This window comes from Coregonus lavaretus (assembly GCF_964263955.1).
Source record: "Coregonus lavaretus genome assembly, chromosome: 9".
NCBI lineage: Eukaryota > Metazoa > Chordata > Actinopteri > Salmoniformes > Salmonidae > Coregonus > Coregonus lavaretus.
Window position 1 is genome coordinate 55,066,025 of NC_139996.1, and position 108,624 is coordinate 55,174,648.

Sequence of the window (108,624 nt, forward strand, 5' to 3'; positions counted from 1 at the left end):
TGCCATCTTGAGGGTCGACAAAAACAAACAAAGAACAGTTGAGGGAGGGGTTGGAGTGACCCCAGGTCCCCTGACCACTGAGACATCCATTATGTATAGTTCATTTTATGTCAAGAGCAGAGTTCTATAATCCCACGGCAAACACAACCACAGAGGCAGGCCAAAGTACAATCGAAGGATCTTTTACACGTTCAGCTTTTACATCAATGGCTTAAAATCATTGGTTGTTTCCTATGTTACCATACTGAATCTAAAAAACACACTACCAGTCAAAAGTTTTAGAACATCTACTCATTCAAGGGTTTTTCTTTATTTTTACTATTTTCTACATTGTAGAATAATAGTGAAGACATCAGAACTATGAAATAACACATATGGAATCATATAGTAAAAGTGTTAAATATATTTTATATTTGAGATTCTTCAAATAGCCACCCTTTGCCTTGATGACAGCTTTGCACACTCTTGGCATTCTCTCAACCAGCTTCACCTGGAATGCTTTTCCAACAGTCTTGAAGGAGTTCCCACATTTGCTGAGCACTTGTTGGCTGCTTTTCCTTCACTCTGCGGTCTGACTCATCCCAAACCATCTCAATTTGGTTGAGGTCGGGTGATTGTGGAGGCCAGGTCATCTGATGCAGCACTCCATCACTCTCCTTCTTGGTCAAATAGCCCTTACACAGCCTGGAGGTGTGTTGGGTCATTGTCCTGTTGAAAAACAAATGATAGTCCCCCTAAGCCCAAACCAGATGGGATGACGTATTGCTGCAGAATGCTGTGGTAGCCATGCTGGTTAAGTGTGCCTTGAATTCTAATTCAATCACAGACATTGTCACCAGCAAAGTACCCCTACACCATAACACCTCCTCCTCCATGCTTTACGGTGGGAAATACACATGCAGAGATCATATGTTCACCCACACTGCGTCTCACAAAGACATGGCGGTTGGAACCAAAAATCTCAAATTTGGATGTCCATTGCTTGTGTTTCTTGGCCCAAGCAAGTCTCTTATTCTTATTGGTCTCCTTTTAGTAGTGGTTTCTTTGCAGCAATTTGACCATGAAAGCCTGATTCACACAGTCTCCTCTGAACAGTTAATGATGATGTGTCTCTTACTTGAACTGTGAAGCATTTATTTGGGCTGCAATTTCTCAGGCTGGTAACTCTAGGTCTTCCATTCCTGTGGCGGTCCTCATGAGAGCCAGTTTCATCATAGCGCATGGTGGTTTTTGCGACTGCACTTGAAAAAACTTTCAAAGTTCTTAATTGTCCGTATTGACTAACTTTCATGTCTTAAAGTAATGATGGACTGTCGTTTCTCTTTGCTTATTTGAGCTGTTCTTGCCATAATATGGACTGGTCTATTACCAAATAGGGCTATCTTCTATATACCCCACTACCTTGTCACAACACAACTGATTGGCTCAAACACATTAAGAAGGAAATAATTCGTGTAATTTCACTTTTAAGAAGGCACACCTGTTAATTGAAATGCATTCCAGGTGACTACCTCATGAAGGTGGTTGAGAGAATGCCAAGAGTGCGCATAGCTGTCATCAAGGCGAACGGTGGCTATTTGAAGAATCTAAAATATAAAATATATTTTGATTTGTTTAACACTTTTGTTGGTTACTACATGATTCCATATGTGTTATTTCATAGTTTTGATGTCTTCACTATTATTATACAATGTAGAAAATAGAAAAAATAAAGAAAAACCCTTGAATGAGTAGGTGTTCTAAAACATTTGGCCGGTAGTGTACATTGAGGCGAGCTGACGATAATTTATTCACACAAGGCTGACTTTACAATAGGCAGTAAACTAGGGCAATATTGCACAAACTTGAGGGGAAGTAATTTTAACTTCAAATCAAATTTTATTGGCCAAATGTGCCGAATACAACAGGTGCAGACATTAGTGAAATGCTTACTTACAGCCCTTAACCAACAGTGCATTTATTTTAAATAAAAAAGTAAAGTAAAACAACAAAAAAGTGTTGTGAAAAAAAGAGCAGAAGTAAAATAAAATAACAGGAAGGCTATATATACAGGGGGGGGTACCGGTGCAGAGTCAATGTGCGGGGGCACCGGCTAGTTGAGGTAGTTGAAGTAATATGTACATGTGGGTAGAGTTAAAGTGACTATGCATAAATAATAATTAAATGCCATTTAGCAGACACTTTTATCCAAAGCGACTTACAGTCATGTGTGCATCAATTTTTACGTATGGGTGGTCCCAGGGATCGAACCCACTACCCTGGCGTTACAAGCGCCATGCTCTACCAATTGAGCTACAGAGGACCACCCATATTGAGCTACAGAGAGTAGCAGCAGCGTAAAAAGATGGGGTGGGGTGGCAGTGCAAATAGTCTGGGTAGCCATGATTAGCTGTTCAGGAGTCTTATGTCTTGGGGGTAGAAGCTGTTGAGAAGTCTTTTGGACCTAGACTTGGCACTCCGGTACCGCTTGCCGTGCGGTAGCAGAGAGAACAGTTTATGACTAGGGTGGCTGGAGTCTTTCACAATTTTGAGGGCCTTCCTCTGACACCGCCTGGTATAGAGGTCCTGGATGGCAGGAAGCTTGGCCCCAGTGATATACTGGGCCATACGCACTACCCTCTGTAGTGCCTTGCAGTCGGAGGCCAAGCAGTTGCCATACCAGGCGGTGATGCAACCAGTCAGGATGCTCTCGATGGTGCAGCTGTAGAATTTGAGGATCTGAGGACCCATGCCAAATCTTTTCAGTCTCCTGAGGGGGAATAGGCTTTGTCGTGCCTTCTTCACGACTGTCTTGGTGTGTTTGGACCATGATAGTTCATTGGTGATGTGGACACCAAGGAACTTGAAGCTCTCAACCTGTTCCACTACAGCCCCGTCGATGAGAATGGGGAGGTGCTCAGTCCTCTTTTTTTTCCTGTAGTCCACGGGCCCCCGTGTTGAGGATCAGTGTGGCAGATGTGTTGTTACCTACCCTTACCACCTGGGGGCAGCCCGTCAGGAAGTCCAGGATCCAGTTGCAGAGGGAGGTGTTTAGTCCCAGGATCCTTAGCTTAGTGATGAGCTTTGAGGGCACAATGGTGTTGAATGCTGAGCTGTAGTCAATGAATAGCATTCTCATGTAGGTGTTCCTCTTGTCCAGGTGGGAAAGGGCAGTGTGGAGTGCAATAAACATTGCATCATCTTTGGATCTGTTGGGGCGGTATGCAAATTGGAGTGGGTCTAGGGTTTCTGGGATAATGGTGTTGATGTGAGCCATGACCAAAGCACTTCATGGCTATAGACGTCAGTGCTACGGGTCGGTAGTCATTTAGGCAGGTTATCTTAGTGTCCTTGGGCACGGGGACTATGGTGGTCTGCTTGAAACATGTTGGAATTACAGACTCAGTCAGGAACATGTTGAAAATGTCAGTGAAGACACTTGCCAGTTGGTCAGCACATGCTCGGAGTACACGTCCTGGTAATCCGTCTGGCCCTGCGGCCTTGTGAATGTTGACCTGCTTAAACGTCTTACTCACATCGGCTACAGAGAGCGTGATCACATAGTCATCCGGAACAGCTGGTGCTCTCATGCATGCTTCAGTGTTGCTTGCCTCGAAGCGAGCATAGAAGTGGTTTAGCTTGTCTGGAAGTCTTGTGTCACTGGGCAGCTCGCGGCTGTGCTTCCCTTTGTAGTCTATAATAGTTTTCAAGCCCTGCCACATCCGACGAGCGTCAGAGCCGGTGTAGTACGATTCAATCTTAGTCCAGTATTGACTCTTTGCCTGTTTGATTGTTCGTCAGAGGGCATAGCGGGATTTCTTATAAGCGTCCGGGTTAGCGTCCCGCTCCTTGAAAGCGGCAGCTGTACCCTTTAGTTCAGTGCAGATGTTTCCTGTAATCTATGGCTTCTGGTTGGGGCATGTACGTACAGTCACTGTGGGGACGACGTCATCGATGCAATTATTGATGAACCCAGTGACTGATGTGGTGTACTCCTCAATGCTATCTGAAGAATCCCGGAACATGTTCCAGTCTGTGCTAGCAAAACAGTCCTGTAGCTTAGCATCTGCTTCATCTGACCACTTTTTTTATTAACCGAGTCACTGGTGCTTCCTGCTTTAGTTTTTGCTTATAAGCAGGAATCAGGAGGATACAGTTATGGTCAGATTTTCCAAATGGAGGGCGAGGGAGAGCTTTGTATGCGTCTCTGTGTGTGGAGTAAAGGTGGTCTAGAGTTTTTACCGGAGTCAGCCGTTGTAGCATATAGCCCGCTAGCTGTATGTTGTCCATGTCGTCGTTCAGCCATGACTCGGTGAAACATAAGATATTACAGTTTTTAATGTCCCGTTGGTAGGATAACCGTAATCTTAGGTCATCCAATTTATTCTCCAATGATTGAAGATTGGCTAATAGGATTGATGGGAGCGGCAGTTTACTCGCTCGCCGTCGGATCCTTACAAGGCACCCGACCTACGTCCACGATATCTCTGTCTCTTCCTCATGCGAATGACAGGGATTTTGGCCTTGTCGGGTGTCTGTAGGATATCCTTCGCAGCTGCCTCGTTGAAGAAAAAATATTCGTCCAATACGAGGTAAGTAATCGCTGTCCTGATATCCAGAAGCTCTTTTTGGTTATAAGAGACGATGGCAGAAACATTATGTTCAAAATAAATTACAAATAACGCGGAAAAACACACATAATAGTACAATTGGTTAGAGGGCTGTAAAACGGCAGCCATCTTCTCCGGCGCCATTATCTGAAGACAACTTATTTAAAATATGAGGGAAAAACAATGACTAAACAATTAATTACAACAACAGCAACAAAGGATTTGCCATCTTGATAGAGTAGATATATAAATATATTTTCATCTTACTAATACTCACAGGCTGTTAAGGATGACTATCTAGGTGCCTCGCAGGCTAATGTATAATAAAAGGTTTCTCACAGGTTGGTGTATAATTAAAGGCTCCTGTGGTGGATATTTTAATCAATAATGAGGAGAGACAAGGTCAACCACCAATCAAGATATTCACTTTATTAAAATAACTTATCAATAAGGGTGCTGGTCACAATACCCACACCAAAGTGAATACAGTGAGAGCCAGACGAACAGGAAATGCTGACGTCTTATATAGTGGATCATGGCTGGTTCCACCCCTCCCCGGCAGATCAGGAGCTACCTTGTTTTCTTCTTGTGGCTATGTGTATCGGGTCATAGTGCACAAACAAGTGATAACGTTAGTTCCGTTACTGCTCATATCTCCACACAGCTGTGCCCTTGGAAGATAGTAAAAGACAGGATGAACTGAAAAACTGTGGTCGGTTGCAACGCCAGGGTTGACAAAGAGGCTCTTTGTCTTATGCCGTGTGACCAGGTTACTCAGAAGCAAAGAGAAATTGAAACAATACAGGTCTATCTGTTCCTCAAGTTTCTCTATCCCATGTCCTTGACTACACGACCAGACCAGCTGCGGGGAGTGAACGTGGAAGAGATTAACCATCTTTTCTCAGAAGCACAGCATTTACATTATTTTTAAAATGTTTAGTCATTTAGCAGACGCTCATATCCAGAGCGACTTACAGTAGTGAGTGCATACATTGTCATACTAGTCCCCCGTGGGAATCGAACCCACAACCCTGGCGTTGCAACCGCCATGCTCTACCAACTAAAGAAATGTCTCTACTATTGCTAAGCATGTTAATATTAAACAAATCAGGTAAATACGTGATTTGTCTCCCACACTCCGTGCATGCTGGTTTATAAATAAATGCTCATCACAGACTGGTAAGGATAACTAAGTGCCTCGTCATCAGCCAGAAGTGGGTGGCTACAGATCAGTCCAAGACCTAAGTGGTGAAGGAGTGGCCAGTTCCCCAGACTGTGAAGCAAGTACGGTCCTTTCCTGGCTTTGCCGGTTATTACCAGCGCTTCATTCAAGCTTTCTCCAAAGTTGCTGCACCACTCAACGCTTTGTTAAAAGGCACGGCAGCTGCCGCAGCTTGAATCCAACAGAGAGGAACGACCAGAACTATAGCTCCTTCAAACTGGAGCTTTTAGCCTTCAAATGGGCCATGTCAGAAAAGTTCAAGGACTACCTTTGGGGAGCAGAAGTCACGGTCTTCAGAGACACAACACCTTGGTCCACCTGGACATCGCCAACTTGGGTGCCATGGAGTAACGATGGGTGGCCCAACTCACTAACTTCAGGCCAGGGGTTAAAAAACGCAATGCGGATGCTCTGTCTAGGTTGCCTGGGGAGTGGCATAGAGTGACGAAGGCCCAAGCCAGTGTCTGCGACGTGCCGGCCAAAGTAAGCAGCACATCCTGGAAAGAGCGCCAAAAAATGGCCCCTGACCTACTGACCCTATGCAAATGAAAGGAACAAGAGACCTCGCCTTCAACCCAGGTATGCCTCTCCCTGTCTCCACAGTTATGGCAACTGCTACAGGATTGGGACCAGATCAAGAGACAGGATGGGGTGCTGGGGATGGTCAGGGATGCCACTGGCACCGAGCTTCAGGCTTTCCAACGCATCGTCCCACGAGCTGAGACACGAGAGGTCTGGAAGGAATACCACAAAGCCATGGGGCACCCGAGCATTGAACGGACGCTGTTGACCTTACATAGACTGCTCTACTGGACTGGAATGAGCCGTGACTTCAAGGAGTGGACATCCAGTTACCCCCAATGCATGTGTAGTAAACCGGGAACTGAAGTGAGAGCCCCCCTCATGCCCATTACATTGAATGCTCTTGAATTCGTAGGAATAGACTCACTCTCGCTTGGCAGACCAGACGATCAGTGCCTCAACATATTAGTCATAACCTACCTGTTCTCCAAGTATGCCTTAGCCGTTCCCACTAAAGACCAGTCAGCAGCCACGATGGCCAGAGCTCTGTATAATGCCCTGAAACAGACCATTGGTTGCCCGGAACAAATGTTGTCAGACCGTGGCGCTTCTTTTGAATCATCCCTTCTAGGACAGTTGTCTATGCTCTACAGGTGCCAGAAGGGCCGCACGACCCCGTACCACCCAAAGGGGAACGGTGCGTGCGAACGCTTTAACCAGATGTTACTAGCACTGCTAGCTTTGCCACCAGCATGCTTCACTGTAGGGATGGTGCCAGGTTTCCTCCAGACGTGACGCTTGGCATTCAGACCAAATAGTTCAATCTTGGTTTCATCAGACCAGAGAATCTTGTTTCTCATGGTCTGAGAGTCCTTTAGATGCCTTTTGGCAAACTCCAAGCACGCTGTCGTGTGCCTTTTACTGAGGAGTGGCTTCCGTCTGGCCACTCTACCATAAAGGCCTGATTGGTGGAGTGCTGCAGAGATGGTTGTCCTTCTGGAAGGTTCTCCCATCTCCACAGAGAAATTCTGGAGCTCTGTCAGAGTGACCATTGGGTTCTTGGTCACCTCCCTGACAAAGGCCCTTGTCCCCCGATTGCTCAGTTTGGCTGGGCGGCCAGCTCTAGGAAGAGTCTTGGTGGTTCCAAACTTTTTCCATTTAAGAATGTTGGAGAAATGTTTTGGTACCCTTCCCCAGATCTCGGAGCTCTAAGGACAATTCCTTCGACCTCATGGCTTGGTTTTTGCTCTGACATGCACTGTCAAGTGTGGGACCTAATATAGACAGGTGTGCCCAATCAATTGAATTGACCACAGGTGGACTGCAATCAAGTTGTAGAAACATCTCAAGGATGATCAATGGAAACAGGATATAACTGAGCTCAATTTCGAGTCTCATAGCAAAGGGTCTGAATACTTATGTAAATAAGGTATTTCAGTTTTTTATAAATTTGCAAACATTTCTAAAAACCTGATTTCGCTTTGTCATTATGGGGTATTGTGAGTAGATTGAAGAGGGAAAAAATTAATTTGATCCATTTTAGAACAAGGCTGTAACGTAACAAAATGTGGAGTCTGAATACTTTCCGAATGCACTATATTCTTTTATATTTTATTTATTTGTTAGACCCCTTTATATGCCCCACAAGCATAGATTTAATTTGCTTAAAACATTATAGAGCCTACCTTTTTTTGGGGGGGGTAAATCAGCTTTAATATTGCAGATAGATTGTGACTTCATCGATGTAATTGTCTGCATCACTTCCAATCCCCCATACATTTTTTTGCATATATATATATATATATATATATATATATATATATATATATATATATATATATATATATATATATATATACACACACACACACATACAAATACATATACAATTTTAGTTTACATACACCTTAGCCAAATACATTTAAACTCTTTTTTTTTCCACAATTCCTGACAATTAATCCTAGTAAAAATTCCCTGTTTTAGGTCAGTTAGGATCACCACTTTATTTTAAGAAAGTGAAATGTCAGAATAATAGTAGAGAGAATTATTTATTTCAGCTTTTATTTCTTTCATCACATTCCCAGTGGGTCAGAAGTTTACATGCTACCAAATACTAAATTGAGTGTATTGCCTTTAAATAGTTTAACTTGGGTCAAACGTTTTGGGTAGCCTTCCACAAGCTTCCCACAATAAGTTGGGTGAATTTTGGCCCATTCCTCCTGACAGAGCTGGTGTAACTGAGTCGGGTTTGTAGGCCTCCTTGCTCACACACGCTTTTTCAGTTCTGCCCAAAAAATTTCTATAGGATTGAGGTCAGGGCTTTGTTATGGCCACTCCAATACCTTGACTTTGTTGTCCTTAAGCAATTTTGCCACAACTTTGGAAGTATGCTTGGGGTCATTGTCCATTTGGAAGACCCATTTGCGACCAAGCTTTAAATTCCTGACTGATGTCTTGAGATGTTGCTTCAATATATCCACATAATTTTCCTTCCTCATGATGCCATCTATTTTGTGAAGTGCACCAGTCCCTCCTGCAGCAAAGCACCCCCACAGCATGATGCTGCCACCCCCGTGCTTCACAGTTGGGATGGTGTTCTTCGGCTTGCAAGCATTCCCCTTTTTCCTCCAAACATAAAGATGGTAATTATGGCCAAAACGTTTTATTTTAGTTTCATCAGACCAGAGGACATTTCTCCAAAAAGTATGATCTTCGTCCCCATGTGCAGTTGCAAACCGTAGTCTGGCTTTTTTATGGCAGTTTTGGAGCAGTGGCTTCTTCCTTGCTGAGCGGCCTTTCAGGTTGTGTCGATATAGGACTTGTTTTACTGTGGATATAGATACTTTTGTACCTGTTTCCTCCAGCATCTTCTCAAGGTCCTTTGCTGTTGTTCTGGGATTTATTTGCACTTTTCGCACCAAAGTACGTTCATCTCTAGGAGACAGAACGCGTCTCCTTCCTGAGCGTTATGACGGCTGCGTGGTTCCATGGTGTTTATACTTGTTTACTATTGTTTGTACAGATGAACGTGGTGCATGTGTATGTAAACTTCCGACTTCAACTGTATATATACACACATCCCTTTTAAAAATATATTTTCCTTTATTACGTTCTAACCCTACCACCCCTCCCCTAATTGGAGTAAACTTGTGAACAACAACGCTTATCCTCTACTTCCAGCTTATACGTACTACAGTGGGGAAAATAAGTATTTAGTCAGCCACCAATTGTGCAAGTTCTCCCACTTAAAAAGATGAGAGGCCTGTAATTTTCATCATAGGTACACGTCAACTATGACAGACAAATCATTTGTTGTCTCATCATTTGTTTTACAGATTAATCTTATGTTTTGAGAAAGTAGATAAGTTGAATACTAAAATATGAGTTAATAATTTACATCAAATAAAACTTTAATTTCAGTAATGTGCGTTGACATAAACAATGAAAACACTGGAGTTTGTGTTGCAGAGGTGCACTTGGAAAGTAAAGGAAGAAATACACAAGATGGGTTCAATAAATATATATATTATATTTTAGACTTATTTTTTTGTAGAAATAAATAATTTCATATGAACACAAGCAAAACAAACAATTAAATCTTGACCTCCATCCCTACAGTGGGGGAAAAAGTATTTAGTCAGCCACCAATTGTGCAAGTTCTCCCACTTAAAAAGATGAGAGGCCTGTAATTTTCATAATAGGTACACGTCAACTATGACAGACAAATTGAGAGAAAATAAATCCAGAAAATCACATTGTAGGATTTTTTATGAATTTATTTGCAAATTATGGTGGAAAATAAGTATTTGGTCACCTACAAACAAGCAAGATTTCTGGCTCTCACAGACCTGTAACTTCTTCTTTAAGAGGCTCCTCTGTCCTCCACTCGTTACCTGTATTAATGGCACCTGTTTGAACTTGTTATCAGTATAAAAGACACCTGTCCAGAACCTCAAACAGTCACACTCCAAACTCCACTATGGCCAAGACCAAAGAGCTGTCAAAGGACACCAGAAACAAAATTGTAGACCTGCACCAGGCTGGGAAGACTGAATCTGCAATAGGTAAGCAGCTTGGTTTGAAGAAATCAACTGTGGGAGCAATTATTAGGAAATGGAAGACATACAAGACCACTGATAATCTCTTTCGATCTGGGGCTCCACGCAAGATCTCACCCCGTGGGGTCAAAATGATCACAAAAATTGTGAGCAAGAATCCCAGAACCACACGGGGGGACCTAGTGAATGACCTGCAGAGAGCTGGGACCAAAGTAACAAAGCCTACCATCAGTAACGCACTACGCCGCCAGGGACTCAAATCCTGCAGTGCCAGACGTGTCCCCCTGCTTAAGCCAGTACATGTCCAGGCCCGTCTGAAGATTGCTAGAGTGCATTTGGATGATCCAGAAGAGGATTGGGAGAATGTCATATGGTCAGATGAAACCAAAATAGAACTTTTTGGTAAAAACTCAACTCGTCGTGTTTGGAGGACAAAGAATGCTGAGTTGCATCCAAAGAACACCATACCTACTGTGAAGCATGGGGGTGGAAACATCATGCTTTGGGGCTGTTTTTCTGCAAAGGGACCAGGACGACTGATCCGTGTAAAGGAAAGAATAAATGGGGCCATGTATCGTGAGATTTTGAGTGAAAACCTCCTTCCATCAGCAAGGGCATTGAAGATGAAACGTGGCTGGGTCTTTCAGCATGACAATGATCCCAAACACACCGCCCGGGCAACGAAGGAGTGGCTTCGTAAGAAGCATTTCAAGGTCCTGGAGTGGCCTAGCCACTCTCCAGATCTCAACCCCATAGAAAATCTTTGGAGGGAGTTGAAAGTCTGTGTTGCCCAGCGACAGCCCCAAAACATCACTGCTCTAGAGGAGATCTGCATGGAGGAATGGGCCAAAATACCAGCAACAGTGTGTGAAAACCTTGTGAAGACTTACAGAAAACGTTTGACCTGTGTCATTGCCAACAAAGGGTATATAACAAAGTATTGAGAAACTTTTGTTATTGACCAAATACTTATTTTCCACCATAATTTGCAAATAAATTCATAAAAAATCCTACAATGTGATTTTCTGGATTTTTTTTCCTCATTTTGTCTGTCATAGTTGACGTGTACCTATGATGAAAATTACAGGCCTCTCTCATATTTTTAAGTGGGAGAACTTGCACAATTGGTGGCTGACTAAATACTTTTTTCCCCCCACTGTATATTGTCACAAAAATCACAAGCTTCACCGCTACCTCTTGATCCCACTGCTTACACCTGCAGTGGAACCAGTGGCACCTCGGATCTACACTCCTGAGGGGAGCTTGCAGGCAGATCATGTTCCCCGCAGCGAGCACAGCAGGTGGTGTCTTCTTTTATACAAAATAATAATAAAAATGTTTAGTGGCCACCGGGGAAAACCTTGGGGTAGATGATAAATGGGGGGACATCCTCCCCAGCTGCGTTGAAGCAGGCCAGCACTGTGATGCGCTCCTTGGTCCCCCTCGCAGTTATAGATTTGTCTGGGTTTCTCCCTCAACCCACTCTCCTCCAAGTGCTTCTCATAAGAAGTGAAGAAGGTGTCCATCATCGGACGTGTGGCACACTCAGCTCTCCCCCCGTCCAGGGTGTCCGGCCTCCTCATGCTCAGGTTCTTGTGCCTCCTCCTGAACATTTCCCACCACCTCTTCCCCAGTGGTGGGATTGTTTCCCCTGGGTGCCAAAACCTACAATAGAAGAGAATATGTAATTGTCCATCCGGGATGAAAATGTTTGTTTTGGCATCACCTTACACATCCACATTTACATCACACACATTGAGAACAGTCAGTCCAGCATTCTATGTACATAAACACATAGAACACCAAATACCTTCGTATTTTGTTGGCGTATTTCAGCCTCTGTCTGGTAAAGGGGAACCCATGGCCACTTTCTTTGTTTGATGTTATGTGTAATGAAAATTAGTGTCCCAATTAGTTTAATATTGATGCATACATTGTAACATTAGACTAAATACTGCCTATATGTAGCCGTTGTAAGATTAAACATAGCCAACAGTGATTGGTGTCAAAGTTAATGGTTCAAAGTTCTAAATTAATTTTTGCAGATTGTGTAAAACGCCCCCGTCAAAGGACTCCAATTCTGAAAAGGTCAAGCTTGACAACATTCAGCTGTTTTCGTGATATGTATTATCTAATGCTTACAATTTCTTTCCTTTTTGCTTACTTAGCAGTTCTATCAACATTTAGCAACTAAGCTAGCAACATTAGAAAGTCCGTTAGCTATATTTCAGAGGTTAAAAGTTGGATATTAAATGAGGTGTGGTCTGTCGCGCAGTTGAATTTTACAATATACAGCGTGTCCCACAAAATGTGTATGTATATAACTTTTTTGAAAACTCTCAAAACCTAACTTAACTTACAAAAATTGCTATGAAAATCGGTGGTCAGCTAGCTAGAAGTGTGTCTTTAGTCGCAAAACTTTATTTTCCAGTCCATTTAAATGTTGAACTCGAGGTGATTTAGTCCTCCAACCGTTAGAGAATGTCTGAAGTTAGGGGGTGTCCGATGTTGGAGGAAAATTAGCTAGCATGCCAATAGAACAAACTCAACAACAACTGAACAAAGTTGGCTTGCACTACCTGGCTAGCTAGCATTAGCTGGCTAACTTTACTGCTGGCTAGCTAGCAAGCTGGCTAACTGGCTAGCTAGCCCTACATGACTACTGGCTATAGTCATGCTAGCTAGTAGTAGCTAGTGGAAGTAAGTTAGTCCCACAATACTAGCTAGTGGAAGTAAGTTAGTCCTTCAACCTGCTACAAGATTAAGCTGCCTGGCCAGAGGTACCTGTTGCAGAAAGGTGAGATTTCGCCATTACTTTCTGTAGCTTACTTAGCTAGATCTTCTGCCTGGCTGATGCTGGTGCTTATTGACTGAGTAATAATGAACTGCAGTTACTGTAAATGGTCACCTATCTGTCCCTTTGCATAGCCATTTCTTACACATTCAATACAACAATATCCAGTTAAGCTACAGTCAACATAGATATTGTGTGTGTATGTGTTCGGAATGTGCCCGCAGGAGAAGGGCACAGTATGGCATCTGAGCAGATCCTCATGCACTTTATCCAGTTACATCAGCGAATACAGTAAGTTAAAATCAGCCTTTTTATTGGTGTGGGTATACTTCACCAACCTCCTTTCCTTCTTACTGAAAGGCAGATGCTTAGAAAAGGCATATGTGTGATGATACTACATGAATTGTTATGACAATTGGCCTACTTTTCTGAATGTATACCTTCCACCTTCCAGGGGGGCTGATGATCAATGATACGGAGCCAGTCTGATATTGCTTGATTACTGATTCCCCCCACACTCCCGCTCTCTCATTCACAGGACCATTCACACAAGTTCTCAAGGTCCTACACTACAACACCCTGATGAGAAGCAAAACGCCTGTACACATGACTAAGTTTTCATATTTCTCTAACCCTGCTGTACCCTACCGTGCTGAGACAATCTGACTCTAGAACAGTTTTACACTATTTTTAAATGGAATGCTCAACATTATCGTTCTCTCTCTCCCGGCCATCCTCACAGTTCACTCCCTCAGATGGTATGTAGGCTGGTTGAAGGCACCTGCAGGCCTGTTTGAGGGACAACTGGACGGAACATATCAGAATGCTTGGACCGCAGCTTAGACCCTCCTCTCCTCCCCGTCTTTCAAGGAAAGCACCTTCTTTACACTTCCTGTTGGGCATGGTGCTCTCAAGGTGTCTCTTTCTCATGTTGTGTGGTATTACCTATAGATGACTCCTAGACACGTTAACATATTTAGCTTCTGAATTGGTGTCCACATCAGGCATTTTACTTGTTACTTGTGTTAGAATACTGCATTCCTTTCGCATAATTTGAATTATCCCTCCACTGCCACATGCTCTCTCTCTTTCTCTCCAAGATACATTAGGGGAAGTTGCTTTGCTGTTGGCACCAATCCCACGCACACTGCCAGACAATCTCAACGACTTTATCCCCCTCATCCTAAACTTTGCTAACGCTTGTTCAACTGCTATTTTGGTTAAATCCGTTTTTTCTACTGAAGGTTGACAGATTACACTTGTATGGAGTTAGAAATTTCAAAGGGTAACTTGAAGCATAAAGGCCATTTTCCAGTAAATTTTGGCTCAGAGTAAAACAAAGTAAAAAACACCAATCCCTGTTCTAATTTCAACAATGTGTCCCAATGTGGTATATCTGGTATTTTTAGTAGTAACTGTAGCTCATTTGTGCCCCTACTCCGGAATCTCAGTCAAATGTTTGACCTAATTTCAACTTCAGTAAAATGTTCTGGCTGTTTTAATAGGAGATAGTAATTACAAAGGGGTACAACGCTGAAAGTAGGGCTTTGGTTTAAAATCTCTCGTATGGTGTTTTTCATTACAATTTGTGGGCACTATGCTGGCCCAAAGGTTCAATGGACAAAATAAAGCTAGATTATGAATCAGAATTTCATGGCATTTTTCGACCACAATTTATTTTATCAGGATAGCACAGAGGACCTACTGCCTGATGCCTCTGGATCTGCAGATCGACACAGTAGATATTGGCTCAACACTCACCAGCCAATCGGTGTTGGCAACTCGGTAGCATTGGAAATTACACCCTTCAAGTACTGAGCAAATGTCCAAAGTAATGAAATGCCCTTAATATGCATTGTGAATGTTGCTTTGATGTATACTAAATATGACTGGTTGTGATCAACAGTACAAATGTAAGAGTGGTAATGTAATGAATTACAGCAGTAGTATTTTTATGATCCTGCAGATGGCAGTAATACACCTTCAATAACTGAGTAGCCCAAATGAGTGAGGGCAGAGAGCGCAGTTCAGGAGGTTTATGCTTGAGATCCAAAGGCCTTGAATTCACACAAAATGTGCCTATAATCCAAATCAAGCAGCTTGACTGCCATTACTCAGTGTTGAAGTCATTAAACCCACACTTCTGAAACTGCTTTTTACCTGCTGTGCTCTGCTCACTATACTCCAGGGGTAGGCAACCCTGGTCCTGGAGTGCCGCAAGCACTTCATGTTTTTGATTTAACCGACCTGGAAGACCAGGTGTGTTGAATTTAGGCAATCACTGAACTGCTCAATTACCTCAGTTGGTCAGGTGTGGTGCCAAGTTGGAACAAAATCCTGAGGTACCTTCAGCACTCCAGGAACAGGTTTGCCTACCCCTGCTATACTCAACCTAAAGTGCAACACATCCTCCTGTTTCATCCCCCAAAAAATATGAACACAGAGCAGTTTACAAGCCACATGTAAAATATAACACCAGAATTGGATGACCTTCCCTTAGATATAAATCAACACCAAAAAACAATATAGATCTGGAGAAAAAGTGACTTTGCCAAATGTGAGAGAAGTATATTTCTAAACCTTTTTTGGAAACACTTATGACATATGTATGTCATAACAGATAAAGGCAATGCACCATTCTACTCACATCTACGAGTGATATCAATGATGTGACAATGCATCTTGATATGGCATATAATGGTGACAGGCTGTACTGTCTAACAAAGCTGAGAAAGAGAGTGAGAGTACTGGAGATCTAGCCTCATCCAACTCACTGTAGTTAGCCAGTAAATGAGTCTAGGGTTACATTTTGCTGCCATTGTTTGAAAGCTTTTATGCTCAGTATTAGCCTGATTTGAAATTTAACTGTGGTACAATCATACACTGAGTCATCCGTGAAATAATGGTTTAGTAGTCCCGTGTAGCTCAGTTGGTAGAGCATGGCGCTTGCAATGCCAGGGTTGTAGGTTCGATTCCCACGGGGGCCAGTATGAAAATGTATGCACTCACTAACTGTAAGTCGCTCTGGATAAGAGCGTCTGCTAAATGACTAAAATGTAAATGTTAGACACATACAGTGCCTTCGGAAAGTATTCAGACCCCTTGACTTTGTTACAGCCTTATTCTAAAATGGATTCAATAAAACGATTTCCTCAGCAATCTCCACACAATACCCCATAATGACAAAGCAAATACAGGTTTTTCAAAATGTTTGCAAATGTATTAAAAATAAAAACCAGAAATACCTTATTTACATAAGTATTCAGACCCTTTGCTATGAGACTCGAAATTGAGCTCCGGTGCATCCTGTTTCCATGGATGTTTCTACAACTGGATTGGAGTCCACCTGTGGTAAATTCAATTGATTGGACATGATTTGGAAAGGCACACACCGGTCTATATAAAGGTCCCACAGTTGACAGTGCATGTCAGACCAAAAACCCAGCCATGAGGTCGAAGGAATTGTTCGTAGTGCTCCGAGACAGGATTGTGTTGAGGCACAGATCTGGGTAAGGGTACCAAAACATTTCTGCAGCATTGAAGGACCCCAAGAACACAGTGGCCGCCTTCATTCTTAAATGGAAGAAGTTTGGAACCACCAAGACTCTTCCTAGAGCTGGTCGCCCGGCCAAACTGAGCAATCAGGGGAGAAGGGCCTTGGTCTGGGAGGTGACCAAGAACCCGATGGTCACTCTGACAGAACTCTAGACTTCCTCTGTGGAGATGGGAGAACCTTCCAGAAGGACAACCTCTATAAGCATGGCACATCTAGCCACTGGCATTTTTTCAAGGCAAAACAGCTCCAGCTCCTTCAAGTTGGATGGGTTCCGCTTGTGTACAGCGATCTTTAAGTCATACCACAGATTCTCAATTGGATTGAGGTCTGGGCTTTTACTAGGCCATGCCAAGACATTTAAATGTGTCCCCTTAAACCACTTGAGTGTTGCTTTAGCAGTATGTTTAGGGTCATTGTCCTGCTGGAAGGTGAACCTCCGTCCCAGTCTCAAATCTCTGGAAGACTGAAACAGGTTTCCCTCAAGAAATTCCCTGTTTTTAGCGCCATACATCATTCCTTCAATTCTGACCAGTTTCCCCAGTCCCTGCTGATTAAAAACATCACCACAGCATAATGCTGCCACCACCATGCTTCACTGTGGGGAGGGTGTTCTCGGGGTGATGAGAGGTGTTGGGTTTGCGCCAGACATAGCATTTTCCTTGATGGCCAAAAACCTCAATTTTACACATACACACACATACATACACAGATACATACAGTTGAAGTCAGAAGTTTACATACACCTTAGCCAAATATATTTAAACTCAGTTTTTCACAGTTCCTGACATTTAATCCTAGTAAAAATTAGGATCACCACTTTATTTTAAGAATGTGAAATGTCAGAATAATAGTAGAGTGATTTATTTCAGCTTTTATTTATATCATCACATTCCCAGTGGGTCAGAAGTTTACTTACACTCAATTAGTATTTGGTAGCATTGCCTTTAAATTGTTTAACTTGGGTCAAATGTTTCGGGTAGCCTTCCACAAGCTTCCCACAATAAGTTGGGTGGATTTTGGCCCATTCCTCCTGACATAGCTGGTGTTACTGAGTCAGGTTTGTAGGCCTCCTTGCTTGCACATGCTTTTTCAGTTCTGCCCACAAATGTTCTATAGGATTGAGGTCAGGGCTTTGTGATGGCAACTCCAATACCTTGACTTTGTGGTCCTTAAGCCATTATGCCACAACTTTGGAAGTATGCCTGGGGTCATTATCCATTTGGAAGACCCATTTCCGACCTAGCTTTAACTTCCTGACTGATGTCTTGATATGTTGCTTCAATATATCCACATAATTTTCCTTCCTCATGATGCCATCTATTTTGTGAAGCACCCCCACAGCATGATGCTGCCACCCCCGTGCTTCACGGTTGGGATGGTGTTCTTCGGCTTGCAAGCAACCCCCTTTTTCCTCCAAACATAACAATGGTCATTATGGCCAAACAGTTCTATTTTGGTTTCATCAGACCAAAGGACATTTCTCCAAAAAGTACGATCTTTGTCCCCATGTGCAGTTGCAAACCGTAGTCTGGCTTTTTTATGGCGGTTTTGGAGCAGTGGCTTCTTCCTTGCTGAGCGGCCTTTCGGGTTATGTCGATATAGGACTTGTTTTACTGTGGATATAGATGCTTTTGTACCTGTTTCCTCCAGCATCTACACAAGGTCCTTTGCTGTTGTTCTGGGATTGATTTGCACTTTTCGCACCAAAGTACATTAATCTCTAGGAGACAGAACGCGACTCCATCCTGAGTGGTATGACGGCTGTGTGGTCCCATTGAGTTTATACTAGCATACTATTGTTTGTACAGATGAACGTGGTACATTCAGGCATTTGGAAATTGCTCCCAATGATGAACCAGACTTGTGGAGGTCTACATTTTCTTTCTGAGGTCTTGGCTGATTTCTTTTGATTTTCCCAGAAGAAAAGAGGAACTGAGTTTGAAGGTAGGCTTTGAAATACATCCACAGGTGCACCTCCAATTGACTCAAATGATGTCAATTAGCCTATCAGAAGCTTCTAAAGCCATGACATCATTTTCTGGAATTTTCCAAGCGGTTTAACTATGTAAACTTCTGACCCACTGGAATTGTGATACAGTGAATTATAAGTAAAATAATATGTCTGTAAACAATATGGAAAAATTACTTGTGTCAGGCACAAAGTAGATGTCCTAACCGACTTGCCAAAACTATAGTTCGTTAAGAAGACATTTGTGGAGTCATTGAAAAACGAGTTTTAAAGACTCCAACCTAATTGTATGTAAACTTCCGACTTCAACTGTTATAACACAACTCAACTGTGGTTTATCACACCTGAGTTCAATTCCTCTAGCCACACCCAGGCCTGATTACTGCCAGACCTGTTCTCAATCAAGGAATCACTTAAATAGGACCTGCCTGACAAAGTGAAGTAGACCAAAAGATCCTCAAAAGCTAGACATCATGCCGAGATCCAAAGAAATTCAGGAACAAATGAGAAAGAAAGTAATTGAGATCCATCAGTCTGGAAAAGGTTATAAAGCCATTTGTAAAGCTTTGGGACGCCAGCGAACCACAGTGAGAGCCATTATCCGCAAATGGCGAAAACATGGAACAGTGGTGAACCTTCCCAGGAATGGCCGGCCGACCAAAATGTTCCCAAGAGCACAGCGACGACTCATCCAAGAGGTCACAAAAGACCCCACAACAACATCCAAAGAGCTGCAGGCCTCATTTGCCTCAGTTAAGGTCAGTGTTCATGACTCCACCATAAGAAAGAGACTGGGCAAAAATGGCCTGCATGGCAGAGTTCCAAGACGAAAACCACTGCTGAGCAAAAAGAACATTAAGGCTCGTCTCATTTTTGCCAGAAAACATCTTGATGATCCCCAAGACCTTTGGGAAAATACTGTGTGGACTGACGAGACAAAAGTTGAACTTTTTGGAAGGTGTGTGTCCCCATTACATCTGGCGTAAAAGTAACACCGCATATCAGAAAAAGAACATCATACCAACAGTAAAATATGGTGGTGGTAGTGTGATGGTCTGGGCCTGTTTTGCTGCTTCAGGACCTGGAAGACTTGCTGTGATAAATGGAACCATGAATTCTGCTGTCTACCAAAAAATCCTGAAGGAGAATGTCCGGCCATCTGTTCGTGACCTCAAGCTGAAGTGAACTTGGGTTCTGCAGCAGGACAATGATCCAAAACACACCAGCAAGTCCACCTCTGAATGGCTGAAGAAAAACAAAATGAAGACTTTGGAGTGGCCTAGTTAAAGTCCTGACCTGAATCCTATTGAGATGCTGTGGCATGACCGTAAAAAGGCAGTTCATGCTCAAACCCTCCAGTGTGGCTGAATTACAACAATTCTGCAAAGATGAGTGGGTCAAAAGTGTTGCTGGTAAGGGTGGCCCAACCAGTTATTAGGTTGTAGGGGGCAATCACTTTTTCACACAGGGCCATGTGGGTTTGGATTTTGTTTTCCCTTAATAATAACAACCTTCATTTCAAAACTGCATTTTGTGTTATCTTTTACTAATATTTAAATGTGTTTGATCTGAAACATTTAAGTGACAAACATGCAAACAAAAAAATCAGGAAGGGGGAAAATACTTTCACACCACTGTATACATATATTTTTAAAAAAAATTACAAAGTGTAAAAAGTCCATTCGGTGGGTGTAATTCACCTTGTGATTGCCAACCGCCATTTAAAAACCAAATAACAAAAATAACCTTTCGCACCCAGTCTTTGATCACATGACACACTGCATGTTTTCAAACAAAGATTTCCACAAAGATTTGTATAACTAACCCAAGATAGACCAGAGCCTGTCGTTTCCAATGGTAGCAAATTAATCAGTGGGCGGAGCCAAGGACGAGCTAGTGAGATCCTATTGATGCGTTCTAGCATTTTTTCTAATATTTCCGTTAGGGAATGCCTACTCAGTGAAGTGCACAATAACTAAAACAACGCAATTTAAGCTTTGGCAAAGTCAACAAAACAAAGTCCACTCTGTTTGCTACAGATTCTAGTTTTGGAAACATAAAACTATATGGAGATCAAATGTTTCATCGATGAGAACATTTGCAGAATATCAGCCAAAATCCATCTCCTCCCACTGATGGCCACTGGGCTTCCTCATCACCATATTTGGTAGTGAGTGGAATCACCAACTGGGTGGTTGACGTTTATACATCCGGTGAAATATCTGGCTCATTGTTCTAGCAGCGATTTCTATCTGTTTTTTCATTGCATCACGTGCCAAGATGGCTGCCATTTCAGAGGAACATTTTTCTTCCTTGCAAATTCTTTTAAAGGTAAGCTATCTACGGTTTGTCGCCTTTGGTGGATTTATTAGTGTGATACCACATAAAACGAAGGGTTGGCTTCATTTGCTTAGACTTCTGTTTGTTTTATCAGTCGATGTTGATGCGTTGGCCGGTCGCTTTTGTTCATTTCGTAACGTTAACTAGTTTGATTATTATGGCTGGCTTGCAGTATGAAATAGGCTCTGATAAGTCTACAGTAGCGGTGCGTGAGTAAAATCACCCGGGAACAGTATCGTGTATTCATGGATGCCAAGGGAAGGCAGGATTCCCCACAACATTGACCAAGAAGAAAACAAAATAATTGATTTCGTCTCTCACCAGAGAAAGCATCTGACCGAGCGAAACAGCGTCTCTGTAGCCCATCTAGTTCTATATGATGCTGTCTGGTCAAAAATAGTTGTTGCTGCCCATAGACCCCTTGTTGTGTTTGCAAACATTGCAGCACGAGGGTGAAGCGCGCAAGTTGGTTGCAGAACATGGGATTTCTTTTAGAACACAATCAAAAAAGAGCCTCTTACATGTTGCTTATGAGTGCATTTCACACTACTTTTGGATTATAATTGGATTTTAAGGCTAGTATGTATGTCCTGCTTATTATAATGTTTGTGTCATTATCGTAAATCAACTGCATTATTTTTTTTTACTAAAACTTCAACCAGTAAAATGTCTCTTTGGCTAGCTTTTGCTAAAGCCTATGTCAACGAGCATTAGCATTCTAGCTAACAACTGCTGCATCCAAAATAGTTATTTTGCAAAGATCACAACCATATAATCTTAACGACTGTTCAAGCAAGACTCAAAACATAATTGTAAGCGTATTAGAACCCCAAAAAGTTATTTTGTTTAGAAGTAATAACTTAAATCTAGGCTATGTTGAATGGGCGCAGATGGTGATGGCTTTCTTACTGCAGCCAAGAGTTGCGTGACGTCAGTGGTCGTGTACTGGAAAAGGGTCTATAGCGTTGAATGCAAGGGAAGCAAGTGTGCATTGGCCTCCCTTGATAAAAATAAAAGTATAAAATATTAGCCAATCAGCATTGAGCTAAACTTAGCGATGAATGAATGGTCTTGGCACACCAAAAAAGTATAAAGGGAAGCCAGTTTGGGATTTGGCTTCACACCAATCACATGAGAGCAAAATGTCAAATGACTGAATTGAATTGTTGCATCTCATTGTGTTGATGTCCTCCAGATGGAGATAGGGATTTGGACTTGTGGGTTTTACTTAATTCTCCGTACTGAGAGGATGCAAGTTCAATATGTAACTAGATGTAGTAGCTAGGCTAATGTTAACTAGCTGGCCTGGCACATTGTTGCCCATGAAAGGAAGTCAGGCTAGCGAGCAAGCATTTTAGCCAGGTAGCCTATTACAAAAAATAAATAAAAGCGTACTGTATGACAGAGTCATAGACCATTTCGTCAACATGAAAGAGAGGATGGCATTGGCGTTTCTCTTCAAGTAGGGTGAGTCAACATGTTTTTTCTACTTGCACGAACACTCATATTTAGCTTACGTTGATTGGACTAAATTGTTTTTGGTATCTTTTAGTTGTCACTGTATTAGACTAAGCGTAGGTGATTTGATCATGTTGAAATGGTGCTGGAATAGTGGAGGCAGCTCCTTGCATGTAACAAACAGTTACATGAGCTACAGCAAGGTCAAGCAAGTTAATGTTTGACAATTTCACACTACTAAACTACAATTGATTTAGAACCACGGAGAGTTACCATAAGTCGCAAAGAAAATAGGAGCTGCCTCCACTATTCCAGCACCATCAAATCACCTATGCTTAGTCTAATACAGTAACAATTAAAAGACACCAAAAACGATTCTCCAATCAACGTAAGCTAAATACAGTGCATTCGGAAAGTAGTCAGACACCTTCCTCCACATTTTGTTACCTTAGCCTCATTCCAAAATTGATCAAATAAATTGTTCCTCAATCTACACACAATACCCCATAATGACAAAGCGAAAACAGGTTTTTAGAGATGTTTGCACATTAAAAAAACAAATACCTTATTTACATAAGTATTCAGACCCTTTGCTATGAGACTCGAAATTGAGCTCAGGTGCATCCTGTTTCCATGGATGTTTCTACAACTGGATTGGAGTCCACCTGTGGTAAATTCAATTGATTGGACATGATTTGGAAAGGCACACACCTTTCTATATAAGGACCCACAGTTGACAGTGCATGTCAGAGCAAAAACCAAGTAATGAGGTCGAAGGAATTGTCTGTAGAGCTCCGAGAGAGGATTGTGTCGAGAAACAGATCTGGGGAAGGGTACCAAAACATTTCTGCAGCATTGACTTTCCCTAAGAACACAGTGGCCTCCATCATTCTTAAATGGAAAAAGTTTGGAACCACCAAGACTCTTCCTAGAGCTGGCCGCCCGGCCAACTGAGCAATCGGGGGAGAAGGGCCTTGGTCAGGGAGGTGACCAAGAACCCGATGGGAGAACCTTCCAGAAGGACAACCATCTCTGCAGCACTCCACCAAATCAGGCCTTTATGGTAGATTGGCCAGATGGAATCCACTCCTCAGTAAGAGGCACATGACAGCACGTTTGGAGTTTGCCAAAAGACACCTAAAGACTCTCCGAGGATGAGAAACAAGATTCTCTGGTCTGATGAAACCAAGATTGAACTCTTTGGCCTGAATGCCAAGCGTCACGTCTGGAGGAAACCTGTCACCATCCCTACGGTGAAGCGTGGTGGCAGCATCATGCTGTGGGGATGTTTTTCAGCGGCAGAGACTAGGAGACTAGTCAGGATCGAGGGAAAGATGAACGAAGCAAAATACAGAGAGATGAAAACCTGCTCCAGAGCGCTCAGGTCCTCTGACTGGGCCAAAGGGTCACCTTCCAACAGGAAACTGAATACTTTCCGAATGCACTGTAGCTAGCCACCGGAGAACAATACAACAATTCAATGACGTCTGGATTTTGTTGTGATGATTGGTGTGAAGCCAAATCCAAGCTGGCTTACCTTGACACTTTTTTTTTTTTTTGGTAGGCCAGTACCATTCACAGTTGAGCTCATTCAGTTTAGCGCAACGCTGATTGGCTTATTTGATTTAAAAAATATATAAAAGGGAGGCCAAATGCTTGCTGGCTTCGGTCGGCAACAACATCACTCTTTTTGACCAGACAGGATCAGATAAATGGGCTAAAGAGACAGAGGGGCACTTATTCGCTCGCTCGGATGCTTTCTCAGGTGAAATACATTGAGCCTCTTGCGAATTGAAGGAAAATTATGAAACACAGAGACAAAATAAATTGTTTTTCCTTGGTCAATTTTTTGGGAAAGCCTGACTTCCCTTGGCACCCATGAATACGCGCCACTGTAAGTGTAGTCTGACCTATCCCATAATGTGCCTCTGTAGCCTATAGGCGTTCACTGTGAGATCATTCGGTGCTCGTCTGACTGTCTCTCATCCCTTTCATGTCGACTCACTACCATGAATGTGAGAAGGCTCCATCAAAGGATGCGGTGCGGCAGCTGTGTGCTGACAGTTTCCCTTCTGGAGCCCCCGAGTCACGGCGGCTCGCGGAAAGCACAGCAGGGACCCTGTCTGTATCTGCCATCGAGGCAAAGGAGGTGAGTGTGAGAAAGTAAAGTAATTGCAAGATCAGTCGTCAACCAAGGAGAAAAACAGGGTGCACTGCACACAGACTGCAGCTTTAGAATTCTAACACTGATGCCATTCACTCATTCTCATCAGCGACAAAGAAGCGTGTACATAGTAAAGCGACCCGGGTTCAAGATGTGCAAAGGGTGTTGTACTGTCACCGTTTGCTACAATATTACTACAGAATGCTGATATGAATGTAGGCCTAATGTATAGAACAACCAACACGACTCACCTGCTCTACACCAGTGTCTCTAAAACCACCAGTGTTTGTCAAACCGGTCCTCTGGGAGAGGACACCAATTGATCCTGTTCTCTTCTCTTCCAGCTTGTCGCAGCCCTGCACACCCTTTCTCACCACATCCTATTCCATAACCTGACAGCGCCCGAGCAGATCCTTGTACTATTCCCCAAGTCATTCCACCCCAGCCTCAAGAACCTCATTACCAAGATTCTGCTTGAGCACAGGTCTGTAGCCATCCCTCCCATGCTTACCAATGACCACTTTCTCATAGTTCTACAATGTGCATGTCCAATTTTGTGAACTGAAATGGTGTCAAATATTTGAAAGTATGGTTACTGATATGTTTTTATTTTTTTTAGTCCCACATGGAGAAATGAGGCTCTGTGTAATCAAAGTAAGCATATCCAGGCTCTATTCTTTGAAATATCAGTTACTGAATGACAGAATATTTATTTATGCATTGACCTGTATGCCAATGTGGGTAAATTGAGTGTGTGTGTGTGTGAGAGAGAGGTACCAACCCTGACACTGCTTAACTTTTGGTTGACTGTTCTCCAGTTTCGCTGCCCCATCTAGTGGAGATGGACTGGAGAGTGGACATGAAGACAGCATCTGACTCGGTCAGTCGCATGGCTGTGCCCACCTGCCTGGTGCACATGAAGGTATGCCAATGTGCACCATGCACTGGTCTCAACAAACGTGTCCTCCTCAACATAATATTACCATTGACACCATTTTCTGCACTTTGTCACTTACATCCAGTGCTTGACTTGGGCAGGAGCAGAGTACCGGCACCTCAAATGTTCTACTGCTTGAGCTCCTGCACCTCATAGAATATTAGCACAGAAGTATTATTGGATATCCTGCACCCAAAATGAGTACTGGCACCCATTTCAGGGCTTGTTGAATTTGGTCTGGGTATAAGTGACTGTGTTGCTATTGCAGGTGGAGGACTCCAGCTGTCTAGGGGGCAGTGGCGCTCTCTCATCTGTCACAGTGGAGTTGAGCAAGGAGACTCTGGACACCATGCTGGACGGCCTGGGCCGGATCCGTGACCAATTGTCAGTGGTGGCCGGAAAATGAGACCTTCACCAGAATGGCCACACCTGAGGCCTTGGGTGCATAATTCTCGATACTCTAAAGTGACTTCCACTCCTCTCATTTATCTGCACAAATATGAAGACATAGAAATCAATGATGGGTGCCCATTTTCTACTAATCAACATAAGTCTCTGAAATGTAAACACTTGATAAAGTGGCTCACGCGACTTCAGTGATACACTGCCAGGGTATCAGCCACAAAAGTCTCACGTCAGTGCCATTTTAAGGAAAGGGGGAAAGAAGAGGAAGCAATTTTAGACATTGGCTAAAAGATGGAAGAGAAAAGACTCACTCCTCCAGTCCCGAGGGTGAACATCAAGTGCACACACACATCATTAGCACTGATCTGGAGTGCCACTACATTACTCATTGGCCTGTAATGTTCTGTCAGTAGAGTCAAAAGGGTATTTTGTATTCAATGTTTGTCAAGAAATTAAGAGATTCATGCTGAAGTTTGCCCAAGGTATTGCACAGAGCAGGATTCCATGTATCAAATGTATTTTAGTCTGACCGCAAACAAACAAACAGATGGTTTATCTTCACTCAAATACAAAATTGCTTCCAAGTGGTATGTTCATGCCTCATTTCCCTTACAATTTTGTTATACACTGCAAATACATCAAGGCAGACTACAAGCTCTTATTACAGATTTTCTTGTTTCCAGGAGGCCCCTATATTCAACATGCAACTCGGGATAATCTTTCACTAAGACTTCTATAAATTAATATTCCATATCTCATACAATTACAATAAAACCTCACAAAAATCAATATACCATATTAAACATTTTGATCAAGTGTGTTGGTGATCTTGTTGCATGGAAAAGTAGCAGTAAGTAGTGTGACGAAACCCATAACTAGCCTACAGATATTGTGGCACTCTTTGTCTAGGGGTCCTGTAACATGAATGAATGTGTGCATTTGTGAGAAATCAACGCATGTGCCTAGGTGTTGCGCAGGGAGACAGCAAACTTATCTTGGTCCAGTGCCAGCTCTGTCTCTTGACCTCTTGGTTGGCCATCCAAGCAGATTATTATTTGTTCAGATGGTGACGAAACACATATGTACAAAGTGGAAACCGCCAACAGGCATGTCCAAACTAATGATTCAAAAGCAAACGAAAGGCCTCATGGCCACCAAACGAACCAGCAGCCTCACGGCTTGCATGCTGGGACACTGACTGACGATCACCCTAATTGGCAGCACCAATGTGTGCTTATCAACCAGGCTTAGCACCTGGACCCAGTTGCTGCCATCTAGGGGGATGGAGTGCGAAAGGGTATCCTGGACAGTGTCCATTACTGCGTTCACATAGGATTTAAGGTATTTTGCCTGCTAATTTTTTTCTCCCAATGTTTATATGACCCCCTTATAAACAGGCCCATTTTTACCACATTATTGCCTGCGGATGCCTTTTATGACTCCCATGCGCATGGCGGGGACAAGTGGTAGTAGTGGTGTGCAGATGTGGGTGGGCGTCCTTTTTAAATAAATCCATTGAGAATATACACCATAAAAAATAAATCCATTATTCATTTGTTTAGGCAGATCCTAAGAAACACAAGACTAATAAAATGTATGTTCAAAAGGATAGAATTACATATTGACTTTAATTGTGTTACTGGTCTGTGCAGCCTATATGGCTGCAGCATGCACATGAAATCAATAGTTATTTTGTTTATTAAACAGAAAAAGACAGCCTACTATACATTGTGTTGACTAAGAATACAACATGTGGAGCTGTTGTCATATCAAAAGTGATATATTTAAACAGCCCAAAGCAACCCCATGCTTTTTAAAATCTACGTTTCATCTCTTTCCTACCCTAACTCTGCTTTGTTAGGGAGCAGGCATAGGATCTTACATTGAGAGTATCTTCATCATGATACCGATAGAAAATAATAGCAATCTATATTTTCAAAAGCATTGGAGTCTCGTGTTCCTATTTCACAACCTCTGCGGGCTTTTGGAGTTGCCTATATGCTCGAGTGAAGAGCAAAATCATCCACATGTTAAGCTACATAACATACTGGTAAAAATGTTATGATCAGTGCTAATAAATGAGCCAACTAGACAAGATGATCATGAGCAGCACTCACCTCAAATAAAATGTAGGCCTATTATAAACAATTGGATGACTTTGGGAGTTTCAGTAAGCCACAATTTGTTGCTTTCAATATTTCCATCATTCAGTGATATTTATTCCCACAATAATTATTTATGATTCATCCAGTTGTGGTTAAGAACATAGTGCATGTGGTGGGCTATGCAAAGAGATGGGTGAAGTGACATGCCTCGCGAAGTTTAGAACTGGCAGGAGGATAGTAATAATAATAATAATAATAATAATATGCCATTTAGCAGACGCTTTTATCCAAAGCGACTTACAGTCATGCGTGCATACATTTTTGTGTATGGGTGGTCCCGGGGATCGAACCCACTACCTTGGCGTTACAAGCGCCGTGCTCTACCAGCTGAGCTACAGAGGACCACGTAGCTGTCTAGCAACCATTAAGAGCGCAGTAGGGCCAATGGTGCCACAGCATTAAGGCTACATTTCATTCTAAGCCGTAGGCAGAACTTTACCGTAATCATGACTAGGTCGGTTGGCGGAAATAAAAGTATTGGCTTTGTCGCCGGCAATACCTTTCATATATAGAGAAAAGTAGGCAAAAAGTTGGCGGGATGCTGAAGTTGGTGGAAAAACGTTTCGGTTTAAAAGGTGTATATGTCCCAGTGGAGGCTGCTGAGGGGAGAACGGCTCATAATAAATCGCCGGAAGGGAGCGAATGGAATTGCATCAAACACCTGGAAATCACGTGTTTGATGTATTTAATACCATTCCATTCATTCTGCTCCAGCCATTACCATGAGCCCGTCCTCCCCAATTATGGTGCCACCAACCTCCTGTGATATGTCCTAACACTAACCTTCCCCCAATATATCATAACAGTAGTTACAGTGGGGGAAAAAAGTATTTAGTCAGCCACCAATTGTGCAAGTTCTCCCACTTAAAAAGATGAGAGAGGCCTGTAATTTTCATCATAGGTACACGGCAACTATGACAGACAAAATGAGGAAAAGAAATCCAGAAAATCACATTGTAGGATTTTTTATGAATTTATTTGCAAATTATGGTGGAAAATAAGTATTTGGTCAATAACAAAAGTTTCTCAATACTTTGTTATATACCCTTTGTTGGCAATGACACAGGTCAAACGTTTTCTGTAAGTCTTCACAAGGTTTTCACACACTGTTGCTGTTATTTTGGCCCATTCCTCCATGCAGATCTCCTCTAGAGCAGTGATGTTTTGGGGCTGTCGCTGGGCAACACGGACTTTCAACTCCCTCCAAAGATTTTCTATGGGGTTGAGATCTGGAGACTGGCTAGGCCACTCCAGGACCTTGAAATGCTTCTTACGAAGCCACTACTTCGTTGCCCGGGCGGTGTGTTTGGGATCATTGTCATGCTGAAAGACCCAGCATCTTCAATGCCCTTGCTGATGGAAGGAGGTTTTCACTCAAAATATCACGATACATGGCCCCATTCATTCTTTCCTTTACACGGGTCAGTCGTCCTGGTCCCTTTGCAGAAAAACAGCCCCAAAGCATGATGTTTCCACCCCCATGCTTCACAGTAGGTATGGTGTTCTTTGGATGCAACTCAGCATTCTTTGTCCTCCAAACACGACGAGTTGAGTTTTTACCAAAAAGTTCTATTTTGGTTTCATCTGACCATATGACATTCTCCCAATCCTCTTCTGGATCATCCAAATGCACTCTAGCAAACTTCAGACGGGCCTGGACATGTACTGGCTTAAGCAGGGGGACACGTCTGGCACTGCAGGATTTGAGTCCCTGGCGGCGTAGTGTGTTACTGATGGTAGGCTTTGTTACTTTGGTCCCAGCTCTCTGCAGGTCATTCACTAGGCCCCCCCGTGTGGTTCTGGGATTTTTGCTCACCGTTCTTGTGATCATTTTGACCCCACGGGGTGAGATCTTGCGTGGAGCACCAGATCGAGGGAGATTATCAGTGGTCTTGTATGTCTTCCATTTCCTAATAATTGCGCCCACAGTTGATTTCTTCAAACCAAGCTGCTTACCTATTGCAGATTCAGTCTTCCCAGCCTGGTGCAGGTCTACACTTTTGTTTCTGGTGTCCTTTGACAGCTCTTTGGTCTTGGCCATAGTGGAGTTTGGAGTGTGACTGTTTGAGGTTGTGGACAGGTGTCTTTTATACTGATAACAAGTTCAAACAGGTGCCATTAATACAGGTAACGAGTGGAGGACAGAGGAGCCTCTTAAAGAAGAAGTTACAGGTCTGTGAGAGCCAGAAATCTTGCTTGTTTGTAGGTGACCAAATACTTATTTTCCACCATAATTTGCAAATAAATTCAATAAAAATCCTACAATGTGATTTTCTGGAGAAAAAAATTCTCAATTTGTCTGTCATAGTTGACGTGTACCTATGATGAAAATTACAGGCCTCTCTCATCTTTGTAAGTGGGAGAAGTTGCACAATTGGTGGCTGACTAAATACTTTTTTTCCCCACTGTATACATTTGTATAAAAATGGCTTAGGGTCCAGAAGTCTGTCTGTGTCAGGAAGACTTCAGCAGTGAGATGCCGTCCATGTCCAGCTCAACTAGATGGACACTGAAGTCTCGGAGGCCCTGTGACACAAAAACAGTCAATGTCAGCTGAAACGCTGAGCATAGCTGAACTCTGTTTTTAAATGGGTTCTTTTGGTTTCATTTTCAATTCAAGTTTTAAACACATAGGACTGATATAACTTTGCCCTGTTCATTCCCTCCCATCTTCATTTGAACTATTCCTGACCCTTTCAGTACATCTCCACCCGTCTATATACTTACTTGTATGTTGTTGAGGACCTGACGCACCACCTCCCCCTGCTGTGGCTGGCGGGTCAGCAGGTAGAGGAAGCCCCCTCCCCCCGCCCCCGCCAGCGTCTGTCCCAGGGCCAGCGGGCGCAGGGCATCCATCATGATCCGCACCGCTGCCGGCTCACACCCCGGAGCCATCACCTTCTTCTGGCCCCAGTAACGCTCCAGACAAGCCCCCAGCCTAGGGAGAGAGCCTAGGGGGAGATGGAGGGCAGGAGGGAAGGAGTTAGAAAGAGAGATCGGAAGATGAGAGGGGATTGTTAATACATTCTAAGGCTGCATGAGCGACTCAATGATTATTTGAAAAGAGTCGCATGAAAGGAAAACTCTGCTTTGTTTTTTTGCGCAGGCTGTACACACTTCATCAGTCTCTCATTCACAATTTGACAAGCACTTGATAATGCCTCGAATTTCCCGGCTGCATCCCCTTTTTGTGGCTATAAATCAATCAAATGTTATTTATAAAGCCCTTTTTACATCAGCAGATGTCACAAAGTGCTATACAGAAACCCAGCCTAAAACCCCAAACAGCAAGCAATGCCGATGTAGAAGCACGGTGGCTAGGACAAACTCCCTAGAAAGGCAGAAACCTAGGAAGAAACCTAGAGAGGAACCAGGCTCTGAGGGGTGGCCAGCCCCCTAAAAAAATCAATTCCTTTTGCGGCCAGTGACCAGCGTGCCGAAGCACCTCTCACTCACATGGCTCTCCGTCACGTGATCGGGTCTTTCTCACAGGCTACAAGTGAAGACAGACACATCAGGGACGCAACTCCAATTCCGAGGCGCATATTGAAGATATTGGAAGGACTGTCCACATTTACTTTTCGTCAGCCAACAAGATGAGTAGGCCTAACGAACAGCGAAAGCACTAGCCTATGTCAATCTACTATCCCCCATAGTACAAAAGTTGAGCTACTCTATTCTGTGCGATAAATAAATATTCCAAACAAGTCTGGGACAGTTGTGGGATGCGATAGATCCCAAATTAATACAACCTCTAGCATCAAAAAACCTGTTTTAAGCAATGAGCCTGACGCAACAGATGAGAACATGTAGCTTAAAATTTTGATAAACTATTAGGCTATTTCTTCACATTATCAGCTCAGCAATGCGCACACGGCCGTAGGCTAAGCGTGAATGTTCCATTAGCAGGAAAACGCCATTCTCAAAAGTAACCACAAATGCGATTATGCATGTATTGCTTTTATTATAAAGGTGCATTTTTAGGGTGAGAATTATCTTCCCCAAACTTGAAACTCACGCACTGCATATGTATGCCATTTAGGCTCTACACCCGTTGTAAAGTGGATTAATGGGCTTCATTTTAAGAGGTTATTTGGCCACTTGTAGTGGAAACCTTATCAAAACATATAGGCCTGTGAGCTAGACTACATGAGGTGTGCGACTATGATTTGAAAAAGTCGCAAAAAAAATATGCGCTGTTTGCCTTAAGCAGGGCATCATTCACAAGTGATAATATCATTCACAAGTGATATGCTAATATTGACACACATCACACTATTCTTGATTTAATCTTGTCTTACATATACAGTGCTATGAAAAAGTATTTGCCCCCTTTCTAATTTTCTCTACTTTTGCATATTTGTGATACTGAATGTTATCAGATCTTCAACCAAAACCTAATATTTGATAAAGGGAACATAAGTGAACAAATAACACAACAATTACATATTTATTTAATTTATTTCATAAACAAAGTTATGCAACACCCAATTCCCCTGTGTGAAAAAGTAATTGCCCCCTTACACTCAATAACTGGTTGTGCCACCTTTAGCTGCAATGACTCCAACCAAATGCTTCCTGTAGTTGTTGATCAGTCTCTCACGTCGCTGTGGAGGAATTTTGGCCCACTCTTCCATGCAGAACTGCTTTAACTCAGTGACGTGTAGGTTTTCAAGCATGAACTGCTCGTTTCATGCAAGTCCTGCCACAACATCTCAATTGGGATTAGGTCTGGACTTTGACTAGGCCATTCCAAAACGTCCAATTTGTTGCTTTTTAGCAATTTTCATGTAGACTTGATTGTGTGTTTTGGATCGTTGTCTTGCTGCATGACCCAGCTGCGCTTCAGCTTCAGCTGACAGACGGATGGTCTGACATTCTCCTGTAGAATTTTCTGATACAGAGCAGAATTCATGGTTCCTTCTATTAAGGCAAGTCATCCAGGTCCTGAGGCAGCAAAGCATCCCCAAACCATCACACCACCACCACCATGCTTGACCTTTGGTATGATGTTCTTACTGTGGAATGCAGTGTTTGGTTTTCGCAAGGCATAATGGGACCCATCTCGTCCAAAAAGTTGACTCAAGTTTGCCAAAAAGCACCTGGATGATCATCAAGACTCTTGGAAGAACATTCTATGGACAGATGATTCAAAAGTATAACTTTTGGACGACATGGTTCCAGTAATGCCTGGCCTTAAAAGAAGGAACCATGAATTCTGCTCTGTATCAGAGAATTCTACAGGAGAATGTCAGACCATCCGTCTGTGAGCTGAAGCTGAAGCGCAGCTGGGTCATGCAGCAAGACAATGATCCAAAACACACAATCAAGTCTACATGAAAATTGCTAAAAAGCAACACATTTGAAGTTTTGGAATGGCCTAGTCAAAGTCCAGACCTAATCCCAATTGAGATGTTGTGGCAGGACTTGAAACGAGCAGTTCATGCTTGAAAACCCACACGTCACTGAGTTAAAGCAGTTCTGCATGGAAGAGTGGGCCAAAATTCCTCCACAGCGACGTGAGAGACTGATCAACAACTACAGGAAGCATTTGGTTGGAGTCATTGCAGCTAAAGGTGGCACAATCAGTTATTGAGTGTAAGGGGGCAATTACTTTTTCACACAGGGGAATTGGGTGTTGCATAACTTTGTTTATGAAATAAATATGTAATTGTTGTGTTATTTGTTCACTTATGTTCCCTTTATCTGATATTAGGTTTTGGTTGAAGATCTGATAACATTCAGTATCACAAATATGCAAAAGTAGAGAAAATTAGAAAGGGGGCAAATACTTTTTCATAGCACTGTATACACACACACACTGTAGCTCAGTTGGTAGAGCATGGCGCTTGTAACGCCAGGGTTGTGGGTTCATTTCCCACGGGGGGCCAGTATGAAAATGTATGCACTCACTAACTGTAAGTTGCTCTGGATAAGAGCGTCTGCTAAATGACTAAAATGTAAATGTAAATATACTAAATAATATACAGCTGCGGAAAAAATTAAGAGCCACTGCAAAATTATCAGTTTCTCTGGTTTTACTATTTATAGGTATGTGTTTGGGTAAAAATAACATTTTTGTTTTATTCTATAAACTACTGACAACATTTCTCCCAAATTCCAAATAATAATATTGTAATTTAGAGCATTTATTTGCAGAAAATGTCAACTGGTCAAAATAACAAAAAAGATGCAAAGAAAATAAGTTCATGTTCATTTTTAAACAACACAATAGTAATGTTTTAACTTAGGAAGAGTTCAGAAATCAATATTTGGTGGAATAACCCTGATTTTCAATCACAGCTTTCATGCGTCTTGGCATGCTCTCCACCAGTCTTTCACATTGATGTTGGGTGACTTTATGCCACTCCTGGCGCAAAAATGTAAGCAGCTCGGCTTTGTTTGATGGCTTGTGACCATCCATCTTCCTCTTGATCACATTCCAGAAGTTTTCAATGGGGTTCAGGTCTGGAGATTGGGCTGGCCATGACAGGGTCTTGATCTGGTGGTCCTCCATCCACGCTTTGATTGACATGGCTGTGTGGCATGGCGCATTGTCCTGCTGGAAAAACCAATCCTCAGAGTTGGGGAACAATGTCAGCGCAAAAGGAAGCAGGTTTTCTTCCAGGACAACCTTGTACGTGGCTTCATTCATGCGTCCTTCACAAAGACAAATCTGCCCGATTCCAGCCTTGCTGAAGCACCCCCAGATCATCACCGATCCTCCACCAAATTTCACACTGGGTGTGAGACACTGTGGCTTGTAGGCCTCTCCAGGTCTCCGTCTAACCATTAGACGACCAGGTGTTGGGCAAAGCTGAAAATTGGACTCATCAGAGAAGATGACCTTACTCCAGTCCTCTAAGGTCCAATCCTTATGGTCTTTTGCAAACCTCAGCCTGTCTCTTCTTTGCTTCTCATTGATGAAGGGCTTTTTTCTAGCTTTGCATGACTTCAGCCCTGCCCCTAGGAGCCTGTTTCGAACCGTCCTCGCCGTGCACTTCACCCCAGCTGCCGTTTGCCATTATTTTTGTAGGTGACTTGATGTCATCTTACGGTTGTTGAGTGACATTCGAATGAGTTGGTGGTCATCCCGGTCAGTAGAGAGTCGTTTTCGCCCTCTGATGGTCTGTAGCTTTGTTGTCCCCAATGTCTGCTGCTTGACCTTGTTCTTATGAACCGCCGTCTTTGAAATTTTAAGGATGGAAGCAACTTGACACTCACTGTATCCCTCTGCCAGTAAAGCCAGAATTGAACCCTTCTTTTCCTCACTCAAAACATTCATTTTCAACTCTTTTGGCATGGTCAATAGTTATTTTTTTATTAATATTACTTTTGAGGTACTATTAGCACTGTTTTTGCCATCCAGCTGGTCCTATTGCAGGAGGATAGTGATGACCACAGCAGTGGTTTTAATACTTTTCCTCGTTAAATAAGATTTGGTTCATGTGATCACCTAATCAGTACCTAATTCAGTAGAATGAGGTGTGCCTGTGTTGGAATTCAACAAACACTGGAATGGAATGGCTGTCATACATGTAGAGATGCTGATTTAAGAAAAATTTGCATTGGTCTCTTAATTTTTTCCACATCTGTATATGTGTGAAATTAGTTTGGATTTAGAATGGACCATTATCATGCACCTGTCTCGAAACAGGGGCAGCAGAAAAAAATACATGTCATCTATGCACTTAAATAGCGAATGGAGGACGTTTTCCACTTGGTTCAATTTCATGCCAGTCAGGTAGGCTATACTCCTGTTGTAAAGATAAGCAAGGTGCTTAATATTAGGAAAGTTGAGAAATAAATATAGTAGGCCTAGCCTATAGAAAGCTGATGGGATCCTCCTCTTTTTAGTAGAGGCCATCACTCTGTTCTCACGCAATTGCATAGCATTTAGAAATGTTGCGCAACATGAGGTCATGGGCTCACATGAAGTGTTTGATTCGATTTTCGATTACATTTGCATTGATGTCAGAGTGATTAGAGGGACAATAGAGTGTGGAGTACCAGGCAGTTAGCAAGTTTGGTAGGCTACTAATGACCATCAGCAGCATCAGAGCTTGGAGAAGCCTAATTAGCGTGACTAAACGGTCACTTTGAATTTGACTGTCGTCATGACTCGTGACAGCCGGTGTGGCAGTAATACGGTCACTGTAACAGCCCTAGAAGAGACAAAATATAACAAAGTGTTTATTAAGGTGTGGGGTGGGCATGGGCGTCATTTAGGAGTGGCAAGCAATGGCAGTTGCCATAACCTACCAAGCTCAAGATCAGCCAATTAAAATAAGCAGTTTGAAGGACCAGGGAGTCACTTTTAGAGCTGCATCAACACCATTCCTCTCTCTCTCTCACCTTCTGTACATGCAAGGGCACACTCTTCTGCGTTGTCCACTAGCTGCCCGGCGTTCTCCACGATGGAGGGCACACGGCTGTACCAGCGCCGCACAGTGTCCTGCACAACAACATGGCAGCCATTTTAGAGATGACACCCAACATCCTTCAAACAAATCTCAATAGTCTAAAGTTGCTTCCTCTCCTTCCTCTAAGTAGCTGTAGCATTTGACGTACTGTTTTGATCATGTCATTTTGAAAGGTTTGTGCTAGTAAATGGTAAATGTAAATACATGGTACATGTGAAATGACAAAATGCCTGCAGCACTGAGAGGAAGTGTTCTACCACAACTGTACACTGTAAACAGGAAGTGGTCAGAAATATTATTGTAGAAACAGGAAGTAAGTGTGGATGCTTGGTGTAAATATATTAAAGGAACTTTACAGAACCTCATTAAATCCTAAAACTATCTTTTGAACCCTAAACTTGACTAATGCACTAACAAAGTTTTCTAGTACACAGAGTCAGAAAGCATAGTGTTGGATTTATTACAGTGGAAATTCAAACTCATTACAGAGTAAAGGCCTGATTTATAAGTTACAATATAAGTCAGACTTTTCAATGAATGGTATAGTTAACCCCTTTCTTAACATTTTGGCTTTGAATAAGTGCTGTAAGGCTGGATGGCTAACCTGCAGCAAGTTTCGTGCAAGCCGTGTCTTGCCGGTGTAGACCAGCAGGAGGTGCTGTTGAAGTGAGAGCAGAAAGTCCTCTGAGAGAGTGAGACGTTCCACTTCCACCCGGAGGGGAAGACAGGCTTTGGAGCGCGCCACCTTTACTCCCCCCACCAAGCCTCCGACCTGGTCCTGCCAACCACCACCTAAGGAGGGAGACAGGGAGAGAGAGGGAGACAGAATGAGCGCATCATAACAAATAACATATAATATGCCATTTATCAGATGCTTTTACCCAAAGCGATTTAAAACCCTTTGACACGGGTGGTCCCTGCTGCGTACGCTCAAACCGGTGTGATTAGAACACTTAATTAGAGCGTCTAGTTACGATTGACGCAACAGTCCGTGTTTGAGCTGGCCACACACACTCTGTGAACAAAACAAACATTTTGCATAAACACAGTCTTTACAATGTTATGTCCTCAATGTAAGCAGTTCATTTTTGGATGCAATGTTCAGACAGAAGTAGCAACAGCATAACACAATTCTCATTGTGTTATATAGGCTACATTGGTCCTAGCGCTAACTGAGTAAAGAGTGAGCCAACACAAGTGGTCATATTTATCCAACTCTCAGCTCATAGAAATCATAATATGAATGAGCGAATAACAATTAATATTTACACTTCATCACATCAAGGGTGAGCTTACCAGTGATCAAAATAATTGAGTGAAACACTTTCTAAAAGTCGAAAGATGGTGGGTAGTTTGTGCGCGCCGCCATGGTTGTTTTTCTCCATCAACCAAAGAGCTGACAAGATGAGTTGGGTCTGTTTGCAGTATGCATGTTAAAGACGAAGGGGGTGTGTTGTCTACCATCATTCACTTCCGGAAGTTCGAGTGAACCATCCCTTCACCTCGTTTTGCTATAACATCTTTGGTCTGACAGATGTTTACGTGACTCAGAATGCATTGAATGATGTCAACATGGCTCCACACATAGCCAGCAAACAGCTTAGCCAAAGATATTTATAACTAACCCAAGACAGTTCATCTGTGTCGTTTACAGTAGGAGCAAATGAAGCATAGTGGGCAGAACAAGGAAGGAGGTGAGCAAAGCCAAGCACGAGCTAGTGAGATCCTATTGGCGCATTGTAGCGTATATTTGCATATTTTCCGGTAGGGAACGCCACCTCTGTGAAGTGCACGTGTGCTCAAACTCAATTCAAACTTGCATTCCTAAACAACACAATTTTTTTTACAACTTTGGCAAAGCGTCAAATCTATAAAACGTATTGCACTGTGTTTTTTAACAGATTTTAGTTTTGGGAACAGAAAAATGTATTGAGATCAGATGTTTCATAGATGAGAAAATTACCAGAATGTCGGCCCAGTTTCACCTAGTTCCCACTACCCATGACTGGACTTCCTCTCACTACTATATTTGGTGGTGAGAAAACGTTCTAAAACAGATGCTTCAGCTTTATAGCCCCTTCTGCCACACAGGTGCAAATGGTATTCTGTGTATGTGTTGTTGTGAGTGAGATCTCACCAGTGGTCAGCATCTGCTCCAGGTGGAGAACAGCGTGAATGAGGGAGTCTGTGTCGTAGGTTCGCCCCGTGCATCTGTAGACGGCTGCCAGCACCGCTCCCGCCAAGATACTACTGGTACCTGCAGGTGCAACAATACGCAGTGAGAGAGATAGCGGGGAGAAAGACAAAGAAAGAGTGGGAGAGGGGAGGTGAAGTGAGGGGAACGAAGGAGTGAGTGGTGAATGTGTGCAGGGACTAGCCCAATTCTTGGCGTTGATGACCAAGTAGTGTTTTTTGCTTTTTCTGTAGCACCACAACAAGAGACAATGTGGTGGTTTATGTGTTATGACACACTGACACTGCCAAGCCCCATGGTCATGTGCATTAGGCAACAAATGGAGGAAAATGGACTGAAACAGGGAGGGACTACCTGGACTCTCCCATAAAAAAAAACACATTTTCATATTCCGTTACAAAACATTCTCCGGTTTATAAAACCCACGTCTTGCTAAATGTTTTCCGTTACATGCCCTAATGAGCACAACCCATTGCTCTTCTTACCCAGTCCTGAACCGTGGGGCAGGAGGGACCAGGTGTGGATCTCCACCCCTCCGCCCCAGCGCTGCAAGAGCTGCTCCTCCAGGGACTGCCGAGAGGGATAGGTGACCAGGCCGCTGCACACACACACCGCCTTCAACAGGGCACCTGGGGGACACACACACACAGAGGGGAGCAGATGACCAGATATGACCAACAGGGATGTAGTGTAGCGTAAAGACACATCAATTCTCCTTTTTAAATTGGTGAGCATTTAGTGTTTAAATTGACAGCTGCAAGTTTTACCACTACATTCTTGATCAAGAAGCATGACCTGGACTACGATCAAAGGCAACTGGAAGTGACCAAACATGACAAGTTCTACTAGAAATGTGCCTTTATGAATGGAAAGAAAAACTGGATCACGCAACAGCAGTGAACAAACAGCACAAGGATATAGAATCAATACATGGAAATGCCACACAAGACTCCACACACACACTTACTGATCAGCACGGCCCACATACGGTGGTTTGCGAAAGTATTCATCCCCCTTGGCATTTTTCCTATTTTGTTGCCTTACAACCTGGAATTAAAATTGATTTTTTGGGAGTTTGTATCATTTGATTTACACAACATGCCTACCACTTTGAAGATGCAATATATTTTTTATTGTGAAACAAACAAGAAATAAGACAAAAAAACAGAACACTTCAAGTGTGCATAACTATTCACCCCTACTTTGTAGAGCCACCCTTTGCAGCAATTGCAGCTGCAAGTCTCTTGGGGTATGTCTCTATAAGCTTGGCACATCTAGCCACTGGGATTATTGCCCATTCTTCAAGGCAAAACTGCTCCAGCTCCTTGAAGAATGGATGGGTTCCGCTGGTGTACAGCAATTTTTAAGTCATACCACAGATTCTCAATTGGATTGAGGTCTGGGCTTTGACTAGGCCATTCCAAGACATTTAAATGTTTCCCCTTAAACCACTCGAGTGTTGCTTTAGCAGTATGCTTAGGGTCATTATCCTGCTGGAAGGTGAACCTCCGTCCCAGTCTCAAATCTCTGGAAGACTAAAACAGGTTTCCCTCAAGAATTTCCCTGTGTTTAGCGCCATCCATCATTCCTTCAATTCTGACTAGTTTCCCAGTCCCTGCCGATGAAAAACATCCCCACAGCATGATGCTGCCACCACCATGCTTCACTGTGGGGATGGTGTTCTCGGGGTGATGAGAGGTGTTGGGTTTGCGCCAGACATAGCGTTTTCCTTGATGGCCAAAAAGCTCAATTTTAGTCTCATCTGACCAGAGTACCTTCTTCCATATGTTTGGGGAGTCTCCCACATGCCTTTTGGCGAACACCAAACGTGTTTGCTTATTTTTTTCTTTAAGCAATGGCTTTTTTCTGGCCACTCTTCCGTAAAGCCCAGCTCTGTGGAGTGTACGGCTCAAAGTGGTCCTATGGACAGATACTCCAATCTCCGCTGTGGAGCTTTGCAGCTCCTTCAGGGTTATCTTTGGTCTCTTTGTTGCCTCTCTGATTAATGCCCTCCTTTCCTGGTCCGTGGGTTTTAGTGGGCGGCCCTCTCTTGGCAGGTTTGTTGTGGTGCCATATTCTTTCAATTTTTTAATAATGGATTTAAATGGTGGTCCGTGGGATGTTCTAAGTTTCAGATATTTTTTTATAAACCAACCCTGATCTGTACTTCTTCACAACTTTGTCCCTGACCTGTTTGGAGAGCTCCTTGGTCTTCATGGTGCCGCTTGCTTGGTGGTGCCCCTTGCTTAGTGGTGTTGCAGACTCTGGGGCTTTTCAGAACAGGTGTATATATACTGAGATCATGTGACACTTAGATTGCACACAGGTGGACTTTATTTAACTAATTATGTGACTTCTGAAGGTAATTGGTTGCACCAGATCTTATTTAGGGGCTTCATAGCAAAGGGGGTTGAATACATATGCACGCACCACTTTTGCGATATTTATTTTTTAGAATTTTTTTCATTACACTTCACCAATTTGGACTATTTTGTATATGTCCATTAAATTAAATCCAAATAAAATCCATTTAAATTACAGGTTGTAATGCAACAAAATAGGAAAAACGCAAAGGGGGGATGAATACTTTTGCAAGGCACTGCACATAAAAACCCATTTAATTCTTACCAGGTGCATGTGGCACACAGTGGTCTTTCAGATCCTCCAGCCTCTCGCAAACTATCTCCATGGCGACAGCATCGTCCTGCACTCCATTGGAACTAACCAATAGCAGACGGGGCTCTTTGATGCGACGAGCTCGGGCACCAATGGGCCGTCTCCCGTCGACCTTCACCGCCACGTTGACCACTGCGCCACCATGTTCAAAGGCAATGGGCGGAGTATCACTCCAGCCACCTGTGGGATAGAGCCTATTTTGAGAAGTACTCCTACGGGATTTGTGGCAAGAGAACACAAACTGATATAGGACCAGGCCCATTAAATTAGATGTTAAACTAAGGGGCCCCATGATCCCATAGCATGTAGTTAGGGGGTATGTTTTTAGGGGTATTGTCTGGGTTTAAAAGAGTACGGATAACTCATCCAAAGAGCTTTGCCATTAGAGTTTGGCTAGGGGAAAGGGCAGGGTTTCCCAAACTCAGTCCTCAGGACCCCAAGGGCTGCACGTTTTGGTTTTTGCCCTAGCACTGCACAGCTAATTCAAATAATTTTTTTAAGTGCACCCCTTGGGGTCCCGAGGACAAAGTTTTGGAAACACTGGTCTAAGGGGTGAAATTGAACAGGGCCGTTGACTCACCTGAAAGGTCCAATCTGGCAGGACACTCCACATCTTGCCATTCCCCAAGGGGTGGAACCTCGCCTTGACCAATGGAGATAAATCTCTGTGATGACATCACAGCCTGTCGTAGCAGCACTTGCCCGGCCCCCTCATAGTGCCGTGCAGCACGCACCAGCAAGTGTGGCCTGCAGGGGGCAGTCATATACTGTCACTCCTGACATGTTTCATAATAATTCCTGGTTTCCTTTACTTCTTGACCGCAGACTTTTTAAGGAATTGATATTGCAGGGAGAAAGCATTATGGTGCAAACATGCATATGTTAGCAGCCCCTACTAATGGAGGGTTAGTAGTTAATAGTATCAGTATGGGTCTGACCTGCTGAGCCATTTGGCTCTCTCGGTGGCCAGGGCCTGGACGCCACCCAGCAGGTCTCCCTGCTCCAGGACGGAGAAGGCATGGCTCCAGGCGGGGTTAGCAGCCGGCCCGCTCCTCAGCCCCCCTCGGCCCTCCCCGGCCATGCAGGCCAGCACGTCAGCTATACAGGCCAGGCAGCGGGCCGCCACTCCCAGGTTCTCTCTGCTGCCCGCTGCAACTGGAGCACAAGGGATGACTATAGTCATTGAGAGAGAGTCACCTTTTTTTCCATTCTTATGGCCAATTGACAGGAAGAGTGCAAAATGAGCCTGTGAAATGCATTCAGGCACCTGCACCCCCAGGAATTCACACATAAACGCACATTTAGAGAGCATACACTTCAAGTGTTGAAAAGGTGAAAAAGTAAGACGGGGCCTCCGCACTGCAACTCCTTGTGTAAATGTCAATGTGTTCTCACTCCGCTTCCCATGGTCAAATAAAGGGACATCAAGTACTCACTGGAGTCTAGTGTGCAGAGGAGCTCCTCATGCTGGCCTCCAAGCACGGCAGCCCTGAAGCTGGGCAACAGCCCACGATCGCTCTGGCCCTTCAAGTTGTCCATCACTCTCCTCCTCCCCACCTGGAAGAACAGCGCCTCCCTCCAGCGCAGCTCCCCCTCCTGGTCAGTAAGGGAAAGGACCTCTCGGAGAGAGAGCCTCCAGGCGGCCCTCCACTGCTCCAGTGCCCCTGGCCCACCCAGCAGCCAGCACACCCCCACATCCAGCCCCACAGCGCCCCCCCGCGGCTGGAAGACTGGGAACAGGCGTGCCTCCATGAGGGACTGGGACCTCCCGGACACCCACAGATCCTCAGGCCTGGGGAGAGAGAGCAGAGGGACTCAGTAAATATAACAATTATCATTCCAAGGGTCCAAATCATGATCAGAGTAGGTTAGCAGTCAAGCTAACACGCTTACTGTATTCCAGTGCGGCTGTAGAAGTCACTCCATCTGTGGTTCAGGAAGGTGGCACCATCGTCATCACAGGAAACCTATGGGAAGGCAAAGTCTGTAAGAGACCAACAGACATTCTAAACAGTCTCTGTCCACAGTCCTATCATTCCGATGGTGAAATCTCTAAAGAAGGTGGAAGGGAGAAGGAGAGAAGACAGCGCCTTGCTACCTTGAGATCATCGTTAGCCCCCAGCACTGTATAAACAGTGACCTTCATCTCTCCCAGTTGTATGTGGTGCCCTTGGATGATGTGGTCATTGGTTAAGGCCAGCTGCTGGATGTGCGATGATGAGGTCACTTCCAGGCCTGATAGTAAACAACCTGAATGCACCTCCACTGGACCCTAGGAGAAGAGGTCAAAGGTTATACAACATCACAGCATAATGTTTTAAGTACACATTTTGTTCTACATTTTCTGAGTTCCTCCAGACCTGAAGGTGGCAGTGCTGGATTACTGCTCCTGATGCAACAATGACGTCCCCCTCCAGAACACTGTTGATCACCCTGCCTCCATCACTCACACACTGGGCATTCTGAGGACAACACAGACAGAAAGACATGGACAGATATTAAAAACACACATTGCATGGCTAGGGTTGTGACCATGGTTGGGATCAATTCAATTTCCTTTTCCTGCAACGTTAATGGCAGCTTTATGTAGACCGTATGAGTGAACGGTTACCCAGTACACAGTGGAGGCTCCTCAGAGGAAGAAGGGGAGGACCATCCTCCTCAGTGAATTTCATAAAAATAGTGAAACAAAAAAGTGATCCTTTTTAGTTAAAACTATACTAAATATATTCACAAGTCACCAAATAATTGATTAAACTCTTAAGGATCGGACTCTTTTTTTTTTCTACAATTTTCGCTTAACTGCCTGTAGCTCAGGACCTGAAGCAAGGATATGCATATTCTTGATATCGTTTTAAAGGACACACTTTGAATTGGTGGAAATGTGAAATTGATGTATGAGAATATAACACATTAGATCTAATAAAAGATAATACAAACAAAAAAAACATGCGTGTTCTATAATTTTTTTGGTTCCATCATCTTTGAAATGCAAGAGAAAGGCCACAATATAATTTGCAGTTTAGGCACAATTTAGATATTGGCCACTAGATGGCAGCAGTGTGTGTGCAAAATCTCAGATTGATCCAGTGAAGCATTGTAATACTGGACTAATTTGTATCAAGTCTGCCCAAAGGTGCCGAATTGGTCAATTGATACAGTTTCAAGTACATAACTATAGAGAACATACAAAAATTATATGGTAATACAAAATGTAAGTTTACATACTCCCAGGAATGTCATACATGATGGATCATTAGTTTATACACTAACTTTCACACATCTAGATGGCCGGGCGGGGTGGGTGTGGAGCCAGAGACAGCAGGGTTTCAAACTGTAGAACCCAGTTCCTACATTTGAATATAAAAATTGATTTTATCAAACAATACTATGCTACATTTTATCTCTGGGACCCTTAGGATGACAAATCAGAGCAAGATTACTGAATGTAAGTACATTATTTACCTTCAGAGGTGAATGTATCAAACCAGTTGCCGTGATAAGTTTTTTGTTGTTGTGCACTCTCCTCAAACAATAGCATGGTATTTTTTCACTGTAATAGCTACTGTAAATTTGACAGTGCAGTTAGATTAACAAGAATTTAAGCTTTCTGCCCATATAAGACATGTCTATGTCCTGGAAAGTTTGCTTTTACTTACAATAGTCATGCTAATCACATTAGCGCACGTTAGCTCAACCGTCCCGTATACGGTACACCGATCACGTAGAGGTTAAAACACACTGTTTTGGAATGAAGGTCTACAGTAGCCTCAGCAGCAGTCTGTAGGGTAGCACCATGGTGTAGCCGGAGGACAGCTAGCTTCTGTCCTCCTCTGGGTACATTGACTTCGATACAAAACCAAGGAGGCTCAAGGAGGCTCTCTTCCATAGACTTACAAAGTAATTATGACAACATCTGGAGGACGACCTCCAACCTATCAGAGCTCTTGCAGCATGAACTGACATGTTGTCCACCCAATCAAAGGATCAGAGAATGACTCTAGTACTGAAAGCATAAGCTACAGCTAGCGAGCACTGCAGTGAATAAAATGTGGTGAGTAGTTGACTCAAAGAGAGAGAAAGACTAGTTAAACAGTTGAACAAATTAATTTCTTCCAAAATTAAGAAGAAGCAAGAGAGAGTAGGAAAGAGAAAGAGCTAGCTGAATGCAGCTAGCTAGTTTAGCCTACTCAAAACACCCGGCACAAACAGAAAGGGATGCTACAGTATGTTAGCTAGCTGGCTATGGCTATCCAACAGTGGAACTCTTCCAAGTCAAGGTAAGCTTTCGGTTTTATTAATTTATTGCCACCGGGGCCTGCAGGTGTAGCTGCTAAACTGCTTTTTGACTGTACACTGTACTGCATGATTGTAGAGGGTTTACCAACGCATTACTATAGTAGCTACACTATATGACCAAAAGTATGTGGACACCTGCTCCTTTAACATCTCATTCTAAAATCAAGGACATTAATATGGAGTTGGTCCCCCCTTTGCTGCTATAACAGCCTCCACTCTTCTGGGAAGGCTTTCCACTAGATGTTGGAACATTGTTGCGGGGACTTGCTTCCATTCAGCCACAAGCGCATTCGTGAGGTCGGGCACTAATGTCTGGTGATTAGGCATGGCTCGCAGTCGCATTCCAATTAATCCCCAAGGTGTTCGATGGGGTTGAGGTCAGGGCTTTGTGCAAGCCAGTCAAGTTCATCCACACCGATCTCAACAAACCATTTCTGTATGGACCTCGCTTTGTGCACGGGGGCATTGTCATGCTGAAACAGGAAAGGGCCTTCCCCAAACTGTTGCCACAAAGTTGGAAGCACAGAATCGTCTAGAATGTCATTGTATGCTGTAGCGTTAAGATTTCCCTTCACTGGAACTGACGGGCCTAGCCCGAACCATGAAAAACAGCCCCAGACTATTTTTCCTCCTCCACCAAACTTTACAGTTAGCACTACGCATTGGGGTAGGTAGCGTTCTCCTGGCATCCGCCAAACCCAGATTTGTCCGTCAGACTGCCAGATGGTGAAGCGTGATTCATCACTGCAGAGAACGCATTTCCACTGCTCCAGAGTCCAATGGCGGCGAGCTTTACACCACTCCAGCCGACGCTTGGCATTGCGCATGGTGATCTTAGGCTTGTGTGCGGCTGCTCGGCCATGGAAACCCATTTCATGATGCTCCCGACAAACAGTTATTGTGCTGACATTGCATTTTTCCTACTTTGTTGCCTTACAACCTGGAATTAAAAAGGATTTTGGGGGGGTTTGTATCATTTTGATTTAAACAACATGCCTACCACTTTGAAGATGCAAAATATTCTTTATTGTGAAAAACAAGAAATAAGACCAAAAAAAAAACATGCATAACTATTCAAAGTCAATACTTTGTAGAGCCACCTTTTGCAGCAATTACAGCTGCAAGTCTCTTGGGGTATGTCTCTATAAGCTTGGCACATCTAACCACTGGGATTTTTTCCCATTCTTCAAGGCAAAACTGCTCCAGCTCCTTCAAGTTGGGTGGGTTCCGCTGGTGTACAGCAATCTTTAAGTAACACTACAGATTCTCAATTGGATTGAGGTCTGGGCTTTGACTAGGCCATTCCAAGACATTGAAATGTTTCCCCTTAAACCACTCGAGTGTTGCTTTAGCAGTATGCTTAGGGTCATTATCCTGCTGGAAGGTGAACCTCCATCCCAGTCTCAAATCTCTGGAAGACTGAAACAGGTTTCTCGCAAGAATTTCCCTGTATTTAGCGCCATCCATCTTTCCTTCAATTCTGACCAGTTTCCCAGTCCCTGCCGATTAAAAACATATTCTTCTATATGTTTGGGGAGTCTCCCACATGCCTTTTGGCGAATACCAAACGTGTTTGCAAATTTATTTATTTAAGCAATGGCTTTTTTCTGGCCACTCTTCCGTAAAGCCCAGCTCTATGGAGTGTACGGCTTAACGTGGTCCTATGGAAAGATACTCCAATCTCCACTGTGGAGCTTTGCAGCTCCTTCAGGGTTATCTTTGGTCTCTTTGTTGCCTCTCTGATTAATGCCCTCCTTGCCTGGTCTGCGAGTTTTGGTGGGCGGCCCTCTCTTGGCAGGTTTGTTGTGGTGCCATATTCTTTCCTTTTTTAAATAATGGATTTAATGGTGGTCCGTGGGATGTTCAAAGTTTCGGATATTTTTTTATAACCCAACCCTGATCTGTTAAGTGTGTTAAAAGGTGGATACTTTGAAGAATCTCAAACATGAAATATATTTGCCAGTACGGTACCTGTATGTGTGACAGAGTGTCTCTCTCTGTCCCCATCTTTGTCAGGCGGCCAATGTGCTCTCTACCGGACAGAGTCAGGTAGTCGTAGCAACCGCCAGGAACGTAAACTGCAAGGAGAAAACCAAACACATGTATGAACCACTTGTAATAGGATGGCACATTTGGCATGTACAGAGAGTGATGTACCACATAGAAAGTGACATACCCATATGGAGAGTAGTGCCTCTCAGTATCCTCCATAGCAAGGCCCGTGCGCTCCTCACTACTGCTCCCTGTTGACTGATGGGGGAACTGCAGCCCGACCTCTCCCCATTCACAAACTCGGACTCACTCAGGTCTGTGCAAAGACACATCAACAAATCCAGAAAGAGGGAGATCTGCAGAGAATAAATAACCATGGAAAGAAAGACAATGAAGGGATGAGACGGAGGATAAGGTTGTATCAGAATAAAACCAGAGGGGAAAAGAGCTTTGTGTAAACCTAGAAATAACAGAACTGTGTTTGAGGGGAGGGTGCAAAGATGTGGAAGAGTGAAATTGATACAGAAGATGAAATGTCACCCACAGATACAAGAAGAAAGGGAGGGTGACAGGCACAAAGACAGAGGTAAAGAAACTGAGAATTAGAAATGAGAATTAAAGATGAAGACTGAATACCTGAAGGGGTGGTGCCCCTGAGTCCATGCCCATGTACGTGCAACCATCAAGGGGAGAGGTAACATGGGCCTTCAGCAATCGCTCTAGTACCCTCCTGCAGAAGAACACAGGCCCTGACACCTGAATGGAGTTACATCATTACATGTGCTGCATGCTCATAAACTAAAATGTTGTATTATCACATACAGTACAACAGATAGGTGCAGTGAAATCAGTTGTTTCACAGGGTCAGCCATAGTAGGACGGCACCCCTGGAGTAAATTAAGGTTAATTGCCTTGCTCAAGGGCAGATAATGTTTCACCTTGTCGGCTCGGGTATTCGAACCAGCAACCTTTCAGTTCCTGGCCCAACGCTGCAACCGCTTGGCTACCGGCCGTCTAGGTATTCCCATGACTCTTTTTATTGAAGAAAAAATATGTTTCTGGATATTTTCCTATATTCACTATCTTTGACTTACCAGTGGCACCATCCCATCAGGCTGTGCGGCTTGGCGAATCCTCTCCTCTGTCCCCTTGTAGATGATGTCACGTACTCTACCCTATGAGCAGAGAGAAACAACCATTTGGCACTATTTATGAACAACCATCTTCATGCAGCAATTGTTCATAAACATGCTGTCAAAAGAATGCGTACAGTGCCTTCAGAAAGTATTCATACCCCTTGACTTATTCCACATTTTGTTGTGTTACAGACTGAATTCAAAATTGATTAAATATATTTACATCTACACACAATACTCAATAATTACAAAGTAAAAACATGTTTTTAGAAATGTTTCCAAATTGATTGAAAATGAAATACAGAAATATCTCATTCACATAAGTAGTCACACCCGAGTCAATAATTTGTAGAAGCACCTTTGGCGGCGATTACAGCTGTGAGTCTCTCTGGGTAAGTCTCTAAGAGCTTACACACCTGGACTGTGCAACATTTGCCCATTATTATTTTCAAAATTCTTCAAGCTCCTTGAAATTGGTTGTTGATCATTGTTAGACAACCATTTTAAGTATTGCCGTAGATTTTCAAGTAGATTAATTAAAAACTGTAACTCGGCCACTCAATAACATTCACTGTCTTGATAAGGAACTCCAGTGTAGATTTGGCCTTGTGTTTTAGGATTTTCCCGGTGCTTAGCTCCATTACGTTTCCATTTTATCCTGAAAACCTCCCCAGTCCTTAATGATTACAAGCATACCCATAACATGATGCAGCCAACACTATGCTTGAAAATATGGAGAGTGGTACTCTGTAATGTGTGTATTGGATTTGCCCCAAACATAATAATAATAATAATAATATGCCATTTAGCAGACGCTTTTATCCAAACACTTCGTATTCAGTACAAAAAGTGAATTCTCTTTGCCACATTTTTTGCAGGATTACTGTAGTGCCTTGTTGAAAACAGGATGTGTGATTCTGAATATTTTGTTCTGTACAGGGTTCCTTCTTTTCACTCTGTCAGTTAGGTTAGTATTGTGGCGTAACTACAATGTTGTTGATCCATCCTCAGTTTTCTCCTATCACAGCCATGAAACTCTAACGTTTTTAAAGTCACTATTGGCCTCATATCAATCTACCAATAGGTGCCCTTCTTTGCGCGGCACTGGAAATCCTCCCTGGTCTTTGTGGTTGAATGTGTGTTTGAAATTCACTGCTCAACAAATCACACTGATAGTCAATCAATGTGATTTTGTTTCACTGAATATCTGTCTGTACAGTTGAGGTCAAAAGTTTTGAGAATGACAAGTATTGGTCTTCACAAAGTTTGCTGCTTCAGTGTTTTTAGATATTTTTGTCAGATGTTACTATGGTATACTGAAGAATAATTACAAGCATTCCATAAGTGTCAAAGACTTTTATTTACAATTACATTAAGTTTATGCAAAGAGTCAATATTTGCAGTGTTGACCCTTCTTTTTCAAGACCTCTGCAATCCGCCCTGGCAAGCTGTCAATTAACTTCTGGGCCACATCCTGACTGATGGCAGCCCATTCTTGCATAATCAATGCTTGGAGTTTGTCCGAATTTGTGGGTTTTTGTTTGTCCACCCGCCTCTTGAGGATTGACCACAAGTTCTCAATGGGATTAAGGTCTGGGGAGTTTCCTGGCCATGGACCCAAAATGTCGATGTTTTGTTTCCCGAGCCACTTCGTTATCACTTTTGCCTTATGGCAAGGTGCTCCATCATGCTGGAAAAGGCATTGTTCATCACCAAACTGTTCTTGGATGGTTGGGAGAAGTTGCTCTCGGAGGATGTGTTGGTACCATTCTTTATTCTTGGCTGTGTTCTTAGGCAAAATTGTGAGTGAGCCCACTCCCTTGGCTGAGAAGCAACCCCACACATGAATGGTCTCAGGATGCTTTACTGTTGACATGACACAGGACTGATGGTAGCACTCACCTTGTCTTCTCCGAACAAGCTTTTTTCCGGATGCCCCAAACAATCGGAAAGGGGATTCATCAGAGAAAATGACTTCACCCCAGTCCTCAGCAGTCCAATCCCTGTACCTTTTGCAGAATATCAGTCTGTCCCTGATGTTTTTCCTGGAGAGAAGTGGCTTCTTTGCTGACCTTCTTGACACCAGGCCATCCTCCAAAAGTCTTCGCCTCACTGTGCGTGCAGATGCACTCACACCTGCCTGCTGCCATTCCTGAGCAAGCTCTGCACTGGTGGTGCCCCAATCCCGCAGCTGAATCAACTTTAGGAAACGGTCCTGGCGCTTGCTGGACTTTCTTGGGCACCCTGAAGCCTTCTTCACAACAATTGAACCTCTCTCATTGAAGTTCTTGATGACCCGATAAATTGTTGATTTCGGTGCAATCTTACTAGCAGCAATATCCTTGCCTGTGAAGCCCTTTTTGTGCAAAGCAATGATGATGGCACGTGTTTCCTTGCAGGTAACCATGGTTAACAGAGGAAGAACAATGATTTCAAGCACCACCCTCCTTTTAAAGCTTCCAGTCTGTTATTCTAACTCAATCAGCATGACAGAGTGATCTCCAGCCTTGTCCTCGTCAACACTCTCACCTGTGTTAACGAGAGAATCACTGACATGATGTCAGCTGGTCCTTTTGTGGCAGGGCTGAAATGCAGTGGAAATGTTTTTTGGGGATTAAGTTCATTTTCATGGCAAAGAGGGACTTTGCAATTAATTGCAATTCATCTGATCACTCTTCATAACATTCTGGAGTATATGCAAATTGGCATCATAAAAACTGAGGCAGCAGACTTTGTGAAAATTAATATTTGTGTCTTTCTCAAACCTTTTGACCACGACTGTATATTTGGTTAATTGATCTCTGGCTGAACAAGTGGAAGTGGTAGATCATTTATTTGTTTGCTCATCTATCACTGATCAGAAATGCTTAGCGTGCAATAATGTAGCCTAAATCAAGTGTATTATTTATCTATTGACTCACGCAGTAGCCTTATATAGCCTTAGCTAGAGGCTATTTTCCTATCATTCCAATCCCACTGAAAGCCACAATTCGGACTCCTGTCTCGCATGAAAATTCCTAACATTATTCTGTAATCCATAGGCTGCATTATGAAAGCACATCTCGCCTATGCATGTCAAAATACCACCATAACATTTCCCCCGCTTCTCTGTGTTGTTTCATATTGCAGAGTTGGTCCCCGTTAAGATACCTTGATGTGTAAACAATTTCCTCTCTTCATCTCCCCGTTACTCATGAGCTGATTTGCTATCTGTATTATCATCAACTCGATTTGAACAAATAGGAGATATTCTGTCATTCATGGGAGGTTATCTAGCAAGCTTAGCAACTTTTGTCATTTTACTTTTGTTTGACTGCTGTTGCAAAGTTTGTATGATTCCACAACGCTATGGCGCTCTGTGTCGAGATAGCCTAGGACTACTGCTGAAATGCGCTGAATTAATTGAGGAACATGATAACGCTCTGAATTTATGAACAGCCTGTTTCGCAATTCATAACAATGTCAGTGGCGATCAAAGCTACTATCATTACTAAATATCAGTTTCATTTGCTGTCAAATCTTTACATAGTGGTGCAGCCAAAACAGCAATGTGGCGCAGCGACAATCTTATTTTGGGAGAAACCTGACCATATCTTGGTTTTAAACCCTTTAAATTGGCACTTTTTTGCAGTATTTACCGGTACTCTCGGGATAAATATGAATTATTCCCAGTTTTGAAACTTGGTAGGTTTTCGGGAAAATATTAATCCCTAGACCTTACAGATAATTGTATGTGTGGAGTACAGAGATGAGGTAGTCATTCAAAAATCATGTATATTATTGCACACAGAGTGAGTCCATGGAACTTATTATGTGACTTGTTAAGCAAATGTTTACTCCTGAAGTTATTTAGGCTTGCCATAACAAAGGGGTTGAATACTTATTGACTCAAGACATTTGTACCAAAAAACATATATAATCCACTTTGACATTATGGGATATTGTGTGTAGGCCAGTGACACAAAATCTTAATTTAATCCATTTTAAATTCAGGCTGTAACAAAAGCAAACGGGTGTGAATACTTTCTGAAGGCACTGTATCTAGAGTTTGTAATTCCATTCAGTAAGAGATCTATCCTTAAGGTTATGTACCTGCTCATCAGCGAAGTAGACTCCATGATTGGCGGCGTAAGAGACATCACTAGGTAGTGCCAACACACGGACCCCAGAAAAACCCTCCCATGACATTTCTGAAAGACAGAAGAGAAAGAATATTAAGAGACAGTGGGGGAGACAGGTTTTTCAAAAAATATGTTTAAAAAATAAATCTGAATGGAATTTTTGAAAAGATTTAACTGAAGGTAGTTGGCATGGTCAGGATCATGTCAGTGCTGCACACCCAAACACCCGGGGGAGAACCAGGGCACACCTACAGATGGACAAAACAGGGCAGAGACAAACTTTATGTGAGGCAGACACAACACAACTTCACAAGTGAGTTCAGCCATTGACCAAAAAATAGAGGTAGGAAAGATGTTGTTCTTGACCTGGTGTCATGAATTTTATTCAAAAAGCACTGACCCCAACATAGAGCCTTGTGGCACACCATATTCAAAGCAATTGATTAAATCGGTTTATTGTGTATATAATTTTAAAATCAGAAGTACTAACCAAATTGGGGCTAATAGAGAATGGTATAGTCAATGTTGTAACCGATTTATCATACCCATATCGCAGTTAATACAAACAAAAGTCAATGGACATGACACACAAAACATCAACAAATGAAATATTTATCAATAAAAGACTATAGCCCTACTAAAAACACAAACAATTCACTGTGGGCTAATGAATTGTTCTAAGAAAACAGAACAACCTGCTATCTACTGTAATTACATTGGCAGCAGATATTTATTTCATGGATGCACCGCATTATATTTCGCAGCGAAGGCTGCAGCAGAAGTTAACTCCTTTGTTGGCGACTCTTTCGTCCGCACCCGCGTGTGCATGATTGGCTGGGGAACAAAGTGTGTGCGCGATTGGCTGGGGAACAATGGGGGAAACTTGTTTAAACCTGTCTGAAGGCTCTCATATTGGTTCCCTAATGCCCTAAAACAAATTTGTTCATATGGGCAGAAGATTTACATTTACATTTTAGTCATTTAGCAGACGCTCTTATCCAGAGCGACTTACAGTTAGTGAGGGCATACATTATTATTATTTTTAATATATTTATTTTTTTCATACCCCCCGTGGGAATCGAACCCACAACCCTGGCGTTGCAAACGCCATGCTCTACCAACTGAGCTACATCCCTGCCGGCCATTCCCTCCCCCACCCTAGACGACACTGGGCCAATTGTGTGCCGCCCCATGGGTCTCCCGGTCGCGGCCGGCTACGACAGAGCCTGGATTCGAACCAGGATCTCTAGTGGCACAGCTAGCACTGCGATGCAGTGCCTTAGACCACTGCGCCACAATATTGTATATTGTATATAAATTCATTCATATGGGCAGAATATTGTATAAATACATGAATAAAATGTGCTGCATTCGTTGTCTTCCTTTTCAGACAGAATAAATAAAACAGGGTTGGGCAAATAACTTGAAAAATGTAATCCATAAACCTACTAATTAATTAAAAACATGCACATAAAGAAAAGTGATTTCAACCTTATAATAATTCATTTTCTTGAAATTTGCTCTATAGAACCTAATTATCAATATAATAAAACTAGGCCTATGATATTTTCTTCTGACCCCGTATGGGCCATCAGCCGGACAAAAGTCTTGCTGAGTTTATGAGATAGTGTGCTATTAATGGCAGCACCGCTTTATCAAATGTTCATATTGATATTTTAGGCTATGCCGTGAAACCAGTTTTCATGGGCACACAAATCCAAAATGACGCATGCAATTGCTAAATCAAATGCTCCTAGACCAAAAGTCAACTAACTTGCGTGGTTCTTCTATAGGCTATGCGTAGGCTAATCGACCTACTTGTTGAATGCACATTTGGTATCCAGCTGTTGTTAGGCCTAGGGATATTGTCGACCATCAGCTGATCCAGGAAATATTTTTCTGAATGACAGTTAAGTGACAATCAGCTGTTGTGATATAGCGTGCAATGCAAAAACAGCCAGTGCGGAAAACGGTGATCGGAAGAAAGTCCAGAATCACAACTTCACTTGCGCAACGAACGAGACATCAACATATTGGATCCAATGTTGGATCCAATCCAATACCCCTACATTTATGTTGATTATATATGTTGATTATCTGCTATTGGCTACTTGATTTACAGCATGGTCTAGAAGATTTAACAGAGAATGCATGAAGGTAATGAGTTAATGTGGATGCTACCATGATTACGGATAGTTCTGAATTAATCGTGAATAATGATGAGTGAGAAAGTTAGACGCACAAATATCATACCCCAAAACAGTGTAACGGTGAGAGGTTAGCATGTCTTGGGGGTATGACATTTGTGCGTCTGTAACTTTCTCAATCACGATTCATTCCAGACTATCCATAATCATTGTAGCATCCACATTAATTTAGAAGTGTTTAGAAACATTCTATTCTTATTTACAATAAAAGTGACTCCAAAATAACACAATACATTATTTACCATTCATTTCTATTGGGCATAAAACAATCTGCAACACAAAACAAAACAAACAGCAAATGCATCCAACAAGTTGGTAGAGTCACAAGCTTGATGTAATATTTGCGTGCTAGGAATATAAGACGAAATATGAAACTTTTGACTACTTTAATACATAAGTGAATTTGTCCCAATACTTTTGGTACCCTAAAATGGGGGGACTATGTACAAAAAGTGCTGTCATTTCTAAACGGTGTTCTAGGCTTGAATTTAAGTGTATTGCTGTATAATTATCATCACATTCAATGATGGAAAGAAGGTGGCTTGAAAACCTGAGAAAATGATACAGAGCAGCTTTTATTAATGGATGATACCAAGCCACTTGTACCAACCGCCCCATTAATGGAGAAGTAATCCCACTCCAGGACCAGAGTAGGTGACCCTTAGTCTAGTGGGTGTCTCCAACAAACAGGATTATGGCTAACCTGATTGGAAAGGCAGTCTAGCAGAATATCCAGGCAGCAGACAGGTCCCTGCACAGTCTGAGCTGGCTTTTCCACAGGCAGCCAGCAGAAGGCCCTGCCACAGCTATCCCAGGGAAAGTCACGTCCCTACAGAAAGACAGGAGAGGTGGGGAGGACAGAGAGAAAAACACAGAAAGAGAGAGATTACTCCAATGTCCATGTGAATAATAATAGTAAATTAAATCTCACATTTGAAACCTCATTCCCGATCCAGTCGACCTCGCCGCCCCACTCTCTCCTTCTACCTGTCCTCTGCTACCCTTCCAGTCTTACCGTGTGCAAGATCAGGATATGGGCATCATCAAGGACATCCGCGGTAACAACCTGAAAACAACATTGGATAAGTGCATAGTTCTGCAGTATGAAAAAAAAAAAAGTATGCACTCTAACTGTAAGTCGCTCTGGATAAGAGCGTCTGCTAAATGACTAAAATGTAAAACGTAAAAATGCTCCACAATTAATATACCCCAACAAGAGGGTATCACCACAATACAGTAACAGTCAAGACAATAACATTTGTATATTTCAGTTACAGGAATCTATTCAGTCGGTAAACTAGACAAAAATGTCATCAATATACAAAGACTTTATGGTCTAATAAACTAAAATGCACAAACGGACTCACAATACTTGCAGTGGAATTTTTCCTTTGTCTCTACACCTCTAAGTTATATTTTTATGATATTCTATGGACATATTGTGAGTGTGGAACCACTTACAGTGTATCCAGCTCTGGCACTCAGGTGTTCGGCTGCCACCAGCAGTGCATTGAGAGTGGCTCCCCCACTGCCCAGTCCAGGCTCCTGGGGGTCTGACACAGTGAGCAGTAACGTCCCCTGTAAGAGACCTCCACGCTGCTGCCGGACCTCCAGCTCTGAGACGCACACACACACACACACACACACCTTTCTTTGGTCAGTGAAGCTAAAACTTTTAACTTGGCTCTATAGTCCAGCATTTTGGATTTGAGATAAAATGTTTCATGAGGCGACAGTACAGAATGTCACCTTTTATTTGAGGATATTTTCATACATACGGCGCCTTCGGAAAGTATTCATAACCCTTGACTTTTTCCACATTTTGTTATGTTACAGCCTTCTTTTTCTAGCAATCTACACACAACACCCCATAATGACAAAGGGAAAACTGGTTTTTTAGATTTTTTTGCAAATGTATTCAAAATTTTACAGAAATACCTTATTTACATAAGTATTCAGACCCTTTCCTATGAGACTCAAAATTAAGCTCATGGCATCCTGTTTCCATTGATAATCCTTGAGATGTTTTTACAACTTGATTGGAGTCCACCTGTGGTAAATTCAATTGATTGGACATGATTTGGAAAGGCACACACCTGTCTATATGAGGTCCCACAGCTGACAGTGCATGTCAGAGCAAAAACCAAGCCATGAGGTCGAAGGAATTGTCCGTAGAGCTCAGAGACAGGATTGTGTCGGGAATTGTCCATAGAGATTAGAGACAGGATTGTGTCGAGGCACAGATCTGGGGTAGGGTACCAAAACATTTCTGCAGCGTTGAAGGTCCACCAGGAACACAGTGGCCTACCTCATTCTTAAATGGAAGAAGTTTGGAACCACCAAGACTCTTCCTAGAGCTGGCCGCCCGGCCAAACTGAGCAATCGAGGGAGAAGGGCCTTGGTCAGGGAGGTGACCAAGAGTTCTAGAGTTCCTCTGTGGAGATGGCAGAACCTTCCAGAAGGATAACCATCTCTGCAGCACTCCACCAATCAGGCCTTTATGGTAGAGAGGCCAGACGGAAGCCACTCCTCAGTAAAAGGCACATGACAGCCCGCTTGGAGTGACTCTCAGACCATGAGAAACAATATTTTCTGGTCTGATGAAACCAAGATGAAACTCTTTGGCCTGAATGCCAAACGTCACGTCTGGAGGAAACCTGGCACCATCCCTACGGTGAAGCATGGTGGTGGCAGCATCAGGCTGTAGGGATGTTTTTCAGCTGTAGGGACTGGGAGACTAGTCAGGATCGAGGCAAAGATGAACGGAGCAAAGTACAGAGAAATCTTGATGAAAACCAGCTCAGGACCTCAGATTGGGGCGAAGGTTCACCTTCCAACAGGACAACGACCCTACGACAACTCAGGAGTGGCTACGGGACAAGTCTCTGAATGTCCTTGAGTGGCCCAGCCAGAGCCCGGACTTGAAACTGATCGAACATCTCTGGAAATAGCTGTGCAGCGACACTCCCCATCCAACTGGACAGCACTTGAGAGGATCTACAGAGAAAAATGGGAGAAACTCCCCAAATACAGGTGTGCCAAGCTTGTAGCTTCATACCCAAGAAGACTCGATGCTGTAATCGCTGCCAAAGGTGCGTCAACAAAGTACTGAGTAAAGGGTCTGAATACTAATGTAAATGTGATAGTTTTTTCTATTTTTAATAAAATGTACATTATGGGGCATTGTGTGTAGATTGATGAGGGGAAAAAACAACTCAATCAATTTTAGAATAAGGCTGTAACGTAACAAAATGTGGAAAAAGTCAAGGGGTCTGAATACTTTCCGTAGGCACTACATGAACAAAAGTATGTGGAAAACATCTCATTCCAAAATCATGGGCATTAATATGGAGTTGGTCCCCCCTTTGCTGCTATAATAGCCTCCACTCTTCTGGGAAGGCTTTCCACTAGATGTTGGAACATTGCTGCAGGGACTTGCTTCCATTCAGCCACAAGAGCATTAGTCAGGTCAGGCACTGATGTTGGCCGATTAGGCCTGGGTCGCAGTCGGCGTTCCAATTCATCCCAATGGTGTTCGATAGGGTTGAGGTTAGGGCTCTGTGCAGTCAAGTTCTTCGACACCGATCTCGACAAACCATTTCTGTATGGACCTCGCTTTGTGCACGGGGGCATTGTCATGCTGAAACAGGAAAGGGCCTTCCCCACACTGTTGCTACAAAGTTGGAACCACAGAATCGTCTAGAATGTCATTGTATGGTGTAGCGTTAAGATTTCCCTTCACTGAAACTAAGGGGCCCGAACCATGAAAAACAGCCCCATACCATTATTCCTCCTCCACCAAACTGTACAGTTGGCACTGGGGCAGGTAGTGTTCTAATGGCATCCGCCAAACCCAGATTCATCCGTCGGGACTGCCAGATGGTGAACCGTGATTCAAGGCTCTGTGCAGGATTTCGCCACACTCCTTCCCCATGAAAAAAGAGCCTGTAGAAACAGAGAGGATGCACGCTTTGGCAGGTTCATGTTCATACTACACAAAACCAGGGAAGTCAACAGGGTCCTCTAAGAAGAATTCCTGCAGGTGTTGCTTTTGCCTGCGATCCAGCTCTTCTGCCGTAGGGTAGCAGGGCTCTAGGTCAACAACAGGCACCGTCCTGACATCTTCCCCCGTGTTCTCCAAAGAGACCAAGTAGTTTACCGGGCCCTGCTGCACCACATAGAAAGGACCTTTCCATCTCGAAGCTAGCTTTGCAGTGAACTGCTTGGACGCATTTGACAGATTATGAGAACGGACCCAGACACGAGACTAGGGTGAGAAACACATGTCTCTTCTATGTTTGTCATAGTTTCTGAGCTGTCGTTGTTTGGCTTTGATTCTGCTAGCCTCCACTCTGGCTAGCAAGGTATGGTGGTGGTGGACTGCATCAAATGCTGGGCAGTCAAGTGAAACGAGGGGAATTTGGAAGGTTCTCTCCATCTGACCTTTTAGTGTCTCCCCAGGTGGAGTTTGGTGGGAGTGACCCCAGAAGTCTCCTGGACCGCAGAGTTCAGTACAAAGCGATACTCAGGAAGATGCTGATCCCCCACAAAGTAATCATCCCCTTCAGGGTGCGATTTACCCTCTCGCCAGGTTGGTCTGAGGATGGTAGGCAGTGGTCAGCTTGGCAACTACACCCCAGTAGGTACAGAGCTCTTTGTAGATTCCAGACATGAACTGTGGTCCTCGGTCAGAGAGAATCTGGTCTGGAATCACGAATCTGGTAAAGACCTCCATTCGCAAAATTAGATCAATGGCGGATGCAGTGGCTTTGCGGAGTGGAAACAACTCCACCCAGTGTGTGTAGTAGTCCACTACCACCAATAAGAATTAATTCCAGGTCCCCCGACTGGGAGGAAAATTCCCAGCATTTCATTGGGATGGTTCACAACGGTCTGCTGCAGTTTCCCGGCAGGTCTGCCAATGTCTGGTTTGTATTTCTGGCAGACTTCACACTGCTGTACAAACATCTTGGTATCAACCCATATGCCTGGCCAGTACACCACCTCCTGTAATCTTCGGTAGGTTAGAGGGGATGAAGACACGGTAATGGGTGCAGTGTGTTCCATCTCCTCTTGGAGTTTTTCGATACACTTTATCCTGAATTATGCAGAACTTCTCACTGAAGCGGCCCTTCGAGTCTTCCTCAGACAGACTCGTGGATCTCCATGATGGCGGCATCATTTCTCTGTGCTCTCCACACACACTCATCATCCAGAGGGAAAGAATCATCCAGACACTTAGCAGTAGTGTAAGTGCTGCACAATGGAGGACAGACGTTGGCGGTCTCTGTAATCCGAGAGAGGGCATCTGGTACAACATTCAGTTTTCCTTTGCGATACTCAATGATGAAGTCAAACCTCTGGAGTCTGATAGACCAGCGAATGAGACAGCTGTTGGTCTTGCCTGATGCCAGAACCCACTGCAGAGCAGCGTGTTCTGTGACAACGTTGAAGACCTTGGCCTCCAAATAGTAGCTCCATTTCTCCAGAGCCCAGACCACAGCGAGGCACACCAGTTCAGTCGTTGACTAATTCCTCTAGGCGGAATTAAGGGTGAGATTTGCATAGGTAAGAATTTATTCTGTTCCAGGTCCTGTTGGTTGAGCAAAGACTGCTCCGAGTCATGTTTGACTTGCATCTATGTACATTATGAAATTATCATTCAGCTTAGGATGTCCAAGCACTGGAGGAGTGATGAGACTGTTTTTGAGTGCTTCAAATGCGCTCTGGCATGCAGGAGTCCATTGGAACTTCACCCCCTTCTTCTTAAGGTGGTTGAGTGGTTCGGCGACCTTTGAAAAGTCAGGCACAAACCTGTGGTACCATCCAGCCATACCCAGGAAGCGCTGAACAACCTTCAGAGATGTGGAAATTGGGAACTCCAGCATATGTGGCTGGATCTGCATGGATACCTTCTGCATTAAACACATGACCAAGGAACTTGAGTTCAGGCAAGCAGAAATGACACTTCTTCAAGATCAGGCTCAAAGCTGCAGCCTTTAGTCTGTCGAAGACGGACTGTATGTCTTGCAGATGATCAGCAACAGAGGAATAGATTATGATGTCATCCAGATTCACAAGACAATTGCAGTGCCTTCAGAAAGTATTCACACCCCTTCACTTTTTCCCACATTTTCTTGTGTTACAGCCTGAATGGATTTTTTTTTACTGGCCTATATACACAATACCCCATAATATCAAATTGGAATTATGTTTTTCGAAATTTTTACAAATTAATTAAAAATGAAAAGCTGAAATGTCTTGAGTCAATACGTTTTTTATTTTAGTTTTTTTTATTTCACCTTTATTTAACCAGGTAAGCCAGTTGAGAACAAGTTCTCATTTACAACTGTGACCTGGCCAAGATAAAGCAAAGCAGTCCGATAAAAACAACAACACAGAGTTGCATATGGGGTAAAACAAAACATAAGGTAAAAAATATAACAGAAAATATATATACAGTGTGTGCAAATGTAGCAAGTTATGGAGGTAAGGCAATAAATAGGCCATAGTGCAAAATAATTACAATTAGTATTAACACTGGAATGATAGATGTGCAAGAGATGATGTGCAAATAGAGATACTGGGGTGCAAATGAGCAAAATAAATAACAATATGGGGATGAGGTAGTTGAGTGGGCTAATTTCAGAAGGGCTGTGTACAGGTGCAGTGATCGGTAAGGTGCTCTGACAACTGACGCTTAAAGTTAGTGAGGGAGATAAGAGCCTCCAGCTTCAGAGATTTTTGCAGTTCGTTCCAGTCATTGGCAGCAGAGAACTGGAAGGAATGGCGGCCAAAGGAGGTGTTGGCTTTGGGGATGACCAGTGAGATATACCTGCTGGAGCGCATACTACGGGTGGGTGTTGCTATGGTGACCAATGAGCAAAGATAAGGCGGAGATTTGCCTAGCAGTGATTTATAGATGGCCTGGAGCCAGTGGGTTTGGCGACGAATATGTAGTGAGGACCAGCCAACAAGAGCGTACAGGTCACAGTGGTGGGTAGTATATGGGGCTTTGGTGACAAAACGGATGGCACTGTGATAGACTACATTCAATTTGCTGAGTAGAGTGTTGGAGGCTATTTTGTAAATGACATCGCCGAAGTCAAGGATCGGTAGGATAGTCAGTTTTACGAGGGCATGTTTGGCAGCATGAGTGAAGGAGGCTTTGTTGCGAAATAGGAAGCCGATTCTAGATTTAACTTTGGATTGGAGATGCTTAATGTGAGTCTGGAAGGAGAGTTTACAGTCTAACCAGACACCTAGGTATTTGTAGTTGTCCACATACTCTAGGTCAGACCCGTCGAGAGTAGTGATTGTAGTTGGGTGGGCGGGTGCCAGCAGCGTTTGATTGAAGAGCATGCATTTAGTTTTACTAGTGTTTAAGAGCAGTTGGAGGCTACTGAAGGAGTGTTGTATGGCATTGAAGCTCATTTGGAGGTTTGTTAACACAGTGTCCAATGAAGGGCCAGATGTATACAAAATGGTGTTGTCTGCGTAGAGCTGGATCTGAGAGTCACCAGCAGCAAGAGCGACATCATTGATATACACAGAGAAAAGAGTCGGCCCAATAATTGAACCCTGTGGCACCCCCATAGAGACTGCCATAGGTCCAGACAACAGGCCCTCCGATTTGACACATTGAACTCTATCTGAGAAGTAGTTGGTGAACCAGGCGAGGCAGTCATTTGAGAAACCAAGGCTATTTAGTCTGCCAATAAGAATGCAGTGGTTGACAGAGTCGAAAGCCTTGGCCAGGTCGATGAAGACGGCTGCACAGTACTGTCTATTATCGATTGCGGTTATAATATTGTTTAGGACCTTGAGCGTGGCTGCGGTGCACCCATGACCAGCTCGGAAACCGGATTGCATAGCGGAGAAGGTATGGTGGGATTCCAAATGGTCGGTGATCTGTTTGTTAACTTGGCTTTCAAAAACTTTCGAAAGGCAGGGCAGGATGGATATAGGTCTGTAACAGTTTGGATCTTGAGTGTCACCCCCTTTGAAGAGGGGGATGACCGCGGCAGCTTTCCAATCTTTGGGGATCTCAGACGTTACGAAAGAGAGGTTGAACAGGCTAGTAATAGGGGTTGCGACAATTTCGGCGGCTATTTTTAGAAAGAAAGTGTCCAGATTGTCTAGCTCTTTCAGAACATCAGCTGTCTGAATTTGTGTGAAGGAGAAGTGGGGAGGGCATGGGCAAGTTGCAGCGGAGGGTGCAGTGCTGGTGGCCGGGGTAGTGGTAGCCAGGTGGAAAGCATGGCCAGCCGTAGCAAAATGCTTGTTGAAATTCTCGATTATTATAGATTTATCGGTGGTGATAGTGTTTCCTAGCCTCAGTGCAGTGGGCAGCTGGGAGGAGGTGCTCTTATTCTCCATGGACTTTACAGTGTCCCAAAACTTTTTGGAGTTAGTGCTACAGGATGCAAATTTCTGTTTGAAAAAGCTAGCCTTTGCTTTCCTAACTTCTTGTGTATATTGGTTCCTAACTTCTCTGAAAAGTTGCATATCGCGGGGGCTATTCGATGCTAATGCAGTACGCCACAGGATGTTTTTGTGCTGGTCAAGGGCAGTCAAGTCTGAGGAGAACCAGGGGCTATATCTGTTCTTAGTTCTGAATTTTTTGAATGGGGCATGCTTATTTAAGATTGAGAGGAAAGCACTTTTAAAGAACAACCAGGCATCCTCTACTGACGGAATGAGATCAATATCCATCCAGGATACCTGGGCCAGGTCAATTAGGAAGGCCTGCTAGCTAAAGTGTTTTAGGGAGCGTTTGACAGTGATGAGGGGTGGTCGTTTGACCGCGGACCCGTTACGGACGCAGGCAATAAGGCAGTGATCGCTGAGATCCTGGTTGAAGACAGCGGAGGTGTATTTAGAGGGTAAGTTAGTCAGGATGATATCTATGAGGGTGCCCATGTTTACGGATTTAGGGTTGTACCTGGTAGGTTCCTTGATAATTTGTGTGAGATTGAGGGCATCTAGTTTGGATTGTAGGATGGCCGGGGTGTTAAGCATATCCCAGTTTAGGTCACCAAGCAGTACGAACTCTGAGGATAGATGGGGGCAATCAATTCACATATGGTGTCCAGTGCACAGCTGGGGGCTGAGGGGGGTCTGTAGCAAGCGGCAGTGAGAGACTTATTTCTGGAAAGGTGGATTTTTAGAAGTAGGAGCTCAAACTGTTTGGGCACAGACCTGGATAGTATGATATAGCTCTGCAGGCTCTCTCTACAGTAGATTGCAACTCCACCCCCTTTGGCAGTTCTATCTAGACGAAAAATGTTGTAGTTGGGGATGGACATTTCTGAATTTTTGGTGGCCTTCCTAAGCCAGGATTCAGACACTGCTAGAACATCAGGGTTGGTGGAGTGTGCTAACGCAGTGAATAACTCAAACTTAGGAAGGAGGCTTCTGTTGTTAACGTGCAGAAAACCAAGGCTTTTACGGTTACAGAAGTCAACAAATGATAACTCCTGGGGAGTAGGAGTGATACTGGGGGCTGCAGGGCCTGGGTTAGCCTCTACATCACCAGAGGAACAGAGGGGGACTAGAATAAGGATATGGCTAAAGGCTTTAAGAACTGGTCTTCTAGAATGTTGGGTACAGAGAATAAAGGGGGCAGATTTCTGGGCATTGTAGAATAGATTCAGGGCATTATGTACAGACAAGGATATGGAAGGATATGAGTACAGTGGAGGTAAACCTAAGCGTTGGGTAACAATGAAAGAGATAGCATCACTGGAGGCACCGATTGAGCCGGTCTCTGCGTGTATGGGGGGGGTGGAACAAAGGAGCTATTTGAGGCAGTTTGAGAATGACTTGGGGTTCTATATTGAAATTGTATAATAAGAACTAACTGGAACAGCAATAGGCAAGGCATATTGACATGGGAGAGAGGAATAAAGCAATCACAGGTGTTATTAGAGAGAGCTAAGACAACAACTGGTAATGGCGCTGAAAGTTTGGGCTGAGGCTAAACAGATAAACAGGACAGGGTACCGTGTAAAGGAACAGTCCAGCAGGCATCAGCTGTGCAGCTGAGTGGTCATAAGGTCCAGTGAACAGCAATATGTGAGTCCGAGAGCAGTTTGAATTGGTGCTAAAGCACAGCGAGCAGGAAGCACGGCTGTTGTTTGCGTGTGCTAGCGGGCTGGGGCTAGCAGATGGATCTTCGTGGTCGTTGCAACGGGAAGCCTGTTGAAACCACAGACGATTACGTCGGCAGACCAGTCGTGATGGATCGGCTGGGCTCTGTGTCGACTCTAGGAGGTCCCGTCCGGTTGACAGAGAGGTAGATAGCCGGAAGATGTGCCTGACTCGAGGCTAGCTCCAGGCTGATTAGCCAACAACAACATTCATTTGGTTGCAGCTAACTAGTTGCGATGATCAGGTGTTAAAGGTCCAGTGATTTAGTGATTCCGGCAGAAAATCGAATATGTTCTGGGTCGATAATGCGCTGTGCAGACAGTGCAGACTGGCCGATAATAGTCCAGGCTAGAGCTGGCTGGTAGGTAGTGCAGGCCACGGACAATGGTGAAAAACCGCTAACGGTGGCTAATAGCAAGTAGGTAGTTAGCTGGCTACTCCCGTCCAGTAGACAAAGAGGTAGATAGCCGGGATATGGGCCTGGCTCAAGGCTAACTGGTGCTTGCTTCGGGGGCAGTGGTGATTAGCCTACAGCAACATCCATTCAGTTGCGGCTAGCTAGTTGCGATCCGGTGTTAGGGTCCAGTGATTCCAGCAGAAAATCCTATGTTCTGGGTGAAAACCGCTAACGGTGGCTAATAGCAAGTAGCTAGTTTCAACTGGAGATTCTAGATAAAGGTGATTAAATAATAGAATCCATTCCACATTGAGTGAGGCGGGTTGCAGGAAAGTATATTTAGTAGAAGGATGAAAAGTGTGATAGGGAAATATGTACGAAAAATACAAAAAAATACAAACAGGCTTTTACACGGACACACAACAAAGAACACGACCGCACTGCTACGCCATCTTGGATCTATGTGTATTCAATCCTTTTGTTATGGCAAGGCTAAATAAGTTCAGAAGTAAACATTTGCATAACAAGTCACATAATAAGTTTCATGGATTCACTCTGTTTGCAATAATAGTGTTAAACATGATTTTTGAATTACCTTATCGCTGTACCCCACAAATACAATTATCAGTAGGGTCCCTCAGTAGAGCAGTGAATTTCAAATACAGATTCAACCACAAAGACCAGTGAGATTTTCCAATGTGTCGCAAAGACTGGCACCTATTGGTAGATAAAATAAAATAAAAAAGACACTGAATATCCCTTTGAGCATGGTGAAGTTATCAATTATACTTTGGATGGTGTATCAATACACCCAGTCACTACAAAGATACAGGCGTCCTTCCTAACTCAGTTGCTGGAGAGGAAGGAAACCTCTCATGGATTTCACCATGAAGCCAATGGTGACTTCAAAAACAGTTAGAGTTTAATGGCTGTGATAGGAGAAAACTGAGGACGGATCAACAACATTGTAGTTACTCCACAATACTAACCTAATTGACAGAGTGAAAAGAAGGAAGCCTGTACAGAATAAAAATATTCCAAAACATGCATCCTGTTTACAACAAGCCACTAAAGTAACACTGCAAAATATGTGTCAAAACAATTAACTTTTTGTCCTGAATACAAAGTGTTATGTTTGGGGCAAATCCAATTCAACACATTACTGAGTACCATTCTCCATATTTTCAAGCATAGTGGTGGCTGCATCATGTATGCTTTTATTCATTAAGTACTTGGGAGTTTTTCAAGATAAAAAAGAAACAGAATGGAGCTAAGCACAGGCAAAATCCAGTCTGCTTTCCACCAAACAATGGGAGATTCATTCACCTTTCAGCAGGACAATAACCTAAAATACAAGGCCAAATCTGCACCGGAGTTGCTTACCAAGAATGTGAAGGTTCCTGAGTGGCAGAGTTACTCTTTTGACTTCAATCTACTTGGAAAATATATGGCAAGACCTGAAAATGGTTGTCTAGCAATGATCAACAAACAGTTTGACAGAGTTTGACAATTTTAGAAAAGAGTAATGGGCAAATGTTGCACAGTCCAAGTGTGGAAAGCTCTTAGAGTCTTACCCAGAAAGACTCACAGCTGTAATCAATGGCAAAGTTGCTTTTACATTTACATTTTAGTCATTTAGCAGACGCTCTTATCCAGAGCGACTTACAGTTAGTGAATACATATTTTTTATTTTATACTGGCCCCCCGTGGTATTGGCTCAGGGGTGTGAATACTTACTTAAATGAGGTAGCACATTTACTGAAAATGAAATACTTTGTCATTTTGTGGTATTGTGTATAGATGGATGAACAATTTTTATTTAATCCATTTTGAATTCAGGCTGTAACACAACAAGATTTGGAATATGTCAAGGGGTATGAATACTTTCTGAAGTCACTGTATGGCTCTGTAACTTTCTCAGTCATCATTATGCACGATTCATTCGGGATTATCCGTAATCATCGTAGCATCCACATTAATGTGGAAGTGTTCAGAAGAAACATTCTATTCTTATTTCCAATAAAAGTGACTCCAAAATTACACAACACATTATTTACCATTCATTTCTATTGGGAACAACAATCTGAAACATAACCAAAACAAACTGGAAATGCATCCAACAAGTTTGTAGAGTCACAAGCTTGCGTTCTAAGAATATATACAATTGGTAAGCAACTCCGGTGCAGATTTGGCCTTGTATTTTAGGTTATTACAGTCTTGTCCCATCGCTGCAACTCCCGAACAGACTCGGGATAGGCGAAGGTCGAGAGCCATGCGTCCTCCGAAACACGACCCTGCCAAGCCGCACTGCTTCTTCACACACTGCTCGCTTAACCCGGAAGCCAGCTGCACCAGTGTCGGAGGAAACACTGTACAACTGGCAACCGTGTCAGCATGCATGCGCCTGGCCCGCCACAGGAGTCGCTAGAGCGCGATGGGACAAGGACATCCCGGCCGGCCAAACCCTCCCCTAACCCGGACAACGCTGTGCCAATTGTGCGCCGCCTCATGGGTCTCCCGGTCGCGGCCGGCTGCAGTGCCTTAGACTGCTGCGCCACTCGGGAGGCACTCAAAAACTAAACTTTTGAATACACAAGTGAATTGGTCCAAATACTTATGACACCTTCAAATGGGGGGACCATACACATAAAGTGCTTTCATTTCTAAACAGTGAAACAGATGAAAATACCCTCAAATAAAAGGTGACATTATGTACTGTATTTTTGTATCTGACAGCTCATTCAATGAGTACATAGTAGACTGTGTAAACCTGTGTGAAGATAGCCACAATAAGGATTAGCAACAATATTGGAATTTGCAGTTAAAAAATAAATTCAAAATGTATTGGTCGCGTACACATATTTTGCATTTGCTACTGCGGGTGTAGCGAAATTCTATGTTCCTAGCTCCAACAGTGCAGTAATTCTGAACAACAAAAAATATTACACACAAAAAATATAGAAATATTAGGACGAGCAATGTCAAAGTCTGGAATATAAATATATGATGGTTTGTATAGACATTATGGACAGTATATGAATAGAAAAGGTGTGTACAGCAGTAGTTATATAGGATGAGCCTTGACTAGAATACAGTATATATACAGTGCATTCGGAAAGTATTCAGACCCCTTGACTTTTTCCACATTTTGTTAGGTTACAGGCTAATTCTATAAATAGTTTTTTTCCCTCATCAAATCGACACACAATACCCCATAATGACAAAGCAAAACTGGTTTTTAGACATTTTTGCTAATTAAAAAAAGTAATAAAAATAGAAATATCACATTTACATAAGTATTCAGACCCTTTATTCTGTACTTTTTTGAAGCACCTTTGGCAGCAATTACAGCCTTGAGTTTTCTTGGGTATGACGCTACAAGCTTGACACACCTGTATTTGGGGAGTTTCTCCAATTCATCTCTGCAGATCCTCTCAAGCTCTGTCAGCTTGGATGGGGAGCGTTGCTGCATAGCTATTTTCAGGTCTCTTCAGAGATCTTCGATCGGGTTCAAGTCTGGGCTCTGGCTGGGCCACTCAAGGATATTCAGAGACTTGTCCCGAAGCCACGCCTGCGTTGTATTGAATGTGTGCTTAGGGTCGTTGTCCTGTTGGAAGGTGAACCTTCGCCCCAGTCTGAGGTCCTGAGCACTCTGGAGCAGGTTTTCACCAAGGATCTCCCTGTACTTTGCTCCGTTCATTTTTGCCTTGATCCTGACTTGTCTCCCAGTCCCTGCCGCTGAAAAACATCCCCACAGCATGATGCTGCCACCACCATCCTTCGCCATACGAATGGTGCCAGGTTTCCTCCAGAAGTTACGCTTGGCATTCAGGCCAAAGAGTTCAATCTTGGTTTTATCAGACCAAATCATCTTGTTTCTCATGGTCTGAGAGTCTTTAGGTGCCTTTTGGCAAACTCCAAGCAGGCTGTCATGTGCCTTTTACTGAGGAGTGGCTTCCGTCTGGCCACTCTACCATAAAGGCCTGATTGGTGGAGTGCTGCAGAGATGGTTGTGTTTCTGGAAGGTTCTCCCATCTCCACAGAGGAATTCTAGAGCTCTGTCAGAGTGACCATCGGGTTCTTGGTCCCCTCCCTGACCAAGGCCATTCTCCCCCGACTGCTCAGTTTGGCCGGGCAGCCAGTTCTAGGTAGTCTTGGTGGTTCCAAACTTCTTCCATTTAAGAATGAGGGAGGCCACTGTGTTTTTGGGGACCTTCAATGCTGCAGAAATTATTTGGTACCCTTCCCCAGATCTGTTCCTCGATACAATCCTGTCTTGGAGCTCTACGGACAATTCCTTCGACCTCATGGCTTGGTTTTTGCTCTGACATGCACTGTCAACTGTGGGACCTTATATAGACAGGTGGGTGCCTTTTCAAATCATGTCCAATCAATTGAATTTACCACAGGTGGACTCCAATCAAGTTGTAGAAACATCTCAAGGATGGTCAATGGAAACAGAATGAACCTGAGTTCAATTTCGAGCCTAATAGCAAAGGGTCTGAATACTTATGTAAATAAGGTATCTGTTTTTTATTTTTAAAACATTTGCAAAACTTTCTAAAAACATGTTTTTGCTTCATCATTATGGGGTATTGTGTGTAGATTGCTGAGGATTTTTATTTATTTAATCCATTTTAGAATGGATTACGCTTGAGAGTACCTGTAATTACACCAGCTAGCTGCCTACAATAATTACATACAATAATGCCTACCATTCAGCTGTTTTTCTAACCGCATTGTCTGAAGCATTAACGTTAGGTAGTAAGTAGCTACTGTGCTTGAAATGTAGCTAACTTGTTGCTACATGGATAGCTACTAAACAATAGCTGGAACGACCTAGCGAACAGACGCGAACTGGCTGAATCGATTCAGTGGCTAGCTTTGCACTTGGCTAGCTAACAGTAGCTGCTAGGGGTAAGTTATAACCTACCTTTGTGTTTTGTTTTTACATACTGGTAGCCAGAGTCGTTCAAGGGAATTCGGGACATGGGTGACGAGTTAACGTTAGCTTGGCTCTCGCTATGTGTTCGTGCCGTGGGAGGACGGGTTTCTTCGTTGGCAGAAAGCAATGGCTAGCTAGTATGCTAACTATTCTAGCTAACTAACTGGCTGAATAAGTTGACGACGGACTCGCTCAAGCTGTCGGGACTAACCCACAACGTTAGACACGGACACGAATGATCTGCTTGGCGTGTTGACACACTGGTGGTTTGTTGTGGCCGAGTATTGGTGCTAAACCGTGTTGTTGGAGCCCGGCATGCTAGTTGGCTGTGGCGTCATATGACTAGGTGCCCTGGACGGTTTTCACGGAAGAATACTGTACCAAGTTAGCTAGCTGAATAAACTAAGTTAGTCTATTCCTAGAAAACATTGAACCGCTGTAGTTTACAAAAATTATAGTTTCTGAGGTGGAAGTTGGGAGAGTTATATTTGGGTGTTTCAGTGAAACGTAAGTGAGGGAGGCCCCGCTCTCTCGCTTTCCTAGATGTTTAGTTCATTTCATTCCGATCTCCTATGCATTATTGTAGCCATTTTCTGTAGCCTGTCAACTATGCCTCTGTCTATCCCTGTTCTCTCCTCTCCGCACAGGTTATACAAACGCCTCACACCACGTGGCTGCTGCCTCTCTAACCTGGTGGTCCCTGCACGCACGACCAACGTGGAGTTCCAGGTCTCCGGCAGCCTCTGGAACTGCCGTTCTGCGGCCAACAAGGCAGAGTTCATCTCAGCCTATGCTACCCTCCAGTCCCTCGACTTCTTGGCACTGACGGAAACATGGATTACCACTGAAAACACTGCTACTCCTACTGCTCTCTCCTCGTCTGACCATGTGTTCTCACATACCCGAGAGCATCTGGTCAGCGGGGTGGTGGCACAGGAATCCTCATCTCTCCCAAGTGGACATTCTCTCTTTTTCCCCTGACCCATCTGTCTATCTCCTCATTTGAATTCCATGCTGTCACAGTCACTAGCCCATTCAAGCTTAACATCCTTGTCATTTATCGCCCTCCAGGTTCCCTTGGAGAGTTCATCAATGAGCTTGACGCCTTGATAAGTTCCTTTCCTGAGGATGGCTCACCCCTCACAGTTCTGGGTGACTTCAACCTCCCTACGTCTACCTTTGACTCTCTGCCTCCTTCTTTCCACACCTCTCCTCTTTTGACCTCACCCTCTCACCGTCCCCCCCTACTCACAAGGCAGGCAATACGCTTGACCTCATCTTTACTAGATGCTGTTCTTCTACTAATCTCACTGCAACTCCCCTCCATGTCTCCGACCACTACTTTGTATCCTTTTCTCTCTCGCTCTCCTCCAACACTACTCACTCTGCCCCTACTCAGATGGTAATGCGCCGTCGCAACCTTCGCTCTCTCTCTCCCGCTACTCTCTCCTCTTCCATCCTATCATCTCTTCCCTCTGCTCAATCCTTCTCCCTCCAATCTCCTGATTCTGCCTCCTCAACCCTCCTCTCCTCCCTTTCTGCATCCTTTGACTCTCTATGTCCCCTATCCTCCCAGCCGGCTCGGTCCTCCCCTCCTGCTCCGTGGCTTGACGACTCATTGCGAGCTCACAGAACAGGGTTCCGGGCAGCCGAGCGGAAATGGAGGAAAACTAGACTCCCTGCGGACCTGGCATCTTTTCACTCCCTCCTCTCTACATTTTCTTCATCTGTTTCTGCTGCTAAAGCCACTTTCTACCACTCTAAATTCCAAGCATCTGCCTCTAACCCTAGGAAGCTCTTTGCCACCTTCTCCTCCCTGCTGAATCCTACTCCCCCTCCCCCCTCCTCCCTCTCTGTGGATGACTTTGTCAACCATTTTGAAAAGAAGGTTGACGACATCCGATCCTCGTTTGTTAAGTCAAATGACACTGCTGGTCCTGCTCACACTGCCCTACCCTATGCTTTGACTTCTTTCTCCCCTCTCTCTCCAGATGAAATCTTGCGACTTGTGACGGCCGGCCGCCCAACAACCTGCCCGCTTGACCCTATCCCCTCCTCTCTTCTCCAGACCATCTCCGGTGACCTTCTCCCTTACCTCACCTCGCTCATCAACTCATCCTTGACCGCTGGCTATGTCACTTCCGTCTTCAAGAGAGCGAGAGTTGCTCCCCTTCTCAAAAAACCAACACTCGATCCCTCCGATGTCAACAACTACAGACCAGTATCCCTTCTTTATTTTCTCTCCAAAACTCTTGAGTGTGCCGTCTTTAGCCAACTCTTTTGCTATCTCTCTCAGAATGACCTTCTTGATCCAAACCAGTCAGGTTTCAAGACTGGTCATTCAACTGAGACTGCTCTTCTCTGTGTCACGGAGGCACTGCTAAAGATAACTCTCTCTCTCCTCTGCTCTTGTCCTTCTAGACCTGTCTGCTGCCTTTGATACTGTGAACCATCAGATCCTCCTCTCCACCCTCTCCGAGTTGGGCATCTCCGGCGCGGCTCACTCTTGGATTGCGTCCTACCTGACCGGTCGCTCCTACCAAGTGGCGTGGTGAGAATCTGTCTCCGCACCACGTGCTCTCACCACTGGTGTCACCCAGGGCTCAGTTCTAGGCCCTCTCCTATTCTCGCTATACACCGAGTCACTTGGCTCTGTCATATCCTCACATGGCCTCTCCTATCATTGCTACGCAGACGACACACAACTAATCTTCTCCTTTCCCCCTTCTGATAACCAGGTGGCAAATCGCATCTCTGCATGTCTGGCAGACATATCAGTATGGATGACGGATCACCACCTCAAGCTGAACCTTGGCAAGACGGAGCTGCTCTTCCTACCGGGGAAGGACTGCCTGTTCCATGATCTCGCCATCACGGTTGACAACTCCGTTGTGTCCTCCTCCCAGAGTGCGAAGAGCCTTGGCGTGACCCTGGACAACACCCTGTTGTTCTCCGCTAACATCAAGGCGGTGACCCGATCCTGTAGGTTCATGCTCTACAACATTCGGAGAGTACAACCCTGCCTTACACAGGAAGCGGCACAGGTCCTAATCCAGGCACTTGTCATCTCCCGTCTGGATTACTGCAACTCGCTGTTGGCTGGGCTCCCTGCCTGTGCCATTAAACCCCTACAACTCATCCAGAATGCTGCAGCCCGTCTGGTGTTCAACCTTCCCAAGTTCTCTCATGTCACCCCGCTCCTCCGCACACTCCACTGGCTTCCAGTTGAAGCTTGCATCTGCTACAAGACCATGGTGCTTGCCTACGGAGCTGTGAGGGGAACGCACCTCCATACCTTAAGGCTCTGATCAGTCCCTACACCCAAACGAGGGCATTGCGTTCATCCACCTCTGGCCTGCTGGCCCCCCTACCTCTTGGGAAGCACAGTTCCCGCTCAGCCCAGTCAAAACTGTTCACTGCTCTGGCACCCCAATGGTGGAACAAGCTCCCTCACGACGCCAGGACAGCGGAGTCACTCACCACCTTCCGAAGACACTTGAAACCCCACCTCTTTAAGGAATACCTGGGATAGGATAAAGTAATCCTTCTACCCCCCCCTTACCCCACCCCAAAGAAAGAAAAAAAAACATATTGTAAAGTGGTTATCCCACTGGCTATAAGGTGAATGCACCAATTTGTAAGTCGCTCTGGATAAGAGCGTCTGCTAAATGACGTAAATGTAAATGTGAATAAGGCTGTAACGTAACAAAATGTGGAAAAGGTCAAGGGGTCTAAATACTTTCCGAAGGCACTGTATATGAAGTGGGTAAAACAGTATGTAAACATTATTAAAGTGACCAGTGTTCAATTAATATGTACATAGGGTAGCAATCTCTAAGGTGCAGGGTTAAGTACTGGGTGGTAGCCGGCTAGTGACAGTGACTAAAGTTCAATGCAGGGTGCTGGAAGGAGGCTGGCTAGTGGTGACTATTTAACAGTCTGATGGCCTTGATAGAAGCTGTTTTTCAGTCTCTCGTGTCAGCTTAATGCACCTGTACTGTCTCTGCCTTCTAGATGGTAGCGGAGTGAATGGGCCGTGAACCAAGTGGCTGAGGTCCTTGATGATCTTCTTGGCCTTCCTGTGACACCGGGTTCTGTAGATGTCCTGGAGGGCAGGCGGTGTACCCCCAGTGGTGCGTTGGGCTGATCGCACCACCCTCTGGAGAGCCCTGTGGTTGCGTACGGTGCAGTTGCCATACCAGGTGGTGATACAGCCTGACAGGATGCTCTCAATGGTGCATCTGTAGAAGTTTGTGAGAGTCTTTACGGGCCAAGCCTCCTGAGGTTGAAGAGGCGCTGTTGCACCTTCTTCACCACACGGTCTGTGCGGATGGACCATTTCAGGTTGTCAGTGATGTGCACCCCGAGGAACTCGAAGCTTTTCAACCTCTCTACTGCAGCCCTGTCAATGTGGATGGGGGCGTGCTCCCTCTGCTGTCTCCTGACGTCCACGATCAGCTTCTTCATTTTGTTGACGCTGAGGGAGTAGGCTGTCTCGTCATTGTTGGTAATCAGGCCTACCACTGTTGTGTCGTCTGCAAAATTGATGATTGAGTTGGAGACGTGCGTGGCCACGTAGTCATGGGTGAACAGGGAGTACAGGAGGGGGCTGATCACATACCCTTGTGGGGACCCCGTGTTGAGGATTAGCATAGCGGAGGTGTTGAGTTACACAATCAATTGTTAAATACTTCAGGATGATTTGGACATGAAGCATGAAAATGCTAATATACTGTAGGTACCATTGATTTGAGCCACAAATGCTAAATAGTTAGCATTTGAAACAGTGGACAACAAAATCAACTGTCATACCTTGTCCATAGACAGTTTACAGGGTAAGGAAACAAATGTAATTTTGTAATTTGGGAGTTAAATAATAAGGTATAACTAATCTGAAACAGTAGTGGTCATATAATTTGCGCACAGAAGCAAGCACCAACAAGCTTCGCATGTGCATTGAACGTGGGAAATGCACTTTACAAATTAATTATTATACCAATGCAATTATGCAGTCTAATACATCCACAGTGGGATTTGAATTGTTTTTGAACTGTTCTGTTTTTGTCAAATGTATTTATTATTATTATTCTGTATTTTATTAATAAGTTTAGTAACTTATTCATTAGTAAGCTTAGTAGACTTAGGCCTACAGAAAGTTATGCATGCATCTGGTCTAGTCCTCATCTTTTGCATTATTAACCTACAGTGGGCGACTGTACATTACTGTAAACAAGGACAATAACAAGAGACTCACCTCGTTGAAAGGCATAAACGCTATCTTTATGTTGACAGGTCAGGACTACTACTGTCCAGCTGAACACCTGCTCGCTTGACATGTTGACGTATTTATGACCACACTATTTCTTCCAATTCCGCCACGAAAGTAGGCTACTCTCTTCATACACGGAACATTTAGCCTAATTTTACCAATATAACTAAAAAGCCATTGGCGGAAAGTAACAAGAAGCAAACATTGCCTCTATGCAAACAAGGCTAAAATCCTTCAACAAAGGCAATAGCCAAAGCGACTATGCTGTGCTGCGCTATTCTTGCAACATTGTAGCTCGCGAATCAGTGGAGACGGCTAGATCAACCCTTTGCTCGCCCAGTTCCTTGTGTACAGAGTTTGATACGCTTCATTGTACCACCGTTACTAAACCCAGATGCGCAACGCGAAACTTCCGGGAACGCATGGAAACTGTCAAGGTAGCGTCAGTAGTCTTCTTCTTCGATGGGATTTAACGGCGGTTGGCATCCAATGTTAAAGGTACACTACCGCCACCAGCTAGACGGGGTATTTTGGTATTTTGTATTTTTTTAGGATCCCCATTAGCTGTTGCAAAAGCAGCAGCTACTCCTCCTGGGGTCCACACAAAACATAAAACATGATATAATACAGAACATTAATAGACAAGACAGCTCAAGGACAGAACTACATCAATTTTTAAAATCAATATTACATTTACATAAGTATTCAGACCCTTTACTCAGTACTTTAGGGCGGCAGGTAGCTTAGTGGTTAAGAGCATTGTGCCAGTAACCGAAAGGTCGCTGGTTCTAATCCCCGAGCCGACTAGGTGAAAAATCTGTCGATGTGCCCTTGAGCAAGGCACTTAACCCTATTTGCTCCTGTAAGTCGCTCTGGATAAGAGCGTCTGCTAAATGACCAATTATTATTATTTTATTATTACTTTGTTGAAGCACCTTTGGCAGCGATTACAGCCTCAAGTCTTCTTTGGTATGATGCTATAGGCTTGACACACCTGTATTTGGGGAGTTTCTCCCATTCTTCTTTGTAAATCCTCTCAAGCTCTGTCAGGTTGGATAAGGAGCGTCGATGCACACAGTTATTTTCAGGTCTCTCCAGAGATGTTCGATCGGGTTCAAATCCGGGCTCTGGCTGGGCTACTCAAGGACATTCAGAGACTTGTCCCGAAGCCAATCCTGCGTTGTCTTGGCTGTGTGCTTAGGGTCATTGTCCTGTTGGAAGGTGAACCTTCGCCCCAGTCTGAGGTCCTGAGCACTCTGGAGCAGGTTTTCATCAAGGATCTCTCTGACACAGAAAAACATCCCCACAGCATGCTGCCACCACCATGCTTCACCGTAGGGATGGTGTCAGGTTTCCTCAAGACGTGACGCTTGGCAGTTCAATCTTGGCTTTATCAGACCAGATAATCTTGTTTTATGGTCTGAGGGTCCTTTAGGTGCCTTTTGGCAAACTCCAAGCAGGCTGTCATGTGCCTTTTACTGAGGAGTGGCTTCCGTCTGGCCACTCTACCATAAAGGCCTGATTGGTGGAGTGCTGCAGAGATGGTTGTGTTTCTGGAAGGTTCTCCCATCTCCACAGAGGAACTCTGGAGCTCTGTCAGAGTGACCATCGGGTTCTTGGTCACCTCTCTGACCAAGGCCCTTCTCCCCCGATTGCTCAGTTTGGCTGGGCGGCCAGCTCTAGGAAGAGTCTTGGTGGTTCCAAACTTCTTCCATTTAAGAATGAGGGAGGCCACTGTGTTCTTAGGGACCTTCAATGCTGCAGAAATGTTTTGGTACCCTTCCCCAGATCTGTGCCTTGACACAATCCTGTCTCGGAGCTCTACGGACAATTCCTTCGACCTCATGGCTTGGTTTTTGCTCTGACATGCACTGTCAACTGTGGAACCTTATATAGACAGGTGGGTGCCTTTTCAAATCATGTCCAATCAATTGAATTTACCCCAGGTGGACTCCAATCCAATTGCAGAAACATCTCAAGGATGATTAATGGAAACGGGATGTACCTGAGCTAAATTTCGAGTCTCATAGCAAAGGGTCTGAATACTTAGGTAAATACGTTTTTGTTTTGTTTTTCATTTTACATAAATTTGCCAAGATTTCTAAAAACCTGTTTTTGCTTTTTCATTATTTTTCAGGCCACTTTACGGAAAGTGGCCAGAAAAAAGACATTGCTTAAAAAATGAAATAAGCAAACACGTTTGGTGTTCGCCAAAAGCCATGTGGGAGACTCCCCAAAGGATGGAAGAAGGTACTCTGGTCAGATTATACTAAAATTGAGCTTTTTGGCCATCAAGGAAAACGCTATGTCTGGCACAAACCCAACACCTCTCATCACTCCAAGAACACCATCGCCACAGTGAAGCATGGTGGTGGCAGCATCATGCTGTGGGGATGTTTTTCGTTGGCAGGGACTGGGAAACTGGTCAGAATTGAAGGAATGATGGATGGCGCTAAATACAGGGAAATTCTTGAGGGAAACCTGTTTCAGTCTTCCAGAGATTTGAGACTGGGACGGAGGTTAACCTTCCAGCAGGATAATGACCCTAAGCATACTGCTAAAGCAACACTTGAGTGGTTTAAGAGGAAACATTTAAATGTCTTGGAATGGCCTAGTGAATGCCCAGACCTCAATCCAATTGAGAATCTGTGGTATGACTTAAAGATTGTTGTACACCAGCGGAACCCATCCAACTTGAAGGAGCTGGAGCAGTTTTGCCTTGAAGAATGGGCAAACTCCCAGTGGCTAGATGTGCCAAGCTTATAGAGACATACCCCAAGAGACTTGCAGCTGTAATTGATGCAAAAGGTGGCTCTACAAAGTATTGACATTTGGGGGGGGGGAGTAGTTATGCATGCTGATTATAAATACATTTCTTGTTTGTTTCACCCAAAAAATTATTTTGCATCTTCAAAGTGGTAGGCATGTTTTGTAAATCAAATGATACAACCCCCCCCCAAAATTCATTTTACTTCCAGGTTGTAAGGCAACAAAATAGGAAAAATGCCAAGGGGGTGAATACTTTCGCAAGCCGCTGTATATATATTTTAAACTGTTACACAAGACATTGTCTTTTTATGTGACATCAGCTCCAGTCTGCACACACTCATTCCGGGTTGCCTCTGAGAATAACATTGACGTATTCACGTTATTTATGAAGCCGGAAACAAAACAATGTACGAATGTTCTGTTTTGTGGAGGACTTTCTTTGTGGCTTTCTTGCCATTTTGCAAACGTTAGCTAGCTAGCTCAAAATGTTGTGGGATAATACCCAGAAAAACCTTTCAAAGTCGAATGGCAAGTCTGTGCCACATCCTCTGATTATTCAAGAGTGGGAGGACGATATGAAAAAATTGTCACATATCACCTACGAAGACATCTTCAATTATTTTGTCTTGTCTCTCGGTGTGGATGGGTCAGAGATGAGGAGCTACAAAAGCACAGAGGCGTATCAATACCTCCACAACGACAAAGTTGGGCGGGTGCTTATTCACTGTCTTGAGGATGACAACATGGTGTTCCTCAAAACCTACTAGTTAAAATGGAACTGTGTTAACTAGTCACCTGTGAACACCATGTAAACTGGTGTTCTGTACTGTAATTTACTATTCTAACAGTAGTTTTTTGTTGAAGGTGCAGAATGCTGTGCATGGAGGATTGACAGGGGTGTCCTGTACAGATGAGGAACGCCAGTGGAACTCGGGGACGCAGCGGAATTTAGCTCCAAAAAGGTTGAGCGAGATCTGTTTAAAACGACACAAACCAAGTGACGAGTTCTCTGACAGCACCCCGGCCACTTCTCCATCTCTACCTCCAACTCTTGCATACCACTCCCACAACGCACTTAAGAAGTGTTTGGAAGTGGTCAATGTTCCAGTGGAGAGCCTTCTGCACAAGTGCATGAAATCTAAACCAAACAGTCATCAAGTTCCAGCAGCAGCCACACAGCTACAGCAGCCTCATGGTGAACATGGCATCAACATGCAGTGTCAGAAATGGTTGTCATTTTATGATGTTTATGTTAAGCTAGATGAGTTTAAATGTGCCAGCTTGGAGGAGGTCACTAAACCACAGAGTGCATACCATGCGTGGTTTGACGCACTCAAACTTCAGATCACTGCTAGCTCAGCAAAGAAGATTCCTGTGTGCACCTCAACAAATCCCGACAACTTTGTGCGGGAGCATCTCTTCCCCAGGTTCCATGGGAACTCAGTAACCACACATGGCAAGGGGAACGAGCAGGTGGCCTACACATGGATGGAGAGCTGTGGGTTTAGTCTGGAGAGTAGAGGCAGAGTAGTGAGTGTCAAGGAGCATGGCTTTCTGCAAGCACAGATGGAGTGTTAAACTCTAAAAAAGGTATAGAAATCAAATATCCTGTTCCGAGTAAGAAGTGTGAGTCGCTGACTGAACTGTTCTCTGGCAAACTTATCGACGTGAAGCTGGTGGATAGGGTTCCTCAGCTGCAACCTAATGGAGACCGTAGGTACTACATGCAGGTGCAAATGGGCATGTTCTGCACAGGTCTAAAGAGATGCAAACTGCTGTCTGGGCTCCATCCGAGCAGGTTGTTATTTATGTGCTTTTTGATGTGAAGTTCTGTGTTGATGTTATCCCTAAACTGAAGGCATTATATTTCACACATACAGTTGAAGTCAGAAGATTACATACACCTTAGCCAAATACATTTAAACTCAGTTTTTCACAATTCCTGACATTTAATCCTAGTAAAAATTCACTGTCTTATGTCAGTTACGATCACCACTTTATTTTAAGAATGTGAAATGTCAGAATAATAGTAGAGGAAATGATTTATTTCAGCTTTTATTTCTTTCATCACATTCCCAGTGGGTCAGACGTTTACATACACTCAATTAATATTTGGTAGCATTGCCTTTAAATTGGTTAACTTGGGTCAAACATTTCGGGTAGCCTTCCACAAGCTTCCCACAATAAATTGGGTGAATTTTAGCCCATTCCTCCTGACAGAACTGGTGTAACTGAGTCAGGTTTGTAGGCCTCCTTGCTCGCACATGCTTTTTCAGTTCTGCCCAAACATTTTCTATAGGATTGAGGTCAGGGCTTTGTGATGGCCACTCCAATACCTTGACTTTGTTGTCCTTAAGCCATTTTGCCACAACTTTGGAAGTATGCTTGGGGTCATTGTCCATTTGGAAGACCCATTTGTGACCAAGCTTTAACTTCCTGACTGATGTCTTGAGATGTTGCTTCAATATATCCACAGTTCTATTTTTGTTTCATCAGACCAGAGGACATTTCTCCAAAAAGTACGATCTTTGTCCCCATGTGCAGTTGCAAACCGTAGTCTGGCTTTTCTATGGCGGTTTTGAAGCAGTGACTTCTTCCTTGCTGAGCGGCCTTTCGGGTTATGTCGATATAGCACTCGTTTTACTGTGGATATAGATACTTTTGTACATGTTTCATCCAGTATCTTCACAAGGTCCTTTGCTGTTGTTCAGGGATTGATTTGCACTTTTCGCACCAAAGTACATTAATCTCTAGGAGACAGAACGGTTGCGTGGTCCCATGGTGTTTATACTTGCGTACTATTGTTTGTACAGATGAACGTGGTACCTTCAGGCGTTTGGAAATTGCTCCCAAGGATGAACCAGACTTGTGGAGGTCTATCATTTCTTTTCTGAGGTCTTTGCTGATTTCTTTTGATTTTTCCATGATGTCAAGCAAAGAGGCACTGAGTTTGAAGGTAGGCCTTGAAATACATCCACATGTACACCTCCAATTGACTCAAATTATGTCAATTAGCCTATCAAAAGCTTCTAAAGTCATGACATCATTTTCTGGAATTTTCCAAGCTGTTTAAAGGCACAGTCAACTTAGTGTATGTAAACTTCTGACCCCACTGGAATTGTGACACAGTGAATTATAAGTGAAATAATCTGTCTGTAAACAATTGTTGGAAAAATTACTTGTGTCATGCACAAAGTAGATGTCCTAACCGACTTGCCAAAACTATAGTTTGTTAACAAGAAATGTGTGGAGTGCTTGAAAAACGATTTTTAATGACTCCAACCTAAGTGTATGTAAACTTCCGACTTCAACTGTATGCTGCCAAGGATAGTATATGAGTTCCAGTCTGGCAGACTAACTCTGTGCTCCAAACATGTTCATCTATGTGGTATCTAGGCTTGGGGAATAATACTTTGTAAATAGTTCTTATATTTTGTGCTTTGTAAAGCTCTCTCTATCAGCGCTACCTTATAAGTATAACTCTTGATTGGTGTTTTTTTTGTCTTGCACAGTTCTCTTCATATGCTCATTTACCAGATTATTTGCATAATTCTTCTTGTTGTTTTTTATGTCTTGCCTTGCACAGCTCTCTTCATACATGTTTATCTAATACCTAAGGATAACTCCTTATGATTTATGAATATTTTTATTGTACCTTGTATAGCTCTTTCTTTTCATATGGCACTTCATTAACTTATCTAAGCATATCATAACTCCTCTTGCACTTGGCAAATTGTGGTGTTAATAAAAACGTTTTGACATTTACTTTGAAACGTAACATTTTTAAATGAAGGAAGAGGCGGCATTTCTAAGGGTTTCAAATGTGTTTTCAGTTTGATTCTGGATTTGGTTTTCAAGGGCACAAATTAAGAAAACAGTGTGGCACTTGATAAACAGTTGTTTTCCCTCTTGGTTTGTTAGAGACATTTTGGTGTTGAAGAAAATGTATTTTAAATAGATTTAAGAAGGCATGATAGCGGCACCTAATGGATGCCTGTAATTATCAGGAACAGGCAAAGTTACATTACATTTCAAATGTAGGAACATTAAAATGATTCAGATTAAACAGGAAACTATATACAGTACCAGTCAAAATTTTGGACACACCTACTCATTCAAGGGTTTTTCTTAATTTTTCATTGTAGAATAATAGTGAAGACATCAAACTATGAAATAACACATATGGAATCAAGTAGTAACCAAAAAAGTGAAAAACAAATCAAAATATATTTTATATTTGAGATTCTTCAAATAGCCACCCTTTGCCTTGATGACAGCTTTGCACACTCTTGGCATTCTCTCAACCAGCTTCACCTGGAATGCTTTTCCAACAGTCTTGAACGAGTTCCCACATATGCTGAGCACTTGTTGGCTGCTTTTCTTCACTCTGCCGTCCGACTCATTTTTTTACATTACATTTTAGTCATTTAGCAGACGCTCTTATCCAGAGCGACTTACAGTTAGCGCATACATTATTTTATCGAACCCACAACTCTGGCGTTGCAAACGCCATGCTCTACCAACTGAGCTACATCCCCTGCCGGCCATTCCCTCCCCTACCATGGACGACGCTGGGCCAATTGTGCGCCGCCCCATGGGTCTCCCGGTCGCGGCCAGCTACGACAGAGCCTGGATCACTACTAAAGAACTCATCCCAAACCATCTCAATTGGCTTGAGGTTGGTGGATTGTGGAGCCCAGGTCATCTGATGCAGCACTCCATCACTCTCCTTCTTGGTAAAATAGCCCTTACACATCCTGGAGGTGTGTTGGGTCATTGTCCTGTTGAAAACAAATGATAGTCCCACTAAGCCCAAACCAGATGGGATGGCGTATCGCTGCAGAATGCTGTGGTAGCCATGCTGGTTAAGTGTGCCTTGAATTCTAAATAAATCACAGACAGTGTCACCAGCAAAGCACCATAACACCTCCTCCTCCATGCTTTATGGTGGGAAATACACATGCGGAGATCATCCGTTCACCCACCCCGCGTCTCACAAAGCCACGGCGGTTGGAACCAAAAATCTCCAATTTGGACTCCAGACCAAAGGACAAATTTCCACCGGTCTAATGTCCATTGCTTGTGTTTCTTGGCCCAAGCAAGGCTCTTCTTCTAATTGGTGTTCTTTAGTAGTGATTTCTTTGCAGCAATTTGACCATGAAGGCCTGATTCACACAGTCTCCTCTGAACAGAAGATGTTGAGATGTATCTGTGAAGCATTTATTTGGGCTGCAATTTCTGAGGCTGGTAACTCTAATGAACTTATCCTCTGCAGCAGATGTAACTCTGGGTCTTCCATTCCTGTGGTGGTCTTCATGAGAGCCAGTTTCATCATAGCGCTTGATGGTTTTTACGACTGCACTTGTTTAACACTTTCAAAGCTCTTGAAATGTTCCGATTTGAATGACCATGTCTTAAAGTAACGATGGACTGTCGTTTCTCTTTGCTTATTTGAGCTGTTCTTGCCATAATATGGACTTGGGCTTTTACCAAATAGGGCTATCTTCTGTATACCACCCCTACCTTGTCACAACACAACTGATTGGCTCAAACGCATTAAGAAGGAAATAAATACCACAAATTAACTTTTAACAAGGCACACCTGTTAATTTAAATGCATTCCAGGTGACTACCTCATGAAGCTGGTTGAGAGAATGCCAAGCGTGTGCAAAGCTGTCATCAAGGCAAAGGGTGGCTACTTTGAAGAATCTAAAATATAAAATATATTGTGATTTGTTTAACACTTTTTTGGTTACTACATGAATCCATATGTGTTATTTCATAGTTTTGATATCTTCACTATTATTCTACAAAAACCCTGGAATGAGTAGGTGTGTCCAAACCTTTGACTGGTACTGTATATATATATATATATAGTTTCCTGATCTTTCTTATGTCTCTCAGATATAGGACAGACTTCAGAACAAGCTTCCTTTAGATTTTATTTTTACTATCTGTTGTTCGATGTAGTGAATATGTTATTCAATGCATTGGTATGGGCTAATAACAGTTAGGCCAAATTCAATGTTTCATAAATATATATATATATATTTGTTTTGAAACTTCAAGGGGTCTTGAAATTCAAAATCAATTAGCTAAATTATTCTATGTATTTGTATTTTTTATAAACATACAAACGACGTCAAACAAACATCAATTGCATCACACCTGCCCAGACCCACTAGCACACACACCCCATCTCCACTTTATGCCACATGGACTCAAACTGCACCATTTTGTTTATCTCCGTAGCCCACGCACGTACATTTTTTTGATAAAGCATTTTTTTGCTAGTTACAATCGCTAGTTACGACCTTGTCTCATCGCTGCAACTCCTCAATGGGCTCGGGAGAGGCGAAGGTCGAGACATGCGTCCTCCGAAACATGACCCGCCTAGCCGCATACTTCTTAACACACTGCTCGCTTATCCCGGAAGTCAGCCGCACCAATGTGTCGGAGGAAACACCGTTCAACTGGCGACCAAAGGCAGCTTGCAGGCGCTCGGCCAGCCACAAGGAGTCGCCAGAGCGCAATGAGCCAAGGAAAGTCCCCCGGCCAAATGCTCCCCTAACCTGGACGGGGCTGGGCCAATTGTACGCCGCCCTATGGGGCATTTGACCTTTCCATTGCGTTAATGACGGTGGATTGGTTGATTTAAAAAAAAGATGATTGATGAGAAACGTACTGTCTCACTGCACCCTAATATGCCATGTCATCAAATATGCAGACAGATGGATTAAAAGTACATTTTCATTGTAATACTGCTGATAGACAACTTTCTAACTCCGCCCATAACTTCTGGACTTTATATTGAGTCATTATTCGTTTTACACTTCAGACATGACTCCGCCGTTGTGCTGTAGAATTAGTGAATTTTGTCTCTTGTATAATAAATTCTATACATTAATTCATACTGGATTAAACATACATTTTCGTTAACTGTAATCTCGTTAGTTATGTTCCAACATTGCCTCCATCTTGTGCCAATGCTTTTAAAATCTTGGTTCCAATTTTTTATATTATTTTCTAAGAGATTGTCAGTTGGATAGGCTCTCTGTGTCACGATCGTCAGGAACAGATGAGGACCAAGGCGCAGCGTTGCAGGCAAACATACTCTTTTATTGAGCGAAAACACGCAATCAAGACGACGACGACGACGACGACGACGACGACGACGACGACGACGACGACGACGACGACGACGACGACGACGACGACGACGGTAACGTGACAGTACACGGTCAAACACAACCAACTTGAAACAAGAACCCACAAAAACAAAGGAAAAACCGACAGTTTAAATATGGCTCCCAATCAGAGACAACCAGCAAACAGCTGACACTCGTTGCCTCTGATTGGGAGTCACTCAGGCCAACATAGAAATAGGGAACATAGATCTACACACCCTGGCTCAACATAACAGTGTCCCCAGAGCCAGGGCGTGACACTCTGCAAGGTTTTGTATAGCTTATCTATCAAATGAATATAATTTCCTGACTCAAATAGGACTCCCTCAAGCCTGCTTTGATGTCCAAAAGATTTGAAATCGACATTTTGTGATATAAAAGTTTTAAGTTGCATGTATTTGAAAATATCTAAATTGTTCAATTCAAAATTGCTTTTTAAAGCTGTTTATGGAAATGCATGTATTTCCTATTACCAAGTCATTTACAGTTTCTATGCCTTTAGTTTTCTATGTAGACCAATTAATCGGTGAATTCTAAAAAGCTATCCAAGGATTGTTCCATAAGGTTGTGTTTTTAGGGAGTGATATTGGTTCTGGTAAAATACTTTAATTTTCTTCCATATTGCTATAGTGTTCTTAACTATGAAGTTATTAAGGTTCTTAGCTTTATCCTTTGAAAAGAGACACGTAAAAAGATTCTGGGGATGTGCATGTGCATCTTCAATATGGACCCATTGTTCCGCTTTAGTGCATTTAACTATGTCGTAAGTAAAAACCTTAGGTAGCGATTTGATACAATTCCATGTCTGGAAGGTTAAAACCACCCTCAGACTTAGGAAGATGTAAAACATTCATTTTTATTCTATTAATGTTTTTGCCCATATAAAGTCTGTCATGACCGAGTATACTATTTTAAAAGAATATACTGTGGGGTAATTGGTATTACCGAAAATAAATACAAAAACTTTGGCAGCCATGCCATTCTAAAAAGGTTTATTCTACCTATAACATTCATAGGAAGATTATTCCATTTAATTAGATCTGCTTCCATACTGTTCAGTAATGGAATAAAGCTATCTTTATATATTTGTTTTTTGTTGTCACTTATTAAGCATCCTAAGTATTTAATCTTTTTTGTGTCCCAGTCACCCCATCCCAATCCCCCAGCTAAAGCGCCTCTCCATTCTCACCAATAACCACCATTCCATTTTTGTTATTAGGACAAACAAGGAATAATAATGATTCGACATCCTTTCCTAATCTTTCCAGAACTCTTATTCATTTTACAACGGGTTTGCAAGTCACAACATTTTTTTCTAAAATTATGTTGTAGTATAATTAAGTCCTTTCTTCTCTCTCTCCCTAACCAAATCCATCCCTCTCACCACCCCTTCCCAGTTCTCCCCCTTTACCCCACCCAAGCAAAGCTTGTCCCAACCTCCCATCTTTACTCACCCTTGACCACCCAAGCCAAGCTTGTCCTTACCCTCCCATCCTTGCCCTCTCTTAACTGCCCAGGCCAAGTTTATCCCAACCTCGCTTCTTCTCAGACACATTTACACCCGCTATACATCTACTTCCACATCCATTTTCCTTCATTCACACACAACATATACCTATGCCTCATCACACCCATTCTCTCCCGTCCTCCTACACATATTCATCCTCCTTCACTCTCCCATTCATATGCACAGAGACATACACACACATACAGTGCGTTCGGAAAGTATTCAGACCCCTTTACTTTTTCCACATTTTGTTACGTTACAGCCTTATTCTAAAATGGATTTAAATATTTCTTTTTTTCTCATCAATCTACACACAATACCCCATAAAAACAGAAACATCTTATTTACATAACTATTCAGACCCTTTGTTATGAGACTCAAAATTGAGCTCAGGTGTATCCTGTTTCCATTGATCATCCTTGAGAGGTTTCTACACTTTGATTGGAGTCCACCTGTTGTAAATTCAATTGATTGGACATGATTTGGAAAGGCACACACCTGTCTATAGTTGACAGTGCGTGTCCAAGCAAAAACCAAGCCATGAGGTCGAAGGAATTGTCCGTAGAGCTCCGAGACAGGATTGTGTCGAGGCACAGATCTGGGGAAGGGTACAAAACATTTCTGCAGCTTTGAAGGTCCCCAAGAACACAGTGGCCTCCATCATTCTTAAATGGAAGAAGAGTTGGCCGCCCGACCAAACTGAGCAGTCGTGGAGAAGGGCCTTGGTCAGGGAGGTGACCAAGAACCCGCTGGTCACTCTGACAGAGCTCCAGAGTTCCTCTGTGGAGACAGGAGAACCTTCCAGAAGGACAACCATCTCTGCAGCACTCCACCAATCAGGCCTTTATGGTAGAGTGGCCAGACGGAAGCCTCTCCTCAGTAAAAGGCACATGATAGCCCGATTGAGTTTGCCAAAAGTCACCTAATGGACTCTCAGACCATGACAAACGAGATTATCTGGTCTGATGAAACCAAGGTTGAACTCTTTGGCCTGAATGCCAAGCGTCACGGCTGGAGTAAACCTGTCAAAACCATACGGTGAAGCATGGTGGTAGTAGCATCATGCTGTGGGGATGTTTTTCATCGTCAGGGACTGGGAGACTAGTCAGGATCGAGGGAAAGATGAACGGAGCAAAGTACAGGGAGATCCTTGATGAAAACCTGCTCAGAACCTCAGACTGGGGCGAAGGTTCACCTTCCAACAGGACCCGAAGCACACAGCCAAGTCAACACAGGAGTGGCTTTGGGAAAAGTCTCTGAATGTCCTTGAGTGACCCAGCCAGAGCCCGGACTTGAACCTGATTTAACATCTCTGGAGAGACCTGAAAATAGCTGTGCAGCGACGCTCCCCATCCTACCTGACAGAGCTTGAGAGCATCTGCAGAGAAGAATGGGAGAAACTCCCCAAATACAGGTGTGCCAACCTTATAGCGTCATACCCAAGAAGACTTGAGGCTGTAATCGCTGCCAAAGGTGCTTCAACAAAGTACTGCGTAAAGGGTCTGAAAACAGCACTGTGTGTAAATTGCTGAGGGAAAATAAAACAATTTAATCCATTTTAGAATAAGACTGTAACGTAGCAAAATGTGGAAAAAGTCAAGGGGTCTGTATACTTTCCGGATGCACTGTATGCACTGTACTACTGTGCTTATCACTTGTTTATCCTCTCCTCAGGGCATTGGAAAGGTTTCCTTCCACTGAAAATGTTTCCTGCAGCCTGTTCAGGGCTTCGTCGACAATTGTGAAATCCATCCTCCATGTTCCCTTCCATACCCACAGCACTGCCGGGAATCGGAGTTGAGACTTGATTCCTTTTTTCTCCAGTGACAGCTACACATCCTTGCGACATAGGGCTGTGCATTATCATGCTGAAACATGAGGTAATGGCGGCGGATGAATGGCACCACAATGTGCCTCAGGATCTGGTCATGGTATCTCTGTGCATTCAAATTGCCATCAATAAAATGCAATTGTGTTCGTTGTCCGTAGTTTAGGCCTGCCCATACCATAAGCCCACCGCCACCATGGGGTGCTCTGTTCACAACGTTGACATCAGCAAACCGCTCACCACCACACACGCCGTACACATAGTCTGCGGCTGTGAGGACATACTGCCAAATTCTCTAAAACGACGTTGGAGGCGGCTTATGGTAGATGAACATTCCGTTCTCTGGTTGACATTCCTGAAGTCAGCATGCCAATTGCACGATCCCTCAAAACCTGAGACGTCTGTGGCATTGTGTTGTGTGACAAAACTGCACATTTTAGAGTGGCCTTTTATTGTCCCCAGCATAAAGTGCACCTGTGTAATGATCATGCTGTTTAATCAGCTTCTTGATATGCCACACCTGTCAGGTGGAGGGATTATCTTGGCAAAGGACAAATACTCACTAACAGGGATGAAAAACAAATGTGTGCACAAAATTGAGAGAAATAAGCTTTTTGTGCATATGGAACATTTCTGGGATATTTTATTTCAGCTCTTGAAACATGGTTCAAACACTTTACATGTTGCGTTTATGTTTTTGTTCAGGATAGATTTGCGCCAATGTCTTAAGTAGTTGAAAATGTTATTACTCCAATATCGTGAAAGTTACAAATTAACACGTTTGATTTTAATCAAAACAACTTTATATTGAAGGAGTGCCTTTGATTTGACGGCCTGCACTGGTGCAGTTCAGTGTGAAATGACCCTTAGAGCCTGCTGGAAATGTGTAATGTTTGTGCTTTTCTAATAACTAATTTCTGCGTTCTATTCATGTGCTGTTCTAATAACTAATTTCTGTGTTCATGCTAGTGACTGATTGAACAAATCCTCACTTTGGCAGTATGCCCAGACCTTGTTTTGAGATCGAAAGATATCATAGTTTCAAGGTCTCAGCTTAGAGAGAAGAAGCCTCATGAGGTATTGGTCTGTCACATGTTATGAACCAGTATTGGTCGGTCACATGAATGAAACAAAACAGTAATGATTAATTAATTATGCTAAATCATGCAAATATAACTTAAGAAGCCCCAGCAGAGCTTCTGACAGATGTTCACTATGGTGCATTAAGTTTGTTGGAACCTCTCCAGCGCGCTGACAATAAACAATTATTCATTTAAGAGTGACTTTGAGTATCCCCGTGTAATCCCAAATATGCTGTTAAATAGAACAACTAGTGTAAATATCTAAACCCCTGTATGAATAGAACACTAGTCTAAAGGAGGAATTTGTGATGTAACACAAATGTATAATGGGTTACTAGAGATAAAGTAACATAACATTGAGTATAATGGGTTATTATGATGATCTGATGAAGTAGCAATAAAAAATAATAATAATATACAACTTCCACACATAGACGTACGTAAGTGGTGAGAAAAAAGTATTCTGAGAAATGTTCAGAGTGGTCCCTTTATGGATCATTTGAGGTATGATAAGGTTAAAGCATTGTACGGGACTTGACTTACCCCTAACCAATACAACTATAAACGCTTAGACGATTTCCTCCACCCTGGTAATACATTTTGAAATAAACCCCATAGCCTGTTAAATAGAACTAATGAATGTTGAACATGATTTTCTGTTAACTAAACTTAAAAGGCTAGAATTGATTGTACTTGATGGAGTTTTAATTGATATCCCAAATGATGACGTTCTAAACCAATTAGTGAGTAGGCAAAATGGAGACTACATCTGTTTCCCTGCTGTCTCAGGTGCCAGACTTATTATGGACAGAGCGCGACATCTACTGGAGACTGAGACAGTGCCAACCCAGTTAATACATATTGATCCCTCCAAAGCAGTACATATGAATCTTAAAATAATAGACATTTAATAAATATTGAAGCAGAAAGTGAATATCCAACAGAGATTGGTAATAAAAATATAGAGTAACTTTTTGAAGGTATACTAACATGAAAACAATGCCTTCCAATATGGAGAAAGTGATCATGTTTGTTTTGTTTTGTTTTAAACCTTACCATAGGGGGGAAAGCAGAATGTTGTTCGAGAGTGATCTGTGTGTTTAAGCAGTAGTGATTGAGGTGTTCCTATTGAGAAGGGAGTCCTAGTTGAAGGAAACAGGTTATGGAGACTAGTGAAAGTAACAAAGTTAATGGTAATTGGCTTTCAGATAGCAATCCAATAACGCAATATCTTAGTGATTTGAAGAAGTCAGAGGGATTGAGCATTGCGACTTAAATTAGAGGCCGCTCACTCTTCAAGGCCTGGTCCACTGCTCTCGTGTTTAAGCCGTCTGGTGTGTGGGTTAAGAGATAAGCTTCCTGTGGAACAATAGATAGCCACCAGTACACAATGAACTCAAACAGGCTGTAAGAGACACAGTGGGAAATTTGGGACAGAGGTGAATAATTGAATAAGACACGTTTTTGACAATTTATTTCTCAATTCTATAGTTTGGGTAGCACCAGGGATTTAAGAGGGGCTCTGGGATTGTTTACTTTAGAAGGTGCCTAATTCAGCTTTAAGGGACACCGTGTCATCTGATGTGTCTGAAGTATAAATGTGTCTGAAGTATAATTCTGTATACGCATGGGTTTATTAAGACTCCCTGCCCAAGATGCAGTAAACTCCATTATGTTTATTTTCTTTCTTCCTGGACTGATGAATTTCCGCTACCAAGTTTTAAAAAAAATATTTATCAATGATTCTGTATATCTCCCTTTGAAAGGCTTACTGAGGCAGGTGCCTTAGGACAGCAATCAAAAGTACCCGGATCCAGCTGTTAAGGGACCTCCCAAATTAAGCAAGGCCTGGTGATTTCTGCCACACACATGCCAGCACCCACACACAACCCACCTGTTAATGAATATTTGTTAGTGGTTAATACTCTGTTTGATGTAGAGATGTGGGGTATTTTTAATTTTGGTTTTAGTGGGTTTTTCACGGGTTAGAAAGGATGATGTTTCTATTGTCAGAGTTTTGGGTGCACACATGTAAATTCTCTTGATTAGAAGAAATGTACTGAGAAACCCAATGTAAACCTGATACACAAAATGTTTGAAATATCTTTAAATAATGTCTGAGGTACAGGAAAACAAACACTCACTTAACAGGGCTGACTGACCTCTGACCTCTGATCTGACTTCCTGGTGAGGCCTGATCACCTTCACTAGAAAGACTGGAGACATTGAGTGAGATTTAAATAGGCTATATAAACACTAATTAATAGAATACGTTTATAATTTATCAATAGCCCCATGTGTGATTCGGACCACGAGAAGGACCGAGAGAGAGCGCTGTCCCTGCCTCTAGTATATTTTATCATTACCTTATGGGATACAATCATTTCCTTATGGAGTTATCAAGAGTTGTAATTCTAATTTGATTTGTTATTCTAATTTGTTCATTTTTTATTTAACAGGCAGTGTTGTTGTTTTATTGGACGCATGAATCACGATGTGAGTTATGTGTCCAAAGGGGGAATTACCGGTCCACTGGGCCTTTGGTAAATATGGAAATTGATTTTATTCACATGCCTGCCTATAAAAGAAGAAAGATATGTTGGTAATGGTTGACAGTTACTACAAATGGATTGAAGTTTTCCCCACCTCTAATTTTATATGAATTAGTATTGTTGTTGTTGGGTTCTTTGTTTGTTTGTTTGTTTTTGTCTTGCTTCAATAACACATTTTACCAGATTGGGTCTGCTGGATGGTCGGGATTTTTCCCTAAGGAGTAGCCCTCTAACTCCCTGACCTTTAACTCTGCAGTGAGATCGCCAAGATGATAGGGGAGTATAAACCAATTAGAAAAGAAAACATGGTTTCAACTGTGTGTTGTTATTCTCTTTGACATTTGTTTTAGAAATCTTTATTTCCTGAATCAGAAATACCCTAAACTAAACTGCTGTTCTGGTCTGTCCTCTCAAGGTTATGGCGAAGGTGACCACAGATGATATCTAGATGCATGGAAAGGATAATTTGACCAAGAACAGTGTGAACCTCAACACCCCCTCGAAGCTATCAACTGCCTTTTCTCTCTTGCCTTTTTCTCTCAGGAGTGCGACAGGAGTCCACGTGGAGGGAGCATGGAGAGAGATGCCATCCAAGCTTCTCTCTTGCTGCTGGTGTACTGGTAGGAAAATGGACAAAGACATAATGGACTGTAAAGGACAGTGGCGGCTCAGGTGAGAGACATTATCAAGGGCCAATCCACTTTGAACATGTGCCATTAAAAAGACGAAAGCCCTCCATAAATGCGGTAAACAGTCCAGTTCAAAGTGAATGGCACAGATCCATATATGGCAATGGTCTATTTGCTTATAGGCCTATTGAAGCTCTCAATGCAATAGAATCATCCTCCGATACGTAAAACAAAATCTCTCGCATAGTTAGTTTTGCATTGGATAGTTTTTGTTTCGGTATGTTGCATTGAAAGTTGCTAATATTGTGTTGATTCGATCACAATTCTCACAGTAAAGGGAAACGTTGATAGAGTTAACTAAGAGGGAAAACTCTAGAAAGTTGTCACGCCCTGACCTTAGAGATCCCTTTTATTCTCTATTTTGGTTAGGTCAGGGTGTGATTTGGGTGGGCATTCTAGTTTGTCTATTTCTTTGTTGGCCGGGTATGGTTTCCCAATCAGAGGCAGCTGTCTATCGTTGTCTCTGATTGGGGATCATACTTAGGCAGCCTGTTTTCCCACCTTAGTTTGTGGGATCTTGCTTTTGTGTAGTGGCTTTGTAGCCTGCAGTACTTTACGTTCGTGTGTATTTTGTTGTTTGATCTTTGTTCATTTTTTGAATAAATATGTTCGCCTACCACGCTGCACCTTGGTCCGAGCCGTCAATCTACGAGCGAGACAAAAGTTGAGTGAAGTTCAATCTTGTGGTTCTCTGCGTGGTTTCTTCTGCGTGGCAGTCCCGGGGAACTGCACCTGCAGTTTAGAGGGAACATTGGTGGGGGGAGGAAAGGGAAGGGAAGTAGTGTCTAGGGCTCTATTTCACTTTCTTAGAGGAACAGGAATAATGAAGATACTTTAATATAGGTAGGCCATTACTGGCCTCACACTCCAGTACAGTTGGTGGTGGTGTATGCACCTTAAAGGTTGAATGCGATCCGCCAACCCAATCACAATGAAGATGAAAAAGAAGAAGAAGAAGAAGAAGAAGAAGAAGAAGAAGAAGAAGAAGAAGAAGAAGAAGAAGAAGCAGAAGAAGAAGACCCTGATGTAAGATGGCATGTACTGGAAACAATAGAACACTATGAAAAATCTGGGAAACCAGGCCTGGTATTCATAGCTCACTTTTGAAAAGGCTTTTGATAAAGTACGACTGGAGTTTATATATAAATGCCTGGAACATTTCAATTTTGGAGAATCTCTTATAAAATGGGTTAAAATCATGTATAGTAACCCTAGGTGTAAAATAATAAATAATAGCTATTTCTCAGAAAGTTTTAAACTGTCAAGAGGAGTAAAACAAGGTATTCCACTATCGGCATATCTATTTATTATTGCCATCGAGATGTTAGCTATTAAAATCGGATCCAACAATAATATCAAGGGATTAGAAATCCAGGGCTTAAATACAAAGGTGTCATTGTACGCTGATGATTCATGTTTCCTTTTAAATCCACTACTTGGATTCCTCCACAGCCTCATAGAGGATCTAGATAAATGTTCTAACCTCTCTGGGTTACAACCAAATTATTATAAGTGTACTATATTACGTATTGGATCACAAAAAAAATACATATTTTACATTACTGTGTAGTTTACCAATAAAATGGTCTGATGGTGATGTGGATATACTCGGTATACATTTCCCGAAATAAATAAATAATCTCACTCCAATACATTTTAATAGAAAGTTAGCAAAAATAGATAAGATCTTGCTACCATGGAAAGGTAAATACCTGTCTATTTATGGAAAAATCACCCTGATTAACTCTTTAGTAATATCCCAGTTTACCTATTTGCTTATGGTCTTGCCTATGCCTAGCAAACAGTTGTTTTAATTATATGAGAAAAAAAGATTCCATTTTATTTGGAATGGCAAGCCAGATAAAATTAAATGGGCCTATTTATATAATGGATATGAATTCGGAGGGCAGAAATGATTACATATTAAAGCATTAGACCTCTCACTAAAGGCTTCAGTCATACAAAAGTTATACTTAAATCCGAACTGGTTCTCTAGCAAATTAGTAAAAATGTCTCACCCTATGTTCAAGAATGGCCTTTTTCCCTTTATTCAGATTACAACCTCTCACTTTCAGTTATTTGAAAAGGAAATAATCTCCCAAATATCACTATTTCTAAAACAAGCCATAGACATTTGGTTGCGATTTCAATTTCATCCAGCAGAAACGACAGAACAAATAATACAACAAATATTGTGGTTAAACTCAAATATACTAATTGATTTAAAAAAAACATGATTCTTTGAAAAAAAAATTTTAAAAGGTATAATCTTCGTAAATTATATAATAGGTAGGACTGGTGGAGTTATGTCAGACATGCAGCTAACAAAAACATATGGAAATGACTGCTCTACCCAAAATTGCAACCACATAATTGCAGCATTCCCGCAAAAATGGAAGAGGAAAGTGGAAGGGGGAAAAAGTAAGGAACTTGTCTGTCGGCCCTGCATTAAAGACCATAATTGGTTAAAGAAAATTGTTATCAATAAAAAAGTATACCAGTTTCATTTATAGACCAAAAAATTGACAGCCGTGCCATATAGATTACAAAATAGTTGGGAAGAGATTTTTTACGTACCGATTCCATGTCACATGGTTTATGAGCTGATACTCAAAACGACACTGGATTCAAAATTTAGAATTTTTCAAAAAAAATTATCAGACAAAATTCTTGCAACCAATAGAATGTTATTTATATGGGGATACAACCTTCCCAGCTCCGCAGATTTTGCTGTGCAGAGACAGAATCATTAGATAATTTGTTTTGGTACTGTCCATATGTAGCTTATTTTTGGTCACAGGTCCAGGAATGGCTGAAGAATTGCAATATTTACCTGTAGCTAACCCTGCAGATAGCACTACTGGGTGATCTGAAAAGTCATAGGCAATCAATCAATAATATAATAATACTTTTAGCAAAAATGTTTATTTTCAATTTACAATCTGAAACAATGAGAATCTGAAACAATGAGAATAGAAAGGTTAAGAACTTTTGTGAAACATCATAGCACAGCTGAAAAATAAATGGTAAATAGAAATCCAATATGGATGGTGTTAAGAGATAGATGGGAGGGGTTGAATGGAGCTGAAGGTTAGGACTAATAACAACTAATAACAACAACAAAACTAATGTAAAACATACTGTGTCCGTAAAACGTATATAGGTTATAGGTTAAGAACTTTTGTGAAAGAGCACAGTTTGAAAGATATGGCAAATAGAAATCAAACCGGATGGACATCAGAAACAGATGGGAGAGGTTGAGGGTAGAGGAAGGACAGGAGTAAAAACAAACAAAATAGAACTATTGTAAAATAGACTGTGTCCATAAAATGTATATAGTACGTATAAGCTGGAAGTAGAGGCCTAAGCGTTGTTGTTCGCTAGTTTACTCCAATTAGGAGAGGGGTGGTAGGGTTAGAAAGTAATTAAGGAAAATATATTTAAAAAAATACGAATATGTATATACAGTGAGGGAAAAAATATTTGATCCCCTGCTGATTTTGTACGTTTGCCCACTGACAAAGAAATGATCAGTCTATAATTTTAATGGTAGGTTTATTTGAACAGTGAGAGACAGAATAACAACAAAAAAATCCAGAAAAACGCATGTCAAAAATGTTATAAATTGATTTGCATTTTAATGAGGGAAATAAGTATTTGACACCTCTGCAAAACATGACTTAGTATTTGGTGGCAAAACCCTTGCCACAACTTTGGAAGTATGCTTGGGGTCATTGTCCATTTGGAAGACCCATTTAAGACCAAGCTTTAACTTCCTGAATGATGTCTTGAGATTTTGCTTCAATATATCCACATCATTTTCCTTCCTTATGATGCCATCTATTTTGTGAAGTGCACCAGTCCCTCCTGCAGCAAAGCACCCCCACAGCATGGTGCTACCACACCCATGCTTCACGGTTGGGATAGTGTTCTTCGGCTTGCAAGCACCCCCTTTTTCCTCCAAACATAACAATGGTCATTATGTCCAAACAGTTCTATTTTTGTTTCATCAGACCAGAGGACATTTCTCCAAAAAGTGCGATCTTTGTCCCCATGTGCAGTTGCAAACCGCAGTCTGGCTTTTTTATGGCAGTTTTGGAGCAGTGGCTTCTTCCTTGCTGAGCGGCCTTTCAGGTTATGTTGATATAGGACTTGTTTTACTGTGGACATAGATACTTTTGTACCTGTTTCCTCCAGCATCTTCACAAGGTCCTTTGCTGTTGTTCTGGGATTGATTAGCACTTTTCACACCAAAATACGTTAATCTCTAGGAGACAGAACGCGTCACCTTGAGTTTGAGTTTGAGTTTATTTTTACAGGGACAGTGCACATTAATCAACGTTTCAGTAAAAGTGCCGGTTTTAGCCAGCCGGCTAATTTTCCACCGCAGTCCCTGGGCAGGTTACCTTCCTGAGCGGTATGACGGCTGCGTGGTCCCATGGTGTTTATACTTGCGTACTATTGTTTGTACAGATGAACGTGGTACCTTCAGGCGTTTGGAAATTGCTCTCAAGTGTGAACCAGACTTGTGGAGGTCTAAAAAAAGATCTGAGGTCTTGGCTGATTTATTTTGCTTTTCCCATGATGTCAAACAAAGAGGCCCTGAGTTTGAAGGTAGGCCTTGAAATACATCCACAGGTACACCTCCAATTGACTCAAATGTTGTCAATTAGCCTATCAGAAGCTTCTAAAGCCATGAGATCGTTTTCTGGAATTTTCAAAGCTGTTTAAAGGCACAGTCAACTTAGTGTATGTAAACTTCTGACCCACTGGAATTGTGATACATTGAATTATAAGTGAAATAATCTGTCTGTAAACAAATTACTTGTGTCATGCACAAAGTAGATCAAATCAAATCAAATCAAATCACATCACATTTTATTGGCCACATGCGCCGAATACAACAGGTGCAGACATTACAGTGAAATGCTTACTTACAGCCCTTAACCAACAGTGCATTTATTTTTAATAAAAAAGTAAAATAAAACAACAACAAAGTGTTGAGAAAAAAAAGAGCAGAAGTAAAATAAAATAACAGTAGGGAGGCTATATATACAGGGGGGTACCGGTGCAGAGTCAATGTGCGGGGGCACCGGCTGGTTGAGGTAGTTGAAGTAATATGTACATGTAGGTAGAGTTAAAGTGACTATGCATAAATAATTAACAGAGTAGCAGCAGCGTAAAAAGATGGGGTGGGGGGGCAGTGCAAATAGTCCAGGTAGCCATGATTAGCTGTTCAGGAGTCTTATGGCTTGGGGGTAGAAGCTGTTGAGAATTCTTTTGGACCTAGACTTGGCACTCCGGTACCGTTTGCCGTGCGGTAGCAGAGAGAACAGTCTATGACTAGGTTGGCTGGAGTCTTTGACAATTTTGAGGGCCTTCCTCTGACACCGCCTGGTATAGAGGTCCTGGATGGCAGGAAGCTTGGCCCCAGTGATGTACTGGGCCGTACGCACTACCCCCTGTAGTGCCTTGCGGTCGGAGGCCAAGCAGTTGCCATACCAGGCGGTGATGTAACCAGTCAGGATGCTCTCGATGGTGCAGCTGTATAATTTTTTGGAGGATCTGAGGACCCATGCCGAATCTTTTCAGTCTCCTGAGGGGGAATAGGCTTTGTCATGCCCTCTTCACGACTGTCTTGGTGTGTTTGGACCATGATAGTTCGTTGGTGATGTGGACACCAAGGAACTTGAAGCTCTCAACCTGTTCCACTACAGCCCCGTCGATGAGAATGGGGGCGTGCTCAGTCCTCTTTTTTTTTCCTGTAGTCCACAATCATCTCCTTTGTCTTGGTCACGTTGAGGGAGAGGTTGTTATCCTGGCACCACACCGCCAGGTCTCTGACCTCCTCCCTATAGGCTGTCTCATCGTTGTCGGTGATCAGGCCTACCACTGTTGTGTCATCGGCAAACTTAATGATGGTGTTGGAGTCGTGCCTGGCAATGCAGTCATGGGTGAACAGGGAGTACAGGAGGGGACTGAGCACGCACCCCTGAGGGGCCCCCGTGTTGAGGATCAGTGTGGCAGATGTGTTGTTACCTACCCTTACCACCTGGGGGCGGCCTGTCAGGAAGTCCAGGATCCAGTTGCAGAGGGAGGTGTTTAGTCCCAGGATCCTTAGCTTAGTGATGAGCTTTGAGGGCACTATGGTGTTGAATGCTGAGCTATAGTCAATGAATAGCATTCTCACGTAGGTGTTCCTCTTGTCCAGGTGGGAAAGGGCAGTGTGGAGTGCAATAGAGATTGCATCATCTGTGGATCTGTTGGGGCGGTATGCAAATTGGAGTGGGTCTAGGGTTTCTGGGATAATGGTGTTGATGTGAGCCATGACCAGCCTTTCAAAGCACTTCATGGCTACAGACGTCAGTGCTACGGGTCGGTAGTCATTTAGGCAGGTTATCTTAGTGTCCTTGGGCACGGGGACTATGGTGGTCTGCTTGAAATGTTAAGATATCCTAACCGACTTGCCAAAACTATAGTTTGTTAACAAGACATTTGTGGAGCGGTTGAAAAATGAGTTTTAATGACTCCAACTTAAGTTACATTTACATCATTTAGCAGACGCTCTTATCCAGAGCGACTTACAAGTTGGTGCATTCACCCTATAGCCAGTGGGATAACCACTTTAAAAAATGTTTTTATTTTTTTATTTTTTTATGGGGGGGGGGGGGGGGCGGGGGGGTAGAAGGATTACTTTAGCCTATCCCAGGTATTCCTTAAAGAGGTGGGGTTTCAAATGTCTCCGGAAGGTGGTGAGTGACTCCGCTGTCCTGGCGTCGTGAGGGAGCTTGTTCCACCATTGGGGTGCCAGAGCAGCGAACAGTTTTGACTGGGCTGAGCGGGAACTATGCTTCCGCAGAGGAAGGGGAGCCAGCAGGCCAGAGGTGGATGAACGCAATGCCCTCGTTTGGGTGTAGGGACTGATCAGAGCCTGAAGGTACAGAGGTGCCGTTCCCCTCACAGCTCCATAGGCAAGCACCATGGTCTTGTAACAGATGCAAGCTTCAACTGGAAGCCAGTGGAGTGTGCGGAGGAGCGGGGTGACGTGAGAGAACTTGGGAAGGTTGAACACCAGACGGGCTGCGGCATTCTGGATGAGTTGTAGGGGTTTAATGGCACAGGCAGGGAGCCCAGCCAACAGCGAGTTGCAGTAATCCAGACGGGAGATGACAAGTGCCTGGATTAGGACCTGTGCCGCTTCCTGTGTAAGGCAGGGTCGTACTCTCTGAATGTTGTAGAGCATGAACCTGCAGGATCGGGTCACCACCTTGATGTTAGCGGAGAACAACAGGGTGTTGTCCAGGGTCACGCCAAGGCTCTTCGCACTCTGGGAGGAGGACACAACGGAGTTGTCAACCGTGATGGCGAGATCATGGAACGGGCAGTCCTTCCCCGGGAGGAAGAGCAGCTCCGTCTTGCCAAGGTTCAGCTTGAGGTGGTGATCCGTCATCCATACTGATATGTCTGCCAGACATGCAGAGATGCGATTCGCCACCTGGTTATCAGAAGGGGGAAAGGAGAAGATTAGTTGTGTATCATCAGCGTAGCAATGATAGGAGAGGCCATGTGAGGATATGACAGAGCCAAGTGACTTGGTGTATAGGGAGAATAGGAGAGGGCCTAGAACTGAGCCCTGGGGGACACCAGTGGTGAGAGCACGTGGTGCGGAGACAGCTTCTCGCCACGCCACTTGGTAGGAGCGACCGGTCAGGTAGGACGCAATCCAGGAGTGAGCCGCGCCGGAGATGCCCAGCTCGGAGAGGGTGGAGAGGAGGATCTGATGGTTCACAGTATCAAAGGCAGCAGACAGGTCTAGAAGGACAAGAGCAGAGGAGAGAGAGTTAGCTTTAGCAGTGCGGAGAGCCTCCGTGACACAGAGAAGAGCAGTCTCAGTTGAATGACCAGTCCTGAAACCTGACTGGTTTGGATCAAGAAGGTCATTCTGAGAGAGATAGCAAGAGAGTTGGCTAAAGACGGCACGCTCAATAGTTTTGGAAAGAAAAGAAAGAAGGGATACTGGTCTGTAGTTGTTGACATCAGTGGGATCGAGTGTTGGTTTTTTGAGAAGGGGTGCAACTCTCGCTCTCTTGAAGACGGAAGGGACATAGCCAGCGGTCAAGGATGAGTTGATCAGCGAGGTGAGGTAGGGGAGAAGATCACCGGAGATGGTCTGGAGAAGAGAGGAGGGGATGGGGTCAAGCGGGCAGGTTGTTGGGCGGCCTGCAGTCACAAGTCGCAAGATTTTATCTGGAGAGAGAGGGGAGAAAGAAGTCAAAGAATAGGGTAGGGCAGTGTGAGCAGGACCAGCAGTGTCATTAGACTTAACAAACGAAGATCGGATGTCGTCAACCTTCTTTTCAAAGTGGTTGACGAAGTCATCCACAGAGAGAGAGGAGGGGGGGGGGGGGGGGGGGGGGAGGAGGATTCAGCAGGGAGGAGAATGTGGCAAAGAGCTTCCTAGGGTTAGAGGCAGATGCTTGGAATTTAGAGTGGTAGAAAGTGGCCTTAGCAGCAGAAACAGATGAAGAAAATGTAGAGAGGAGGGAGTGAAAAGATGCCAGGTCGGCAGGGAGTTTAGTTTTCTTCCATTTCCGCTCCGCTGCCCGGAGCTCTGTTCTGTGAGCTCGCAATGAGTCATCAAGCCACGGAGCTGGAGGGGAGGACCGAGCCGGCCGGGAGGATAGGGGACACAGAGAGTCAAAGGATGCAGAAAGGGAGGAGAGGAGGGTTGAGGAGGCAGAATCAGGAGATTGGAGGGAGAAGGATTGAGCAGAGGGAAGAGATGATAGGATGGAAGAGGAGAGAGTAGTGGGAGAGAGAGAGCGAAGGTTGCGGCGGCGCATAACCATCTGTGTAGGGGCAGAGTGAGTAGTGTTGGAGGAGAGCGAGAGAGAAAAGGATACAAAGTAGTGGTCGGAGACATGGAGGGGAGTTGCAGTGAGATTAGTAGAAGAGCAGCATCTAGTAAAGATGAGGTCAAGCGTATTGCCTGCCTTGTGAGTAGGGGGGGGGACGGTGAGAGGGTGAGGTCAAAAGAGGAGAGGAGTGGAAAGAAGGAGTGTCACGCTCTGGCTCCGGGACTGTGTTGTTTGAGCCAGGGTGTATTCATTTGGGTGTGTTGGGTATAGGGTGTGTTCATTTGTTGTGTTTGGTTTTGGTTTTGTTTCCGTGTTTGGTCAGTGACTCCCAATCGGAGGTAACGAGTGTCAGCTGTCGGCTCGTTATCTCTGATTGGGAGCCATATTTATACTGTCTGTTTTCACCTTGTGTTTGTGGGTTTTTGTTCCAGGTTCAGTATTTTGTCACTGTTGGACTTCACTATCGTCTTTTGTTTTGTAGTTACGTGCTTTCTTTATTAAAGTCATCATGTTCACTCAACGCGCTGCGTATTGGTCTGCTCCCTTTATAGACGATCGTGACAGAAAAACCCACCATAAGAGGACCAAGCAGCGTGTCAAGCGGCAACAGGACCCAGCTCCAAAGGTCTGGACATGGGAGGAGATTTTGGACGGAAAAGGGTCCTGGACTTGGGAGGAAATCCTGGAGGGGATGGATCGCCGTCCATGGAGCGAGACAGTGGAGAGGCGACGGAGAGAGGAACAACGGCGTCGGCAGGGCCATCGTCGGAGGGACGAGAGGCAACCCCAAAAAGTTTTTTGGGGGGGGCACATGGCTTGGGCGGCTGGGCAGCAGGAGGCTGCCACAGAGAGACGTGGAGAGAAGGCTATCGGATTACGGGAGCCATTGGCGAGTAGAGGAAGGGAAGTTGTTGCGGCACGGCGTGAGAGACTGATGTGTGTTACCAGTCCGGTCCGGCCCGTTCCTGATCCCCAGTTAAAGCCAGTGGTGTGTGTTCCCAGTACGGACCGGCCTGTTCCTACTCCACGCATCAGGCCCACGGTGTGCGTCGCCAGCCCGGTCCGGCCTGTTCCTGCCACCCGCACCATGTCTACGGTGCGCGTCGCCAGCCCGGTCCGGCCTGTTCCTGCAACCCGCACCAAGTCTACGGTGTGCGTCGCCAGCCCGGTCCGGCCTGTTCCTGCCACCCGCACCAAGTCTACGGTGTGCGTCGCCAGCCCGGTCCGGCCTGTTCCTGCAACCCGCACCAAGTCTACGGTGTGCGTCGCCAGCCCGGTCCGGCCTGTTCCTGCCACCCGCACCAAGTCTACGGTGTGCGTCGCCAGCCCAGCCCGGCCTGTTCCTGCCACCCGCACCAAGCCTACGGTGCGCGTCGCCAGCCCGACCCGGCCTGTTCCTGCCACTCGCACCAAACCTACGGTGCGCGTCGCCAGCACGGTCCGGCCTGTTGCTGCTCCCCGCACTAGCCCTGAGATGCGTGTCCTCAGCCCGGGACCACCAGTTCCGGCACCACGCACTAGGCCTTATGTGCGTCCCCAGGGTCCAGCATGCCCTGTTGCTACTCCCCGCACTAGCCCTGAGATGCGTGTCCTCAGCCCGGGACCACCAGTTCCGGCACCACGCACTAGGCCTTATGTGCGTCCCCAGGGTCCAGCATGCCCTGTTGCTACTCCCCGCACTAGCCCTTAGATGCGTGTCCTCAGCCCGGGACCACCAGTTCCGGCACCACGCACTAGGCCTTATGTGCGTCCCCAGGGTCCAGCATGCCCTGTTGCTACTCCCCGCACTAGCCCTGAGATGCGTGTCCTCAGCCCGGGACCACCAGTTCCGGCACCACGCACCAGGCCTATAGTGCGTCTCGGCCGGCCAGAGTCGGCCGTCTGCCCAACGGCGCCTGAACTGCCCGTCTGCCCAACGGCGCCTGAACTGCCCGTCTGCCCAACGGCGCTTGAACTGCCCGTCTGCCCAACGGCGCCTGAACTGCCTGTCTGCCCAACGCCGTCTGAACTGTCCGTCTGCCAAGCGCTGCATAAGCCGCCCGTCTGCCATGAGCCTTCAGAGCCGTCCGCCAGACTGGAGCCGCTAAAGCCTTCCGCCAGACAGGAGCCGCTAGAGCCTTCCGCCAGACAGGATCAGCCAGAGCCTTCCGCCAGACAGGATCAGCCAGAGCCTTCCGCCAGACAGGATCGGCCAGAGCCTTCCGCCAGACAGGATCAGCCAGAGCCTTCCGCCAGACAGGATCAGTCAGAGCCTTCGGCCAGACAGGATCAGCCAGATCCGTCAGCCAGCCATGAGCAGCCAGATCCGTCGGCCAGCCATGAGCAGCCAGATCCGTCGGCCAGCCATGAGCAGCCAGATCCGTCAGCCAGCCATGAGCAGCCAGATCCGTCAGCCAGCCATGAGCAGCCAGATCCTTCAGCCAGCCATGAGCAGCCAGATCCGTCGGCCAGCCATGAGCAGCCAGATCCGTCGGCCAGCCATGAGCAGCCAGATCCGTCAGCCAGCCATGAGCAGCCAGATCCGTCAGCCAGCCATGAGCAGCCAGATCCTTCAGCCAGCCATGAGCCGTCCAGCCAGGATCCGCCAGAGCCAGCCAGCCAGGATCCGCCATTGAGTACGGTGCTGCCCCTTATCCTGGTGCTGCCCCTTAGTCCGGTACTGCCCCTTAGTCCGGTGCTGCCCCTTAGTCTGGTGCTGCCCCTTAGTCCGGTGCTGCCCCTTAGTCCGGTGCTGCCCCTTAGTCCGGTGCTGCCTCTTAGTCCGGTGCTGCCCCTTAATCCGGTGGGGGTCAGTTGGAGGAGGCTACGAAAGCGGGTAGTGACTATGGTGGGGTGGGGACCACGACCAGAGCCAGAACCACCGCCGAAGAGGTATGCCCGCCCAGCCCTCCCTTGTTTAGCCCGTATTGAGGCGCGGTCGCAGTCCGCGCCTTTAGGGGGGGGTACTGTCACGCTCTGGCTCCGGGACTGTGTTGTTTGAGCCAGGGTGTATTCATTTGGGTGTGTTGGGTATAGGGTGTGTTCATTTGTTGTGTTTGGTTTTGGTTTTGTTTCCGTGTTTGGTCAGTGACTCCCAATCGGAGGTAACGAGTGTCAGCTGTCGGCTCGTTATCTCTGATTGGGAGCCATATTTATACTGTCTGTTTTCACCTTGTGTTTGTGGGTTTTTGTTCCAGGTTCAGTATTTTGTCACTGTTGGACTTCACTATCGTCTTTTGTTTTGTAGTTACGTGCTTTCTTTATTAAAGTCATCATGTTCACTCAACGCGCTGCGTATTGGTCTGCTCCCTTTATAGACGATCGTGACAAGGAGGCAGAGAGAAATGAGTCAAATGTAGACGTAGGGAGGTTGAAATCCCCCAAAACTGTGAGGGGTGAGCCATCCTCAGGAAAGGAACTTATCAAGGCGTCAAGCTCATTGATGAACTCTCCAAGGGAACCTGGAGGGCGATAGATGACAAGGATATTAAGCTTAAATGGGCTAGTGACTGTGACAGCATGGAATTCAAATGAGGAGATAGACAGATGGGTTAGGGGAAAAATTGAGAATGTCCACTTGGGAGAGATGAGGATTCCTGTGCCACCACCCCTCTGACCAGATGCTCTCGGGTATGCGAGAACACATGGTCAGACGAAGAGAGAGCAGTAGGAGTAGCAGTGTTTTCAGTGGTAATCCATGTTTCCGTCAGCGCCAGGAAGTCGAGGGACTGGAGGGTAGCATAGGCTGGGATGAAGTCAGCCTTGTTGGCAGCAGAACGGCAGTTCCAGAGGCTGCCTGAGACCTGGAACTCCAGGTGTGTGGTGCGTGCAGGGACCACCAGGTTAGAGAGGCAGCAGCCACGCGGTGTGAGGCGTTTGTGTAGCCTGTGCGGAGAGGAGAGAACAGGGATAGGCAGAGGCATAGTTGACAGGCTACAGCAGATGGCTACAATAATGCAGAGGAGATCGGAATAAAATGAACTAAACATCTGGGAAAGGAGAGAGCCACAACTCCCAAATGTAACTCTCCCAACTTCCACCTCAGAAACTATAATTGTTGTAAACTACAGCGGTTCAATGTTTTCTAGGAATAGACTAACCCAGTTTATTCAGCTAGCTAACTAGGTGCAGTATTATTCAGTGAAAACGTCCGGGCACCTCGTCATAACACACGGCACGAACACACAGAGAGAGCCAAACTAATGTTAGCTAGTCACCCATGTCCCGAATTCCTTGAGCGACTCGGGCTATCAATATGTAAAAAAAAAAAAAACACAAGTGTAGGTTATGACTTACCCCTAGCAGCTAGTGTTAGCTAGCCAAGTGCAAAGCTAGCCACTGAATTGACTCAGCCAGTTCGCGACTGTTCGCTCGGTCGTTCCAGCTATTGTTTACAAGTAGCTATCCAGGTTGCAACAAGCTTGCTAATTTTCAAGCGCAGTAGCCACTTGCTACCTAACGTTAACGGTTCAGACAATGAGGTTAGAAAACAGCTGAATGGTAGGCAATTATTGTATGTAATTATTGTAGGCAGCCAGCTGGCGTAATTATAGGCACTCTCAGGCGTGAAACAACTATACCGTTGCTAATAGCCACTCGCCAGCTAGTCCAGGTGGTGAGTTAGCTAGCTAGCTAGCTTCGTGCTACACCCGGCACCGCCGAATACAATACTTAACCTACAATAATTACATACAATAACTACCTACAACAACCCACGATACCTACCTACAATACCTAACTACAATCAAAATACATAGTTTTAAGCCTTACTCGACAAAGCCAAGCTATGTATAAAGCCAAGCTTACCCGACGACCTCCTCCTCCTGCTGCTGCATGCGACACCCATTTCTTTCTTGAGCAGGGGGATCTTGCGGCCGCTGCAGGATTTCAGTCCTTCATGGCGTAGTGTGTTACCAATTGTAAGTGTATGTAAACTTCCGACTTCAACTGTATATTTGCAAAAATGGGGGATAGGAAGTGATGCAGACAATTATATTGATGGAAGCTACAATCGATCTGCAATATTAAAGCTGATCTACCCCCTAAAAAATAAAAAATAAAATAAAAAATAAGAAAGATAGCAGAAGGGGATGCTGAGTTCGAATCAAACAGCGCGTTGAGCAAAGTCGGTGAAGACGAATGTTCTGAATGGATAACAGGAGTATAGAAAACTTGAACAAAAAGGAAATTGTCTAAAAATGGAGTGCAAGATACGTGTATGAATGATAATGAATCACTTCTTGTTGGGATGCTTTTGTTGAGTAAGGATGCATATGTGGGAGACCCGTTTGAGGTGTTGAAAATGGTGAAGTATGCGCTGGGAAAAGTGGAGTCTGTCAGAGTGGTCTTATTTTGATTAATTGTATTTCTGAAGAACAGAGGAAGATTGCAGTGAGCCTCAAAAGAATCCGGACAACATAAGTTTTGTGTTTTGAACTTCAGAGTAGAGCACCCATCAGAGTCATGTCAGGGGTGACTACGTATGTTCAGGTTGAATACCTGAAGAGAATTCCTGGTGTGGTTGGTGACCGGCGTCTGACCCGCTGGGTGAATGGAGAAAAATAAGAAAGTCTGTTGGTCCTGTTGTTTTTTGATGAAGAGCAAATACCTAAGCATGTGAAGCTTGGTTATGTAAGATACGCTGTAAGAGCTTTCGTTCCCAAACCATTGCAATGTAAGAATTGTAAAGGATTTGGCCTTGTTTCAAGTATGTGCAGACAGACAGAGTATACTGAAAAACTATGTGTTAAAGGATGACGGTGTTGCAATTGTGGTGGGGATCATGATCCCGAGTTCCTGGAGTGCTCTGTAAGGGTGAAGGAGATTGAAGTGGCAAAAGTTAGAGTGGTCAATTTAATCTCTTATGCGGAGGTGATTAAAATAATTGAGAAAACAAGTGATGCTAGTAAAGATATGGTAGTGGACACACAACAGCCTGTTGTAAATGTTTGCTGCCAGTCAAAAGATACCCTGTGTGTTAAAAAGGTGAATTTTGTGGCGTTCATTGCCACAGTTATAAACTGTATGACACAAGTCTCAAAGAAGTCTAAGAAACTGGACATTATTGTGGCTGCGGCAGAAAAGTTTTTGGGACTTAAGGATTTTACATCTGAAGACTTGCGAGGAGTACTGGCGCCGGAAGACCCGCCCTCCCAGGTTCCCCTCGAGCCTGTGTAGGGATCA

The 108,624-nt window shown here is 43.9% G+C and overlaps 2 protein-coding genes across 4 annotated transcripts; one reads left to right on the plus strand and one right to left on the minus strand.

Annotated features, from left to right (window-relative positions):
* The first annotated feature begins 20,971 nt into the window (after window positions 1–20,971).
* Window positions 20,972–26,830, plus strand: commd9 (COMM domain containing 9). 2 transcript variants are annotated; one of them, XM_084169382.1, is made up of 6 exons: window positions 20,972–21,041; window positions 24,532–24,657; window positions 25,017–25,156; window positions 25,292–25,326; window positions 25,491–25,594; window positions 25,878–26,830. In XM_084169382.1, the coding sequence occupies exons 1-6, from the start codon at window positions 20,991–20,993 to the stop codon at window positions 26,013–26,015; spliced, it is 594 nt and encodes a 197-aa protein (XP_084025508.1). In that variant the 5' UTR covers window positions 20,972–20,990; the 3' UTR covers window positions 26,016–26,830. The 2 variants fall into 2 exon arrangements, with proteins under 2 accessions (XP_084025508.1, XP_084025509.1); XM_084169383.1 differs by lacking the exon at window positions 24,532–24,657 and having other exon boundaries at window positions 20,973–21,041.
* Window positions 26,831–30,583: 3,753 nt separating this feature from the next.
* On the minus strand, window positions 30,584–76,314 carry fcsk (fucose kinase). Of its 2 annotated transcripts, XM_084168474.1 has the most exons (23): window positions 75,976–76,314; window positions 56,689–56,843; window positions 56,243–56,293; window positions 55,931–56,056; window positions 53,196–53,268; window positions 52,992–53,089; window positions 48,858–48,938; window positions 48,400–48,519; window positions 47,948–48,119; window positions 47,743–47,849; window positions 43,833–43,934; window positions 43,571–43,744; window positions 43,366–43,439; window positions 42,909–43,264; window positions 42,411–42,627; window positions 42,053–42,219; window positions 41,425–41,652; window positions 39,282–39,425; window positions 38,740–38,859; window positions 37,207–37,394; window positions 36,535–36,634; window positions 30,907–31,130; window positions 30,584–30,705 (listed from the first exon to the last, which is right to left on the minus strand). In XM_084168474.1, the coding sequence occupies exons 1-23, from the start codon at window positions 76,055–76,057 to the stop codon at window positions 30,634–30,636; spliced, it is 3,231 nt and encodes a 1,076-aa protein (XP_084024600.1). In that variant the 5' UTR covers window positions 76,058–76,314; the 3' UTR covers window positions 30,584–30,633. The 2 variants fall into 2 exon arrangements, with proteins under 2 accessions (XP_084024600.1, XP_084024601.1); XM_084168475.1 differs by lacking the exons at window positions 53,196–53,268; window positions 55,931–56,056; window positions 56,243–56,293; window positions 56,689–56,843; window positions 75,976–76,314 and having other exon boundaries at window positions 48,400–48,493; window positions 52,992–53,001.
* Window positions 76,315–108,624: the final 32,310 nt, after the last annotated feature.

Excerpts from the sequence above, each read along its gene's own strand:
- commd9 (XM_084169382.1), top strand. The coding sequence starts at position 20,991 with ATGGCTGCCATTTCAGAGGAACATTTTTCTTCCTTGCAAATTCTTTTA. Across the intron at positions 25,327-25,490 it reads TGAGGCTCTGTGTAATCAAA|TTTCGCTGCCCCATCTAGTG; the intron begins GTAAGCATATCC and ends ACTGTTCTCCAG. Across the intron at positions 25,595-25,877 it reads CCTGCCTGGTGCACATGAAG|GTGGAGGACTCCAGCTGTCT; the intron begins GTATGCCAATGT and ends TTGCTATTGCAG.
- fcsk (XM_084168474.1), bottom strand. The coding sequence starts at position 76,057 with ATGTCAAGCGAGCAGGTGTTCAGCTGGACAGTAGTAGTCCTGACCTGT. Across the intron at positions 42,628-42,908 it reads CCTCTGCACACTAGACTCCA|TTGCAGCGGGCAGCAGAGAG; the intron begins GTGAGTACTTGA and ends CTTGTGCTCCAG. Across the intron at positions 30,706-30,906 it reads AGGTCCTCAACAACATACAA|GGCCTCCGAGACTTCAGTGT; the intron begins GTAAGTATATAG and ends TTTGTGTCACAG.